This window comes from Schistocerca gregaria, chromosome 2 (assembly GCF_023897955.1).
Source record: "Schistocerca gregaria isolate iqSchGreg1 chromosome 2, iqSchGreg1.2, whole genome shotgun sequence".
NCBI lineage: Eukaryota > Metazoa > Arthropoda > Insecta > Orthoptera > Acrididae > Schistocerca > Schistocerca gregaria.
Window position 1 is genome coordinate 567,419,918 of NC_064921.1, and position 108,722 is coordinate 567,528,639.

The 108,722-nt window shown below is 41.4% G+C and overlaps 1 protein-coding gene across 1 annotated transcript; it reads right to left on the bottom strand.

The window, feature by feature from the left end:
• Positions 1 to 28,983: 28,983 nt before the first annotated feature.
• LOC126332724 (esterase FE4-like) lies at positions 28,984 to 99,363 on the bottom strand. Its single transcript, XM_049996630.1, has 9 exons — positions 99,094 to 99,363; positions 92,479 to 92,616; positions 86,525 to 86,870; positions 76,732 to 76,928; positions 71,218 to 71,389; positions 66,284 to 66,456; positions 49,593 to 49,746; positions 34,019 to 34,151; positions 28,984 to 30,642 (listed from the first exon to the last, which is right to left on the bottom strand). Exons 1-9 carry the CDS (start codon positions 99,241 to 99,243, stop codon positions 30,483 to 30,485), a joined length of 1,623 nt encoding a protein of 540 aa, XP_049852587.1. The 5' UTR covers positions 99,244 to 99,363; the 3' UTR covers positions 28,984 to 30,482.
• Between the last annotated feature and the right edge of the window lie 9,359 nt (positions 99,364 to 108,722).

Genomic DNA, 108,722 nt, shown 5'->3' on the forward strand with positions numbered 1-108,722 from the left:
TATGCAATGCTTTGATTCCGGGACGTTTTATCTACAATGCTGGTGCAGATAATATGAAACATTCGATGAATTTTTTAACTTGTAATTAACTGGGTGAGTATGACTAACTTACCTTCTAAATATATGGAAAACGTTAGGCATTTCCCACTTATTTATGCTGAGAGGTTTTCAAAGTAATGGGTAACTAGAAAGACTCTCACGTTATTCAGTGTCAGCAGTTGTATGTATGTATGAGTTGACTGTGAACAGCTACATTTTACGATTCAAGAAAAAAAAAAAAATGAAACCTTGTTCTCTATAGTTAATAGCAGAAATTGATTCTTTCACAAGTAAACTACATAAACCGACACAAAATTTTTGTTGGCTAGTTTCAGCAACACTTTTCTCTTTCTGCAGATCTTGATTCTACATATAAGCCTTAAACCAAATATATATTGTAAATAAGTATTTTATACGTGCAGACACTTGCATCTCTTTGTTGGCTGATTAGCCATCTACCTACGGAAGGAAATACCAATGGATCCATTACATCGTATTAATGTATGCAATGGAACAATGACTTAGATATTATTTGGCTCTTTTAGTGAAAGGGTTCATTGCTATGTTTCGAGCTCCTTATCATCGTTCTCGTTTCCTTCGTTATCTTAGAACAGCGAAAGCACCCCTATCATTTGCGTCTTTTTTATTTATTTTCAGTTACATGTTTGGTATTCTATATTACTTTACCTTAGATGTTATCTTACATCACAGAAGCAATTAAGTCATTCAGAACAACCACTGTAAGAGTAATTCGTCTGTATGTATCATATACGCGGCAATATAGGGCGCTCATTCGTTCTTTTTTAACAACTGACAGTGCACGCGGCTCACTATTAAGAAATTTATGAGTGAAAGTGTACCACTCATTCAATATTAATGAATTTTCGATGGTGAGAAGCCTGTAACAATGTCTATATCTATGGAGCTACAAACTTACGCAAATCTCAGTTATTGGTGATAGGAGGGTTATTCAGGAAGTAAGTTCCGATTGGTCGCGAAATGGTAGCCACAGTGAAAATCAGAAATGTTTTATTTGCAACATTTAGGTACATCTTCCACCTACTTCTCTACATAGCCGCCGCTCCAACTTCGTGTTTTGTCGCAGTATTCTGTCAACTTTCCAATATCCTCGTCATCGAAAGCAACCGTCTGTGCTTTCGGCCAGTTATCTGCACTGGTCTGCAGCTCGTTGGAAAAATGAGACTCCGGGAGGGGGGGGGGGGGGGGAGGAGACAATTTTCGACTGTATTGTGGGTGATCAAACACTTATCATTGGAATCGATGCAGGAGCGTCTTCATTGCCCCTGCAGTGAGCGGCCGAGAATTGGCATGAAGAAGGAACTTCTCGACAGTTGTGTATTGTGTTCTGCATGACACAGGCGAAATCTCTAACCAGGCTCTCGTGCTTGGCGGGAGACGCTATTCAATAAGCATGTTTACATGCTCACTGTTCACTCAAAACTAATAAGAGCGACACGACGTGTTTGACGGCCATACTAGAGACACTGCCCTACACATCTGTGTAAAGCTTTACCGGATTTTCACAGTGGTTTCAATTTCGCTACAGATAAGAATTTTCTTTCTGGACAACCCTCGTATATCAAATGCTCTGTCGATGATTGACGTGACTCGAAGGTTTCAGTCATAAAACTATACTCGTACAGCTCCAAGTTCAAAATTACTTTCCTCAGATACTTAGAAGCGTTTCTCGCAGACACCAAGTAATAGTGTCTTTCGAAATATATATATATATATATATATATATACAACAATGATACTAAACCATCCACTAAACCAGCCACAACGGCCGGCAAGATGTTTCAAGTAAGGGCAAATATTTTGTTTCGCTGTAATGTTCATACGTTCTGTATATTGTTATTTGCATTCTAGAGCCGGCCGGAGTGGCCATGCGGTTTTAGGCACTACACTCTGGAACCGCGAGACCGAATCCTACCTCGGGCATGGATTTGTGTGATGTCCTTACGTTAGTTAAGTTTAAGTAGTTCTAAGTTCTAGGGGGCTGATGACCTGAGATGTTATTTCCCATAGTGTTCAGAACCATTTGAACCATTTTGCATTCTAGACGTACTTCAGCCTTAGACATTCTCCACGAGAAACGTGGTTTTAGCGTATCGAGGATACAATGACCGCTACTGTGTGGCGTAAGCCGTCTCGGTGTTTGCGAGGAGATCCTCGGCTTCCGTCTGGGCCGTCTTGAGTATAGGATGATGGCGAGGGAGACTGGAGTGACTTCAGAATGTAGTAGTGTAGGAAGTAGCTGTACAGAGACATAAGTGTGAACAAAACTGTTCTTAATTTTTCCGTATGAGGTAGACAGTAGGATGGGCCCTCGTTTCAGGGGCCGATGGAAGTCATGCAGCATCATCTCTTGTCGCGGGAAGCGAGGAAGGCGTTACAAACAGACTGCAGCATACACGCACTGCTCTGGAGACAGAGCGCTGAGTTGGCGTAGCCAGAACGCCACAAGCCGCGTCGGTGGGAAGGGTTACGGCGCCGTCTCGCAGCAGGCAACGAAGGCTTGTTTCATTGTAGCCGGCTGTGTTCTAGTGGCAGGTAGTGGCACACAGGGAGATGAACCCTGCACAGTTAGCTGCAGCACTGCATCATATGAGTGGCAGGCAAGGGAAAACCGATCACCTACCGCAACGGAACCATGGGCTGGTAACATTCAACACTATACGCCTTAAGACATTTACCGTAATGGGAGACGAGTCGAGAAATTCGTGTTTCGTGGAACGCGGTCGGCCGCTGACGGACCAGAACCTCATCCACTTCCTCGTCCGACTGAGACATACATACACGCGTGTCTTTCTACAGGTTCCGAAAGATGTGAAAATCACATAGTGAAATATCCGGGCTGCATGGAGTATTTTGCATCGTTATCCAACCAAGTCTCCGAAGGGCTGCCTTCATCCATTGGCATTGCGGGGGCGTGCTTTATCATGTAACAGGATGATTCCGTCAGATACCATTCCAACAGCCCGAGGGCAAAAGGCAAAGCTAACACTGGAAACATCTCACATATCCCCTGTCAAGGAAATCCAAAATTGTTCACACAAACACTTCATCAGCTGACGACAATGTACAATTGCACGTTGATTACTATTCTTCAAACGAGGTACACGACAACGAATTAAAGATTTTTCAAAGATAGTGAAAATAAATCCTATCGAGATGCAACGTTTATCAGACTTCACATGATACACGACGATGAAGGAAACATGGCATTTAATTACTCAAGTCAAGGCCGCTGCTGAGTGCACATTGCCACCTCCATTGATAACAAAGCCAAGTGTTAGCCCACATGTTTCGCTTGTAAATTAATAAACTCGATTCACTGAAGAGAAATAATAAAACTCTCGAATGTTGTAGAAACTGAATTTCTGCTTGTCGAGTTCCTCGAGCGTGAACCATAATCAGTGCGCAACCCTATGAAGACACTCTGCGGAAACCATAACGCACAATGAAGTCAAAACGCTCAGGAATGCTCTCTGATTAAATCATCATGTAGCATGACAATGCCCGCCCTCAACTGCCAGTCACATAAATGCTTCTTCGATTTGGTTGAGAAACACTGCATCTGCCTTACATCGCGGACCTTTCATTGTGTGAGTTTCACATTGTCGGTGACCTAAAGAGAGACATGCGTGGACATCGGTTTCAATCGGATGACGTGGTTCAAGGGTGCGGTTGTAGATCCGTCGGTTTTCGACTGCTTCTACGGAACGGGAATTGATCGTCTCAGCTCGCAGTGGGATAAAGGCATTAACATATGTAGCGATTACTTTGGAATGGAACCGTTCCATGGCGCCATTATGGCGGGTGCCTTATAGTGAAGGCTGCATCGGTAGAACTCATGGCGACGACTGACACATGGTAGACGCTGCGCAAGCCTCTGCAGCGCCGCTCACCTACTCAGAGGTCTGGGGTTTACATGCAGCCGTCCGCCGCTGACTTTGAGGAAGGAACCACAAACGTTGGTCTGTGTACTGGCTATTGAAATGCTGAATTTTGGTGGCAACACCTCGCTGCCATTCACCAGTCAGGTCATTGTTCACGACACCGTAGTTACGACTCTTAGTTGCGGATGTGTTCTCAGCCATACATTATGATGAGTAGCGGAAAGTACTTAGTGTACAAAGCTCCATGCTGCCGTGACGAATGGCCTGTAGAAAGAACGATTCTTTGCAAGCCTCCAACTGAGCTCTAATGTATGTAATTTTACCTTCATATTACTTCTTGCAATACAGGGTGCTCAAAAAAGTGTTGAGAAGTGCTAGGGCTCATCGAAACGAGAAAAATTATTCCAATAAGCATGGGTCCAGAAACGCATACTTTCTGCAATAAACAAGTGTTTACACCGGAGATGTTCAACGTGGCGTCCGTTAATCACAATGCACCCGTCTGCCATCAGGCGTAAGGAATGGCGCATCCTTTGAAGTATACCCGGTTGAATCTACTCTGCAGGAATCAATATGGATTCCGAAAACAGCGATCGTGTGAGACCCAACTCGCTTTATTTGTTCATGAGACCCAGAAAATATTAGATACAGGCTCCCAGGTAAATGCTATTTTTCTTGACTTCCGGAAGGCGTTCGATACAGTTCCGCACTGTCGCTTGACAAACAAAGTAAGAGCCTACGGAATATCAGACCAGCTGTGTGGCTGGATTGATGAGTTTTTAGCAAACAGAACACAGAATGTTGTTATCAATGGAGAGACGTCTACAGCCGTTAAAGTAACCTCTGGCGTGCCACAGGGGAGTGTTATGGGACCATTGCTTTTCACAATATATATAAATGACCTAGTAGATAGTGTCGGAAGTTCCATGCGGCTTTTCGCGGATGATGCTGTAGTATACAGAGAAGTTGCAGCATTAGAAAATTGTAGCGAAATGCAGGAAGATATGCAGCGGATAGTCACTTGGTGCAGGGAGTGGCAACTGACCCTTAACATAGACAAATGTAATGTATTGCGAATACATAGAAAGAAGGATCCTTTATTGTATGTTTATATGATAGCGGAACAAACACTGGCAGAAATTACTTCTGTAAAATATCTGGGAGTATGTGTGCGGAACGATTTGAAGTGGAATGATCATATAAAGTTATTTGTTGGTAAGGTGAGTACCAGGTTGAGATTCATTGGGAGAGAAAATGTAGTCCATCAACAAAGGAGGTGGCTTACAAAACACTCGTTCGACCTATACTTGAGTATTGCTCATCACTGTGGGATCTGTACCAGATCGGGTTGACGGAGGAGATAGAGAAGATCCAAAGAAGAGCGGCGCGTTTCGTCACAGGGTTATTTGGTAATCGTGATAGCGTTACGGAGATGTTCAACAAACTCAAGAGGCAGACTCTGCAAGAGAGGCGCTCTGCATCGCGGTGTAGCTTGCTCGCCAGGTTTCGAGAGGGTGCGTTTCTGGATGAGGTATCGAATATATTGCTTCCTCCTACTTATACCTCTCGAGGAGATCACGAATGTAAAATTAGAGAGATTAGAGCGCGCACGGAGGCCTTCAGACAGTCGTTCTTCCCGCGAACCATACTCGACTGGAACAGGAAAGGGAGGTAATGACAGTGGCACGTAAAGTGCCCTCCGCCACACATCGTTATGTGGCTTGCGGAGTATAAATGTAGATGTAGATGTTGTTCTTGTACCTGCTGGCACACGACCCTGTGGGTTCTGCACATCGTTAATTGGCGTGGCGTAGACCAATACCTTCAAGTGCCCCATAACCCAGTCAAGTGGACTGAGGCCTGGGGAATGAGCAGGCCAAAGTGCGCTCGCCCCTATCCCCAATCAATCCAACCAATCCAGCTATCCTGAAATGTCTGCAACAGATGTTCCAGATGGTCACGCACATTGTGACGAATGTGTGCTGGTGTGCCATCATGCATGAAGCACATTTGTATTCGTTACTGCGGTTGTATAGTCTCGAGCAAGGTACACAATACGCAAACTAGAAAATTCAGATAATGCGTCCCAGTTTTGGTAGAACATATGGCTACTTTAATCAGTCGCTGAGTACGCCTGGCCATATGTTGATTGAGAATCGGTGTTGATGCTCTCTTTCCTGAATTGCTTGGGTTTTTATACCTGCTCATATATGGTGGTTATGGTATTTCACAATACCATCTCTTGTGAACCATGCCTCATCAGTAAATCTTGTATGTGAACAGTGGATTTTCAGCACATTTCTGCAACAGCCATTGATAGAACCGCCGTCTGCCATGATGATCCTGTGACCTTAGGCTTTGCACACACAGATAAGAGAGTGAGAAACGCCTTCTGCTGTTGCTAATCGACGTGACCTTGCCCCAAGTGTTTCTTCCACCGAACGAAGCACACGCTCCTCCGTGCCAGTGCCGGTCCTTCCACTGTCAGTCTTCCGAGCTGTGAGGGTACCTGTGTCCTTCAGACGCTGTAAAAGTCTACATGTCAGCTTAGGAGAGGACACTCTGCGCTGTGTGTATTTTTCAGCGTAGAGGACACGGACTAGAAGGCTAAACCACAGCAGAAAACCAAACAAGTGATGGAAGACAGAAAATATAAATGTACTAAACAACCTGTTCGTTCAAACAGCGCAATAATGTAAACAAATTAGTGGATGCGCGTTTGGAAGAACGCAAAACAGCTAGATAGTACCCAGGGTTGACAGTACTGTAGAATAAAGCACACAAACACAACGAAAACTAATGTAGCCTTCAATACGATTCGAACCATACAACTCACTGCAGATCAGTCAGCTATTGGTAGGTAGAGAAGGCATCATAATACCCTCCCGACACATTTGACGGAGCGCCAGTGCAACAACTGTACTAATATGCGCAACCAAGCCTCTCGCAGCCCTTCCAATAATCAAGTGTTTATCTCGGAAAGAACGCTCTTCCAGTCCCATGTTTATTGGAAGTACCGGTACGTGCATTCAGTCGAAAGTTTATTAGACGTATTTTTCTTGTTTCGTTGAGTACTACCATATCTCGACACTTTTCTTTGAACACCCTGTGTTTGTAGGAAACGGCACTACTGCGTTTGACTCTTCTAAGAAAGTACGCTCTCAGAATTTTAATAGCAAACCTCACTGGTGTTGACTAAGAATCTCCACGACATTTCCATGCTTGCTAGATGAACAAATGACATATCACATTGCTCTTCTTCTCTATTTCCTCAATCAGTCCTATCTGCTACTGATCCAAGACTGTCGAACATTTATTAATAATTTCACCTGAGAATACTTTCAAAGATTTTAGATAGCACATTCGTGCAACATATAGCAGGCTAAGATATTTTTATCCACTTGCATACCACAATTGGCACCCAAAATTAAATGAGAATGTGGACTGTCCTAACATTTCTTTTTAATTGGATTTTACTTCAGCACATTTTATTTATTTTGCATAAACGGGTAGCCTGAGCTTAGTTTGCCTACACATATCTCTACAAGAATCATTACTAACAAAAAATAGGCCAGGTTTAGTTATTTATATGGATAGATAATCCATTCTGGGAATAGAGAATGTCGACCGTTTCTGTTTGTTATCGACACTGATACTGACAAGATATCTATCCCAAGGATTCCAAGATTTTCGAGAATGTTTTAATTTCAATAATTTGAATGTGACATAAAATTATACAGGAGCCAGGCGACTATTAACATAATAATGTGCAGTTCACTATTCAGGTTGACTGAAACTCAATGAATAAATCATGCATCAGGCAAGGACTGAATGATGATGGATAAATTCCGAAACTCGTCATGTGAACAATAAAATAATTCTTGGCTGTTGTTTGACTTGTACCCAATCAGTTTGAATGCAAAACAACTGATGGTTCTAATTTCTATTTTGACGTCGGATAACAAATGACAATATATATATATATATATATATATATATATATATATATATATATATATATATATATTTCGTGTGATGTAATTACAGATTAATAATTTTATCATTTTTTTCTTTGCTTGTGGCGTGACGCTTGCTTCTCGCCCCATTTCATGATCCTATTCCACGGGAAATACCCTACAGAATTTGATGAACGTGTTTGTATCTAAATATGACACAGAAGCGTCGTTACATTTAATTACATTGACTTAAAAGCTTACATTTACTACACCACAAAGGGCGGAGAAAAAGGAGTCTTAACAGGATAGAATCAGATAAGAAACGAAAAAAATAAAATATTACGTGTCATGTATTTAGAAAGTTACAGTTTCGAGATTTTTTTTTCTTTGGTTGTACCGTGAAACCTTCCTTTTTGCCAAATTTTACCTATAGATTTTGATGGCTAAATTTGCGAGTATCAAAATATGTAACAAAATAGCCGTTTCTTTTGATTGTATTGACCTACGATGTTTCTGACCGCCAATGAACTACAAACCACAGTACGTAACATAAATTTCAACTTGACACGTCAACCAGTTCCTGAGGAAAATGGTCCTTAACAGTCACAGAGATACAGATAGACAGCTAACAAAGCGATCCTATGAGGCCACCGTTTCTACCAACGCAACCAAAAAATTGGGAAACATTTTATAAAAACTTCAGAAAAGATGTACTTGAGATGAACCCTATTCTGTCTTTTGATAGGCATCTGTGTGTTGACACATTTGGAGGTCTTAAATGTGTTTCCTATTTGTCAAGTTTCCATCAGATCACGCAATTTTCTCTCAGGTCATCCTATTAAAGCTTTGCGTTTTGGTATAAGTCGCTTCCACCACAATGGAGAGTATCATTCAAAATTTCGAATAGCAGGAACCGTTGTTATTGGTGCCCCTCAATTTAACAGACATGCACGGTATTGAGACCACTCTAGTGACGGAGAAATACGGCTTGAGAAATACCTTTAAAGTAGTAGGTGGCGGATACAATGGTGCGCTGCCGCCTGAGGAAAGAAGTTTATATAAATAACTTTTATACTGAAAGCAGTTGATCGAAAATACACTGAAGAAGCAGAAAAGTCTAAATTTTTATTGAAAATATCACACTGAGTTTCTATACCACTGGATACAAACACGGCCGGGCGCGGTGGTCTCGCGGTTCTAGGCGCTGAGTCCGGAACTGCGCAACTGCTACGGTCACAGGTTCGAATCCTGCCTCGGGCATGGATGTGTGTGATGTCCTTAGGTTAGTTAGGTTTAAGTAGTTCTAAGTTATCGGGGACAGATGACCTAAGATGTTAAGTCCCATAGTGCTCAGAGCCATTTGAACCATTTGGATACAAACACAAATTGTTCTATAAACTGGACAAGAAACGTCCACAAACAGTACAAGCCTGGAGACGACGATGCATGACGTCACCCTTGAAGTTTCAAGCCGATAAATTCCAGAAAGTATGCCAAGTTCGTCGCAAGCAAAGTAAGAACAGTCTCAATTCTACCCAAAAGCGAATCTCAAATCAAAAAGGAGTTTATTATGATCAATGAGTATGGAGTTTAAAAATTATCTCCTTTGATAATAATTAGTGTGTGGTTTATGTGCATGAACAAATACTAAGATTAGTTCATCTACACTCTTTTATTGGAGGCTTAACGGTAATGTTGGCTTGTCATAACTGATACATGTGAATAACGTGCGTAGGAGCTGACCCACTGTTCTTGTACGCCAGGGCCTCTAATTAAAATAAATATTACCTGTAGTTACACACATAAATAACGGTGGAACGAATATATTATGTTTAGTTGGCCCTTTCATAAACGGAAATCCGTTTTGCACTTTTTCGAACAGCGTCCAGTCACAAAAGCGCGTTTCAGTTTATCATGGGGTTAGAACGAAGCATATATCCATTAAAGAACCTGTAGAGACATGAAGCCGAATTTAAACCATACATTGAAGCAAACAATGTCTCACCTGATAATTCCAGTGATGAAGAATGTTTCTTCATAGCTACACACTGTTGTCACCTGTGTATTTTATGTACTACAGTAAGTTTCTAACGAGACAAAATGACACATGTGTAAAAACTACTTAGATTACTAATGTAAATAAAATTTCAAGTCCATAACATTTTTAACTTTTGCATAATAACGGTTATTTTTTGAGATAAAAATGTTTAAAATAAGATGGCATTATATAATTACAATCGAAATTTCTTCAAATCATTTCTTCCTGAAGGAATTCAGTTTACTTTAGAACACCTTGGATTTATCAGGTCTGAACAAGTCTTGCCCTTGCACTTTCATGCCATTTTCTCTTCGGGAATAAATGTAATTTGAATGTATGTGTCTTATATGATTGAAGGATTACCTGTAAGTTAAACACGGAAGCTGACATGTATTATTTCATTAAATTTGTTTAATGTGTTGTGATCTATGTCGGTTATCATGCAGTGTCGCGTTTCAGAGAACGTTGACGCTACGTAAAACATAGTATGTAATATTAATTCAATATGGCTCATCTAAGCTTATACTTACCAGTATTCAGTTAAATCTAGACGGCGTTACCTGACACAGTTTTCAAACCTTTCGGAAGTTAATTGGTTAATTCCCCTTCCTACAGTTTTCAGTATATTGTGTTTATTAATATGCTCATTTATCTGCGTTTCGTAGCAGTTCATTTACGTTTCTTCATTTAATATTTTTATCTTGGAGCTCTCATAAACTACCATTACACGTTTTTTCAGCAACTTCAGTTATTTACGCAGCTTTCTTGCTTCAGGAAGCTTTACAGTCCTCTTACAGCTGTTCCGATTTTCATCCTTCACCTCCTAGGTAAACTAGATTAGTGACTTTTAGCTGCTATTTCTTTCTTTGAAGCTACGCTTATCGCTTGTTCCAAAAGTAGTTCTTAAACTTTTATTTAATCCAATTCTGTCGCAACTATGTCCATATGAATCACATATAAATAATATATTACACATACTAGTCATTCATATTCCTCTCTGTGGCAGTACTGCCTCACAAAATAACTGAAAATATTCCCGTTCAGAGATAGGTGTTTAAGAGGTTATCTTAGTGATCAGATAAATGTAGGGGGTAGGAAATGAAGAATACCTGGTAAACCTACACATCATTACCATCGTAACGTTAAATCAGAAATTTTTATCACAGGAAAAGTTGTGAATCCTATCGTGGCCACTTGTTGAAAAATTGTCTGTTGGCGTCTGTCTCAGATTCTTTGGTCGACGTTTGTTTGATGATTTTTCTGACGTTTCGCCAGCACGAGTGACTGGGATTATCAACTCTTTACCCTGCCAGCTCGCAGCCGCAGATTATGGTACCCGGCGCGCAAACATCTAATATCTCTTCCGAGGTCATTTCTGCCGCGATTCTCCCCTTTCTATCTGCTAAGTTTGTTCTCTGCAACACGGGAACGCAGGATTATTTCACCTTGAGGATTTCGTCTTTCTGCTGCAAGTTATTGTCATCTTTGTGTATTTCTATAGCTTCTCTGGACAAGCGGGTGTACTAGTTCTTCTCAAAATAAGAAAGAAGAAAGCCTCTAGGCGAACGTGAGACATAGTGACTTATATCGCCCACATTGATATCGAACAGCACTAAACAGACTTGCAGTATGAGTCACGTGCAGGATGGGTAGCGTCAGATGCCCGACTGTTTGTAATTTCTATGAGATCTGGTAGAGGTCACTAATTGACGGACACTGAGCTGCAATGAAAATACTGTCATTTATATTTGCAGTTCTTTGCTTCATTTTCTAATTGTTTATTAATTACTGTTATAATTGTGCTGACTTATGAGAGTGAGTGAAGCTGTGAATGTGAAACAATGTTTTATACAAAGCTTTTATACTATATGCAGAAGTAACTAGTGTCGTGAGGAATGTTCGAGAATGATGTTGTGTTAGTCATTCTTACCGGGAAATTCGTTGAAACCTGCGGAAACTAGATTCTGATTTCTGCAAAGTAGTTTTGTTAAGTGGGAGTTAATTTTATATTTGTGAGTTTACAAAATTTATTTATGTTAATTTACTGTTTTGATTCAGAGACAAATTTTGATTGGTTCTGTATACATGCGCAGGATGGATAGGGTTTGGTGCTGCTTTCCATTTGTGACGTTTCTCTGCCAATCAGAAATTTGCATATTCTCGCGTATTTTGGGAACTAGAAACTTCTTTTGTGTACAGAGATGAGAAGCGTTGTGTTTTGATCTCATAGTGATCAGATCTGTTGATAGCTACTCCCATGAAAATTATTACTCTGATGATATTTCGGTACCATAGTGTTTGAGAAGTGCCGTAAAGCGTGGAAGCGAGTTAGATTAAATACACAATGTGAAATTCAGAACTTTTTGTGACATTTTAAATAACTAAATTGCGCGTGACGTGTTGCTTACTCGTCAATGAGATTTTGTTACGTGAGACTGATTATATCGATACTTGAGCGAGCTACTTTAAAAGAAATAATCCATTTGTAAATCTTCTCTGAGCGAGAGCAAAAATTACCATAAACTGGCTAAAGTTATGAGTGATATGCGCTTGTGGACCTTCCAAACTTCGTACAGCTAATGGTAAGACTTGGTAGTAATTTGTGTATGCAAGTAGTAACTTGCGTATGCAATCTTACCGTTGTTGTTGTTGTGGTCTTCAGTCCTGAGACTTGTTTGATGCAGCTCTCCATGCTACTCTATCCTGTGCAAGTTTCTTCATCTCCCGGTACTACTGCAACCTACATCCTTCTGAATCTGCTTAGTGTATTCATCTCTTGGTCTCCCTCTACGATTTTTACCCTCCACACTGCCCTCCATCATTAAATTGGTGATCCCTTGATCCCTCAGAACATGTCCTACCAACCGATCCCTTCTTCTTGTCAAGTTGTGCCACAAACTTCTCTTCTCCCCAATCCTATTCAATACTTCCTCATTAGTTATGTGATCTACCCATCTAATCTTCAGCATTCTTCTATAGCACCACATTCCGAAAGCTTCTATTCTCTTCTTGTCCAAACTATTTATCATCCATGTTTCACTTCCATACGTGGCTACACTCCATACAAATACTTTCAGAAAAGACTTCCTGACACTTAAATCTATATTCGACGTTAACAAATTTCTCTTCTTCAGAAACGGTTTTATTGCCATTGCCAGCCTACATTTTATATCCTCTCTACTTCGACCATCATCAGTTATTTTGCTCCCCAAATAGCAAAACTCCTTTACTACTTTAAGTGTCTCATTTCCTAATCTAATTCCCTCAGCATCACCCGACTTAATTCGACTACATTCCCTTATCCCCATTTCGCTTTTGTTGATGTTCATCTTATATACTCCTCTCAAGACATTGCCTATTCCATTCAACTGCTCTTCCAAGTCCATTGCTGTCTCTGACAGAATGACAATGTCATCGACGAATCTCAAAGTTTTTATTTCTTCTCCATGGATTTTAATACCTACCCGAAATGTTCTTTTGTTTCCTTTATTGCTTGCTCAATATACAGATTGAATAATATCGGGGAGAGGCTACAACCCTGACTTATTCCCTTCCCAACCACTGCTTCCCTTTCATGCTCCTCGACTCTTATAACTGCCATCTGGTTTCTGTACAAATTGTAAATAGCCTTTCGCTCCCTGTATTTTACCCTTGCCACCTTTAGAATTTGAAAGAGAGTATTCCAGTCAACATTGTAAAAAGCTTTCTCTAAGTCTACAAATGCTACAATCGTAGGTTTGCCTTTCCTTAATCATTCTTCTAAGATAAGTCGTAAGGTCAGTATTGCCTCACGTGTTCAAACATTTCTACGGAATCCAAACTGATCTTCCCCGAGGTCGTCTTCTACTAGTTTTTCCATTCGTCTGTAAAGAATTCGCGTTAGTATTTTGCAGCTATGGCTTATTAAACTTATTGTTCGTTAATTTTCACATCTGTCAACACCTACTTTCTTTGGGATTGGAATTATTATATTCTTCTTGAAGTCTGAGGGTATTTCGCCTGTTTCATACATCTTGCTCACCAGATGGTAGAGTTTTGTCAGGACTGGCTCTTCCAAGGCCGTCAGTAGTTCCGTCAGTAGTTCCAATGGAATGTTGTCTACTCCGGGGGCCTTGTTTCGACTCAGGTCTTTCAGTGCTCTGTCAAACTCTTCACGCAGTATCGTATCTCCCATTTCATCTTCATCTACATCATCTTCCATTTCCATAATATTGTCCTCAAGTACATCGCCCTTGTATAGACCCTCTGTATACTTCTTCCACCTTTCTGCTTTCCCTTCTTTGCTTAGAACTGGGTTTCCATCTGAGCTCTTGATGTTCATATAAGTGGTTCTCTTTTCTGCAAAGGTCTCTTTAATTTTCCTGTAGGCAGTATCTATCTTACCCCTAGTGAGATAAGCCTCTATATCCTTACATTTGTCCTCTAGCCATCCCTGCTCAGCCATTTTGCACTTCCTGTTGATCTCATTTTTGAGACGTTTGTATTCCTTTTTGCCTGCTTCATTTATTGCATTTTTATATTTTCTCCTTTCATCAATTAAATTCAGTATTTCTTCTGTTACCCAAGGATTTCTACTAGCCCTCGTCTTTTTAGCTAATTTGTCCTCTGCTGCCTTCACTACCTCATCCCTCAAAGCTACCCATTCTTCTTCTACTGTATTTATTTCCCCCATTCCTAACAGTTGTTCCCTTATGCTCTCCCTGAAACTCTGTACAACCTCTGGTTCTTTCAGTTTATCCAGGTCCCATCTCCTTAAATTTCCACCTTTTTGCAGTTTCTTCAGTTTTAATCTACAGGTCATAACCAATAGATTGTGTTCAGAGTCCACATCTGCCCCTGGAAATGTCTTACAATTTAAAACCTGGTTCCTAAATCTCTGTCTTACCATTATATAATCTATCTGATACCTTTTAGTATCTCCATGGTTCTTCCATGTATACAACCTTCTTTTGTGATTCTTCAATCAAGTGTTAGCTATGATTAAGTTGTGCTCTGTGCAAAATTCTACCAGGCGGCTTCCTCTTTCATTTGTTAGCCCCAATCCATATCTACCTACTAAGTTTCCTTTTCTTTCTTTTCCTACTATCGAATTCCAGTCACCTATGACTATTAAATTTTCATCTCCCTACACTTTCTGAATAATTTCTTTTATTTCATCATACATTTCTTCAATTTCTTCGTCATCTGCAGAACTAGTTGGCATATAAACTTGTACTACTGTAGTAGGTGTGGGCTTCGTATCTCTCTTGGCCACAATAATGCGTTCACTATGCTGTTTGTAGTAGCTTACCCGCGTTCCTATTTTCCTATTCATTATTAAACCTACTACTGCATTACCCCTATTTGATTTTGTGTTTATAACCTTGTAGTCACCTGACCAAAGGGCTTGTTCCTCCTGCCACCGGACTTCACTAATTACTACTATTTCTAACTTTAACCTGTCCATTTCCCTTTTTAAATTTTCTAACCTACCTGCCCGATTAAGGTATCTGACATTCCACGCTCCGATTCGTAGAACACCAGCTGTGGTGAACGGGAAGGTGTCGTCGTTGAGTGACTATAGCGGGATACAAGATGACTTGGACAGGATCTGTGATTGGTGTAAAGAATAGCAGCTAACTCTAAATATAAATAAATGTAAATTAATGCAGATGAATAGGAAAAAGAATCCTGTAATGTTTGAATACTCCATTAGTAGTGTAGCGCACAGATGAAACGAGAGATAAGTGTGCATAGCAGCTTAAGTCGCGGTGAGCCTCAGGCAGTTAAGATTTTTTAGCTGCCATGAAAGCGATCTTTCCTTTCATTTCTGCCTTAAAGTTGACAGTGCGTTCACCTGCTGAAGTATCGAAGAAGGTACTCTGCTGTTTTTTTGTAGTTGTTGTTATTTCATCCCCCTCGCCCCATACTGGTGGGAGTGGGCTGTTAGTCGTGGAAAATTCCGCTACTCAGCCAATCGAATTAAAAAATATAGAATGGTAAAACCACATTTCTGGCTATTGTCTTGTTTTAAGTTAAACGTCAAAGATGGACAGCTATGAAAAGAAAATAGATACATTTAAAAACACAACACAAAAGCTGAAATTCATCTGATAAAAAAGCACTGAAGCACTGCACTTACACAAAAAATCCAAATGACCTGCGGTGGGTGAGAAGTATTGTGGGAGGAGAAAGTGTGGTCCCTAGAGGGCAAAGAGATAACGGACTGTTATGTAGGAAAACTGTGGAGATCATAGGTAGGAAATGAAGCGAATAGTGGGAATGTTGGCAGACAGAGAGTGAGGAGTAAAAATGTTGTGTGGGGAGGGTAGTGGTATAAAAAGAAAGGCATATTAGTGGTTCGAGAAGGAAAAGGAGAGAGGAGCTGTGATGTGGATTGGGATGGGTGGACAAGCGATAAAGTAATTAGTAGGGATAAATATCACGGCGGATATCGTTGCCTGGGAGATGCAGTTGGTTACAGTTGGGTTGAGATGGGATACAGAGTGTGAGTAGGTGAAGAGTTGGAAGAATGTTGATACACCCGCTAAACCGGCTGGGCAGAACAGGCAATAGGATTGTGGAAAGGGCCAAGGGTTGAGGTCAGTTTCTTATTCCAATTGTCATTTATTGTAATTTAATAACCTTTACAACCAAAGCGGCACATAGCCGCATCTTTACCGAATGCAACTCTTTCATGGCTACAACAAGAATTCTTAACAAGATAAAAATTTAATTAAGATAGCAATAAAATACTTAAAAAACAGCACAAGCAAGGTGCAACACCACTGTTTGAGGGCCACAATTAAACTTCAAAATTTTCAAATATATTACCATAATCTTTAAAGGCAGAAGGCCACAGGGTTTAAGCTTGAAAGATAAATTTAAAAATTAATTTTGCAAAATTTTAAGAAACAAAACAAATAACGAGAAGCGTAAAATTTTAAATAACTGACAACAGGTAATTAAACAGAAGTCCTCCAAGGAGGTCGGTCTGCCCTCGTTCACTTACGTGAGACAGGTGGTGAGCCCAACTATATTTGATCCGTCGGAACCCAACCATGGGATAGCCACGGCCCGATCGACACAACGACTTGCTTCCCGTCAATCAGCACATGAGAACTCAAACCGGAAATATTACAAACGTGGTAATCCAAAGTGGAGTATGTATTAGCTGTCAAAATTACACACCAAGTTGGACAGCGACAATAGGTGAGGAAAAGACACTGCCTGAATTTACGTTATTGGCCAGGGCAGGTAACCGGAACACCAAAGGCCACTAGGCAGAAAATTGCGCTGGTACACTTAAATTTGAATCACAATAATAGTTAACATCACTCGAAGGGCACTGTCTGAATTTACGTCAGTGCCCAGGGCAGGTAACTATAACAGTAACGGCCACAAGGCACAAAAATCCTCTGGTGCATTCAAATCGTAGTCGACAAAAATAGTTCATTGCACCACATGGCAGCGAAGTGTCAGCAGTAGAACCACTCGGTGTTGCTCACCGGAAAAACTCCTCAACAGCAAACCACCAAAGCGAATCACCACAACATGAATAAACGTGGCTTGCGTAGCTGAAACCACTATTCAACTTTGACGTCGTGGGTCGACGAACCACGACGCTCGTAGTGATCGGACAGCTCAACACACGCTCTCTCATTATCTCCCTTCTTCAGTCTGGAACCGCGCGACCGCTACGGTGGCAGGTTCGAATTCTGCCTCGGGCATGAATGTGTGTGACGTCCTTAGGTTAGTTAGGTTTAAGTAGGTCTAAGTTCTAGGGGACTGATGACCTCAGCAGTTAAGCCCCATAGTGCTCAGAGCCATTATCTCCCTTTCCTGTCCCAGTCGCATATGGTTCGCGGGAAGAACGACTGCCGCAAAGCCTCCATACGCGCTCCAATTTCTCTAATTTTACGTTCGTGATCTCCTCGGGAGGTGTTAGTGGGTGGAAGCAATATATTCGATACCCCATCCAGAAAGGCACCCGCTCGAAACCTGGACAGCAAGCTACACCGCGATGCAAAGCGTCTCTCTTGCTGTCTGCCACTTGAGTTTGCTAAACATCTCCGTAACGCTATTACGCTTACAAAATAACCCTGTGACGGAACGCGCCACTCTTCTTTGGATCTTGTCTATTTCCTCTGTCAACCCGATCCCACACTGATGAGCAATACTCAAGTACAGGTCGACTTAGTGTTTTGTAAGCCACCTCCTTTCTTGGTGGACTACATTTTCTACGTATTCTCCCAATGAATCTCAACCAGGCACCCGTCTTACCAACAGTTAATTTTATATGATCATTCCACTTCAAATCGTTCCGTACGCATACTCCCAGATATTTTACAGAAGTAACTGCTACCAATGTTTGTTCCGATATCATATAATCATACAATAAAGGACCCTTCTTCCTATGTATTCGCAATACATTACATTCGTCTATGCTAAGGGTCATTTGCCACTCCCTGCCCAAGTTCCTATCCACTGCAGATCTTCCTGTATTTCGCTGCAATTTTCTAATGCTGCAACTTCTCTTTATCCTACAGCATCATCCGCAAAAAGCCGCATGGAACTTCCGACACTATCTACTAGGTCATTTATATATATTATGAAAAGCAATGGTCCCATAACACTCCCCTTTGTCACGCCAGAGGTTACTTTAACGTCTCTTAATTGAGAACAACATGCTGTGATCTGTTTGCTAAAAACTGTTAAATCCAGACACACAACTGGTCTGACATTCCGTAGGCTCTTACTTTGTTTATCAGGAGACAGTGCGGAACTGAATCGAAAGCCTTCCGGAAGTTAAGGAAAATGACATCTACCTGGGAGCCTGTATCTAATATTTTCTAGGTCTCATGAACAAATCAAACGAGTTGGGTCTTACATGATCGCTGTTTCCGGAATCCATGTTGATTCCTACAGAGTAGTTTCTGGGTTTCCAGAGCTGACATGATACGCGAGCAAAATAATGTTCTAAATTTCTACAACAGATCGACGTCAGAGTTATAGGACTATAGATTTGCGCATCTTCTCGACGACCCTTCTTGAAAACTGGAACTACCTGTGTTCTTTTCCAGTCATTTGGAATCTTTCGTTCCTCTAGAGACTTGCGGTACACGGCTGTTAGAAAGGGGGAAAGTTCTTTTGCGTACTCTGTGTAGAATTGAATTGGGATTCCGTCCGGTTCTGTGGACATTCATCTGTTGAGTGATTTGAGTTGCTTTTCTATTCCTTGGACACTTATTTCGGTGTCAGCCATTATTTCGTTCCTGCGAGGATTTTGAGAAGGAGCTGCAGTGCGGTCTTCCTCTGTGAAACAACTTTGGAAAAAGGGGTTTAGTATTTCAGATATTCCTGTGTCATCCTCTGTTTCAATGTCATTATCATCCCAGAGAGTCTGGATATGCTTTTTCGATCCACTTACTGATTTAACGTAAGACCAGAACTTCCTAGGATTTTCTGCCAGCTCGGTACATAGAATTTTACTTTCGAATTCACTGAGCACTTCACGCATAGCCCTCCTTACGCTAACTTTGACGTTGTTTTGCTTCTGTTTGTCTGAGAGGTTTTGGCTGCGTTTAAATTTGCAGTGAAGCTCTCTTTGCTGTCGCAGCAGTTTACGTGCTCTGTTTTCGCAGTAGTTTATACGCGCTGCTAAGGCCCCTCACGGTCAGGCCAAGCAGCAACTCAGTGCCAGTAGTAATTTAAATTAACGTAGTAAGGTGGAAATACGTTAAAAAGAAACAGGGTGTAAAACAGATTATAGCGGGAACACGAGCTACGCACGGCTCAAATGTGTTAGTGAAGGTGCAGCAGCATATCAAGGTTGGTGATCATAAGCGAGAGAATGAGGTGTTTGGAATCTGGTATATAGAAGATGTGGAAGTGTTCGATCTGGTTGAGGGGGAGGGGGGGTGGCTATTTGATAAAATGGTAAAGGATTCATGTGGGGGAAGGTAATCGGATGGGGAAAGCAAGACAGAGTGCATGGCGTTCGATGGCCTGGAGGGATTTACAGAAATATGGTTGGGCAGAGATCCATGCAACATTTGCACACAGAAGATGGGTTAGATCAAGATTTTGTATGTGTGGAGGGTAGCTCGGCCTGTTAGAAGTTTTAGTAGTTGTATTCTATTGTGGGGTTCGTGTTGCGTAGTTAGTAGATGAGATTTGCACATTTTTTGCCAGTCGACAGTTAGTGCAAGATATTTTAGTTAATGGAGTGGAAAGTCGTAAATGGTAAGGTAGAAAACTTAGAGGCAGAAGGACCAAATGGTTCATTCTATAGCTATTACCTCGGTTTTTGAGTGGTTGATCTTATGGAGCCATTGGTTACACCAGGAGGTAAACTGACTGAGTTGGATTTGGTGACCCTAGGAATTTCTGAGTGCGTGATAGAGGGCAAAGAAAGTGGTGTCATCAGCATACTGAAGAAGGTGGACTGGTGGGGTGGATTGGGCATATTAGCAATGGAGATTAGACCGAGAGAGTACAGAGCCTTGGGGAACTCCAGGAGTGGGATGGAAGATACGGGAATTGGTATTGTTAATAGGATGGGCGATTAGATAGGAAGGATGCAATAAGGCGGACATAGTTAACTGGAAGTGCGTATGTCTGAAGTTTTAAAAAGAGACCAGAATGCCATAGAAGGTCATAGGCTTTCACTAGATCGAGCGACACGGTAACAGGGAGTTGGTGGGATGGGAAATGGGTGACGTGCAGGAGCAGGTCGTTCAGAGCAGAAACTGGAATGGAAACAACACTGCTAACTCGAAACATATTCGTTGGTTCAGGTGTTGATGGATGCATTGCATGAGTATGGATTGGAATACATTGCTGAATGTTGTGATGAGGCAGAGATGGTGATAGTAGGAGGCATCAGTAGGGGACTTGTGCAGGGTGAGGAAAGTAGATTTTACAGAGCTCAGAATAGTAACCTGCGGAGAGGATAGTGGTATAAAGTGTGGCAAGGAGCCAGCCGGATGATCGAGCGGTTCTAGGCGCTTCAGTCTGGAACCGCGTGACCGCTACGGTTGCAGGTTCGAATCCTGCCTCGGGCATGGATGTGTGTGATATCCTCAAGTTAGTTACGTTTAAGTAGTTCTAAGCTCTAGGGGACTGATGGCCTCAGAAGTTAAGTCCCATAGTGCTCAGAGCCATTTGAACCATTTTGTGACAAGGAGGAAGGAGAGGGTGCATTCTTTAAGGTGTTGATAGGTGATGTAGTCGTAACCATGGAATGTGTTGCCCTTTTTGTGAAGTACATGTGATTACATGTGCTGTGATAGGTCTATTTAATTCTGTAAGTGGTATGTTGCCCAAGTATTTGAAGGTGGGAGCCAGGGGTGGAACATCTGTGTTAGTATGTTTTTCGATGGTGTGGAATTTTGGAATGTTAGGGAATTTTTGGATGGTGGGGAACATGAGTAACCAAAATTAGAGTCACCAGGGATGGAGAAAATATTAGAGATATGATGCAAAGAGGTCCGTTATGATCAGGTTATCCAGTAGAGGGTAGTTGTGGAGGATCGGGAAGTGAGCTATGGGGTAACTGTCAGTGAGTCGATGGAATGAATTCCAGTACTTGGAAGAGTTTATCGGTTGTGCAGTGCTGAGTCTGGTGCACGTCTAGCACCAGTCCCAGCGTTTTTTCTGCATTTACTGATGTGTCTCTATATTTGCCGGAGGCATATGAGTGTTTGCCGATCACGAGGAAAGTTGCAAGCGACTGGATTCTCGAAGGAGGAGTACCGGTTGCGGAAGGAGGGTGGGGCGGTAAGGATATATGGTCTTGGTAGGAATGTGGGTGGATATAGCGTTTGACGAGGTGTGCTGCAGGACGGATCCGGCATTAGTAATACCTTCATGTCTTTGGAAGGTCAGTGGGTGAGGGGTGGGGGTGGGGGCTGACTTTAAGTCTGGGTTTCTATGAAACACCTATAGGCGTTCCAATTAGTACGGGAGTAGCGTTGGATTATTCCTGGATGGAGACTGGTATCCAGCCGCTTAGCAACAAGTTCTAGATACGAAAAGTTGCTAACAATGCCTCAGAAAATGAGAATCAAAACACAGTGATGAATATGAAAGCAGTCAGCTATTAATTAGGCAGTCCTCTCTTTCTGTAATTTGGTAAATATTTGTTCATACTTCTACAGTATGATCGAAAACTCGCACACGTGAAAATTTGTATGTCTGCAAGATGAGCTGAATAAAATTCGTTCGATCACCCACTTCAAGAGAGACCACCGGTGTTATTGACAACAAACGAAGACACCAAAGTAACGGCTACAAGTCACATGATATCTGGTATATGGACCAGTACGTTGCGAGGTAAGAGCAACGAGTTTTCTTTGTTCAACATTATTTTGCCAGTTCGTGGGAAATATCCCGATACTTCAATGCAGAACAGTTCGGTAATAACGAGATTGGTCGCCCATTTCTGGGAATGTGGTTCAGCTGCAGACATGAACAGAATCAGGAGACCAGTCATTTTGAGGAACGCTAAACCGCATAAGATGAGCAGTGTGATGTTGCGCTTGCCTTCAGCACGTTTGACGAGACTGTTTAATCTCTGATTTTATATGATAGTGCCCCTGAAAGCTCTGCGAAAGATAAAATACCATGCTTATCATGTTCTTTGCGTGCAGGAACTGAAGGCTCCACATAAAGAAAAGCATCTAGACATACATGGTTTCGGTCATTTATTGATGTACACGGAATTGCAGAGCTGATTGTGTTTTCTTCATGAATATGTGAATTCACAAAATACAAGAAATTGGCCAGGCGAAAATCCACATGTCTCTTATGAAGATACCTTGCAATGTCATAAAATTGTAAGTAGTGTACCGCACAGCATCTTGGGATAGTGAGCACAACTTACTTTGGAACTATAGTGAACGGTTGTGCGTACCAAGACATCATTGCAAGCCTTATTTCGATTCATAAGGCGAATAGGAGCATCTTTTCGATCACCCGATACTATTAGTTTCATTTGTTAACACTTTTGTGTCCAGTGAGACGTAAGGGTCCGACATACAAATTTATTTCCCTGAGGTTAGAAGGATATGAAGGCTTACATCTGTGTACTGCTCCGATTTAGAGTTGAATGTTACAACTATACGAAATTGACAATCTCATTCTTTTTTTTTGGCACCTAATCCAAAAGATATCGCGTGATCGTATCAGCTGGGCTTAGGTGGTTTTATCTAATTTTCTTTCCTATTTGCAATAGGTAAGTTCATTAGAGGTAATTATTTTCTTCTTTACATTGTAAAGTAAAAATATACGGATGTGTGCAGATTTTTTTGACAAAACACTTTCAAATCTGTTTAGTTGCTTTGCCTTATGGACTTTGCGTGTATAGATGTCCGGAGTGCCCGTGCGGTTCTAGGGTCTACAGTCTGGAACCGAGCGACCGCTATGGTCGCAGGTTCGAATTCTCTCTCGGGCATGGATGTGTGTGATGTCCTTAGGTTAGTTAGGTTTAATTAGTTCTAAGTTCTAGGCGACTGATGACCTCAGAAGTTAAGTCGCATAGTGCACAGAGCCCGTTATGTGTATAGAACTACTATTTGCCCTTATGTTCATATTTGAATCTGAAGTTGTAAATTTATACATTTCATCTAGTGCTGTAACCTTATTTTATTTCCTTTGACTTGATATGAAACGAAAAACTTTACACGGTTTTCTGTGACGAACGTTGATTTGATTTGAAATGGAAAGCTCCACAAATTCATGGCCGTTTTTTTTTTGCGACAAACGCTCAACTTCCCTTCTTTTTTTATACATCTCCTAGTTGAAAGATGACATACAAAAGCAGTGTGAAAAGGGAGTTGCTCATTTTTTTCGCCGTTGTTACTTATTCACATGATGTAAACCCTCTACTACTGTAATGCCCATCAGGAAATAAAAAAGTTGAATGACATACAGTAAATAGCACAACTTCCTCTCCGCTGGTTGCACCCGTTTGCAGCTCCCTTTAGTGCTGTTTATTCTGCAATGGAGCAGGGCTGGATATGGCTGAGGTTGTACCATTTCTATTTTTATTTATGTGAACCTTGTATTTTTTGACTGCCGAGCAGTCGACAGATCTGTAACTGGCTTACTATCCTGGAATTTGCACAACTTTTTTGACCAATCTTAAGCCCCAGTAGACAAAATTATTTTAAACTGGACGTGTATGTCTCACTAGAGTCGAGCTAAAATAATGTCTCGAATTCAGTGGGACACATACGTCCCACTTAAAAAGTTATAAAACTATGAACAAAAATCGAAACTTAAAAACATGGCATTACTCGGTATCCATTTCAAAAGCAGAAAACATGTTTTTACAGTAATATCCCAATTCTTTGTGTATTCGGTCATGAAAGGTTTAAGATGTACATTGGGTCCTTTATTTTCCCCAGTAAAGTTCCAGTATTATTTAATTCATCAGGTCGAATCTTTCTTTTAACGTTCATGGATTCACACATTTTGAGACGGCACTTTGTGATTCATCAAAAAGGAAAACTGAAGAATTAGAAAAAAACAGCATTAATATACTTAGTATGTTATTGCGTTATCGTCTTTTCTAAAATTCTTGGAGTGTCTGCCCTCTGGTAATCTGTGTCTTAGTTCTGCGTACCTCTCTTAGAGGTCAGGAACTTACAAAGTTGAGAGCTGGATTCACACATTTTGAGACGGCACTTTGTGATTCATCAAAAAGGAAAACTGAAGAATTAGAAAAAAACAGCATTAATATACTTAGTATGTTATTGCGTTATCGTCTTTTCTAAAATTCTTGGAGTGTCTGCCCTCTGGTAATCTGTGTCTTAGTTCTGCGTACCTCTCTTAGAGGTCAGGAACTTACAAAGTTGAGAGCTGTGAGCGCCGCCGTTATTGCACGGAACTGAACAAAGTCGCCTAGGTAGAGTTACTTGGTGAAGATGTTATCGGTGGGTGCGATATTTGCAGTGCAAGTGCAACAAATTATTATTGTGAATCCTCGATATGTGTATTTCATTCAGATAATTGTAGTAAAAAGGTCTTTATGTAAAGGAAGGAAACGGAAGCCAGACCATAGGGTTTGAAAAGGAAATATCGCAAAACGTGACAGGACTACAGGAAAAGTTATGTTTAGCGCACTACTGGAAATGAAGTGAAAAAGAAGAGATTCCAATGAGTGGACAAATGCTGAAGAAAAAAAAATTCTTTGTATATTTTTTGGTTTCCAAATGTAATATTAAACATAAAAATTTTGTAAATATTATCTTTTCAGCAGTTTTCAGACTATTGACTGTCACGTGCAATTGAAATACGTCAAACTATTTTGAGATACTGGAGAAAAATTATTTTAAGATGCAATGTTACTTGGATATATAAAGAAGGAAGCAAAAGTTCTTTGAAAAGAAAAAAGAATAAAAGAGAGGAACTATTTTCCGAATTATGCCATAAAGAGTCAAAAGGACGATAAGCCTTCTTGTGGACAACTTTTACTCTCTACATTACAAAGTTCGGGAATGATATTGAGAAGTGTATGAATTTTTTAAATACTGATTAATATTTTCAGTTTTTGTTGTTGTTGTTGTCTTCAGTCCAGAGACTGGTTTGATGCAGCTCTCGGTCGCAGCGGCGGAGCGGTTCTAGGCGCTTCAGGGTGCAACCGTGCGACCGCTGCGGTTGCAGGTTCGAGTAGTGCCTCGGGCAAGGATGTGTGTGATGTCCTTAGGTTGGTTAGGTTTCAGTAGTTCTAAGTTCTAGGGGACTGATGACCTCAGACGTTATGTCCCATAGTGCTCAGAGGTATTTGAACCATTGTTTTGATGCAGCCAGCTCTCCATGCTACTCTATCCTGTGCCTCTCCCAGTACCTACCGCAACCTACATCCTTCTGAATCTGCTTAGTGTATTCATCTCTGGGTTTCCCTTTACGATTTTTACCCTCCACGCTGCCTTCCAATACTAAATTGGTGATCCCTTGATGCCTCACAACATGTCCTACCAACCGATTCCTTCTTCTAGTGAAGTTATGCCACAGACTCCTCTTCCCCCCATTCTGTTTAATACCTCCTCATTAGTTATGTGATCTACCCATCTAATCTTCAACATTCTTCTATAGCACCACATTCCGAAAGCTTCTATTCTCTTCTTATCCAAACTACTTATCGTCCATGTTTCACTTCCATACAAATACTTTCAGAAACGACTTCCTTACACTTAAATCTATACTCGATGTTAACAAATTTCTCTTCTTCAGAAACGCTTTCCTTGCCATTGCCAGTCTGCATTTTATATCCTCTCTACGTCGAACATCATCTGTTATTTTTGTCCCCAAACAGCAAAACTCCTTTACCTCTCATTTCCTAATCTAATTCCCTCAGCATCACCCGACTTAATTGACTACATTCCATTATCCTCGTTTTGCTTTTGTTGGTGTTCATCTTATATCCTCCTTTCAAGACACTGTCGGTTCCGTTCTATTGCTCTTCCAATTCCTTTGCTGTCTCTGACAGAACTACAATGTCATCGGCCAACCTCAAAGTTTTTACTTCTTCTCCATAGGTTTTAACACCTACTCGGAATATTTCCCTTTCATGTCCCTCGACTCATATAACTACCATCTGGTTTCTGTACAAATTGTAAATAGCCTTTCTCTCCCTGCATTTTACCCCTACCACCTTCAGAATATGAAAGAAAGTATTCCAGTAACATTATCAAAAGCTTTCTCTAAATCTACAAATGCTAGAAATGTAGGTTTCCCTTTTCTTAATCTAGCTTCTAAGATAAGTCGTAGGGTCAGTATTGCCTCACGTGTTCCAATATTTCTACGGAATCCAAATTAATTTCCCCCTAGGTCGACTTCTATCAGTTTTTCCATTCGTCTGTAAAGAATTCGCGTCAGTATTTTGCAGCCGTGACTTATTCAACTGATAGATCCGTAATTTTCAAATCTGTCAACACCTGCTTTCTTTGGGATTGGAATTATTATATTATTCTTGAAGTCTGATCGTATTTTGCCTATCTCATACATTTCGCTCACCAGATGGTAGAGTTTTGTCAGGACTGGCTCTCCCAAGGCTGTCAGCAGTTCTTATGGAATGTTGTCTACTCCCGGGGTCTTGTTTCGAATTAGGTCTTTCAGTGCTCTGTCAAACTCTTCATGCAGTGTCATATCTCCCCTTTCATCTTCATCTACATCGTCTTCCGTTTCCATAATATTGTCCTCAAGCACATCACTTTTGTATAGATCCTCTATATACTCCTTCCACCTTTCTGCTTTTCCTTCTTTGCTTGGAGCTGTGTTTCCACCTGATATTCATACAAGTGGTTCTCTTTTCTTCAAAGAGCTCTCTAATTTTCCGGTAGGCAGTATCTATCTTACCCTCGTGAGATAAGCCTCTACTTTCTTACGTTTGTCCTCTAGCCATGCCTGCTTAGCAATTTTGCACTTCCTGTCGATCTCATTTTTGAGACTTTTTTTATTCATTTTTGCCTAGTTCATTTACTGTATTTTTATATTTTCTCCTTTCATTAATTAAATTAAATATTTCTTCTGCCACCCAAGGATATGTACTAGCCCTCGTCTTTTTACCTACTTGATCCTGTGCTGCCTACACTACTTCATCCCTCAAAGCTACCCATTCTTCTTCTTCTGTATTTCTTTCCCCCATTCTTCTCAACTGTTCCCTTACGCTCTCCCTGAAACCCTGTAAAATCTCTGTTTAGTCAGTTTATCCAGGTCCCATCTCCTTAAATTCCCACCTTTTTGTAGTTTCTTCAGTTTTAATCTACAGTTCATAAAAATAGATTGTAGTCAGACTCGGCATCTGCTCCTGGAAATGTCTTACAATTTAAAACCTGTTTCCTACATTTCTGCCTTACCATTATATAATCTATCTGAAAACTGCCAGTATCTACAGGCTTCTTCCATGTATACAGCCTTCTTTGATGGTTATTGTACCAAGTGTTAGCTATTATTAAGTTGTGCTCTGTCGAAAATTCTACCAGCCGGCTTCCTCTTTCATTTCTTACCCCAAATCCATATTAACCTACTACGTTTCCTTCTCTTCCTTTTCCTACTATCGAATTCCAGTCACCCATGACTACTAAATTTTCGTCTTCTTTCACTATTTGAATAATTTCTTTTATCTCATCATACATTTCATCAATCTCTTCGTCATCTGCGGAGCTAGTTGGCATGTAAACTTGTACTAATGTAGTAGGCGTGGGCTTCGTATCTATCTTGGCCACAATAATGCGTTCACTATGCTGTTTGTAGTAGCTTACCCGCAGTCTTATTTTTTTATTCATCATTAAACCTACTTCTGCATTACCCCTATTTGATTTTGTATTGCCCGCATCTCGTGGTCGTGCATTCTACGCTCCAACCCGTAGAACGCCAGATTTCTCTCTCCTGATAACGACGTCCTCTTGAGTAGTCCCCGCCCGGAGATCCGAATGTGGCACTGTTTTACCTCCGGAATATTTTACCCAAGAGGACGCCATCATCATTAACCATACAGTAAAGCTGCATGCCCTCGGGAAAAATTACGGCTGTAGTTTCCCCTTGCTTTCAACCGTTCGCAGTACCAGCACAGCAAGGCCGTTTTGGTTAGTGTTACAAGGCCAGATCAGTCAATCATCCAGAATGTTGCCCCTGCAACTACCGAAAAAGCTGCTGCCCCTCTTCAGGAACAACATGTTTGTCTGGCCTCTCAACAGATACCTCTCCGTTGTGGTTGCACCTACGGTACGGCTATCTGTATTGCTGAGGAATATGGTCTATGGTTCATGGGTGGGGTGTGAGGGGAGGATATTTTCAGTAATTCTATTATTATAATAATATTATTATTATAATTATTTCCATATTGAAATCTGTACATCTGAAAGAAAGGAATACTCGATTCCTCACAAAGATTCTTATTACAGGAGGTCAAAGATGGGAGGAAAATATTTTAAAAATCCTGCATTAAATGTTGTATGATATAACAGGGTAGCCAGCGAACGTGAGTTATAGAACATATCATGCAGTAAATACTTCAGGTAACACTGTGGGTACTTGTTGGGATAGCCAACAGTTATGTGTGATTATTGTACTGAATGTTAAACATACATCAGTGGAACTAGACATCGCATATTAAGTTCAGTATTTTTTTATGAAAAAAGTTAGAGAATTACGACATTTAATCAAAAATTCAGTATCGAACAAGTAAGGATGATTGTAACCTACTTGTGTTAAATCAGATTATACTCAAAACCTCTCATTCCATGTCTAAATGTAACTGCTTAGTTCTACAAAACGTTGCTGTTCCTTTACACTCTCATCGTGTACATTGTCATAACGATGGTAGCACTTTTTTCTTTCGCTTTTTAATGTTTGAACACAAACAAAATCCAAACAAAAATTCTTTTATGTTTAATTTTATTATATCTGAATTTGGAGAAATGTCACATACAAATAAAATGGTTTTATTCTCATATTCGCGGGAGGGGTGCGTGGTGCGGCAGAACAAAAGTTGTGTAATGTTAAAGTTCTGTGCTTCGCTGTCAAAACTTTCAAAACTGTTGAAAGTAGATGTGGAACACATTTTCCTTGTAACAAGACATTCTTACAGTCTGTGTTACTGAAATTTTGATAAATATGGCAAACAGTTAAAACAAGTAGAGAATAGACAAATAGTGAAGGGGTTCGAAAACATTATGAAAGAAAGCAGAAAACAACAACAATCATTTCATACATCTATGCCTGCGTCCTTAATCAAAGACTGGGAGTCAGCGGTCAGTCCAATGTTTTTAAGAATGCCTGCCTGCTAAGGAATACAAGTTTTGTATTCAGAAATCTGCAAATTTTTTTATAAGGATACTGGATTCAGAGTCCTATTTTTCTATATACCATCCACTTTTATTCTTCAATGAAAGTTTTCAGTGTGTCAAATACACAGATATCAGATTGAGTGATGTAGGAAAACCAGGAGTAACAGCACAAAAAAGCGATGAAGTACTGCATATCGTTATACATTTGAAATCTGAAAATGAGGAGTGTTATTAGAAATTATTAGTTCTGTCCAGTGAGGTTGAAATTCCTGATGGTGAATATGCTGATAAATATAAGTATCAAATGGGTGAAACTTGAAAATTTGAAGAGTAATTATTTGTAAATATAATCGTAACCTTTAAGCTGCTACCTAACCGACTTTTCACAATAAACCAGAAGTAAAAGCAGATCTCGCATACATTCATTGCAACAAAAGCGTATGCTAGGTATTTCTGTTTTGATGCATACCTACAATTGCAGAATACCTTGAAGACTTTTTTTGAAACTGTTTATATAGTCATCAGAAAGAAATGAGAATAATATTTAACCATATTTTGTTAATTATTGCTGAGATTTAGCAGATAATGAGTTTACACTTCTGTTTCTTCAGAAAACGTAATTGTACGTCCGCTGTTATTGCGTGCAGCTCCTCAAATACAACGTGAGCTTGGGATGATTTCAGTTATAGCTATCAGTCGAATTTTCGTATTAATGTTACCAGTAAGTAATGGTCAAGTACAGAGTGCAAATTTATTTGTAGATACTCTCCAAAAAATCCATTCTGCTCTTGAACGGACTCTGCTTGACTGTGAGGCCACTGTTGGCGATGTGCAAGTAGTTGGGAACGCCCTCGGTAAACGCTGGCCACGTGACGACCAGCTCTTCATCTCTGGAGGTCGGTGTTGGGTTCCTGCAGACACACGACGCAAAACTGTACGTCTCACAGTTCTTGATATGCTCGCAGATGACATAGGTGGCATTGTTACAGAACATTCACTTAAGTGAAGAAGAGGTATGTAGTGTCGAACTATAGGCTAAACAGAACAGTACAGTAGAAGTGGTAGGATGGCAGGCAGACGTAGGATACAAAAGATAAGACGAGATACAAGAGGGAAAACACACGTCAACTGCACAGAAAGGTAGACCAAATTTGAACTGCAGTCTAAGTATTAAATTTCTTAAGAAAAAACCTTGTACTAGGCCAGTACACTTTGGACTGAAGCAAACTGAAGCAATCTCCCAAAAAAGATATCAGGGCTTGAATCCTCAACAACATGAAGAAGCTTACAAACACGTTAGAATGCAATTGATCTGCTGACTAGACAGCACAAGAAATTTACAGAAATCTTATATAATTTGCAAGAAAAATTTAGCTACGTCACAAATATGCATCACCAAAACTTGCATTGCTGCGCAGCATGGTACACGTAAAATTCCATAACTTGGAACAAGGAAAATTAGGCATCAATAGCTTACACTTAATTACAGTTCCAGTAGTGAGCCCACGAGTAAATAGCAGATCAGATATACCCAACGAAACAACCGACCAGTAACGTAACTGAAGTTTAAACTTAGCAGTCCACGTGAGCAATACTAGAACACACCAAGCTTTCCATCAAATTCTAATACAAATAAATGCATGAACGTAAAGGAAATCACTCATATGCAAACTTAAAAAATATCTCATTACACATAGCTGGAGCCAAAGCAGGTGAATACAGTCATTTAAAATACAATCTCAGGCCAGCTCTCAGTCACCCTGGCAATACAAAAGCGGGAAGGAAAAAATTACAATGACTTGGATCCAGAGTTCGGAACAGCAATAGCTTCCCTTCCAGGAGAACGGCTTCATACAAAAGGAAGGCTCCAAAAATCAATTGAGCCAGTAGGTCAACATGTAAGCAGCGGGATAGTGACTGCAAAACGCTGCCAGCCCCCACAGACCGCAAAGCTATAACCAAAGTGGAGCACGGCCAACTACCCACGCTTCCCCATAAACGATCTTCCCACGGCCGCTGCAATCGCCTCACTGCCGCTGCACCAACTTTCCTTCGCTTAGCTTATCCCCCCCCCCCCTCCCCTCAGTATCCTGGAGAGCTACCTAGCCACACGGCACGGCAGCGAACCAACGATACGCAAGCAACGATGGAACGATTCGAAAGTAGCCGCCGTGGCCTATGATTGTGCTACAAACTTTTCAGTCTAAATGTTGCAATCAGCGTAACTATAGGTATCTATTACTCACGCGCTACTGATATAAGATGAATAAAGTTAACACAATTAGCCACCTGAACACTATTTTAGAGATTTTAATTCACTGTAAGTAGAACTATGGTATGGGTATGTAATCTGAAACAAAAGAAACTCCAATGTTTAGATCCTGCCCCTGAATTGTGCCAGCGAAAGGTAGTCTAACGTACTGAAGCAGGAGAATAAAATCAGCGAATGTTGATCGTTGGCAGTTCGTGATCATAGCAGACACATTAAATTCGGTCAGTGCCTTAATGTTTATTGTTTACGTCATTTCGGTGCTGATGTATAAATGTTTGTGGAAATTGTGATGCTGTAACTGACCTCCGTCTTTTTAAGGAAAATTTAAAGAGAATCGAAAATTTAAATACAAAACATTTTAGGGAAAGTAATACTCATAAATAAAAACATGTAGCGCCATAACTAAAATATTATAAAAGACAAGCACAGATTTATACGATAGAGGAAAGCTGAAAAACAATAATAAATGCTTCATGTGGTATCAATGAAGTACACTGAAATTCATGCTTTTTGCGAGCCAGTAATGACTTGAGCACCAGAAATTATCTACACGTCTAACTTTCTCAGTAAATATTGCCTTATGGATTCCTAAATATACACTACACGACATACCAAGCACAAACAGTTACTATACACCGAATATTTCTTAAGCACAAATGTGTTATCAACACGCGTTGTTCTATGTGCAATACGGAAGTATTCTGAGAATCAGAAATCAAAAAGTATCAGCTATGAGCATCAAGCAAAAGCAATTTACAACTGCCCTCGCATTCCTTCCCAAAACTCAGCGTGTTATTCGTATATTACTGATACCTTGAAACACATTCTTAAACTCAGTGGGAGAGTTCAGCACATCATTTGATTTTAATTACCTCCTTCCTAAGTTATCAGTCTGTGGCCTTGTATGGCGCCCAGCCTCCGTGTTTTTATAATACCTGCCAATACTTTAGTATCTACGCAACCACCGCACAAAAAAAAAACTGCTCTAGCCTGATTTGTTTGCTTCAGTCGCTGTCAGCACATATAATCTTTCCCTTCTAAAGTAACTTCCTTGGTTTCTGGATCAAATGAAGTGCTTGAACCTTTCAGCTAATATAAACCAGAATTCTGTAGTACATATGCCGACATTTAGAATATATTTTTATAATAAATACATTTATCAGGGAACGCTTTTTTCGATAGTATATGGACTACCATGTACATTTGTACATCTTACTTCATCTTAGATATAATTAGGTACTCTACATTTGTCATTCTTCCTTTCTGCTGTATGGGTACTCGATACGCTGTTTTCTTTGTCTGTGGGTTTTCCTATGTTACTATTTTTTTTGTACCTTTTCCATCAACGTAAGATCAAATATTCTTCGACAACAGCACAAATTAGATCTCTCTGGTCGCGTTTCCACCGGATTTCCATAACAAAAGGGCCGCGCGGCAAAAGTCTCTAGATACTTTTTCCTCAGCTAGGCATTGCTAATACACCTTAGTTGGCTTACTTTTTCCTGTTCCTCAAGTGTACTATTGTACAGTTCCAAGGTTAATGGACATAATAAAAAAACTCAAGCATATCTTCTTTTCTCCAACGACGCAGCCTATTACGAAACATTAAATTAATTAGAAATTTATGGAGGAACTGGTTCATCTATATTTCTCTGTTCTTTTGAGACATCATTCCTATATTTACTCAAACTGAAATAAACAATTCCTTGTCTGGAAAATTGTAGCATTTTATAAATTTTATGTATTTATTTTGTTAGAAATTTCCACATCAAAATACAGGTTCCATGAAAATCAAAGTAATAAATTTTGGGCACTCTCAGAAGTATCGAAAACTAATACTCAGGACCCCATTATTATGTAAACTAGATATAGAACAATTCGAGTCTACATATAACTGTTGCGAGAGGTTGTATTATACGTTTGTAGACCTATTTAAATTTCATAAAAGCTTCATTCAAACTGACACTTTATAAAATCTGCAACGTCTTAAAGTGCCAAATGTATTCCTAACGTACCCAGTTTTAGCAAAATTTGTCCAGAGTCGCGTCATTCTGTTAATTGTTTTCGCTTCCACGGATCCAGCTTCAACATCTATGGGCCGCTTCGATGATCTGAACAAGTACATCAGTTCGTCTCCGTGACAAGCACCTGCAGAGAACATCACAGGAAATGTAATGGAAATTGCACAAAATAATATTCAGAACATAAGCTAGAAGAAGCGACAAGCTTCAGTAGGACATTATTCAAACATTATTGTGTAAAAACAGAACCAGTAATCAATGAAAGACACAGTCATTTCCCAATACCGACATTAATCAGAATCTGAACTATGATCATCATAGTCTGCCTGTCATTGTAGTGGCGTATGAAATATATCTCTCAGTAACTGCTAACGGGTAGCTAAAAATAAAGTAAATACATGGCCAGATAGGTAAATAAGTTGAGATCGACATTTCCTGATGTAAACATAATTTCTTAACTGCTATGGTAATGTAATTAAAAATGTAAATCGGTAAGAGCAATAATAATAATAATAAAGAGAAATGATACCATCCGACAGCGATTCCACGATTATTTTGAGTAAATGTAAGAATTAATTTGCAAAGAACGGGTTTCTCATTTTGAAACGTAGTCATTAACGATGACGGACTGTGAAAAGATAAAATCAACCAGTGAATGTAACCATACACAACTGTAATCGGTAGTAACGAAAAGTCCCGGTTTCTCACTATTGCACTAGGTATCTATGGTAGGACAGTTTTTCTGGTGTAGCGGTAGGTTTGTTTACGGGCCGCTGCGTAGAGTTAATCAGAAAATTCTCTGAAACATGTTAGGTAACTAAATATTTTCAGTTTCATATGACACGATTTATGCAGCGCAACCTTGGAAGCTTTTCAGGAGGCATGAATGTTTCTGTTCCATAGGTCACTGATGTTTGCAGTGGCGTCACATGGCAACGATGGGAAAAAAATCATGATTAAATTAACACGTCAATAAAAATATAGATATTCTATGAGAACGTGTGTGTGTGTGTGTGTGTGTGTGTGTGTGAGTCTCTGTGTGTGTGTGTGTGTGTGTGTAATACTGGATACGTCTTTGAATACGTAGCATATCATGTATCAGAGGCTAATTGGATGGTTCATGTCCGAAGACCACAAATACCAAACTTATTCGCCCTGCAACTCAAAGAATCGTGCACGCGCCTATGTTTGATTGACGGGAAGCAGAAAGCTTGAAGTCTGAGTCATCCGGTACGCAGTTGAAGGAATTTTCTTTGCATAAACGAATCAAAGGCACATCCATTTCTAAAGTAGCTTCAAGGAAAATTATTTACGTCTGAATAAAAATTAAAAACCATGGATTTTGAATTCACGTGTTTTTTCTCTGTGCAACTGTTCTAAATAGTTGCTTACGATACTTCGAAGTTACCTAATTCACTGCCTGTTGTTCAAAAACGTGCAGTGAATTATTAGCGCGAATTTCACTTGCAAATATGAAGGAAGTAGAAACAGACAGTCTTAAATAGTTGCCTTTTTTCGAAATGTGTCTCCCAGCGACCTTCAGAAGCCTTTCGAAATTTTCTTTAGGCCTACGCAAGGAGTTTCTGAACGCCGTGCCATACTTTAATTTTATGAATTCAAGAAGATCGTGCCGAAATCCCTTTCCTCCTTTAACAACCTCTTAAATCCACAAATCCAACCAATGAGCAACGCTGCTACTATTCTGTTGCGCCAAAACACATAATGCACGAATACGTTAAGTCGCGCCACATAGACCGCGCCGCACAATACACGTTCCTTTTGTTTTCGGCATATTAGAATAAGCAGAGCTTTCGCGCGCACTCAGTTTGGCCGTGGCTACCTCGCGCTGCACAGAGCTATGGATCCACGGAATTCTGCAGCTCTCCACTAAATGGCAATGGCCTCGTTTTCACAGTAGCGACTGACAAATTCTAAATAGTTCAGGTGTTTTGCTCTAAGTCTTTGTAGATTATGTACACCAGCCTACAAATCCGTCTACTTATTAGTTTAAATCATATCAAAATACCTACAGCAGTTCCTGAGATTAACCAGTACATACAGAAAGAAGCGAACAGGGATCCTGAATTTATATATGTGGATGAGAAGATGTTTGTTTAGAAAATGGTAAAGAACAATTCAGGAAAGTCTATGAAACCCTGGAGTATCTACAGCATTTGAGAGTGTTTTAGTACGTTAACTAACATTCAAGAATGTTCGTGGAACCTTGAAAACATTACAGACAAATCTCGAATTTTTCCCTCAAAATATGCATTGCTCCAAAAGAGACAGAAGATGTTCTGGTGACCACCACAACGTTGTACTTATCACTTCAGACATACCTATACTCGCAACCATAGTGGATAACACCACACAGCCAGTACAGCGTAGAATAGAAGAACGAGGAGTAAGAAAACTTTGCATTCTTTTCATTTTATTTCATTCGTAATCAACTTCATCTGTTGTAACACTTGTTTATGAAATACATTATTTAACTTTTAGCCTTAGAATTTAATCTGCAATTCGGTAGATATGAGCGATTTCCAAGAAATTAATTACGTTGTGTAATCACTGTGTTATGGTCATTCTCCTTCGACTCAATCAAAATTTCTCAACAAAATAAACGGTGATCTAAGCTTTAATCTTAAACCATGTAAAGGCATTTCTGACGCAACAAATTCAAAAAGTTCGAGGGAAAACTGATACTTTCATTTTCCTTAGCCACTGAATCGACTGATTTATATATTCTTCCCTCGTGGAGTGTCGTGTTTTGTATTTCTAAGTGAATATCGTCAAGTACTTCATTTATTACTGCTCATTTCGCTCTTTTAAACAACCAGTTTGTATTTCTTTAATTTTGAACAATGTTTGGATAAAAATCTATTATTTTAACGGGATTGGTGGCAATGATCGATAAATTTTTTGTAGGTTAAATTTGGCATGTTATACAGGTAAGAGGTTTTCAGTAAAATTTCTCGTTTCTCCATTATCTGAATTTTGAATTCTCATATTAGCTCTTAACTGTACTTTCTTTACTCGAGGAAAAAGAAATAATTGCTTCAGACTGTAATGATTTGATGTGATGGAGCTGATTTTATAGTGAATGGAAGCATTGGCAGAAAACCTCCAGAAAGTAAAACTAATGAACCTCCTATTATTTGTGAATAGCCTCGGAGATTTTGTAATGTTTTATGTTCTGCTTTGAATTAGTTTTTATGGATTATTTTTATTCATCCCGAATGATTACGTTATGCTGCTTTAAAGAGTGTGCTCTTCCAGATGCGTTTAGTTCATTACAGACTGGGAAACCTTCTTCTGCAACATTTAATGACAGTTTACAAGCAAAATGTATAGTTCGCTCACTTCGTATTACCGTTGCTGCAACTCCAGTAGATACCAGTGCTAATGAAATATCTTTTTTGGCACGTACTTCAGTTAATGTTAAACTTATCAAAAATGTTTTTCTGGTACCTCCTGGTGACCCCTAACAGATTAGTCCAAAAATACCTCTGCTCCCATGATCTGTGATGAATCCTCCTTTTGACTTTCTATTGGCAATGGTTTGTTTTGAACGACCGGTTGACATCATTTACCAAAATTAGAATTTATCTCTTTCAATATTTCAGTATACAGTTTATCGATTCCATCTTTTCATGGTGGTTGCATTCTGAGCTGAATTAAAGTCTGATGATTTATTGCAACACATTTGTCTCCCAGTCGATTAAGTACTTCATTGACTGTCTCTTCACTGAACCCGTAATTTAATACTGGATGAGTTTGTCGTATCTGATGAAATATATCATCATTTATATTTTCTTTGAATTTCTCCAGTTATCTATTTGTTTCCGATGGGTGCACGTTATCAATATTACCAGTAGCTGATATCTTACTTGTTCTGCAGTTACTGTCAGTGCAACATTTCGAAGTTCCACCTCAAAATGGCTATTATATTGCACTATTATAACCGCTTTCATATTTCTCTGAACGTTTCACATACATATCCACCGACTTCTTCTACAGCCTGTGAAACATGTTTTTCCACGATTTAATATAGTAGCTTTGCACTGAGACAGATAATCACTCTCGAGAAATTTAGCCAAGAAACATGGACAGATGAAGGGCGTGGGGTAGTGGCGTAGATTTACTCTGATTTACCACTTACTGTACTAAGCACATCCAACAGTATTGAGGACAAACAAATGAAATATACGTATGTTCATAGAGTTCAATCTATTGACAGAAAGTATTTGATGTGTGTCCACCACAAACCTATTAAAGTATGTGGGCTTTCCTGTTTAAAAAATACTCATACAGATCTCAAAACGATCTATGAACATGCAATTACAGCTGATGACTACCCTAAATTTTCTATATAACAGTCTTTCCAGTGAGAAATTTAAGCGGATACTTTCTTTTTAAAACATGCCACTACTTCAGTTTGATCCCACCCGTCATACCGACATGTGTGACATACACAGAGACATATTTTCAACGAAATCCCCAAACAGAGTAATTTATACCTCGCAAATATCTCCACGTGGCGTAATTACGAATGAAGTACTCTGTAGAATTTCCCAGAAAGAAACTACAACTGTCTGTTACATACCAAGACTTCTAACACATTAATTTATGTGAACTTGAAACTGAAGTGCAAGAAATAGTTTGAGTGTAGCCTCTTAATCCTTTCTCGAACATAAACGCAAAGCTTCAAGCATTTACCAACAACCTTCCACAACCATAAGACAAATATGTCACCCTAAAGACCGGAAAGTGAGAAGGGAACCTCTACCTTGGCTAGTCGAAGAACTAAAACCACTCATAAATGTCAGAGACGCGGAATATAGTGCATACAAACGGCGCCCAAGCCTGAGAATCATATTGCTTACAAACGGAAATTGAACAGAGTTCGTCAAGCTGTATTGCAAAACTCAGGCATGCCCATACATTAACCGAGAACAGAAATACACCATCTGTATTGCGAAAAGACCTGTGGGGTTTTGGTATAGGTAAAGTAAAAACTGTAGTTGTTCCAACTGTCTCAGTTGAAGAACTGAACCGGTACTTCACAGTACCTACAACTACAATTGATTAACTCATGGGAGTAAACGTTAGCAGCCATGACAAATTCTGTGTAGAACATGTTACTTGTAATACCGTCAAAAATCCATCATGCGTATAGGATCGACATCTACAGTACACGATGGCATCACAGTCCAAATGATGAATCTTATTATTGACCCACTACTGCTCCCTATAAAGGGTATCTTCAAGCACTCACAACCACAACTGTTTTCCCCGAGGCTTGGAAACGGGGACTAGTTAATACACTACCTAAAGGGGACGCTGCCACAGAACCTTCTGATTACAGAGCTTTTTGATTTATTTCTGCACTATCTGAGGCCTCAGAACATACAGTCCAAGGCCAGCTATCAAATTGCCTAGTGTAATATTTCTGGCTTATTCAGCCATCATATTAGGCTACAGGTAGCTATTCCCAGGGCAGTGGAGATGCAAGAAGCACAGAGATGAGGCAATGTGGGATGTGGTACCGGTGACAGATGTTAGCTTCGGTACAATTCCCGTGAGAAAGACCGCCTGCATGATGCTGTTGCTCTGTGATTGGCTGCTGTGTTTGGCGGTAGGGCGCCAAAACGTTAAACTTTAGTTGCTATTATTAATTAAACCCGTCATCCAAATTACTTCATTTTTTTAAAAATATACATCTCTCAACAGCCAGCTATCAATCAGTCATTTCAAAATTATTAAAATCGAGGCATACTAAAACAAAACACTGACGATATTACTGCCGATGCACTTCGGTGGCGTTCGGGTCACGTCTTGCTGGATTGGCGAGAGAAGTGTCTCGGGCAGTCCGGCTCTCCAGTTTTGACTGTTCCGGTAGACTGACATGTTGTCTGTGGCAGGGTATATTTCATGTTACTTTAGCCAGATATAATGACTGTGGAGAGATATGTTCAATACGTTGTGATCAAGAATAGTTTCTCGAGTCTATGTCAATAAAAACGCGAGTGGCATTCCAAATGAGTTATAGTTCATTCGTAGCAGCAATTCCTTGCGAAGTTAATTTCAGCCTCCAGAAAAAGAATCCACGACCTGCGTGCGGTTTTCTGCGCTGGGGACATCATCATCATCATGAAGACAGCAGGTTAGTGAAGTGTACAAGAACTTATGTATTCCACACAGGGCAGTGGAAACAACTAGGCACCTCACGTGTACTGCATGCACAATACAAATGTGCTCAGTGACACGTCATTTGCAGCAATGTAGAGGAGGTAAAGAAGGATAAGAGTTTTAACACAATCTCACTTTTATTCTTTTTTTCTTGCCGTACTAGCCATAAAACCCTAAATAGACAAACAGCAATCAGGCTGCTGTAATTATCGCAACACAGTTTCTTCTTGAATTACGGTAACAGATGACGTGAAGTTTGCCATGGATGCACAAGAGGCGACAATGATGTGCTTCTTAGACTTCTTTGTCGACTTCAGCAAAGCCTTTGACACTATAGGTTTCGACGTTTTACTTGCCAGACGAAATTTCTCGCCAGTTGCAGTACAATGGTTTTGTTCATACCAATTGTTTACCCAGCAAAGCACCATGAAGTCGCAGTGGAGGCGCGTAGTATCAGAGGTCCCCCAGGGTTCGGTATTAGGCCCTATACTCTTTCATTATATGTCAATGATGTGTCCTATTGCAGATACCACACGTGCACTGATGAAATCCAGATGGAACGAAGTGGAAAATCAGTTAACCTAAACAAAATAAAGGGGTCTCGGTACAAACCTATGTGCACTATCAAAATGGGCACAGGATGTAGGGTTAAAACAGAGACCATCCTAAATCCAAGCCACATGAGGCCGAATTATTTGGAATCATTGCCGTCTTTAACCCTAAACGGGACAAATATAAACTTCTCTCCTTTAGCGAAGAGTCTACAAATAATAACAGATGAAAATGTTAATTTTATTGAGCACGTAACAAGAATGTGCAAAAGGTTATCAGCAGCTGTCCACGACCTACAAAAATATAAAAAGCGGTTCCGTTTTCATCTAAAAAAGAAACTTGTGCAAATATTTATACTTCCAATTACTGATTACAAAGATATTATCGTGCAAGACCTTTCTCAGGAAAGCTTACAGCACTTCGAACTAGTTATGAAAACCTGTATTAATTGTATCTGTGCTATTCGACTCTTCGATCATATCTGACCATCATATACACCGTTATCCTGGCAGTGCGCAGACAAGTGCAACGATTTCATACCCTCTGCCTCCTCTATTGCCCTATCACCGTGCACTGTCGCCCATGTCTCTCCTCGATCTAACCATTCCGGTCGGAAAAACCGAGTAGAAATACCTGTTCCCATCAGAGCAGAATACTTTCTGCCCTCCTTAATTGTTGAGCAACTTTCTAGAAGTCCTCAGTGGCTGGAATAACCTGCCACACTACATTAGAATTATATCTACAGCATTGGCAGTCAGTTTATGACATTATTACTAACTGAGAAATGATGACTACCGTTGTCCCTGTAGCTCTTTTCAACAAGACCTTCCTCATTTCCCAGCATTCTTAGCTGATGCAGTCTCCTTAAATTCTTTTCCCTTAGAAAACGCGACATCAGAAAACATCTATTTCGTACACCTATAATTTTTTTTGTTCCTCCACTAATACTATTGTTGCCGCTATTATTGCCATTATTATTATTATAACTTTTATTATTGACATTACTAGTGGCAGAAGCAAAGTTAGTACTAGTGCTGCCTACGTTAACTTCATTAGTTCATTCTAATTACTACTTACTCACATTCTCACTATATACATTGAAATAACTTTACTATTTGTCACATTAAAATCGTTATTTCTTAGGCAGCTATGATGGAAAAGAGTTGCTGTATGTGTCAAACCCTCTCCCAGTGTAAGAGAGGGCCTGATGGTGATAAACACGTCAGGTTAAATAAATAAATAGACTTCTTGCTCAACCAGTGTGGGTCTATTCAGGACATCTAACTTCGCGTGTTTATGTCTAATTTAAACATGATATTGGCTAGCTCTATGAGGACTGCCTTCATTCACACATACTGAATTCATATTTAATCTTCTGCATGGATCATGAATCATATTTTTCACTACTATACTGGACATTTCTGGATCCTCTTTCGGATTCAGAAATTTAAATGTAACTACTTAATCAGTTTGATGTTGACAGATATTTTCATGTAACAAAATTATTATTTTTAATAACATATTCCTGGTTTCTGCCATTTGATCGTGTACATACAACATCTAGTGATTAAAAAAAAATATGCTTTTTAATGGCAGTTATCAAACTCATTTGTTTCTGTCCAAAACTAGAGGTATTGTGTCGTGATGGTCTATTGCAGACCATTCATAAAATATATTTTCTTTGTCATCGAGCCATATTGAATTGCAAGTGAATTTTATGAATAAATCTGAGCGATTGTCTTTCCTTACGTAGATCATTGCACCTTTTGTGTATTAGCGCATTTGTCGTCGACTTCCTATGTAAGTTCATGATCAAACCATCAGTTTTCCAAAATCGTCCATATTGCCATCATTCACGATTTCATGTCTCGGATGACTAGTCTTGAGCATACAGTGTCTTTTGGTTATGACTTATCAATACCATTTGTTTTCCTCTAATTTTGCTTACAGATAAAACCTAAACTATTGAAATACATGACAGGAATCGTTAATATGTTTTTATCCCTTGTTATCTCTAATCTTTACGTGATATAGATAAATTTTATTCGAAGTTACTTCCCTATCATTTTTTGCTTCTGTATGGGTTCGTATGTATAATATTTAAATGGAAACTATGTTCTTCTATTAGAAAAATAAGCAGCTATTGGCCCGTAAGGACGATGTAATCCTCCTCTTTTTCGGCGAGTAATTATCACGTGTGCACTTGCCTTCACAAAAACCATGGCAATTTCGTCGATTAGAGATACACTGAATCGACGTTCGTACTGTGCAATTCTCTTCATTTCATCAACTATTTCCTATCTCAGTATTCTTATATTTGCCTAACGTTGATCGACTTCCGTTTGTTCAACACCAATACAATATAATTCAGAAAGTTATAGGGTTTGTTTGGAAGTGGTAACAATGACCCTGTTCTTGTAATTTAATCAAAAACAGAAGATTGAACTGATGTTCCTCACAGCTCAGAAAGTAGCACCAGATGATATCATCTGGAAGCAAGCATTGTGCGCTCGTGTATTTTGTAGAAAATATTTTGATTCCAAAGCTTCTCCAGTCATGTAAGGAAATAATTTTTGTGGAGACACTTAAAATAGTGCTAATCCAATTCCCCAATCACACATCACATTCTTGGCTTTCCTCGATTGAACTTCTTAGCATCACAGACCTGAGAGATTCTGTTCCTTTCTTCTCTTCTTTTATGTTTCGGCATTCTGTTAAATGTTAATATTAGATATCACATTAATATTCCACTAATACACTGCCCACTGGCCCAAAAATTTCGTTTTACTTTAGTTTATTTCAGTTTCCCTCACTATCACTTCTCCTTGTGTCACTCATTTGATTTTCTCCATCGCCTGTTCGTACTGGAGTACAATACAGATCATGCTCAGCGTCTTAGAATGCTACCAGCCAATTTACTAGCTGTTCAGAAACATCAGCAGCAGGGTCACTTTTGTACCACTGCTTCCCAGTATAATATCCTGGCACAGTGGCCAACTTTCAGGAAGCTTCTGCAGTTTGAGCCACTAACAAGAGACAGCTGCCAGACATCGGTCACCCAACCTGTTCCAAATATTTGTTTAGAATCTAGGATATGGCTCTGAGCACTATGGGACTTAGCATCTATTGTCATCAGTCTCCTAGAACTTAGAACTACTTAAACCTAACCAACCTAAGGACAACACACAACACCCAGCCATCACGAGGCAGAGAAAATCCCTGACCCCGCCGGGAATCGAACCCGGAAACCCGGGCACGTGAAGCGAGAACGCTACCACACGACCTAGAATCTAGGAATTTAAGCCCTAAGCATTGGGCTTCTGCATTTAAAGCCTCCATTTCAGCACGACACTAAGATCGACCAGTTGGGTAACGCTGCTCAACAACGTTTGTGTTGGACGCACAATTGTTACTGTCGCTAACGCCGCAACTGGGCTCGAAACAAGCAACCCAAATGGCTCAAATGGCTCTGAGCACTATGCGACTTGACTTCTGAGGTCATCAGTGGCCTAGAACGTAGAAGTAATTAAACCTAACTAACCTAAGAACATCACACAAATCCATGCCCGAGGCAGGATTCGAACCTGCGGCAGTAGCGGTCGCTCGGCTCCAGACTGTAGCGCCTAGAACCACACGGCCATCAGGCCCGCCCAGCAATCCCTGTCTGAAATCTCAGGCCCTAGCAGCCAACGCTCTGGCGCCATCTCTATGGGGCCGCTGTCTCTTGTTCTGAGGCCTGAATGGATGGCCAGCCATCTCTGTGCTGCGAAACCACCAGCTGCCCGTTGCGTTCCCCAGACATGTCAGAGTTTGAATCTGGAAGATGTTATGACTAGTCGCAAAGTTAGAAGACGGTGCTGGTTGCCTTCTGGTTGCAGCAGAGACGTTTCCAGCACTCTGGACACCATGGCTGACTCAGCACTTGCCTTGACAGCAATGACATTTATGTTGTGGGCTGTTTGCTTCGATTATATTGCCTGCCGCTATGAGTGGAAATATTGAGTCGATATGGAAACATCGAGTTACTGTTCAGATTTAATGGATTCATAAAGAACTGTTTCTGCTCACAGTTTGTGTATCTGCCACTCCCCACAATTCAACATCCGTCTCCCAAGTCATCAAAAGAACACAAGTCACCCACCTAGAAACCGAGTCCATCCTGACACACACCAACAAGGTTCCTGTGAACCAGTAGCGGTCATTCTTGCCATCCACCATTATCGCGTGCTGTGAGAAGTGGGGCACTCTTGATCTCTGGTACTAACGCCAGCAAGGAATCGATATGTTTTAATTATAATTCATCATTTCTCACCCTTTTTGCCATGGTCGCTATACAAGACCAACAGGCAGTCACGGTGGCACTTAGTATGCTTGATCAATGGATACTGAAATTCGAAATGCTGGAGACAACAGACCAAGACACTAACTTTATGTTACTGAATCAACTGTATCGACTTCTAAGCATAAAGAAATTATGAACTAGCGCACGACACACACAAACAAACAGAATAACTGAAAGACCATACTAAACGACCATACTAAACGATAGGAAAAATGAAAAATTATTACATAAAATGTAGGTAGAACATCTGCTACCATATTTAGTATCCACATATAGCTCGAAGATCCACATGAGGTTTTTTATCCTCCGTCTAAAATACTAAAAGGCCTCTAGCAACAGATTAAAATGATGAATGGCAGGAAGGCTCGCAAAACAGAAAGGTGATGTTCCTTAAGCACTGTCAAATCCTTATGCGCCGAAAGAAAAAAACTAAAAATTTCCTTTTTCTTTAACAGGGAAATTTCGGTTAGTCGAGATGACGTTTCCAGCTAACGTCAAACTACAACTTCCGACTCAAAGCACAGTGGTGCATCTTTTCCAGGGTGATCCGAAAATACTGCCTCAGGTACTGGCAGTGTTTTCCGGAGGGGGAACGGAAGTGGCTGGAGAAAAGGCGAGAAGGCAGGGTAGGCAAGTGAAGCATTATGTACTCCCTTGTTACGACATATCCATATGCCTTCACACCAGGAGATGGCTTTTCGGAAAGGAGACAATCTTTGTTTGGCAATAGTTAACAGGAACTTTGTTTTTAAATTTTCATTTGCAATGTTAGTGGTATCTTCGTGTGCCTAATTTACTTTCTAAGTGAAATGTACAAGCTTCATGGTGTTGTGAGTTTGTTTTTCGTAAACTATGTGATTTGTGCTAATGTAGTCGTGAAGCCTTGCAACATGTGGCAGTATATAAGAGTGGGAGCTAGTATGTACACAATTTAGCGTTAGGTATAATTTTAATGTTTGCTACGTCAATTTAGTCAATGAGATCATGGAGAATTCTGGAAATAATATTCTCCATCACCGAATTACTGCGTTGTCGAACTGGTTAAGTAACTGTCTGATCCACAAAATACGTACACACAGTCTCTGAGTCTTGCTAATAGACTGTTGTGCTCCGAGAAGCTGCCGATCGTGTGTCCTGGTGAGCTCACTGCCTGTGAATCGAAATTCTTTCAAATGATATGGTCGCAATGGCTATTTTCTGTACCAAAACCGGTGGCTGTCATTTGCAACCCACTATAAGGAAGACCATATCGACAGTGCACGAACAAATTGTACTTCACGGGCAAAAGTTGTTCATATCGGATACACGATGCGATACTTCAGGATCTTCTTGCCAGTTACCCTCCGCCATCATCAGAACTAGAATCGAATGCACAAAGTATTAATCTACCTGCCAGGCGTACCCTTCTAGATCCTAACTAAGGGTAACCTGACTTACTTAAATGACATGCCAGGCCTCACCCGTCTCTGGATCAGTTGATAGCCACACAAAATTATCGTATGGTGATGGAACATCTGCTCGGAAACGTGAAAAAATATCGAACCGAACATCAACACCGACTCATTGCCATAGAAACTTTCGCAGAATTCACATAATATTCATAATCGGTAATGTACTAGAAAATGGACTCACAATCCTAAACCTAGATTGTGCAGCAACCATAATAAAATTTGTGAAGCAAGGCGAAAAATAGTATTTGTTTAATTAATTCTAATAATAAGTGCTGTGTACTGCCACGTGAGATGTAGATCTGCCCAAAACCTATCCTTACCTTCCTTTAACTTGTGCGTTCATAGCAGTAGCGTTGGCACCAGAGAAAAAGTAAGTCAGTAAATGAAGGAAAGTAGCGAAATAGAATGAATAGAGTAAGGACTAAGAAAATCCGTATTTGAACCACAAAAAGTGAGATACTGCACATAATGAAATATAAAAAAGGGAGAAGAATACGCCAAGAGGTAAAGTTATGCAGTAAGTATTCTGAATTCGTGCAGTAGAATATACAGTGTAGAAAAAAGGTTGATCTATATCTGTTCCAGATAGACTCTTAAATACTCATGTAGTGAACGACATTCATCTAAGGGGGGAGAAATGCAATGGCAGAAAACACGGCCAAAGTCCAGAGCTATAACCAGGCCACAATACTGCCAGCAGCCGCAGATGGAGACCTATCTATGTAGCGACCTTTCACTCTTCGACCACTTTCACGTCGCCCTCTTTCCCAGCGATGACACTGAGGACTAGAACCCTGGCCCCGTTTGAGATGTTTTGACTAGACCCAGAAGCATGACTACTTGTAGTCATGGAAGGTCAATATATTTAAACTCCTGTGAGAACAACGTCGTCATCATCAAATCGTTAGGAATAATATGATTATTAATATGAGTGCTGCAGTGTGACTTCCAGCCTGTGACGGCCAGTGCCACCCTTGTGGTGCAGTCACCACCGCCATCTTCAGTATGAGAACCACCAACAGCCTGAGCTGCTGGCAACCAGCTGGTCCATTGTGCCAGATGGTCTGAGAAGTAGAGATATCGCCATTAGCACTAGTTGCTCCTCAGCATAGCAGGTCCATGTTTGTTTAACATCCAGGGTAGTCCTTTTAGGGTGAACTGGTCTGTCTCTCACCACCAACTGGCACTCCACTGTTTCATCATCCTGACATAGCCTGTCACAATGAAGGAATAGTAGAAAGCTGTAAGCTTCAGTCCTCGAAGAACGACTACCAACGTAGGCGAGTTTGTGCCATAGTGTTTAAGTCAGACTATCATCACCTACTGCCTACTGTTTGTCTGCTGCGGATCTACATTTGTTCACGATTGATTACAAGGTGTTTTATATGTCTACACCATTTGCACCTCCACCAATCTCCCGCAGGGAAGCACTTGCCCACACCTTTCTAACAACAACTATAACTTGCGTATACTCTTTTGTTCTGAAACATGCCCCAATCAAAATAAGATAATAGAACGTTCGAGAATGTTCTTGAGGTAATTCTTCGAACATTCTCGATTATTGTCAAACATTTCTGAAAATTATAGAACATTCTGGAAAATTCTACACAATTGTAGAACTTTCTCGAAGATTTTATAACATTCTCGATTACACTATAGTTTTCTCCAATATGTGATTGCAGGATTTTTCGACGTATTTCACCACGAAATCCTTCCGGGTTATCATCCGAGTGGCTTTGTCGTCTTGTCGCAACGTTTCAATGGATTTAGTACCAATTATCTTCGCCTGCAGATGATGACTATGGAAGCCATTGACACGTTGCGACAAGATGACGACGTCACTCGGCTGATAACCCGATACGATTTCATAACGTTCTACAACATTCTCAAACTTTCTAGAAGAAACATTTTGGCCAGTCTTCGACACTTCGGCCCTCGATTCCTAACTGCTCCAGCGAATTTCTATAAGAAGTTTATTTGTATAATGCCCTCTTTTTACACCCCCATATCTTTGAATAAAGTCCATGCAGTTCAAGACCAGTCATCTTCATGAAAGAGAATGGGGGGCTACCATAGCAAATATCATCCATGTTGTTGCAAGGGTGAGTTGCAGAGTTATAGTGGGATGCATGGACAAATCAAGCCTACATTTTGATATAAAGGGTTATAGGGGTATTGGTACAGACATTGTGCCCACTTCAGGGGTTAACTGTTTTTTCTCTGCGTCTGTATTTCAGCAAATACATAACGTAGTTTAGTACCTGATGTTTTTAAACTGTCGTAACTGAGTCACCAAGTGGACTACGTATGTCAGTACATACTTTTCATTTTTAGTTCTTGCTTCGATAGTGGATCTTCTGCCCAGAAGAAAATAAACATTAGTGGCTTTCTTGTGGCACATGTACTTGGACGTGCTAACGAACCTAAAAACGTATTACCCATAATAACTATAATTATTAATCTGCAAATGAAATAAAATAATGATGTAACATTATTTATTACACTGTCCTCATTTACCAACAGCACTTAAAATCCTAATGTCCTTTATATTGCGGTATGTAGCAACCTACATATCTTACATTGAGAGATGGCAGAGTTATGTTCTAAAATGCAGAATTTTTCTATCTTAGGAAGTCTAGCGTCTTTGATTAGTAGTCAAAACGCCCTTAGTCACGGGTTTGAAACCCACTACTGCTTAAATTCTGATTAACACTAAACATCGGTGGCCGAAGACTTTCGGCATAAGAAGTCAACCTCTTTCTGCCAACTGCCTTGTCAAAGAGATCGGAGGAGCGAACAGAGGTTCAGGGCACTCTCTTGCCCTTGGGGTGGGAAACTGCCCCTAAAGGTGGAAGAATCAGCAATGATCAACAGCGTGAGGATGCAGTAGGCAATGGAAACCACTGCATTCATAGTCTGAGATCCACAGACAGCAAACAACACATTTAGTATAATACATTTAGCGTGTTCGTAAGTTCATATGTTTGTAAATAGTAGATAACAACAACTTCATTCCACTCAAAATATGTCTCACCTTTATACTGCTGCAAGCGCAATAGCGTCTTGTACACGTTCAGTCGTCCATCAACGTCGAAGACGTACACGTAAATGGGCTTCGAGGGTGGAGTTGTGGACAGTTTCTTCGCTGCTCTGAGCGTAGGGTACACGAACCAGAGGTCACCCTTCATCTAAATTAAAGAGTAATATTATTCATAGTGTGAGCTGTAAATAGCAATTTTATTACACGACATAACTCAAATCTCAGTTGTTTTCGTTTTGGAACGAGACTACTTTTCATGTAGAGGGATGAAGGAAATTTCAGTTTATCATGCAGAAAGGTAGGAGTAACCACTATCCTATACACCTCAAAACCATAGCAAATAAAGGAATATTAGCGTCGACAAATAGATTATTGGAGACGGCGCACAGGTATTGATCAGGGAAGGATGTTAACCAAAGAAAACGCAAATCTAGGAGACCGTACAGGGATCTCAGTGGATGCCCTCCAAAATACGTGTGCTGTGTCTATACTGCTGGCCACTAAAGTTGCAACACAATGACAATGGCGTGCAACAAAGGTCAAACAAACATGAAGTTTACTACTAGGATGGATATGCAGAACATTTCATTGTACTCGTGCAAAACAGGTAGATATAACACTGTATACATACTATTTATAAGGAAATACATCCAACTCAAAAACTGCATTTGATATTTTGTTGTTTGTTGAAAGCCAGTGTTAGACGTGAGAGGAGCATGGACTACATCTCCATTTCAGACGTTATTTATGAATATCTAGTATCTATATATTCGTTAACTTATTCTTCCAGTGGCGCGGAGGTCGATGCCGACCAGCGCTGAAAAATGAAAACAATTTATATGCTGGAAATTGCTTTTTATCAAAAACATCGATGTGAAATTAATAAGAGAAAGTGAGAATTAAGTCCAACAATTTCAATCAAATATGTAATCACTGAAAAGGACGCGAATTAGCTCCAGATGCCCCGTAACAGAAAATACAGATCTACAGGAGTAGCTAAGTACCTGCTACAAGTTTATACTTTTTTACCAAAATTTGAATGTGTGACTGAATCATGTGTGTTTCCAGTATTCATATCAACCAAAATGGGAAACCAAGGCATGAAAGAAATAAACCTTTCATTTTACTTAATCTAAAAGCCACATCTCCATCAGAATTATGTCATAAACTTACTCTATATTAAAATTAAACACCCATAGGTGATTAGGTGACAACACTGTAAAGAAATATATGTTTACATTAGAGTTTACTGACACAGAAACAAAACATTTAAAATCATAAGGCCTCCTTCATTAACTGTACTGTAACTTATAAATGCTAAACAAAATACGTTCATCATAAATGATAGTAATAATGTTTGGTGTCATTAAAGAAGGAATCATCCTATATAACACACATTACAATAGGCATGTAATAAAAAGTCACAAGATATTCAGTGCGGGATGTACCAATGGAAATCACACATTAAAGATAGCTGTCAAAGGTGGGGTCCATTGTGATAAGTTGTACGTAGGGTACAGTAATCTCTTGCATAAATACGTTAGGAAGTTAATCCAGTATCTTCATGGCGCCTGTTTTCATCGTTGCACTACACTTAAAAGACATTAGTGTACACCGTTTTTTTAATTTTATTTACTTAACCGCGGCATAAAGACGCACATACGCGTAGATTATTCACTAATAAAACATTGGAATAATCTGTGTCACTTTTTCCTTTTTTTCTGATCTTTTTTTAATTCATGGACCCAAATGCATCTTAAATATATCACGTGCGATGATTTTCAAAGTGTCCACTGGCTCCTCTAATGGGGCAATATGATATTGCAAAAGGAATGTAGAAGGAGGTGTTATTTGTTTCCTGTGAAATGATAACTGATATGCACTTTTGTATTAAACAAATTTTACTAGGATATTCACGTTGAACGAAAATAAAATGGGAATTTGTGGCTGACAACATGCAAGAGAACCAGCTGAGGACAGTGCACTGGTGTTCAAATATGAGCAGCGTCTCTCCTAGTAGCTGTGGCAGTTTGTACTACTGCCAAAGAATGGAGTACAAGCAGACTCTAGCAGGCAGGCAGACCCGCTCTGGTCCTGCTGATGGTTGGTTGGCTGGTTTAAAAAGGATTGTGGAAGGGACCAAACTGCAAGATCATTGAGCCTCTGCTGATGGCAACACGACTATATGTAGGTATTTTTCTGATGGTAGCGTCCGTGTGTGTATTGGCGGCTGGTACTATTGCCATACACGCTTAGCACTACGTGCCAAAGCAGATGAATGGTGAATACTATGATCTGTATGACGTATACATCTCTCACGTAGAGACCAAATGCGTACACGAAGCGTTGACAGCAGGAAAACGACAAATTTCGTCTGTAGTGATTTTGCTTTTTCTATGGGAACGACACCGATGAGGCCATTGTCGTGACGTATAATCAGCGACCAAACAGCTTCTGACCACACTGTTAATCACGTCCATAAACAAGGAGAAAAACACAACACATCAGTATCTTACAAAACATATTTTTCGATCTCTGAACACTTGTGCAACACATGAAGACTCCATAAAACAAAAATGCTTATATACTGGTCACTGGCACTGACGAGTTCATTAATCTACCAGGTTACTCGATCAGTCTGTTACACGCTTTTGCAGCTGATGAAGGGCCATCCCGAGTTAGTTACGGTTCAACAGCAGCCAGCACAGCTCATAGTTAGATTACATCGCTGCAGCAGTATGCCCGGGACAGATAGGAACTGTCGTTTATTCGTCAGGCGGCCGCCAAAATGGACGCTCTGCCGACTAAGAGGCTTAACTTCATTCGCTGTCAATTGTCTGCCATGCAATCACTGCATACCTACCACGCGAGTTTACTTTTCTGTGTAATAGGATTGCGTCATGACCTGGTTGATATTCTAACTTAGTTCTCGATCTTTTCAAACAATAGTGACGATTGTTAATGTAAAAATGGTTCAAATGGCTCTGAGCACTATGCGACGTAACTTCTGAGGTCATCAGTCACCTAGAACTTAGAACTAATTAAACCTAACTAACCTAAGGACATCACAAACATCCATGCCCCAGGCAGCATTCGAACCTGCGACCGTAGCGGTCGCTCGGCTCCAGACTGTAGCGCCTGGTACCGCACAGCCACTCCGGCCGGCTATTGTTAATGTAAACTCCGAGATATTGTTTGAGATAGGGTTGTGAATAATAAATGTCCAATCCCTGTAAAGTTCTACGTTGTTTAGGAAATACGTTCTGCATGTTGTATTCAGTGACTTTGCTTTCATAGCTAATAATTCTCACGCGCATTGTGCGTAGCTTCACTAATTAGCACTGGACCCCGACCTATGATCTGCTGTTGAGACTGGACCGATCAGATCAGATAGTAGAACACAATAAAAGGGATAGGTCTTGCCACTTAGACAATGGTTTTCTTGTTGTTGTTACACCTTGATTCGCTTTCAGTCTCTTCCAAACGTTGTTGGTACATCACAATGTTTTCCACGTGATGAAAGCCAACATATTTTTCATCATTAAGCATTTCCACTTCAGTTTAATTTGGATTGGCTATCTTTTTAATCCTAAATGGTCCGAAGAAGCAATGCAAAAATTTCTTAATTTCATCCTGTCTCTTTGAAAATTTGAAATTCGATCATATCCGCACATAAACTTCGCCTTTCATTACAGTGGTTTTTATATGCGATAGTGATTTAATTTTCTGGTTAGAGCCTCCTTCTTCATTGTCTTCCAAAATATTGTTTTGGCTTTTGCCATGTAAAACTATGCAGGTGGCAAACTAGTACTTGTGTCTGATAAACTATTCATTACTTCTTCAAAATCAGTCCTTACGTTTCTTTCACCTGTATTCGCGGAAAAGTTTTCTTAATTGTTACATGATATGGTCAGCAGCTCGATTAGACATTGGACGATAGGTAGAAGTAGCAATGTGAAGGATATTCTTTTCTTCAACGAATGACTTCCAAGCACAAATGTCAAATTACTGGCTGTTATATGACAAAACACTCTGTAGGTGAATATTATATAGCAAATAGTCGTTCTTAGGTTTTCTTTATTATGATCTTACACCTAGCTTCTTTCAGCAGGAAGAATCTGCTTCTAAGATGTATGAGAAAGTTTTAGGAAATACAGGAAGCGGTCCAAAAATCCAAAGCAATGAGCTGGCCTATTGCTTGTCGGAGAATATTATGCCTTAATCCATTATGTTACATTGCTGACACTCTAATACAATGACATAAATCACTTTCTTTTGCGGCACATCAATATAGCTATGTTGTCAAAGGTCATATTTTGTTGAAACTATTGTAAACATTTCTTGCAACAAAGTTTTACAAATCTGGCCTGTACACAATCAGGTCAAAAATACACACATAAAAAAGGTTTGTATCACCTCGGTTTCGGGTGTTCCGGAACCTGTACATAAAACTGGAATAGAGATTAACATAAAAATCATTGTCGCCCTTTTTATTGCTCATGAAAACCACACATTGCGTGTTGTACCAGCCACAGCGGGACCTTCAGAGCTGGTGGTCCAGATTTCTATTCACACCGCTACCTCTAATACCGAGTAGCACGTCGATTGCATTCATGCATGCCTGTATTCGTTGTGGCATACTATCCACAAGTTCGTCAAGGCACTGTTGGTCCAGATCGTCCCACTCCCCATCGGCGATTCGGCTCAGATCCCTCAGAGTGGTTGGTGAGTCATGTCGTCCATAAACAGCGCTTTTCAATCTATCCCAGGCATGTTCTATAGAGTTCATGTATGGAGAATGTGCTCGCTACTTAAGTCGAGCGATGTCCTTATCCTGAAGGAAATCATTCACAAGATGTGCACAATGGGGGCGTGAATTGTCGTCCATGAAGACAAATTCCTCGGCAATATGCTGACGATATGGTCGCACTATCGGTCGGAGGGTGACATTCACGTATCGTACAGACATTAAGGCGACTTTCATGACCACCAGCGGCCTACGTTCGCCCCACATAATGCCACCCCAAAACAACAGGGAGTCTCCACCTTTCTGCACTCACTGGACATTGTGTCTACGGCGTTTAGCCAGACCGGGTTGCCTCCAAACACATCTCCGACTATTGTCTGGTTGACACACATCGATGAAGGGTACGTGAAAATAATCCTGAGCCGTCTATTTGGCATGTTGTTGGGCTCAACTGTGCCGCGCTGCATGGTGTCGTGGTTGCAAATATATACCAAGCGATTGGTGTTGGGAGTGAAGTTGCTCCTCATGCACCCTAATGCACACAGTTTGAGTCGTAACACGACGTACTGTGGCTGCTCGAAAAGCATTATTCAACTTGGTGGATTTGCTATCAGGGTTCCTCCAACCCATAATCCGTAGGTAGCGGTCATTCACTGCAGTAATAGCCCTTGGGGACCGGGGCGAGGACCGAGCGAGGTGGCGCAGTGGTTAGCACGCTGGCCTCCCATTCGAGAGGACGATGGTTTAATCCTGTCTCCAGCCATCCTGATTAAGGTTTTCCGTGATTTCCCTAAATCGTTTCAGGCAAATGCCGGGATGGTTCCTTTGAAAGGGCACGGCCGAGTTCCTTCCCCATCCTCCCCTAACCCGAGCTTGCGCTCCGTCTCAAATGACCTTGTTATCGACGGGACGTTAAACAACACTAACCTAACCTAACCTGAGCGAGGCGTGTCATCGGGAGTTTCTGTCTGTCTCTCCTCCATTTCCGAACAACACGCATTTGCACACTCCGAGACGCCTGGACACTTCCCTTGTCGAGAGGCCTTCCTGTCACAAAGTAACAATGCGGATGCGATAGAGCCGAGGTATTGAACGTCTAGGTATGGTTGAACTACAGACAAGACGAACCGTGTACCTCCATCCTAGTGAAATGACTGGAGCTGATCGGCTGCGGACCGCCTCCGTCTAATAGATGCTGCTCGTGCGCGGTTTTTTACAACTTTGAGCGGGTTTAGTGACATTTCCGAACAGTCAGAGGGACTGTGGCTCTGATACAATATCCACAGCCAACATCTATCTTGAGGATTTCTGGGAACTGGGGTGAGGCAAAACTGTTTTGATGTTTTGGTATGCGAAGTTTCCTCGTTTTTAAGTTTCAGTCCGTTTTGCGGTACAAAAAGTCATGATACACAACTTAGTTTTGCCGAATCGCTCTCTTACCTTGATACATTGCTCTGATCTTTTTAAAATTTCATCTGTTCTCTGTTATATTTCGATGTTAAGTTCTCGTGTGTGTTTCTTCTGTATCACTTTCAGTGAGTAATTCACAAGGAACAGTCGGAATTATAGTTGTAAATTGTTGTAGTTGCGCTGGAAAAGTCCCTGAGCTTCAAGCGCTAATAGAAAGCACAGAAGCTGATATCGTTATAGGTACAGAAAGCTGGCTAAAGCCTGAAATAAGTTCTGCAGAAATTTTTACGAAGTCTCAGACGGTGTTCAGGAAAGATAGATTAGGCAGAATTGGTGGTGGAGTGTTGGTGTCTGTCAGTAGTGGTTTATCTTGTAGTGAAGTCGAAGTAGATACTCTGTGCGAATTGGTGTGGGTGGAGGTTATACTTAACAGCCGAATTAAGTTAATAATTGGCTCCTTCTACCGACCCCCAGACTCCGATGATACAGTTGCGGAACAGTTCAGAGAAAGTTTGAGTCTCGTAACAAATAAATACCCCACTCATACGGTTATAGTTGGTGGGGACTTCAACCTACCCTCGGTATGTTGGCAAAAATACTTGTTCAAAACCGGTGGTAGGCACAAAACGTCTTCCGAGATTGTCCTAAATGCATTCTCCGAAAATTATTTCGAGCAGTTAGTCCACGAACCCACGCGAATTGTAAATGGTTGCGAAAACACACTTGACCTCTTGGCCACAAACAATCCAGAGCTGATAGAGAGCATCATGACTGATACAGGGATTAGTGATCACAAGGTCATTGTAGCTAGGCTCAATACCATTTCTTCCAAATCCATCAGAAACAAACGCAAAATAATTTTATTTAAAAAAGCGGATAAAGTACCACTAGAAGCCTTCCTAAAAGACAATTTCCATTCCTTCCGAACTGACTATGCGAATGTAGACGAGATGTGGCTCAAATTCAAAGATATAGTAGCAACAGCAATTGAGATATTCATACCTCATAAATTGGTAAGAGATGGAACGGATCCCCCGTGGTACACAAAAAAGGTCCGAACGCTGTTGCAGAGGCAACGGAAAAAGCATGCGAAGTTCAGAAGAACGCGAAATCCTGAAGATGGGCTAAAATTTACAGACGCGCGAAATTTGGCACGTACTTCGATGCGAGATGCCTTTAATAGGTTCCACAACGAAACATTGTCTCGAAATTTGGTAGAAAATCCGAAGAAATTCTGGTCGTATGTAAAGTACACAAGCGGCAAGACGCAGTCAATACCTTCGCTGCGCAGTGCCGATGGTACTGTTATCGACGACTGCGCCGCTAAAGCGGAGTTATTGAACGCAGTTTTCCGAAATTCCTTCACCAGGGAAGACGAATGGAATATTCCAGAATTTGAAACACGAACATCTGCTAGCATGAGTTTCTTAGAAGTAGATACCTTAGGGGTTGCGAAGCAACTCAAATCGCTTGATACGGGCAAGTCTTCAGGTCCAGATTGTATACCGATTAGGTTCCTTTCAGATTACGCTGATACTATAGCTCCCTACTTAGCACTCATATACAACCGCTCGCTCACCGATAGATCTGTACCTACAGATTGGAAAATTGCGCAGGTCGCACCAGTGTTCAAGAAGGGTAGTAGGAGTAATCCATTTAACTACAGACCTATATCATTGACGTCGGTTTGCAGTAGGGTTTTGGAGCATATACTGTATTCAAACATTATGAATCACCTCGAAGGGAACGATCTATTGACACGTAATCAGCATGGCTTCAGAAAACATCGCTCTTGTGCAACGCAGCTAGCTCTTTATTCGCACGAAGAAATGGCCGCTATCGACAGGGGATCTCAAGTTGATTCCGTATTTCTAGATTTCCGGAAAGCTTTTGACACCGTTCCTCACAAGCGACTTCTAATCAAGCTGCGGAGCTATGGGGTATCGTCTCAGTTGTGCGACTGGATTCGTGATTTCCTGTCAGGAAGGTCGCAGTTCGTAGTAATAGACGGCAAATCATCGAGTAAAACTGAAGTGATATCAGGTGTTCCCCAGGGAAGCGTCCTGGGACCTCTACTGTTCCTGATCTATATAAATGACCTGGGTGACAATCTGAGCAGTTCTCTTAGGTTGTTCGCAGATGATGCTGTAATTTACCGTCTAGTAAGGTCATCTGAAGACCAGTATCAGCTGCAAAGCGATTTAGAAAAGATTGCTGTATGGTGTGTCAGGTGGCAGTTGACGCTAAATAACGAAAAGTGTGAGATGATCCACATGAGTTCCAAAAGAAATCCGTTGGAATTCGATTACTCGATAAATAGTACAATTCTCAAGGCTGTCAATTCAACTAAGTACCTGGGTGTTAAAATTACAAACAACTTCAGTTGGAAGGACCACATAGATAATATTGTCGGGAAGGCGAGCCAAAGGTTGCGTTTCATTGGCAGGACACTTAGAAGATGCAACAAGTCCACTAAAGAGACAGCTTACACTACACTCGTTCGTCCTCTGTTAGAATATTGCTGCGCGGTGTGGGATCCTTACCAGGTGGGATTGACGGAGGACATCGAGAGGGTGCAAAGAAGGGCAGCTCGTTTTGTATTATCGCGTTATAGGGGAGAGAGTGTGGCAGATATGATACACGAGTTGGGATGGAAGTCATTACAGCATAGACGTTTTTCGTCGCGGCGAGACCTTTTTACGAAATTTCAGTCACCAACTTTCTCTTCCGAATGCGAAAATATTTTGTTGAGCGCAACCTAAATAGGTAGGAATGATCATCAAAATAAAATAAGAGAAATCAGAGCTCGAACAGAAAGGTTAAGGTGTTCGTTTTTCCCGCTCGCTGTTCGGGAGTGGAATAGTAGAGAGATAGTATGATTGTGGTTCGATGAACCCTCTGCCAAGCACTTAAATGTGAATTGCAGAGTAGTCATGTAGATGTAGATGTAGATGTCCTGATGCCAGATTCACCTATGTTTGTCCCAGGATAAAATGTTTAATTATGACTGGGAAGTTACGACAGTGAAGCTTCTAAGAATTAATTCTTGAGCTCTTAAAATACTTTCTGCTGTTCTTTACCCCCTATCCAAATGTAATTATTTTTATGAACTGTAAAAATGCTCATGATGACAAGCAGTGTCCTTCAATGAAGTGTTGGAAAAATCCACAAAAACCTAGAAATGACCAAAGTTGTTTTTTCCAGGTTGGCACCGGAAAATTCCTAACTGCTTCTAATTTCTTCGCATATTTTTCATTTGCTGCTGATGAAATGACATAACCTTATTATTATTGTATCTTCTTTCTCCCGAATTGAGATGTTTGCAGATAGAGGAGTCTAAGCTGATGCAAATGCAGCCAGAATTTTTTCGAACATATCTATATGCTCTTCCCACTAACTGAAAACAGTCAAAATATCATCTGTGTAGACTACCACGTTCTCTCCGAGATTATAGTCCAAAACTTGAACAAATGCAATAGATAAAATGTTGCCCCCCCCGTCGGAGGTGCGAGTCCTCATTCGGGCATGGGTGTGTGTGTGTGTCCTTAGCGTTCGTTAGTTTAAGTTAGATTAAGTAGTGCGTAAGCCTAGGGACCGATGACCTCAGCAGTTCCGTTCCATAGTCCTTACCACAAATTTCCAATTTACAATTTCCAAAATGTTGGAATCGAATGACAACAAGATGAAGTGCTAACATCGTTCATTCTATAAGTATACTGCTAAACATTCGGCTGAGTTCTTCCTGATCTAGCTCCCATCAACTGGTAGCCGTACCCAAACTATTAACATAATAAGTGCCATTACACTTCTTCAAAAGTTCTTGCATGTTGCGCAGTTGAACTTACTGAGGCAAAAAAGACGTAACTGCCAGCTTGGGCGTCTAAAACAAATCTGAGTGAGCCTTCCTGCTTCCATATCATGTGTACCAGATGACCAAATTTATTTCTAATTCCTGAATGAAATTTTCACTCTGCAGCGGAGTGTGCACTAAAATGAAACTTCCTGCAGATTGAAACTGTGTGTGGGCGCGGTACTCGAACTCGGGACCTCTGCCTTTCGCGGCAAGTGTTCTATCATCTGAGCTACCTACGCACAACTCAGGACCCGTCCTCACAGCCTTAATTCCACCAGTAATTCGTCACCTAGCTTCAAAGCTCTCCCGCATACCTTGCATAACTAGAACTCCTGGAAGAAAGGATATTGCGGAGACATGGCTTAGTCACAGCCTGGGGGATGCTTCCACAATAAAATTTTCACTCTGCAGCGGAGTATGAGCTGAAATGAAAGTTACTGGCAGGTTAATACTGTGTGCTTGACTGAGACACGAACTCGGGACCTTTGCCTATTTAAGATAGGAGACGAGGTATTGGACGAATTAAGGCCGTGAGGACCGGACGTGAGACGTTATTGGGTAGCTCAGATGGTAGCGCACTTCTCCTCGAAAGGCCAAGATCCCGAGTTCGAGTGTAGGTCCAGGACAGTTTTAATCTGCCAGGAAGTTTAGTTTCTAATTCTTTATTCTTAACACTGACATCTTCCAAAGTATACATCTGTTTTGGGTCAACTTGCTATTACCAAAGACGAAATCCTCAGTTAAAAATTCAATAACAATAGTCATATCAAAGTATCTTTCTAAAGTCTTACAACCTACGATTGCTCACCTGGTAACTGCACGACTTTTACGACTGGTTGCTGTAATTAGAGAGTATTTACTGGAAGTACAGGTGTCTCTCCTGTCCCGTGAAACTGTTCATACAAATTCATGGCTATAGGAATAACATCACTTCCTCAACGAATATAGGATGGCTGTGATTTTATGACCATTTACACTAAGGTCAATCAGTGGTGTTAAAGCTTTGTACCTCTTACCTTAGCAGTTCCGCCTTGCCCTCTTCCCTATCACATTTATTCATTTGTATCTTCTGAAATGATTCACGCCCGGAGTGACTCTCGTCTACAAACGTCAGCTCATACTATTGATGCCTGTCTTCCAGATGTCGGTGAGGCGAACAACACAGAAATCTTACGTCTTACCCTTTCTGTTGGTTCTCTCTCTCTCAAAATTATTTCTCTTCGTTTCATTTGGAAACCTGCTGCTCTCAGAGCTTTAACGTGCTTCATACTAATCTAATAATATATCCACTCATTCTCCTCTTAGGGGAGAGACTACTGTAAATAACACTTTTATCATAGTGATCGCTTATGTACAACTGCACGTGACCCTGGCTCTTTCTCTACAATCCATCTTTTACTGAACGGAACACCAGAGCTTCCAGAGTTCCCGTAAAGAGACCTGCTTTCATTAGTATAGTAGTATTTAGGGCTCGTACTGCACCACGCAACCTTTGAAAAATGTCTCAGAGTCAACACGTGTATATCTGGATTAAATATAATAACTTAAACGTAAAGCCCTCAATATGTGATATAGCTCTGCTTTACGTGAACAGTTATCTGGACGCCTTGTAGATGGTGCACAGGCACAAGTTATTCCTAAGGTGCTTTCCACGTGGCTAAAAGTTTCCCTCTCGTCAACAGTAAGCCTTACGCCAAAGTTTTAGATGAATGTTCCATTCCTTTGTGCGCCCCCTTTAATTGTTAAGACTGACCCAACTGTTTTCTTTGAGAATAATTATTTTTTATGAAATAAGGATATTTTTCTAAAATATAATAGTTCATTTACATTGAAAATCTAATTAATGATGTCATTACCTCATACTTGTGACATGCAAATGGTAACAATATATAAATGCAATATTATTTAAAGTTGGATAACGTTGCAGTCCCATTTGAATTGTATAATGAAGCTGGCAGACTGAGTTCCGCGAAGAGGGGCAGATATTTAGCTTTCCACTGAAGCGCCCTCGAAAGTTTGTGAAAGACTTCAGTTATTACCGAAGGAGCAAGACCAGGAAAGTCGCGATGCTTGTCAGAGGGAAACAAATGTACGAACCGGTGAGTAAGTTGCCTGTGATGAATTAAGAGTAGACCAGTCCACGGCAGACAGAAGAGGAATGCACCTGCACAGTGACAGAGTGCGTAAAAGACAATAAACAAGAGAAAGCTTTGAATAACGAGCAGAAGGTAGGGACTTCCCAGGATTGCTGATGAATAAATTCCTTAGTGATATATAATGATATAAATACTGTGGCACTTCGCCAGCCAACCCACTGCTGTTACCCCATGCACCAAAGTTGCCACGGAACGCATGTTGCATGTTGTTACAACAGCAACTTCGCAATCGTTATTGCACGATTTTAAAACCGAACAACGTTGTTACTGCTCTTCCAGGACCTGCACCTCTATTTGGCCGGAGCGGGTGACAAGGTGTTGTACATACTGCTTCTTGTCAGTTTTAAATCGATTCATCTACATGTATGTATACAGGCCGCAAGCCACCGTACGGCTCATGGTGAATGGTACGATGTACTCTTACAAGCCATTGCCTTTCCTTTCCCATTCAAACACTGAGTGAGGGAAAAACAACTGTCTATATGCCTCCGTACGGGCCCTGACTTTTCTTACCTTACTTGGTGGCATTGTAGTAGTCATTCATTCAATCGCAAACGCCGGTTCTCTAAACTGTAACAAGACTTCTAACCTGCGTACCATTAGTTCTTTCAATTTATTGCCTCCTGTTTTATCCCTTCCAAGATTTCAGATATTAAACCAGCCAGCATCAACACATACCGATTCCGATGTTTCGTAAATCCTTTGCATTACCGGTGCATCAGATACCTTGTCTTTTGTGAGTCGTCACAGCCAGTCGCAAACCTTGACGTTGAGTATCCATGGGCCTTCCTTCTAGGAAGGTAGTCAGCCATTACCTTCCCTTTGTGTGCTTGGAGCATTAAGACGTGTCTGATATAGAGTTATATTTAATGGAGCATACTATTTTGACGAAATTATTTCTGCGTGTTGGAGAATAAATTGTACGATGCACACGATTGCCAGTAAGACAATTATACGTTATTTTACTGTGCTAAGTTTTACACTCCGTTCGACGTGAGCAGTGTCGTGACTTTGTGATTAGTGACACGTTCACTCACGCCTTTTCACATGCAATGACGTGTGGTGAGAAAGGGAGAGAGCTTATCAAGCACTGAGTAGCTGGTTACTGTATCACTTCTGAATTCATTTCATTTTTTTTTATATACGTTTCCTCCATCCTAAGTTTTGTGAGAAAGAGAAAATCGGCTTGCTAAATGATGTCGGATGACGAAACAGAGAAAGACGAAGTGCGTTGCTGTTGCACGACATTAGGCTGTTAAATGTGGTAATACTTTATCGTATAATAATGTTCATTTTGCGTACGAGAACTGTGGGAGTGTCGCTGAATGAATTCCGATGCTTCGCTATTACATTCACACTGAATAATGGAATACATACTCGGGGGAACAGCCCCATCGTATTGTGCGGATCGCTACAAGCGTCAAATTAAAATAAATTAGTAATATCTGTTGCTTCCGTGAATATGTTTACTTACAGTGTTCTACGATGTACAGAAATATGCAGACTCCTTGGTTGTCGTTGCGCTCAGTGAAAGTGTGTGCCATGCAACTACTTTTGAGGCATTGAGCCAGGAAGTGTTATTAATCAGTTCATGATTTTCTTTGTATGTATGTCACTATACATCAAGGCTTCCCTGCAACTGCCTCTGAGAGAGACTAAAGCTTACACACAGAAACATACCCATCTCACAGTGTTTTCCGAAAAAGTCTTCCATCCGGAGATTCGTACTTGAATTCACGGAGCATTTCCGAAATAGTCACGCGTCGGTAAACCTACCAGCTATAAATCGAGTACCGCTCCTGTGAACTGTTTCAATGTCTTTCTTTAACCCGACCTGGTGCGCATCGAAACACTCAAGCATTACTCAAATACGGGTCACACAGCGGTTCTAGACGCGGTCTCTTTCATAGATGAATTACACTTAGGATTCGCCCAATAAATCCAAGTTGACGATTTGCCTTTCCTACTAGCGACCTTACATGCTCGTATCGTTTCATACCGCTTCGTTACGTCACGTCTGCAAATTTAATTGTGACCCTATCAAGCAGATCACCATTAGTACCGGTTTTGAACATTACTTGGTTATTTTTCCTACTCATATAAAATAGCCTACGTTTTTCTACATTTAACATAACACGGTATTTATCAAACAAATAGAAAATCTATGCCAGTCAGTCTGTATCCACCCTTATCATTCAGTGGCAACACTTTGCCATACAGTGCACTGTCATAAGTAAGTTGTTGCCGACTGCTAATCCTTCTATCCGCCAAATCCTTTATGCACAAAGAAAACAAGAGCGATCCTTTCACAATTCTCTGCAGCACTCCAGACTATTGCCGCTGATGAACAATCGCTCTCTGGAATAACGTATTGGATTCTGTTACTTGAGAAATCTTCAAGCCACTCACATATCTGAAAATTTTACCTGTATGTTCGGGCCCTCGTTTTAATTCAGCTGATGTATGGATTTCTGGAAACAAGCTTTTGTGTCTCACGGATATTTATTGTACTCGAACTTAGAATATGGCCAAGAATTCTGCAGCAAACCGACGTGAAAGATATCGGTGTGTAATTCTTTTACTCTTTATGTATAGGAGCGTCTCCTATGCTCTTTGCAGATGCCTGGGCCTTTGCAATGAGCGAGAGATTCGCGATAAATGCAAGTTAAGTGAGGGCCCAATGCCGAAGAGCACTCTCTGTAAAACCAAACTGTGAGTCTTTCCGGAGTGGTTAGTTTTCAGGGATGTCTTTTCCTGGATTCACCATACGGGAAAGTCAAGCGCTGGTATGTCTGTACGGTAGTTCAGCGTGGAATTTAAACTTCAGCTTTCCTTTTTGCGGTTCCCCGTTGTCACACTAAACTGGTCGACGAGTAATTGAATAGAACGCTTCGAACCGTTTAACGATTTTACGCGGGGCCATAATTTCCTCAACTTCTTGTCAACATCTTTCGCTGATGTAGAACGATAGAAATTGTATGATTTGCAAATCGATCTTTCCATATAAACACAAAATGCTACTAACTTTTGCCTGTGGACATTTCCGCTTTCTTTTTGGAACCGAGAGTTTAAGGTGAATGCTGGGGTGACTCCTTGGAAACGTACACACCTGGTATCATTCATCGTTCTTTCCCTACCCGCGCTTGTGCTTTGATAATCTTTGACTCGATGCCACTATTTCCCTTCCTTCTTCCAGATAGCACTTCAGTCACATTCTACAGGCCGAATGGCAAAAGTTATGAAAAATTCCTGACGTTACAGAGGTATGAATCCATTTCCTCCACGTGTTGAGCAACGTGCTAGAAAGGCTGCATAATTTTAGTTAGCTCCTCGTATATCCATAATCATGAGTAAATAAATTCATATTCGTGGCAGAAATTGTTTTCATTTCATAGAAACTGTAAGTTAATTGAGTTGGAGAACTGTGCCGAATAAAATGTCGCCTTCGAAAAGCAGCAGCTCTCGTCTTGTCGTGAACAATTCCTTTTAAATGGTATCAGTCTGATCTTTCGACGACACGGGTGAAGCGCCAACTGTGAAGTAGGAAATGGAAATGGAGTCCCATGCTTCTTGACAGAGCGTAGACGAACGATGCGGGAGACCCGCATCGCCGTACTAGGCAAAATCATAATGGAGGTGGTTTTCCGTTGCCTTCCTTCGACAGTAATGTGCATGAATGATGATAATGAAGGCGACACAACAACCCCCAGTCATCTCCAGACAGGTGAAAATCTCTGCCCCGCCGGTAATCGAACCCGGGCCCCCAAGTTCAGAAAACAAGAATGCTACAGTGAGGCCACGAGTTGCGGACTGTGAAGGAGGGGGCGGTCAGGCTTAAGAACGGCGTCTAATAGCAGCAATAGCGAGTCGGCAATGTGTAACATAGTCAATGTCTTTGCACGGCGAGGTTTCAAATAATGTAGTTTGACTGGCTGATTTGGTGGAGGCCGTGTCCTTTGAAAGGAACCATCCTGACATTTGCATGAAGCGATTTAGGGAAACCACGGGAAATCTAAAGCAGAATGGGGGTACTTGAGTTTGAACCGTCGTCCTCTCAATGCTAGCCACTGCGCCATTCTTCAGGAAGATCTATTTACAAAGGCCTTACACATCACATCAAAGGGTACGGAAACGAAAAATGTGAAGGACATGAGCATTTACATGAGTAGGAAGCTCTAAGAAGAGGAGAAAGAAGAGGAAGGAAAAATCAAATAATGTTCCGTTCAGATGCGCTACAAAATTCCACTACTTGTAGCAAAGTTCATGCACTGTTTAACGAATGGGGCTTAATAAAAGAATGAAAGTGTAAATATCATGGGCAAACAGCTAAATGAGGCTCTCATGTTGATGATTTACACGTTATCTCTGTTCTACGATAAAATATTATCTAATTATATAATATTATCTATTCAATGCGAGTACATACTTCGATCCACGTAAACTGCTGTTGATGAATTTATATCCTAACGGCTGACGTATAACAGCTATAGAACTATGGCTAGATAAAAATCCCTCTCACCTCAGCGAATTGCTGCATTGTCTCTTCGTTCAACTTCTTATCACCAAAATAAAAGCTTCTCATGCTCTTTGCCACGTTTGTTCGATCTTGCGGATTGATTTTAGCGTTAGTGGGGAGTACGATTTCTAAGTCCTCGTTAAAAGCATCCAAGGCCTCTTTACTGCGACGAAGGTCTGAAAAAAAGAAAATTGATTGGCGTTGCACATGTTATGATATGGTAGTAAGGAATGGCATGGCGAACAGGAAATTATACCTGTAAGTGAATGTTACGAATACATTGTGTCTACATTTTCAGAAATATATGTCTCTGTAAGGAGTTTTTATATAATCCTTGTATTACAAACCTCAACAGTTGTTGCGTAATAAAAGAACATAGAAATGAGAAAGAATCGCACAAAGCATATTTTAGTTGCGATATTATGTTGTCAGTACTGTTTGCATGATCACTCAGGGGAGTCAGGGGAGGGCGACGCTAAAAAGTGTGGGCTCAGAGACACTGCAATAGACGTGCATAATATCTAGTAGGATCATACATAAAAGATCCAAGAACTAGCATTCAGATAATTCTCTTGTCTCTCACTGTTCCATTTGTACTCATAATATTAGGCTATTACATCTTCTTGAGTCACAGAAATGGTTTCCCTCGCCATCTTCCATATTTCAGTGAGATGAAGAGATTTCAGTATATTGTGAAAAATGTACCATCTCGTGTTAACTTCGAAGTTACTTGCTGATTCTTGTTTTCTGACGGATTTGATGCAGCCGTTCACGAATACCTCTCCTGTGCCAATCTTTTCTCTGAAAGCAGCGCTTGCTATATACTTCCTCAATTATTTGCTGGATGTATGCCAATCTCTGTTTTCCTCTACGGTTTTTACCCTCTACAACTCCCTCAAGTACCATGGAAGTTATTCCCTGATGTCTCAACAAATTTCGCATCATCTTGTCCCTCCTTCTTGTCAGTGATTGCCGTGTATTCCTTTCCTCGACAGTTCTGCGGAAAACCTCCTCATTCATTACTTTACTAGTCAATCTAATTTTCAACATTCTTCTGTTGCACCACATCTCAGTGTTTCTTCTGTTCTAGTTTCCCACAGTCCATGTCACACTGCCATACAGTTCTGTGCTAAAAGCGTACATTCTCAGCAATATCCTCTTCCTCCCCAGTATAAGTTTTATATTCCGGTGAATATGATAATGCAATGAGAGAAACCACTGGCTGGTTGGTACGCTGTACACGTCAAGTCATCGATTTTGCTGTGTTACACAGAATAACAGATATTCTATCACGCATTAGACATTCATTCTTTTGTCCAAGAATAAAAATAAAAATACTCCAGCTCCACGATTTAGACCATGCTTTCCGAGAAGCTACGGTTGTTATACGGCAAGTGACGAAACTGAACGTTTTAATTGCTGTCCCCTATGTCCCACTGCTAGCTCGCTACATGTATCGAAATGGTATCTGTTATCGATCACATCTCGAAGAAACAGCTCTATCTTTCGCGGTGGAAAATTACGCATTTTTAAAACAGCAATGCCGACAGGATGGTTAACAGTCTTCCTTTTCGCATATTGTTGTTAGGCATCAACGGACCTGACCTTATGCTTCCTTTGAAACCTCCTTTTTTACGTTTTTTCCGCCCAGTGTTATAATGACATATGTCAAGGAAATCGTTAAAGATTACAAACATCGTTGCTCTCCTGTAAATATCCGTCGCGAATTGAGATTCACTGAAACACCAAGACTGTCCACTGCAGCTTTAAACCCGATTTTCAGATGTCACCAGGTAGCTGCCAAATATTTTTAATTTCTTGTAATAACGTCGAGAAGCACATCTATCCGCTGGAGGTTACGCTGTGGCTTCCAGCAGATGGATGTACACTGATTTTTCAGAACATTATAACCACCTACCTAATAGCCGGTATGTCCATCTTTGGCACGGAAAACAGCTGCGACGTGTCGTGGCATGGAAGAAACGAGGCTTTTGGCGATCATTGGAGGGTGTTGGTACCACATCATCAAACACGGGTCAACTAATTCCCGTAAACTCCCGCGAGGGGTCAGTGAGGTCTGACACCAAGTACAATCACATCCCAGTAGTGTTTGATCTGGTTCCGAATCTGGCGAGTTCGGGAGCCAGCACATCAATTTCAAATTGCCACTGTGCTCCTCGAACCACACCATCACATACTTGGCCTTGTGACATGAAGCGTTACCTTCCTGAAAAATGCCACTGCCGTCGGGAGACATGATCGTCACGAAGGAGTGTACGTGGTCTCCAGCCAGGGTACGATACTCCTTGGCCGTTATGGTGCATTGCACGAGCACCACCAGATCCATGGATGCCCATGTCAATGTTCCCCAGAGCATAATGCAGCTGCTTCCAGCTTGTCTCCGTCGTATAGTACAGGAGTCAAAGAACTGTTTCCCTGGAAGACGACGGACTCGCTCCCTCCCATCGGCAGGATGATGAAGATATCGGAATTCATCAAGCCTTGCAACTCTCTGTCACAGCGCCAACGTCCAGACCGATGATGACGTGCCCATTTCAGTCGTATATGCCGTGTCGTCGTGTTAAGATTGGTATATGCATGGTTCATCGGATGCAGAGTGTTCGGTGCACTGTGCGTTCACACTCTTACTCTGTCCAACATTAATGCCTGATGTTAGTTCCGCCACAGTCCTCGGCCTGTTCTGTTTTACCAGTCTGCTCACCCTACTGTGGTGTCGCATTCAGTGCAACATAGCCCGCTGTATTGGAGCTTAGGAAGCTGCTAACTTGTGCCTTAGCCATGACTCATTAGCACAGCTGTCACTGCTAGGCAGCGTGAGAACGGCTCCTGTGAAACTTCGAGCGACTTTACATTCATACCTCCTACGAATCTAAATAAAAGACATTAAATATGGACAGATTATTTTCAAATCTGATATACTAGTTTTTGTTATTCAGAATAAGGTCTCCACAAAACTTCAAAGTCGTACATATTATAGTTTCGGAGGTTCAGAAAATTTCCTACAACACCCCAAACCGATACTTAGACTACAAAACTCAGTTATGAATAATAACAGTTTGTCTTTTAGTATCATTTGAAATAATTACGAGAGTTCTCAAGGGGTAGAATGATTCAACTGAGATTTTATTTTCAAAACCTTAATTATTTTGCACTTTTGTAGTATAAAATTCAGAAAAAGTTATTTTCTGTTTATTAGTGTGAATAAATGAGAACGAGTGAGAGTGTGTATGTGTGACATACGTTAAAATTCAATATTATATTATGCACAACGTTACGTAACTAGAACTTGGGAAAGTTGTGTTTTACCCACATTGTTGATAATGTATGTGTAGGTGTTATTGCTTTTGTAAGAAGGCAGCCAGAATGGCCGTTTGCAGAGTAATCGTTTTCTAAATTATTTTCAACATAAATTTTAATTCAGTTTTGTTTCAGTAAATATTGTGTAAGTACTTGCATTTTGGAAGACGCAAATCCTTTTCTGAATAGTGATTGGCTTAGGCTAGTTTTGCCGCGAGAATGATCTCGAAGGATCATTTTGATTGGTCCGACAGACTGATTACCCAATAAGAATTAAGTACTTCCGGCGGACAGCTAACTAGTTGTACTGGGAGAGAGGCGGTCTGAAGAAGAGTCGCTCGTCAGCTTTGGTTGCGGAAGGACATGTTAAATGTGCTGTTCCTCATTATGTGTAAGATGAAGAAATATTGTGTTCCTCTCGTTTAAAAACAATTTGCAAGGAAATCCGTTGCAACTACGAACAATTTGACGGAAGTTGGAAGTTATGGAATTGCTTTGTTTGAAAGTTGTTTTTGGAAGTTTTGGAATTGCTTTGTTTGTAAGTTACGGGCGTGTGAACTTTCGGCCTTTTTTTGAAAACCTCCACGTGGCACTTTCCGTATTCATATATGGAGTATTTTGCCGAGCAATTTCTCTTAAAGAAAACCACTGAAAAGGGCCGAATGTGAAACTCACCATTAGTAGCGGATCTGTGACAGTGAGATCGCGTAGTCAATCTGGTCGGACTTATTTGTACTTCTGGCTGCTTAGCGTGTGAAGTTGTATGAACTGAGAACTGAGAATTGTAGATTCGTTAGTTAAGTAAATGTGAACTTGATGGCTGGTTTAAATATATGCTTAAGGAAATAAAAAAGACTTGCTTTCGAATTTAGAACCATTTCTAATGACAGAAGCACTAACATTACCACCCGTGTATTGTTAGATAACTGTAGGACTGCAGGCTACTAGAATTTACGCGAATTTTGCAACGTAAGTATAGGCGTCGTTTTTACCAATGCTCCTTTTCCGACTTCTAAACAGTGCGTACGTTTGCAGACAAAACGGATGATGAGCGGACGCCATAGTGAGGTGGGTGGATTTTTGCAGCTGAACAGTGCACAGTACGACGAACGACCAAAAATTTAACTCGTACCGCCGCACTAAGATTTCCGAAATCTGTAGTGACGGGTGGCCACCCAACTAAACGACGTCTCGACGTGGTTTCATCATGGTTTCGCCACATGTTGAAAACACCGACTGCAGCACTCCTATAACACACGACAAGCCATGCAGTTACCGTAATGTTCGTACCGACCCTCCAGGCTACCACATTCAGCCCTCAGTGAAACTCAGATCGCGCACCTTCCTCATCCTACGCACGGACAGCATGCTCAGTGCTACTCCGTGCACCGTCCGTGTGTCTGACTAGCAGTCACTCCTCACCAGGTGGCGTTGCTACACCCTGGACGGGTTTATATCGATAGTAGGTCGGTGGTCAGTCTATATGCAGTAGGTTTCTCGAGAGACCGAGACAAAATTTCGAATTTGCAGAGCTACGTTTGCTCGCACGCAAGCCAATTGTGTGTGTGTGTGTACGCTGTTAGTGGTAAAGCTATTGATGGAACTCCCTAACAACTCACCGGCTATTTGATACAAGCCCTCCATCGAATTTACTCCCATGATGACCGGTACCGAGCTGTGTTGGCCCTTAGCCAACACATCTTCGAACTCTTCGCTGATGAAGGCCCCGCCTTCTGCGTCGGTAGGTTCCAGAACCGGACGGAATGGGCTCATGTCTAGCCGCAGTTTTTCCTGAAAACATAAGAAAAGAACAAGGAATGCTTACTTTAAATGTTTTGTCGTAAATGAAATCGTTGGAGACACAGCACGAGATCGTGTTGGACGGATCTAGGGAAAGAAATTGTCCCCACGGCGTTTCGAAGAAACCATAATGCCTCTTATCTTACATGAATGAGAAAGTTAGAAAAAAAACAAAATTTGTATACTGGGCGGCTGTTTAGTTCGAAATGCCAACTGACTACTACACTACTTCGTACGTGTAAAATGTGATGAGAGTTTGAAGAACAGAGTAACAGTTTATTTTTGTGAATACTAGTCACGTACCTCACGTGTCACAAAAGTTTACTGAAGTTTTTTGAACTTCATAAATTAAAAACATAGTAGGTAATCCTAATGATGATAACATGAAACACCATAGAACTTGGATAACAAATGTGTCGCTATGCCGTCGTCACCGATTATCTGTCCTGTTTTTGTATCGTCGTCTCCAGTTTCATTGAAACAATTCTCTTAACTCACAGATCTTTATTTTTTTTAGTTTTGTTTATTCCATCAGATCTACCTTGTCAACGACGTGTTCTAAATTTTTTCTCTTGACTACAATAGCTGCTGGCCGTTGTGGCCCAGCGGTTGTAGGCGCTTCAGTAAGGAACCGCGCGACCGCTGCAGTCGCAGGTTCGAATCCTGCCTCGGGCGTGGAATGTGTGTGATATCCTTATGTTGTTTAGGTTTAAGTAGTTCTAAGTTCTAGGGGAGTGATGACCTCAGATGTTAAGTCCCATAGTACTCAGAGCCATTTTTTACTACAATAGCTGTGTGACTAGTCGTGTATTTTGTTACGAACAAAACATAATTTCTTGCGCAACTTATAAGCAGGTCTGTTGATAGTACGACTCTTGACATAAGAGATCGTCACTACGTCAGATGTCATAGTAATTATTTAGGTTCCTGGACGCTATGTAGAATTATCCTTACGTGGAAAAATAACATATACAGGCTGTCCCATTTATCTTGACCACCCTAATTAACTGTTTGTCCAGATGCAAATTACAAAATGTTTCAGCTAATGTTCTTTAGCCGTCAGGGGGACATCAATCAGCACGATTGTTTCGTTGTACTTTTGTTTTTTTACAAATGTATGAACAGTGGTATGACTCTTTTTAATGGCCCCGTATTTTGTATTCGGTAATTCATTTCCTCTCCTAAAGATCTATTTAAAAACGTATGACGGTGTACCATTCACTTCAACATAACCTTATTAATTACATAACACAACACTGACTTTGAGCCCGGTATCACTAATTCGTCCACTTGCTGGAGTTGTCAGAAAACAAATGAAAACCAAGTAAAAACATAACACAAAATTGGCTTTGACTCCCCTGTACCATTGCCCAGGAATAGAACATTGAAAGGTGCACTCGTTGGATACAAGAATTATTTACAGCTTCCAGTGTTGCCTGCTGAAGAGAATTACAAGCAAGCACGATATGTTCTTGCATGTCCTCTGGAGTTGTTGGAATATCGCGATAGACAACGTCTTTAATGCATCCCCAAAGAAAAAAGTCCAGAGGACTTAAATTAGGAGACCTGGTAGGCCAAGTAACTGTTCGTCCTGGACCAATCCATCTAGCTGGATACCTCTGATTCAGAAAACGACGTGCATGCAAGACACTATGTGCTGCATATCTATCGTGTTGATACCACATATTTCTCTGACTCGTGATGACTGAGTGTTGTGTGATGTCCTTAGGTTACTTAGGTTTAAGTAGTTCTAAGTTCTAGGGGACTGATGACCATAGATGTTAAGTCCCATAGTGCTCAGAGCTATTTGAGCCATTTCATACCACATACGCTTCTGGTTTTTAGCGGCATTTCATCCAGAAGAGGGGGAAGAATTCGTCTGAGGAAGTTGGCATACTTTTCTGCGTTTAGACTACCTTGATGAAATAAGGACCAATAATTGTAGTACCAACCATCCCACACCAGACGTTAACTCTCCATCGATGCTGATGTTCCACCGGTCTAAGCCATCTTGGGTTGTCTCTGGACCTATAATGCATGTTCCTTGTACTTACCTGTCCTTTGTTTGAGAAGGAACTTTCATCGGTAAATAGATCAATGGGGACGAATTTCAGGTTTACGAGGATTTGCTGCTGTGCCCACTGAGAAAACTGTATATAATTCTGGAAATCATTCCCATGCAATTCTTGATGTAGGTGTACATGATAAGGATGGAACCGGTGATGTGTAAGAATACGATGCACACAGGATTTAGGAATGCCAATCTCGTGTTCAAGCTGCCATGAGCTCACAAGTGGATTCATAGCAACGGAAGTGAGAACAGTAACTTCGGCAGCTTCGTCAGTGCGAGTGCTACGACGATTGCGTTGTCGTGGGCTGAAACTTATCGTTTCTTGAAGCGTCGCAACATGACGAGAAAATAACCGCCGGGAAGGTGGGTTCTTGTCAGGATATCGCTCTCTGTACAGTTCCGCTGCCTGCGTAGCATTTCGCCTACGTTTAACAACAATAAATGAAACGTTATGTCGATGCAGTTTGTAGGAAGGACAGCTTGTACTGTATGCCTACTCTACTCAACAGAATTTTATAGGATTAAAGTACTGTACTAAATGTACAAGTACATAAAACAAACAGTATTGCCATTACTATTCTAACTTACACTCCGCAGGCCGGTATGGCCGAGAGGTTCAAGGCCCTTCAGTCTGGAACCGAGAGACCTCCACGGTCGCAGGTTCGAATCCTGCCTCGGGCATGGATGTGTGTGATGTCCTTAGGTTGGTTAAGTTTAAGTAGTTCTAAGTTCTAGAGGACTGGTGACCTCAGATGTTGAGTCCCATAGTGCTCAGAGCCATTTTTTAAACTAGCATACCCCAGAAATGAGTAGCATTTCTATCTTCTCTTCGTTGGCGTACACTCTACTCACGCAACTCTTCAACCGACGATGGTTGACTGAATGACGGATGTGCATTCTACATATGTTTACATTTGTCCTCTGTCAACGTCAGCACGTGTTCCATTACCCCGAGTACGTGTACTAAGCGCTGGGAGCGTCAACGTTAATGTATAACGTTATGTTTAAGTGATTGGTACACCGTCATACGTTTTTAAATAGAGGAAATGAATTACCGAATAAAAAATACGGGGCCATTAAAAAGAGTCATGCCACTGTTCACACATTTGTAAAAAAAAAAAAAAAAAAAATACAACGAAGACAATCATGCTGATTAATGTCCCCCTGACGGCTAAAGAACATTAGCTTGAAACATTTTGTAATTTGCATCTGGACTCAAAGTTATTTAGGATAAATGGGACACCCTGTATAATGCTGACAATGTTTGTATTACTGTTTATACGGCGAAAGAGTTGACGGTTATAATCAACATTCTTGGATACTGGTATACGCAAATTTCTTTCTTACTGTATTCGGCAATTTTCAAGAACACATTCGTCGATAAAGATACAACAATGGAAGAGATGTGAAAAATTTCTTAAATGTACTAGACGAAATTGAAAAACCCGCGTTGATTTAGACAGTGCTATGTTAATCAAGAGGCTCAGATTTTTACGTTGTCCAACTATCAATAGAAAAACATTATTTATAACCGCTGCCCCATAGAGCTCACAAATTAACAAAAGAAACGGATAAAACTATCCCATGACGAGAAACGACTGCATGAAAATAGAAGAGGAACGTGTGACACTATGAGTCACTGTACATGATGCGTCAGTTTCACGAAAGTTGATGGCTTCACACAGAAAACTATGTTAAACCAACTTCCACACAGAAAATTAAAAAGAAATTCACAGCTTCCGTTCCTCTCACATGCGAACCCTCATACAAAAAAGAAAAAAAAAGTCAGACCACCGAGCGTTAACATTGCCTTCACAACACAGTAATACACACACCGAGACACGATGTTAACACACATGCAGATAAACACTCACAATATGGCTTTTATAAAATAGTATTTAGTACCCGCAAAGCCCTCTACGTACCTCAAGTAAGAAATGCAACAATCGTACAAAATGTCAACCAGACTAATAACTATAATATATCAGTAGCAGCCACCCACATGGAAAGCACAGGCCACCCCTTCCATGACACTGCGCATTATTTTCTTATATTACATAAAATGTGCAAGTGACACCAAATGGACTTTAAGAAGAACGTGGTCACTGAAGGTACAAAAAAAAAAATGGCTCTTAGCACTATGGGACTCAACTGCTGAGGTCATAAGTCCCCTAGAACTTAGAACTACTAAAACCTAACTAACCTAAGGACATCACACACAACCATGCCCGAGGCAGGATTCGAACCTGCGACCGTAGCGGTCACGCGGTTCCAGACTGTAGCGCCTAGAACCGCTCGGCCTTTGAAGGTACAGTACATGAAGATACGTTACTAAATGATACACTTGAATTCAATAATACTAACATCTTTAAAAACTGCTCATAGGTTGAAAGTCTATTTCACTTAAAAAATTTGTCTTTTCCACTAATCACCTAATATTTGCCATGACGTAAATATATCTACCATATATCAGTGTTTCATCTTCGCGGTATACTACAGTTTCAGCAACAGAAACTAGCCTTTAAGAGGCTTTGGACTGATGTAAACACATAACAGTAGAAGCATTACAAGTTGCAGTGTACTGTTCTCTGTGTGCCAGACAACGACATTGCCAGCAAAAATGTAAGTAAATGCACTAAAAAAATGGCTAATCATTCTCATCACATAATATACATACCATAACTTATCTATATCTTCCTGAGCAAGTATCTTTTTCCATACGTAACCTCACTGACAAACGCAACAAAGGAAACTAATTTCACTTTATATTAACTACAATGTAAAAGTAACAGTAAATGCAGTTGATAATCACAGCATGCTACCGAAACGCTTGTGCTAATAAAAAGTAGTAATGGTTGACTGTTTCTGCAGATATTACTTCATAGACATCTTACACTACAGTCGCAGCTGTCCGCAGCTCATGGTCGTGCGGTAGCGTTCTCGCTTCCCGTGCGCGGGTTCCCGGGTTCGATTCCTGGCGAGGTCCGGGATTTCCACTGCCTCGTGATGACTGGGTGTTGTCTGATGTCCTTAGCTTAGTTAGGTTTAAGTAATTCTAAGTTCTAGAGGACTGGTGACCATAGATATTAAGTCCCATAGTGCTCAGAGCCATTTGAACCAACAGTCGCAGCTCTCAAATAACATCCAGATAACATGGGCAAATTTAAATAAAACTACAAAAGCCAAAGTTGTAATATTCGGGACAAAACACGTGTGCCCCACACAATCGCGACACTGACGTGACCAAGCTTAGTTTTATAACCTCGTGTGAGCGAGCCTCGAGGATGTTTTCCACCAGAGTCCTGGCGGGCACCTTCATCAACGAGTCGAGGAGCTGCTGCGAGCTGTTAGCCGGCAGTTTCAAAAAACTGGCCAGCCGGAAGCTCCTTTCCCTGGAAGGGATGACCAGGCTTAGCGGCGTGAAGGCTCCGCTCTGGAGAATGGCCCGGTGAAACAGCCCTGTAACATCAGTCAACACCATCTCAGGAGACAGGCCCATTAACCGACATCTGGATCACAGTAAGAAAGTACTACATGTTGCAAACTGCAGCTTCGTTTATTAAGGTGATGGTTATCCAACATTTCCTCGTTCTTTAGACACCCCAATAACGTATTTAACAGGAAAATAAATTTTTTTCTTAATATGTTATAAAAGTGTAGGTACGATATAAATTATACAGTATAATCATGTAACATATAACTATAATATTACCGTAATACAAAACTTTACACTGTTGACACAAAAGTTGTGGGACTGATATGCATTTATACAGATGGTGGTAGTGACGCGTTCACAAGGTATAAATGGGTACTGCATTGGCAGAGGGTCATTTGTACTCGGGTGATTCAAGTAAAAACATTAGCCGGCCGTTGTGACCGAGCGGTTCTAGGCACTACAGTCCGGAACCGCGCTGCTGCTACGGTCGCAGGTTCGAATCCTGCCTCGGGCATGGATGTGTGTTCTGTCCTTATGTTAGTTAGGTTTAAGTAGTTCTAAGTCTAGGGGACCGATGATCTCAGATGTTAAGTCCATAGTGCTCAGAGCCTTTTGAAACATTCGTAAAAAGATTTCCGACCTGATTGTGGCGGCACAACGGGAATTTATAGACTGTTGATATGGAATGGCAGGTCGAGCTACACACCTGGGATATTCCATTCTGGAAATTATTAGGAAATTAAGTATTCCGAGATCCGCAACGTTAACACTGTACCGAGAATATGAAATTTCAGACATGACTTCTCATCACGGCCAATGCAGTGGCCGACGTACTTCACTCAACGGGCGAGAGCAGCGGCGTTTCCATAGAGATATCAGTGCTAACAGATGAACAGCACTGCGTGAAATAATCTCAGAAAATGTGCGACGTGCGACTAGCGTATCCGTTTGGACATTCGTCGAAATTTGGCGTTGATGGCGTTTGGCAGCAGATGACAGATGCTAACAGCATGGCAGCGCTTCTACTGGCCTCGTGACCATATCGGTTGGATCCTAGACGACTGGTCAGATGAGTTCCAATTTCAGTCTGTAAGATCTTATAGCGGGGTTCCCAAATTTTCTTCTAAATTCTTCTGTATATTATTCTTGTGAGCAACTTGGATACATTAGCTGTTAAGCTGTTAGTACGATATTTCTCGCACTTGTCAGCTCTTGCAGTCTTCGGAATTGCGTTGATGATATTTTTCCGAAAGTCATAAGGTATATCCTGCGACTCATATATTCCACACACCAACGTGAATAGTCGGTTTCTTGCCACTTCCTCCCATTGACCTCAGAAATCCTTGTGGGATGTTATCAATCCCTTCTGCCTTATATGATCTTAAGACGTACAGAATTCTTTTAAATTCTGATTCTGGATACCCTGTCTCTTCTATATCGACACTTGCCTCTTCTTCTATAACACCAGACAAGTGTTCTCTGTAATAGGCCTCCAATGTACTCTTTCCATCTATATGCTGTTTCCTCTGCATTTTCAGTGGAATTCCCATTGCTCTCTTAATGTTACTACCCTTGCTTTTATAAAAATTTCACCGAATGTTGTTTTGAATTTCCTATAAGCTGCCTCAGTCCTTCCGAAAATCATTTCTTTTATGATTTCTTCACATTTATCATGTAGTCATTTCATCTTCTCTGCACTTCCTACTTATATCAGCCCTCAGTGACTTTTATGATTCTTGAACAGAATATTCGCTATTACTAGCAGAAATTTATTGTAGAACTCAATTAGTCTGTCTCTTCTCTGGATCCTAGTACCTAGCCCATATTCTCCCGTAACTCTTTCTTCCGCTCCTTCTCCTACAACTGCATTCTAGCCCCCAAGACTGATAGATTTTCATCTCCCTTTGCGTACTAAACTATCCGTTCAATACTCTCATGTACTTTCTCTATCGCTTCATATTCATCTTGCGGCGTCGACAGGTATGCCTGACCTATCGTTGCCGTTGTTGATTTGTTGTCGATTCTTAGGAGAACAACTGAATCACTAAACGTCTCTGTATGTCTATCTTTTTAGAAGTGCTTGCGGGACTCTTCTGCTCGATACAGAATGTCGAACTAAACACCTTTCAGACGTCTAGTTTCCAAACTGTTAGCCAAACGTTTGGAAGGCTGACGGCTGAAAGGTGTTTAACTTATCATCCCCTGTCACTGAACTATGCTCAGTAACTCATTCTCTTTCCTATCTTCCTATTCATGACGAATCCGTTATACTGATTTCTACTGTTGTTGTCTATACTCATCAGACCAGAAATCCTTCTCCTCTTTCCAGTTCACTTCACTGACCCCCAGCTATAACTAAACTGAGCATTCGCATTTTACTTTTCACAATTTCTAGGTTCCCTATCACGTCCAAGCTTCTGACATTCCAAGCACCGAATCGTTATCCTTTGGTTGATTACTCAGTATTTTCTCATGGTCACCTCCCCCACGGCAGTCCCCTCCCAGAGATCCGAATGAGGGCTAATCCAGAGCATTTTGTCAATGGAGAGATCATCATGAATCTTTTTCAATTACAGGCCACATGTCTTATAGATACTCATAATTAGTCTTTAATGCCTTGGCTTCTGTTGACTTCTGCAGTCGCATGTCACTGATCATTGCTGATTCTTCCACCTTTAGTGGCATCTCTGTCTGCTCCTCCGCTATCTTTGACAAGGCTGTTGGCGAAGTGAGGTGAGGTTGACCTCTTATGATGTAAATCTCTGGCTGCCGTTGCTGATTATTTTTATCCAAAATGCTAATGCTGGCAGAGTGAGAACCCGAAACTGGAGATATTCTACGTACTACTCAAAGACGCTACCCCTATGCCATTGGTGCACGATCGCTTGGGATAACAGACGGTTCAAAACAACACGTAGAACACAATGTCATGGAACATTAATATTGTGTACTTCACTTTCCAGTATCACTAGTCGGCCAGTCGACTCCTAACATTATGAATTTGACGCCATTATCTTTTTTCGGATTAATTTTACATGTTGAAGAGTTGTAGTGTGGTTGTGCGCCACAATAGCTGTATGGTCAGCGTGACGGACTGCCGTCCTTAGGGGCACCGGGTTCGATTCTCGGCTGGGTGGGGGATTTTCTCCGCTCATGGACTGAGTGTAGTGTTGTCTTCATCCTCACTTCATCCCCATCCGGCGCGCAGGTCGCCCAGTGTGGCGTCGAATGTAATAAGACCTGCACCAAGGCGATCGGACCTGCCCCGTTAGGGGCCTCCCAGCCAGTTGTGCCAAAGGCTCGTTTCCATAGTGTGATTCACACAATGGACATTTTATCCAAAGCCGCATGTCGTAAATGAAGCAAATTTCGTTGAAATTTCTCCAAGCGTCCCAGAACTACACTCACGGAAATAAACAACAAAACCAAGAAGGACCTGTACGACATAAACGAAAGTTCGTAGGCGTGGTTCTACACTTTGAAAGATGATGTCTACTCAAATTTCGCGCCAGGAGCATAAAGGTGTCGCCAGTTGCACCATTATGATTATAAAAATCAGTTTTGCTTTAAATACCCGCTGCAACGGTCGTGATTGTCAGTTACCTTTGTGATTGGACATGGCGGAATGATGTTAGTCGAGAATGCCTTTGAGGTGACAAAGACGCCATTATCAACACCTCACAGATTTTGAACGAGGTCGTGTAATAGGTTCAAATGGCTCTGAGCACTATGGGACTTAACATCTGTGGTCATCGGTCCCCTAGAACTTAGAACTACTTGAACCTAACTAACCTAAGGACAACACACACAGCCATGCCCAGGCAGGATTCGAACCTGCGACCGTAGCGGTCACGCGGTTCCAGACTGAAGCGCCTAGAACCGCACGGCCACACAGGCCGGCAGTGTAATAGGCCTGTGAGAAATTAGATGTGCCTATAGAGGTACTGCTGATTGACTTGGCAGGAATGTAGCCACTGCATATGAGAATGTATGGTCGCAAGAAGACCGGGTTATAAATGACTACGTGACACAACCGAGAGGGGAGACCGCCGTATTTGGCGTATGATTCCACCACACTGTACTGCATCTGCAACAGCAGTTAGCACCAAAGTGACACAACGACTGTTACAAATCGGTTACTTTAAGGGTAGGTTGGTTGTTTGGTTTGTGGAGGTTGAAGGGACTTCAAGGGTAGATCCGACGCCCTATAGAGTGCATTCCGCTGACGCCAAACCAATGCTATTTTCGACTTCAGATGTGTCCAGCGACAGCTCAATCGAGGGTAGGCTGTAAGTCTATGATGTTTTCTCATGAACTCTGGTTCTGCCTCGCTGCCGATGACGGGTGTGTGTTCGAAAGAAGGAGACCAGTTGAGGGCCTCTGCAGTCAACTAATTACTAGGAGCTATCAGTGATAATATACAATTCTAAAAGCCCACTCCATCACATCACTCCTTAAAGATAGGAACAACTCAGCCCTAACACAAAGTCAGAATTCACATGGCGCGCGGAGTCACGGATTGCGCGGCCCCTGAACAAAGGTCCCGAGTTCGAGTCTCGGTCGGGCACACAGTTTTAATCTGCCAGGAAGTTTCATATCAGCGCACACTCCGCTGCAGAGTGAAAATCTCATTCTGGAAACATCCCCCAGGCTGTGGCTAAGCCATGTCTCCGCTATATCCTTTCTTTCAGGAGTGCTAGTTCTGCAAGGTTCGCATAAGAGCTTCTGTAAAGTTTGGAAGGTAGGAGACGAGATACTGGCAGAAGTAAAGCTGTGAGTACCAGGCGTGAATCGTGCTTCGGTAGATCAGATGGTAGAGCACTTGCCCGCGGAAGGCAAAGGTCCCGAGTTCGAGTCTCGGTCGGGCACACAGTTTTAATCTGCCAGAAAGTTTAATATCAGCGCACACTCCGCTACAGAGTGAAAATCTCATTCTGAATAACTTATTTATTCAACAATCATCATTAACTACGAATCTTAAAACGTTAAGCACCACCGGCATCTATACACACGTCAGCTACGCTGGGGAGATCTGTGAACTGAGCTCCTAGAAAACTACCAAAAACTGCTTTAACATCCAGGCATTTCTACCAGAAAATGTGTATCGACGTTAAGTGAAATTTTTACTTGACATTCTGCTTATAACACTCTTCTGTCTCGTACTTCTGGAAGTACCAGATAATTCCCCTCCTATCCCCCCACACCCATTTCCATCTAGGCGCCCATACATGTACATGCCTGATTGTAAACTAAGGGCATTAGGGGTGTCTGACCCCTACAGCATTCCTTTCTTTTCAGATAGTAGCCCCCCGATGAACCATGGATCTTGCCCTCGGCGTTGTAACCTGTGTGCCTAAGCTGTACATATAGCCGTACAGTAGGTGCAACCACATAGGAGGGATATCTACTGAGAGGACAGACAAACGTGTGGTTCATGAAAATGGGTAACAGACTTTTCAGTAGTTGCAGGGGAAACAATCTGGATGATATACTGATCTGGTCTTGTCACATCAACCAAAAACGTCCTGGTGTGCTGGTCCTGCGAACGGTAGAAAGCAAGGAGAAATTACAGCAGTAATTTTGCCAAAGGACATGCTGCTTTACTGTATGGTTACAGTAGTAAAATATTCCAAAGGTGAAATAGTCCCCGATTCGGATCTACGGGCGGGCATTAATCAAGAGGATGTCAGCCAACTTTGATTCCATCAGGAACAGTGGTGCACAGCGACTTTAAGGAAGGAGAGGCAGACAGCAATCAGTCGCTGTCTCATTAGTTTTTATTAACTAATGGTACTGCGACTGACTGCTGTGTGCTTCTCCTTCCAAGAAGACGTCGTCATCTGGTGAAACAAAACTGGCATTCTACGGGTCAGAGTGTGGAATGTTATTACCCTCAATTATGCAGGTGAGTTAGAAAATTAGAAAAGGGAAATGGGTGGGTTGAAGTAAGATATAGTAAGCGTTAGTGAAGCTCGGTGACTGGAGGAACAAGACTTCTGGTCAGGGGAATGAAGGGTTATATGCAGTAAGTCAGATTAGGATAATGTAGGATTGGGTTTAAGAATGAATAAGAAAATAGGAATGCGGGTAAGCTACTATGAACAGCATAATGAACGCATTGTCGTAGTCACGATAGACCGAAGTCTATACGTATCTTATACAGATAATTAAGAGAGACAAAACTTTAAATGTGTAGGGGGACTTGAATTCTATAGCAGGAAAAGGAAGAGAAGGAAAGGTATTTGGAGGATATGCACTCGGGGAAAGGAATGAAAGAGGAACCACCGGCTAGAATTTTACACAAACGTTTGTATAAACATCGGTAACACATGGTTTAAGAATCACGAAAGAAGACTGTATCTGTGGAAAAGATCTAGAGACACCGGAGATATTCAAATTGAATGTGTAATGGTAAGACAGAGGTATCCGAACCAGATTTTAAAATGTAAGACGTTTCCGGGGCCATACGTGGACTTTGACCACAATTTATTAGTTATGAACTGTATAATATAACTAAAGAAATTGTAAAAAGGTAGAAAATTGGACTTACATAAGTTGAAAGAACCAGAGATTGTTGCGAGTTTCAGAGTGAGCAATGGACAACGGTTGACTAGGACAGGCAAAGGAGTGTAGTAGGACACGTTCTAAGACATCAAGGTGTTACCGATTTTGTACTTTAAGGTAGTGTGATGGGTAAAAAATCTTAAAGGGAACTAAGAGGTGAATACAGCAAGTAGATTCAGGAAGGTGTAGGTTACAGTAGTTATGGGAGATGAAGAGGCTTGTACAGGATAGAATTGCATGGAGAGCTGCATCGAACCAGTCTTTGTACTGAAGACCTCAATAACAAGAAGTCGCGTTACATCTCCTCCCTAAAAATATGGAGACAGTGTAGGAGTCCTAAGAACAAAAAGTATTAGATACGATATGTTGCGAACATTTTCCTCAATCACTTTCGCGTCGAGTATCAGCATCACACTACAACTGATGCAAAATGTGCGCTGCCTAGAAACGGAGTGTTATTCTCAGCGCTGGGTGAGTCCATCGTTCTTTTCTGAAGGGCCAGACAGCTATCTTAGTCTGCTGTCACTTCCTGAGCTGTGCGCTTCGTCGTTTGTTAACGAAACTTTCTCTCCATCCTTTGTCTTCACTGCGAGAAAAGGAATGTGTGCACACTGGCTACACAGTAGCCTGTCTCATAATATTTTAAATGAACTATTTGGTGCAAATATTTATTTCTCTCTGATCTCATAGCCCCATTTGTCAACTTCATGATGAACTGCCCATAATTACTTAATGGTAATAGTTATTGTGAATATTCTATTTTAAGTAAAATACTGCACGAAACTGGAATATTTTGCAATGAAAAAAAGGAATCGATATGATTTCCCTTTTAGTGAATGTTAGGTCATACATTGGTGCAACAAAATGTAGATAACATATTGAATTTTTCTTTAAAACTGAGATGAGATCTATATCTACTGTAGCCTCAATTGAATGGACTATATGTAGTGTACTCAATTTCGATCGCGAGTGGAGACGACAGTTTGAAATTTTAATATTATCCGTTATATCTCATAAACTGTTCGGTATATCGAAATGAGGTTTTGTCAGGTGACAGCATACAATAAAGAGAGTGTTTTTCCATATATTTAACATGCGGAACTTGCTTATCCAGAGGGATAAAGAAGTAACTACAGATATGATCAGAGAAATTATCTAATTATGTAAGGGACCTCGATTGCTGGTGCAATGAGGACGGGTTCGTAATAATGCGATTGATACAATCAGATTTTTTATACCGAGCATAATCGTTTCATAAGGCACTGACATTATGTATCCTCAACTGATTGTTTAATGACAAAATTGCTTTCACGAATTGTCGCAATTGGAGCTGCATTAGCATGTTAGTGAGATAAGACTGTATAAAACCACCTATGATTTTGCTGTGGACTCTAATTTTAAAATGGAAACTACAGAAAGAATTAACGTTCTAAAGCCAGGTGAAAGTACAGTGAAGCGCCAGAGTAACTAGTATAGGCATGCGTTTTCAACTATAGAGATATGTAAACAGAAAGAATACGGCACTGCGGTGGGAAACGACTATATAAGACATGGAACGTGGTGTTATATCGGCGCTGGAGAGATGGAACACAGCATCTCCGAGGTAACGATGATGTTGGGATTTTTCCATACGACCATTTCACGAGTGTACCGTGAATATCAGGAACCCGGCAAAACATGGAATCTCCGACATCACCGCGGCCGGAGAAAGATCCTGGAAGAACAGTACCAAACGACGACTGAAGAGAATCCTTCAACGTGGCAGAAGTACAACGCTTCCGCAAGTTGCTGCAGGTTTCAATGCTGGGCCATAAACAAGTGTTACCTTGTGAACCATTCAACGAAACATCATCGATATGGGATTTTGGAGCTCAAGGCCCACTCGTGTATTCTTGATGACTGCACGGCACAAAGCTTTGCACCTCGCCTTGGCCCGTGAATACCGATGTTCGACTGTGGATGACTAGAAACATGTTGCCTGGTCGGACGAATCTAGTTTCCAATAGTATAGAGGTGATGGGCGTGTACGGAGACAACCTCAAAAATCCATGGACCCTGTATGTCAGCAGATGACTGTTCGAGCTGGCGGAGGCTCTATAATGGTGATGGGCGAGTGAAGTAGGAGTGATATGAGTCCACCGATACGTCTAGATACGACTCTGACAGGTAATACGTACGTGAAAGTCCTGTCTGATCACCAACAACCATTTGTGTCCACTTGTGCTTTCCGACGAACTTGAGAAATTCCAGCAGAGCAATGAACTACCCCACACGTCCAAAACTGCTACGGAGTGGCTTCTGGGTTGAAACAGTTCCGCTTCCCACCAAGCTCCCCTGACATGAACATTAATGAACATATCTGGGATGCCTTGCAACCTGCTGTTCAGAAGAGGTCTCCACGCTTACAAATTTATAGAAAACCCTGCAGGATTCATGGTGTCAATTCCCTCCAGCTATACTTCAGACTTCGAGTCCACGCCACGTCGTGTTGCGGCAATTCTGCGTTCTCGCGGGGCTCCTAAACAATACTAGAAAGGTGTTTCTTTGGCTCTTCAGCATAAATTGCTCCTTCTGTTGCACTTTTAACCCATTATATTTTTAATAAACGGTTGACTTGTTGAACTATTGGTCATTCTAGCTTAACCTGTTAGTATGATCGTTTGCAGACTCACCTCCTGTACCTTAGAAACTCTACAAAACAGGCGTCTTTCTGAAGGCTTAAACTGTAGACCTAATCTGTACTACAGCGCTGCCCTGTCACCAAAGATGTCCCCACAGCCGTCCTCTGTGGCCGAGCGGTTCTAGGCGCTTCAGTTAGGAACCGCGCGACCGCTATGGTCGCCGGTTCTAACCCTGCCTCGGGCATGGATGTGTGTGATGTCCTTAGGTTAGTTAGGTTGGAGTAGTTCTGCCTAGGGGACTGATGACCTCAGATGTTAAGTCCCATAGTGCTTAGAGCCATTTGAACCATCTGAACCATTGCCCCCACAAGCATCGTTGTCATCTCTCCCACCACGCTGCTTGAGCAACTAAAGTGATATCGTATGCACCCTACCTTTTGTCATTGGAGAGAAGAGGTGCAAATGGCAACAGGCACCGCCAGCGCTTTCGCCAAAGATGGTGACGTTGTCGGGATCTCCGGCGAACGCGGCGATGTTGCGGCGCACCCAGCGCAGCGCCGCCACCTGGTCCTTGAGGCCGAGGTTGCCGGGCAGCACAGAGTCCTGCGTGCTGAGGAAGCCCAGGACGCCCAGCCGGTAGTTGACGGTGACGACCACCACGCCGTGCGGCAGCAGGTGGTCCGGCCCGAAACGGTCTGCGTTGCCGGAGCCCGAAGTGAAGCTGCCGCCGTGGATCCACACCATCACCGGCATGAGCTCGCCGTCCGCGTTTTCTGGAAGCTGAGGGCGCCTGTGTGGAGCATATAAACTGTCGACCTTTCCGAACAGAATGAATCGTTCGTTAAAAAAAAAAAAAATATTAGCGAACCACTCCCCTCCGGTGATTATCAAACTATTTCTCCCACATTTGAGACCACCTACTTTCTGTAAAGTGAAAAATCTTATGAAATGACTGAAAAAATAGCCATGCATTTTCCATTGTCTCCAGCAACTACTAATACCTTTACGGAGCATTTCGCAGACTTCGTCTTGATCCACCTTGCTTTTTTCGCTATTTTGACGACACGCTCATGATCTGGCCACATAGGTCGAAGCTCTACCCCTTTTCTTTGATCAAATGAATAGTATGTACCTTAATATCAAGTTCATCGCTGAAATGGAGAAAGAAATTAGCCATTTCAGATGTTGTACTTCAACGACAATCGGACGCTTGGCTAGGGCATACTGTTTACCGTAAATCAAACATATACTGACCCTTACTTCAGTGCAAAAAACGTTCACCATCCAGCCCATTAGAAAGGTGAAAACAGTATTTTAGTGCCATCAACAGCATAATTGTACGTTTATTCCTATTGGTTTCGATTAGAATCATCTTTCCGGAGAAAGACAGTGTACATCGGTGGATCAAACATACATTTTCGTCATATATGAGCCATCCAAATCTAGAACATATACAATTGTCACAACAATCAGTTTTAATATAGACCATAAAACGCTTGGCGCATTGGCGCAATTACAGTTATGCACACTTGGTGATAACTCCACATTCAATAATGTAAGTGTGCAGTTACCATCAAGTGACATCGAGTGACATTGTACTGAGTGCACTATCCGAAAATTACCTCGAGCAATTAAACAGAGAACCGACTCGTGGTGAGAACATATTGGACCTACTGATAACAAACAGACCCCAACTTTACGACTCGGTAAGCGCAGAGCAGGGAATCAGTGATCATAAGGCCGTTGCAGCATCCCTGAATATGGAAGTAAATAGAAATATAAAAAAAGGGAGGAAGGCTTATGTGTTTAGCAAGAGTAACAGGAAGCAGATTTCAGACTACCTAACAGATCAAAACGAAAATTTGTGTTCCGACACCGACAATGTTGAATGTTTATGAAAAAAGTTCAAGGCAGTCGTAAATTGCGTATTAGACAGTACGTGCACAGTAAAGCTGTGAGGGACGGGAAAAACCCACCGTGGTTCAACTACGAAGTTAGTAAATTACTGCGAAAGCAAAGGGAGCTTCACTGCAAATTTAAACGCAGCCAAAACCTCTCAGACAAACAGAAGCTAAACGATGTCAAAATCAGCATAAGAAGGGCTATGCGTAAAGCGTTCAGTGAATTGGAAAGTATAATTCTAGCCTATGTACCGACTTGACAGAAAATCCTAGGAAGTTCTTGTCTTACGTTAAATCAGTAAGTGGATCGAAACAGCATATCCAGACACTCTGGGGTGATAATGGCATTGAAACAGAGGATGACACACATGAAGCTGAAACACAACACCTTTTTCCAAAGCTGTGTCACAGGGGAAAACCGCATTGCAGTTCCTTCTGTAAATCCTCGGAGAAACGAAAAAATGGCTGACATCGAAATAAGTATCCAAGGAATAGAAATCACTAAACAGAGGAACGTCCACTGGACCTGAAGGGATACCAATTCGATTCTACACAGAGTACGCGAAAGAACTTGCCCCCTCTCATAACAGCCGTGTACCGAAAGTCTCTAGAGGAACGGAAGGTTCCAAATGATTGGAAAAGAGCACAGGTAGCCCCAGTCTCCAAAAAGGCTCGTCGAGCAGATGCGCAAAACTATAGGCATATATCTCTGACATCGATCTGTTGTAGAATTTTAGAACACGTTTTTTGTTCGCGTATCACTTCATTTCTGGAAACCCAGAATCTACTCTGTAGGAACCAACATGGATTCCGGAAACAGCGATCGTGTGAGACCCAACTCGCTTTATTTGTTCATGAGACTCAGAAATTGTGAGATACAGGCTCCCAGGTAGATGCCATTTTCCTGGACTTCCGGAAGGCGTTCGACACAGTTCCGCTCTGTCGCCTGATAAACAAAGTAAGAGCCTACGGAATATCAGACCAGCTGTGTGGCTGGATTGAAGAGATTTTAGCAAACAGAAAACAGCATGTTGTTCTCAATGGAGAGGCGTCTACAGACGTTAAAGTAACCTCTGGCGAGCCACAATGGAGTGCTTTTCACAATATATTTATAAATGACCTTGTAGATGGTGTCGGAAGTTCCATGCAGCTTTTCGCGGATGATGCTGTAGTATACAGAGAAGTTTAAGCGTTAGAAAATTGCAGCGAAATGCAGGAAGATCTGCAGCGGATATGCACTTGGTGCAGGGGTGTCAACTGACCCTTAAGATAGACAAATGTGATGTATTGCGAATACATAGAAAGAAGGATTCTTTATTGTATGATTATATGACAGCGGAACAAACACTGGTAGCAGTTACTTCTGTAAAATATCTGGGAGCATGCGTACGGAACGAACTGAAGTGGAATGATCATATAAAATTAATTGTTGGTAAGGCGGGTGCCAGGTTGACATTCATTGGGAGAGGCCTTAGAAAATGTAGTCCATCATCAAAGGAGGTGGGTTACAAAACACTCGTTCGATCTGTACTTGAGTATTGCTCATCAGTGTGGGATCCCACCAGGTCGGGTTGACTGAGGAGATAGAGAAGATCTAAAGAATAGCGGCGCGTTTCGTCACAGGGTTATTTGGTAAGCGTGATAGCGTTACGGAGATGTTTAGCAAACTCAAGAGGCAACCTGTGCAAGGGAGGAGCTCTGCAGCGCGGTGTAGCTTGCTGTCCAGGTTTCGAGAGGGTGCGTTTCTGGATGAATTATCGAATATATTGCTTCCCCCTGTTTATATCTCCGAGGAAATCACGAATGTAACATTAGGGAGATTCGAGAGCGCACGGAGGCTTTCCGGCAGTCGTTCTTCCCGCGAACCATACGCGACTGGGACAGGGAAGGGAGGTAGTGGCACGTAAAGTGCCCTCCGCCACACACCGTTGGGTGGCTTGCGGAGTATAAATATAGGTGTAGATCGAGTGTGCACTACCGTAAGTGTGCCAAAGCACAGTATATTTATGTCGACCGTTATGAAAATTGGGCATGTTCTGTATTTAGGTGGTTCATGTATGACGAAAATGAATTTTTTATCAATTGTTGTACAATGTTTCCTCCTGTGAAGATGACTGTAATAATCGAAACACGTAGAGAATAAACATACAATTGTACACTTGATGCCACAAATATGTTTTTTTCCACTTATCTAACAGCTATAGACAGTCACCTACGAAAAGCTGCATAAGATTTCTGTTCTAAATACGCTATACTCTGAGACTGTGACAGGGAACTCCTACAGACTTCAAAAAAATTATTCCGGATGATAAGCTATAGTGGTCTAGATACAAAGAAATTAAGAAACATACATGAAGAGTGCTCAATCACCAGACGATGATCAGCCCATAGCATTGGAATTTACAAAATACTTTGTGAATGGGGTAGCAGCTACTTTGGAGAGTCAATGAGAACTACACATTTCAAAAACGTTTTTCATCGTTCCGGTTCCCAGAACTCCTGAATACAGACGTTGACTGTTTGACTGTGGATACTGTATCACAGGCACAGTCCCATTAACTATTCAGAGATGCCACTAAACCGCCCAAAGATGTGAAAAACCATGCACGAGCAGCGGCTATTAGACGAGGAGGTCCGACAGCCGATCAGTCCTTGCACTCCACCAGGAAGGAGGTACACGGCTCGTGTTGTCTGTAGTTCAGCCATGCCTAGACGGTGAATACCGATGTTCGAATGCGTCCGCAGTGTTACCTACTGCCAGGAAGGGCTCTCTCTATAAGAGAAGTGTCTTTGGGTCTCGCAGTGAAACAAAGCGATGTTGTTCGGACTTGGAGCAGATAACTCTAGCAGCATTATATATGCGATGCTTGTTCTTTCGAATATGACAGTGATTAATGGAATATATGAAAAACACTGATAAGAAGGAGGGACAGGATAGTAGGACATCTGTTAATACATCACAGAATATACTCTCTCTAGTCCATGGAGTGTAAAAACTGCAGGGGAAGACAGAGTTTGGAATACGTCCAGCAAATAATTGAGGACGCACAGTCAGTTCCACAGGAAAATGTACGCACTAATTTGAAATGTAACGTCCGGAGCAACATCTCTGGTAGTGGTCTCGAATCTGTAATCAGTGCGCTTTTGCATAGTGTATAGATAAACAGTGTTAGAGTTGAATGATTTCGTTTTAACGGTTGCAGTTTAAAACGTGTGAAAAATATCTGAAGCATCACCAGGCAGTGTACCTTGTAAATTATCCAATAGGACCGTAGCTTTCATATGGAGCTGCTGCTAAACGTTTTAGAAAGTCAAAGACATTCGCTGTCGAGCGGGTCGAGCGATGTTTGGAGGTGGGAAACGTATATGATTTACCGGTCAGAGGGCTAAGTTGCCTCGTTATAATCGATAATGGCGACGATTGGATTAACTATTAGCTAACTGTGCAATTAATATAACATGTATTTTCGTGTAAATATGTATTCGTAATAGTGTCTCTTATTTCATACAGAAAGCGGCGTACACGTTCATTTGGAAATTACAATCGGTTGGAAGTGCTACTCTGAGATGAAGAGAGACATATTGTAGAGTTTGAGGAACGTGATATTAGAGATAAAACTATTTTCTGTGCAGTAATCTAAGTTATGACTGTTCTTTCGGACATGTCCCAATAAACAGACACTGCATACACAAACCTAGGGTGAGCAGGCCCAGTGGTACTTTCAAGTGAAGACGCACAACACCATAGAACTCTTACGGGTATCAGGGAATCGCTGCGAGTGGTACTGGTAATGAGCAGGAGCACTACGTCAGCAGTGCGTGGATAAGTTGGAAATTTGAGTCAGTCGGCGACTGTGCCAATGGTCAAGGCGGTTAAGGAGACCTTTCACGAAAACGGAAAAAATTGGGTTGCACCCCCTGATTTTCAAGCGACTGGCTGATTTTTTTAACCCCTCCGACTTTAGTGTCGGTTTTCTTTGTGATCAGTCTTCTGACTGGTTTTATGCGGCCTGCCAAGAATTCCTCTGTTAGTGTCGTATAGTTACTGATTTACAGCCATGTTTAAGATTTTATGAATGTCACTGCTGTCCAGTCACTTATACTCTCCGTTTGTCTAGTGAAATACAGTAGACTGTAATTCTGCGCACACTTCCTCCTATATCCATCGTTTTCGTATCTGTACGATTGATCGCTTATCTAATGATATAAAGTAATTTAGTGAACTTTCGCGAATCACACAAGGTTTACTTATAATGTGAGTCATCTATGTATCTTCTTGCATTTCCTACAATCAAAACTTTTATGCACTTTTCTAAGTCAGTAAGTAATATCCTATTTTAGAAATCATTCAATGCTTCTCGTGTAACCATATTCACCTTGTTTTCTGGTTTTGTTCGTCAACAATGCAACGGTTTCATTTGCAATTACCATGGAATTCTATCCGAACTCCATAGCTTTCAAAGCATTTAGACGCCTGCAAAAGTTACCTTTGTTGTGTAGACGTTAAGGAAGAGGCAGTCCTCGTCACCCACGTACTGCCCTGTGAAGGAGTTCAGCTGTGGCGCGACGCTGCCCTCTTTGGTGGCGTCCCTGCTGCCTGTCCATGGCTCAGGGGGCTGCGGCGGCTGTGAAGAACACACAGAATGTAGTTTCTCTACAATAAATCTCAAGTTTCACTGCTGTTTTTGGTCAAGTATATTGCAAAATCTTCGTTACTCATGTTAACGCATTACTGTAAATAACAGTGTCACGATGCGGCACGCCGCTGTTAATCACACACATTTCAATTCAGCTTTCACAGATCTCCTTACATACTCATTAAATGCTTCCGCATACAGAATAATAATTTCGGATTTGGTTGCTGCACAGATCCTAACCTCACGGTAGCGTTATTTAAAGTCAGAGATGAAAGTAACCCAAATGCAGAAGGCCTACTGTAATCTAAATTACGGCTATCTCAAAAATCCCATGTATTGTTACATATTATTTCAATTATGTGCACTAAATGTTTTTTAACGAAACGTTGAGAAGTTAACAGTAAAAGGGTACATAGTTATTAATACACACTGAGACGCCCTGCTAAACCTCCAGGACAGGACAGATAGTATAAATTGTGGAAAGGGGCCTAAATAAGGACTGTCAGTTACACTAGAGCATAGAACTTTATTATTTGATCAAACATTACAAAATTCCGCACTTTGGTATTTTGAAAAACACACAGCTTTAATCCTTGGTACTTAATTACCAGTTGAAAGCCACTTTAATTTAAAAACGGCTGAAGACCAAGAACTTAAAATGGAAGCATAATCAGAAATTTAATAGGCAAGCCTTATGCTCAAACAGTTCTTTAGTTATGCTGAAGTAAACAAGTTAAATTCAAATCGGCTGAATCCCTAACACATAAAACATGATCATCATTTGATTATGCCTTTCAGCGTTCAGTCTGGAGTATAGCCCCCTTATAAAATTCCTCCATGATCCCCTATTCAGTGCTAACATTGGTGCCTCTTCTGATGTTAAACCTATTACTTCAAAATCATTCTTAACCGAATCCAGGTACCTTCTCCTTGGTCTGCCCCGACTCCTCCTACCCTCTACTGCTGAACCCATGAGTCTCTTGCGTAACCTTGCTTCTCCCATGCGTGTAACATGACCCCACCATCTAAGCCTGTTCGCCCTGACTGCTACACCTATAGAGTTCATTCCCAGCTTTCCTTTGATTTCTTCATTGTGGACACCCTCCTGCCATTGTTCCCAATCATCCTAGCTACTTTCATATCTGTAACCTCAATCTTGTTGATAAGGTAGCCTTAATCCACCCAGCTTTCGCTCCCATACAACAAAGTTGGTCGAAAGATTGAACGGTGCACAGATAACTTAATCTTGGTACTGACTTCCTTCTTGCAGAAGAGAGTAGATCGTAGCTGAGCGCTCACTGCATTAGCTTTACTACACCTCGCTTCCAGTTCTTTCACTATGTTACCAACCTGTGAGAATATGCATCCTAAGTACTTGATACCGTGCACCTGTTCTAACATTGTTCCTCCTATTTGGCACTCAATCCGTTTATATTTCTTTCCCACTGACTTTTGTCTTGGAGACGCTGATCTTCATACCATAGTCCTCATATTTCTGATTTTGCACTGAAATATTACTTTGCAAACTTTCAATCGAATCCTACATCACAACTAAGTCATCTGCATAGGCAAGACTGCTTATTTTGTGTTCACATATCTTAATCTCACCCTGCCAGTCTATTGTTTTCAACATATGATCCATAAATAATATGAACAACAATGGAGACAGTTTGCAGCCTTGTCTAGCCCCTGAAAGTACTCTGAACCATGAACTCAATTTACCGTCAACTCTAACTGCTGCCTAACTACCCATATAAAGACCTTTAATTGCTTGCAAAAGTTTGCCTCCTATTCCATAATCTCGTAGAACAGACAATAACCTCCTCCTAGGAAGCTGGTCATATGCCTTTTCTAGATCTATAAAGCATAGAAACAATTCCCTACACGCAAAAAGTCTACAGGCGACAAGTCCGGGGAAATGGTGGACCAAGGTATAGGTCCTCTGCATCCAATCCTACGATTTCGAAACAATTCATGAAGACACACTGTTGCGTTTCATGTACTACGGGTTGGACAGCCATCATGTTGGTACCACAGGTTCTTCCTAGTCTGCGACCATAGGGATGGTCTGTTAGGAGACTGCAATACTATTGCGCTTTCAATGTTCCGTCAATGAAAAACGGGCCTTTGAGCTGATCGTTCACGATCATGATGGTTCACTGTCCCTCAACTACATGTTTACTATCCATGGAATCTACCGTACCATCTAACGATGCCAGCGGGGATTGTGAACAGACCAATAGTGCTTGTTTCGGTAGTCTTCCTGGCCATGATTGGTAAATGTGGCTTCATTACTGAACTAAATACATGATGTATCTACAGTGAACTGTTTGAATGCCCATGTACAGTAATTAACACGATCCTCGTAATCGTTTGCATGCGGCTCTTGACTGAAAGAGATGTGATGGGGATGGAACTTATGACAGTGGAGAATGCATAGGAAACTTGCCCGACTCTTTGTGTGGACGAAATGGAACAGCAGGAAAAACATTAATTCTCCCCTCTTCTGTCCTCACTTCTTTCCTTCTGTTACGTTTTCCAGCTGTTACACTACCACTTGCACATAACTTGTTGTAGTGGTTGATAAATAACTGGCAATATGGTTAACGTCTATTATAATATCCTGCCACATACACTATACAAGAGCGAACTGCATTTTCTCTACACTCTCCATACACCATGAGCATGTCGACTTTTCTGTGTTGGTAAATCCCATCACCCATCGACGACCTACTGCTTGCACTTTCATAAACTGACTGGAAAGTTGCAATGAACTCAAGGAACACACCATCACTTTGTAAGCAATCATAAGAACATTTTACCTTGTAACTAAACAGGTTGAGCAGCACAACCAAGTGTCCATGTGGAAACTTTTCACAATGCGATATTTCATATATGAGTCGCAATAAAATCCTGCAACAGACACCACTGGCATTTCAATTTACCCTACTTTTAGTTTGTTGCACTGTTCGATTTAAGAAAGTTCATGTAGGCACAAAAAATACATTATGTTTGTTGGCTAACAGTACGAGCACCTGAGTATCAACCCATTTTGTGAAAGCTGCGCATCAATGACAGCTTGATCGCTCAGCAAGAACATAGGCTACTTTATGAAGTGTGTAGTACAAGATATTCATTGATTTGAATAATAAGTTGAGAAATATGAAATAATAATTACTCTTTGAAAATACTGTTTTCTCTTTGACTTTTGCACTTTACATTTGAGAAAATGCTTTTATTGTTTGATAAGTTGTACATAATACGATTAAAAACTTAAAAAATACTCACCGTGTTTAATCCGTACTTCCATACTAATAACGGTCACAAGACCGTCTCATTTTCGCCACTCAACTCATATCTCTCTTATTATTTGTGACATACGTGAAGACTCACGACTCACGACGTCGTGCCTTTTCATGTAAAACGTGGGAGGCTTTCAGTGACACTTTGTTTCGTTACGATATGCGAGTACAATCTTTGTTAACGGGTAGACACGTGGGAGCAACTGACGTTATTGCACTTCTAACTATAAAATATGCGCTAACCCCAACTACAAATTGTTTATTCTCTGTATCCGTCAGTTACTCGACATTTCACAATTTTAGAAAGTGACCATCATTCACCATAACAAAACCGCTCATAAGCGTCAAGAGCTCGTGGTATTGCAGTTAGCATTGCCAACCCTCATTCACTGGGCCCCAGTTTCGATTCCCAGCCACGTCGGATTTTCTCCGCTCCGTTCTACAATCAATTCGTCATCATCGACAGGCCAGTTGCCGAAGTGACGTCAAATGAAAGTTTTTGCACTAGGTTGCCGAACATCGTGAATGGGTTCTCCCGGGCAATAAAAAGGCGCAACAGCAGGTAACAGCTCGTTCCTACGTTCCGCAGTCACACTGGTCATCAGCAGTCATTTCGGATTTACTCTTGTGCTGCTTTGAGCACAGTGTGGCCAGTTATGACGCGGTTGAAGAAGCTTCATATTTTTATTCGTTGGTTCGTTCCTGGGGGTTGAATGGGCGGATCTGTTTCACCTATCTTCTCATCACCATGGAAGGACGTCCACTATGTTCTCCAAGTTTGTTGATGCCGTTAGAGGATGACAGTTATTCTGCAGGGGACTTCCAGCGATTCATTGAATCCATGTCACGTCAAGCTCCTGCACTACGCCGGGAAAAAGAAGCTCCGACACGAAGTTAGGAGTTATTCCTTTAGCCACCTCAATGTATTAGGTATTAGCTACTTTGGGAGTACAGAATCAGTAAGAGCCACTTCACTTGTTGGACAGGGGAGGAGGGAGAACAACTCTGCATGTGCGGACTTTCACCTAGGGAGAGGCTACACATTATTATTAGATTAAATATTAGGGGACTGATGGAAGCCCCTGGGAGAAATTATAGTTAGGTTGTGAAAGAAGTCAACTGTATGCTCGCCTTGATATCTTAGGCAAGACATGGATGAGGCGCTGCAGGCAAATACTGAACGCTCTAGATGCAAGTCGTCGCTTTCTTAGGTTAGAAGAAACTCGCAGTCTACCAGACAGTGCAATGAGGAGCCCTGCACGAGTAACACGTAACTAATATGGAGAGGAGGCATCAGGCTTAACAGTCAACGCCAAAGACTGTGAGAGAAGCCTATAGCAAGCATAGAGCAAATCAGTAACGGACTGATGTGCCTCTGGCCTTTAAGTAAGGAAGTATTCGGCTTGGCATTGACAAACAAAATAGTTGGATGTGCTCCTGAGGCTTATCATGCCAAACGCAGTCCAACTGGAACCGTCTGGGACGTCTCCAGACTTGTGCGCAATGGTCATTGGGGCTCAGTTCGAAGTGGGACGCATCACTGAAGTAAATGAGATTACAGGCCGAAGAGGTGTCCAGAGACGACCCGCACAGCAGTGGAATACCAACCTGAATGTCGCCCGCTATATGGTCTGACAATGAGGACTGATGGTCTGAGGTTCCATTTCATTGCATATCAAGTTGTCGTCCTGGGCATCCTTACAGCACAGTGCGACGTCTAAGGTATTATAGCCCCTTTTTGTTGCCCTTCGTAAATAGCGCAAGATAATGCCCTCCAGCATGATGAGAGTTTCTACTCCTTGTCTTCGTGCTTGCCAAACCCCACCTTGAGCTGTAAAGTCACCGGATCTCTTTCCAATTGATAACGCATGACCGTTACGGATCGCGACCTCTAACCAGCTCGGGATATCGAGGATTGCATTCACTTGTTGGACACAGTTTGACACGATATCCCTTAGGACGACATCAAACAACTCAGTCAATGCCAAGTTGTTTGCTCTGGGCCACAGGTGGACTAAAGCGTTATGGAAGCGTTCAGTTTGTGACTCTCTTTCTCTTGAATAAATCATCCAAGTTTCCTTAAACTGTAATTATTTGTCTGTAACTGTGCATAACAACAGCCGATTTCCGTCCTATTCGAGTAATTCCTTCGTAGTGCGTCCTTTCTTTGTGTTAGAGTGATTTTGAGTCACCAATGGAATCAGACTTTTTATACAAAGGCACGGAAGAAAAACTACTGACGGAATGGCCACACAACTTCTTTTGTGCATATAGTAAATGGTAGGCTTCGGTTTGTTGGTAAATAAAGTACGAAGTATCTCACAAAAGAGCCAGAACTGGAATACAACCAAAGACTGTGCCGTCTGCGGCAGTCTGCTTTAACGGAGGATACTAACATATACGAGTGCAAAGAAGGGCAGCACGAATAATCGCCTCCTAGTTTGCCTCGAGAAAGAATATCACTGAAATGCTAGAATACTTCGTTGGCACTCATTTTCAGAAGGTCACAAAATATGTCACAAAAATCTATTTACCAAATAGAAGGTGGAATTACGAATATTTTCAGCCCGCCAAATATTCCTCCGGTAGCGTTCATTACGACAAAATTATACTAAAAATTTTATAAGCGATTTTCAACAGCTTTTAAATATTTTATGAACTTATGTCCTTTATTATCACAAAGTGTTTCGGCTAACGACGTCTGATGTATCAAATGTATAGAGAGGATACCGAGATGTGGTAGAGATCTATTGATAATACTGCCTGGTTGAAATGACATGACATAAAATGCAAATGATACATAAACTTTTTTACTGTGATAATGGTTATGAAGTGAGACTCGTAGTGATAGTTTGAAATCACAGCAGCCGTATGTCCCGCATTTCACAAAGGAATAGAATAATAACTGCTCTCAATAAGGCACACTCAAAAGTCAGATCTCCCACGTACCATTCAAGAATGGAAAGAGAAGAAATGTTACTATCTGGTACAACAGACAGAACCTCAACTGTTTTGTAGTGTTTTACAACGTTCAAGCGGCGATGAGGGCGCCTTCTTCACTGTGGTGTTAATATTTCGCCTACGTCTACATTTGCATGTACATCAAGATTAGTAGCATCATATCAAAATACGTGGTACGTGACATTGCTTTCCTGTCACTCACCTTGAACCGCAGCTGTCCCACTGGCGGCCGAGCGTACGGCACGCCCTGGAAGCTATAGTACTTGCAGCCGGTCGCTGTGGAGCCTACGCGACCTCGTAAAGCACCCTCCGTCACACACACAGTGGTGTACCCACTCTCTGTTGACGTCATGCTCGTGAATGCTGTTCCAGACTGTTGCCTGGAGAACTACTGACACACTAACGTGAGGCTCTTTATCACAGCAGTACCGCGGCGCAAATCGCATTGAGTCAAGCGGGAGCGAAGTTCACCATCGCTGAAGGTCGCTCAGTGGAATAAGACAACTTTGATAAGGAAAGAGATTACTAGCGGACTTCTCAGAGCAGCGCATTGGACCATACCACCGTCGTACCACGTTACTTTCAACACCTGCTAGCTCCACCGTAGACCATGCAGTAGATGGACGTATTAAAATGAGTCATATACTACCATGTCTTGTACCGTTATAATTTTTACAGCTTCAGTGATTATAGTGACTTTTCTTTTTAAAGTTACACAAACATTTCAAACTCATCACACAATAATCTGTGTACGTCATTTTACAGTTCTGAAAAGTTAACGAATGGATTTCATGTGGAATATTAACCATTGCTACTTGAGAGCCTGTAGAATGTATCGTTTGTTGAGTGAGGTTCGCGGGTGTATCGACATTCGCATCGTGCTCTGGAATGCGGTGCGATAGCAAATCTGACGCAGTACATGCAAACTTGGATATGCCAAGAGCCTTTGTTTGGGTTGTGTGGCAGAGCAAAACAGTTTTCTTTACATTTCAGATTAGTGTACAACTAGATCCTCTGTTACTACACGCTTTAACACCAGCCGGCTTGTAACCAGCGTAGACGACCAAATCGGGAAACCTAGATGTACAGACCAATAAAATGCATTAACTACCTGCTCTTTAGGCACGCCAGCTCTTCCACCGACGTGTACGAGGTTAAAATCGAATAGTTAAGTGGTGTTTCACGGAACATTGCATTGTTGTGAAGGCCGGCCGCGGTGGCCAAACGGTTCTAGACGCTTCAGTCCGGAATTGCTGAATTGCTACGGTCGCAGGTTCGTATCCTGGCTCGGGCATGGATGTGTGTGATGTCCTTAGGTTAGTTAGGTTTAAGTAGTTCTAAGTATAGGGGACTCATGACGTCAGATGCTAAATTCCATAGTGCTCAGAGCCATTTGAGTGTTGCGAGGAGCTGTTGGAACAATTTAGAGATCTCGTATACGTATATTATGTTGTAATTGTCCTCATGTACAAATAAATATACAAAACTGACAAGCTAATCAAAACGTGTATCACGAATTCATTTTTGCCGCATTTAAAGTCTTTTCCTCCTTAGTTATTGTATCTTACAGTAAAGGCATTAAAACAACTTCCATTTAAATTGTATGGCACTCAATAAACTTGGAAAATCCCACGAAAAATAGAAACAATTGTTACGTATTTCCTAATAAGTCGCTGCTGATGCTAATGTGACGTAATGAAAAACTGTACCTTTCGCTACCTGCCTTATATCATGTTATTCACAGGTGAATAAAATTTTGTAAATTTGCTACTTTAAACTTTTTCTGCAGTGATCATAGAGTGTGTTATTTTGACGATTATTCTGCCGACTATAGCAGGAGCTGCTTGTAATGTTTCATGTCTTCTATATTCTTTTGCTTCTTTCACTGCCAGTGCCGACCGATTTAACATACACTTCTGCGGTGGTTAGATGCGTACTGCGTACATATGAATATAATTATATCGAAACTAACAGTGTCCGAACTCCACCACTGGAAGCGCCGTCGCTAACCAATCACGTGAGTGATCTACGTGTTTCTATTGGCTGTCAGCAGTGCTGGAGTTAGTTTAGACTCTGACAGCTGCTGAGCACGTGTCTGCTAGCATGTTTCTATTACTTTGTTTGGTTTACGTATACGTGTCGCTTTCAGAAGTTTGTAAAGGGTATTCACACGAAGCAGTTCATCAATGCACAGGTAGATCATTGGTATTAACGCATTCGATTACAGTACTTGGGAGGGAATATTCATGATTTGCAAGAGATTCACAACTGTTTCAGGCGTTCAGTCATGCGGAGAGTTTTAGTGAGACAGACGAATTTTTTGTTGTGAAATTTGTAAAAGACAAATACGACTGTCATACGTCATTCGCAATACCGTAATACATTATTTGTTCCACACAGTCACTGAAATACTTATTTCGATTTATACTGTATGATTAGCAGCAATACAGATACGAGGGGCGACCCACAAGTAGTGCAACGCAATTTTTACCTGAAAACAGGCTAGTTTTATTCAGGACTCCAGTACACCATATTATTCTTCACTCTTCTTGCTATAGTTTTTAACACAATCTCCGTTCAGTGCGACAGCCTTACGCCATCTTACTGGAAGGACCTGCCTGTATGCCCGCATGGTACCACTCTTCTGGTCGTCATCGGCGCCAACGTCTTGCTGTATCAGTAACCTCCCCATCATCCACGTACTGCTTCCCGCAGTGTGCTTTCTCCATTGGGCAAAACAGATTGAAGTCGGAAGGTGCAAGATCTGGGCAGAACACACCTTCGAGTATCCCAAGTGGTGGGCGAGTGTTTCAGCGCTACCAAGAAAGAGGTCCAGTTGTGCAGCGAAGTTCTTGATTGTGATCCGCTGATCAACACGAATAAGTGTGTCCGTACGTTCCAACACTGCAGGAGGCACCGCTGTGTGCTTCCGGCCAGTGGGAGGGAGCTCGGACAGGCTTGCGCGTCCTCGTTGCGATGATGACAGACGCCTGGTTCAACGACTCATCGTGCATTTGCTCACTGCCAGACGTAGACGTTCAGCAGGCGCCTGTGCATAGATGCGATGCTCTACTTTTCTGCCAAAAGAAACTTCGTTGCTGGTCTCTGCCTGGACTCCACCTCCGTTACAGAAGCCATTTTGAAGGCTACTACTGCTACGCCACCTATCGGATCTTCATAAAACCGTATGAACTGAAGAGGGAATATTCCACAATATCCCACAACAAATACCGCATTTTTTCTAACCGAAGCTGGCCGACGAAAAAAAAGGGAGTTGTATTGTCTATTGAACGCCCCTCGTATTCGGAGGTGGCAGCTTTATTACAACAACAGAACTGAGACAGCAGAATTCACAGATACACAAGAAATTTGCCTAGTATGAAGAAACGACGATAAAAAAAATTCACAAGAGCCTGTCTGTCTTTAAGGAACGACGGAAAAAAATGAGCTTAGAACCTTATACACAAGATAGAAGGTTTAATTATAAGAATCACGCCTCGTACTAAGAATAAAAAGTAATAAAATAAGAAAAAATAGTCAAAAGCTAAATGTTAGGCAATGAAATAAAAGGAGGCAATGTGAGATCACTAAGTTCACTTCTTAACCTCTCCCCTAACTAATCTGTTAATACGATGACATGAATGTGATCCCGAACGCTTGAGGAATTTGATTTTGGACGGGGCTGTCATCTCTGAAGAAAATTTGACCTGTTAGAGGTGAGAATTGTATACTAAGTTATTATTACGAACAAGCTATTCTATGTGTGCACATATCTGCTTTTGTTTAATACTTAAAACAGTTCCATCGCTCATATAAATTGCGAAATGGAAAGGGGTACCACATGAAATCTAACTGAAATAATACAGAAGTTAATGAATACGATATCCAGCCCAGCTGAGCACTGTCTGTAAAATATCTGATCAATAATGTTGACAGCAAGGAATACATAACCGTTTGAAATTACGTATACCAACAAAAGATTGAGACAGGTTTCCGATAACACAATACGTTACGAAATAATAATGAACAAAGAAACAAATTGTCTTATGTCATTACTACTCACAAATATCAATTTAGAAACCGTTATTTAAAATCGTTATTAAAAAGTAAGTTATGTACTGGAGGTGGCCCTTTTGTTACGAAGGCAATTTACGTAACATCACATTACATTAGATTAAATTACACTACTGGACCTTAAAATTGCTACACCAAGAAGAAATGCAGATGACAAACGGGTATTCATTCGACAAATATATTATACTAGAACAGACATGTGATTACATTTTCACGCAATTTGGGTGCATAGATCCTGAGAAATCAGCACCCACAACAACCACCTCCGGCCGTAATAACAGCCTTGATCCCCCTGGGCACTGAGTCAAACAGACCTTGGATGGCGTGTACAGGTACAGCTGCCCATGCAGCTTCAACACGAGTGACTGGCGTATTGTAACGAGCCAGTTGCTCGGCCACCATTGACCAGACGTTTCCAATTGGTCAGAGATCTGAATGGGCTGGCCAGGCAGCAGTCGAACATTTTCTGTATCCAGAAAGGCCCGTACAGGACCTGCAACATGCAGTCGTGCATTATCCTGCTGAAATGTAGGGTTTCGCAAAGATCGAATGAAGGGTAGACCCACGGGTCGTAACACATCTGAAATGCAATGTCCACTGTTCAAAGTGCCGTCAATGCGAACAAGAGGTGACCTAGACGTATAATCAATGGCACCCCATACCATCACGCCGGGTGATACGCCAGTATGGCGATGACGAATACACGATTCCAATGTGCGTTCACCGATATGTCGCCAAACACGGATACGACCATCATGATGCTGTAAATAGAACCTGGATTCATCCGAAAAAATGACGTTTTGCCATTCCTGCATGCAGGTACGTCGTTGAGTGCACCATAGCAGGCGCTCCTGCCTGTGATGCAGTATCAAGGGTAACCGCAGCTATGGTCTCCGACCTGATAGTCCATGCTGATGCAAACGTCGTCGAACTGTTCGTGCATGTGGTTGTTGTCTTGCAAACGTCCCCATCTGTAGACTCTGGGATCGAGATGTGGGTGTACGATCCGTTACAGCCATGCGGATAAGATGCCTGTCATCTCGACTGCTAGTGATACGAGGCTGTTGGGATTCACCACGGCGTTCCATATTACCCTTCTGAACCCACCGATTCTACATTCTGCTAACAGTCATTGGATCTCGACCAACGCGAGCAGTAGTGTCGCAATACAATAAACCGCAATCGCGGTAGGCTACAATCCGACCTTTATCAAAGTCGGAAATGTGATGGTACGCATTTCTGCTCCTTACACGAGGCATCACAACAACGTTTCTCCAGGCAACGCCGGTCAACTGCTGTTTGGAAAATTTCCTCGTGTGTCGCCACTGAAAAGCTAATCATTTGCATATCACAGCATCTCCTTCCGTCAGTTAAATTTCGCGTGCGTAGCACATAATCTTCGTGGTGTAGCAATTTTAATGGCCAGTAATGTAGATTAGATGAGATTCCTGCACGTGGCAAGCTATGTGTTGTTGAATTGTAATTAATATAAAAATTTACTGGCTCAAATAAGCAAACGTTGACTTCCAACAGGCAGACAACGCTGAAATACGAATGGAGTTCATGTCGCCGTCTGTAATCAGTGGTATTACAGAATGCCACCATCCATAACTTGGAAGTTTTTACGAAGTGTGGTATCAGTGATATACAGTGCTCTTTATGCTTTAAAAGATAGAAACAGAAGGAGCCATAACCAACTTGTGACATAACGTAAGGAGAAGGAAAAGTAGAAAGCAGGTGGTCTGCTGGCTTGTGTCTACATAACATGCCTTTATCTGCATGTAGCCCTTGATACCGCAAATTTTCACGAAAAATAGCGTCCTTCAAATCTAGTTTTCACTTTTTAGCACAAAATACTTGTAATGTACAAATTGTGGTATGATCTTTGATTACAACATGACCTTTGAGCAGAGTTTCAAGAAATTAGAAACAGTACTAGAATACTGGTAATTTTTGTATTAGACAGCCACTTGTCAGTTTTCGAGAAAACCTGCGAACGGTGCACGGACTAAGTTTTCTTTCATAAGCTTGTTTCATTTAATATTTCGAATCTATGTCGCTTAAAACCGAGGGAGTCAAAATTTTTCAACCTTTGTTCCATTTCTACTTTTCACTCAGGAAGTAACAGGAATAAAAACACGGAAATCAAGTATTTCAAACAGAAACCGATTGTTTTGAGCGGTTTTAATAGTTTGGTTAAACTGGCGTTAAAGGAAACCGATATTATCGAAAACAGGTTGTTCCTCGCCAAGCCACCGCCCCCCATGCTTCTTCCACATGCTGCATCCGAGCTGAGCAGCTCGTTTCGTTGCTTCAGCAGGACTCCACGGGATCGCTCCGTTCCCTACCACGTCGACATTAGCGGCGTTAGCTGCCTCAGATATATACAGCGCCCTCTCAGTCTCAGCTAGGAAACTGCCTGCGTGTTGGTAGTCACCTGCTGTGGAGGACGGGACTTCAAATGTGCCTCGATATCATGGTACTCCATACTGATAAAAAATTTAGGGTCTTATTATTCGTGGTGGTTGTTATAGTATTTGCACCTTAATTATTTACGCACGTCACTGCTTACAATTTCCTAGAGTAAAGACCGATTCAAAAAGAAAGAATATATTTCAGTTGATTGTTACAGACAAACTTTGAAAGATAGAAACGTATTGCGCATGTCACTGGGATAGAGGACACTACACAATACACTCAACATCACCACCGTGCGAAGCACGATAACCATAAAAACGGTTGTCTATTTCATTCCATACACGAATCAACAGGACAAATTTTATTGAACCGACGGCTTCTTCGTTTTCTCAACTCTTGAAGAGTAGTTGAGACAAGAGCTCTGTTTTTTACGCATCTGAACAGAAGAAAATCCCAACGTTTCAGGTCTGGTGATCTATGAGGCCAAAAGCTACGAACAAAATCTTGTTGTCCACCTCTTACAATCCAAAGTTGTGATATGGGTTTTTTAAATCAACGCTGCACCTCAAACTGAAAAGCGGGTACCGACCCTCATAAAAATGATATCATTGGAATCTTCGTGAAACTAAGGAAACAATTAATTTAGGAGCAGGTCCAGGTGTGACATTCCTGTCACAGTTTGCTCTGCAAAAAAGAAAGGTCTATAAACTTTGTGAACAGAAACGGCACAAAACGTGTTTATTTTCGGTGAGTATCTTTCGTGTTCAACAACGACGCCAGGATTTTGTGATCGCTAATTTTTTTACGTTATGGCAGTTTATTTTGCCTGTTAGATGAAACATCGATTCGCCGGGACGCAATTGCTGCAGTATCCGCCACTTGTAAAGCTTCATAAGTAGGCGTCGTTTCAGAACAAGCGACACACGTCTTGTTGACTTCTGAGGGCTCTGGGCGAACGCATCTCCGATGAACTCGACATTTTCATCAGACGTGCGTGGCCGACCAGTGTTCTTCCCTTTGCCTATGAAACTAACTTCAAAGAATTTTGCATGCCAATCAACACTGTCTCTGTGCAGAGGCTGCTTCTTGATGAATCGACGGCGGCATGGGCGTAGCACATGAATAGTGGATTGACTTTGCGCAAATTCCTACACACGAAATTATTTCTCTTGCGATGTAGTCGCCATGTTGCTACAAACAATAGCGCAGCTGTGCCAAAACTTTGAACCTTGCTATATCCAGTGACATGCGCAGTGTATTTTTATCTTTTGTAGATGGTAATAAACAATTGAAATCTGTTGTCTCTTTCTGAAGCAACCGGTGTATGAAGCCATGCTGTCTCTATACAGTACAGCACATATGCTAGTAGGGCTCCTAGATATCAAATGGAAAGCAATACATCAAATTTAGTATATAAGAATATTTTACAGTCAAAATCAATTTCTGTGATATCCTTATTTTTATTTTATTTCACAAATAACCGGTTTCGACAGTATAATTGTTATCTTCAGATCTACATTGTACCTGGAGAAAACATTACTACATCCTGCACAGCTGTACAACCAGAGACTATGAAGAGTCCAGAACCGGTATGCCAATTAGATGTAGTCGCCGTGAGCACTGAGGCAATCATCCTACCGATTCACCGGATTGAAGATACTAGTTTGTTAAAACAGCGTGTCCTGCTCCGTGAAGAAGTGCGCAACTGTCTACTGAACATCCTTCTCAGACAGGAATGGCTGAAGTTCAAGGCGTTTTTAAGGTTGCAAAGGCGTGATAATTGTGTGTGTGTGGGGGGGGGGGAGGGGGGGGGAGGGAGGTCAGAACTTTAGAGTGGACGCTCGAGTGCACGTTTTGGTTGCCGTAACCCCATTGCGTTACGACATTTGCGGTATTGGGACGTGAGTTATTACGAAGCAGCTATTATGAAGTAGTTATTATGAAGCTGCAGCACCCTTTTGGCGCACACTCCACAACGGTTGTTTCAGAAACACATGGTGCCCTACACACATTCTTCATCCTCAAATAAATTTCTTTTGGTGTTTGTACTTTGACAGCCAAGAAAAAGAAATAGCACGTTGATCCTTTCTGAAAGCACTCGATCGTAACGTCGCCACAGTTCGTTGCCGCTTTTACCGCAAGCACGTCGAGAAGACAAGAATTCCACAATCTAGTCGATGCTTATGTACCAGCACTGGAGTCGCTGCAGCACGACTTAAAACGGATTTCTTTATTACCCCTTATAATAAGAAATGTAAACCACTGAACCAGTAGTAGTCGAACCAAGAACCTCTAGCTGAGCACTAAGTGATGTTTCGTTGTAAGACATGTGGCTTCTGCATCTGTTTCTGAAGTTTCTAAATCAATAGGAAGTGTTCAGTATTAACCACTGGAGCATTCGGAATTGATCCCGGAACCTACAGTTCAGTACAGAACGCCTTGCATCACTGGACCAACAGGAATCGAATCCCGAATCAGCAGTGTATCGTAGGTCACGGGAGCAACAAAGCATATCAAACGATTAGAAAAAGCGCACCTTATTTCCATCTTCAAGGAAGGTCGCAGGACAGAAGCACATATTTAAAAGCCTATAACAGTGACGCCAATCTGTTACAGGACTTTGGAACACGTCCTGCGCCACCTTTTTGCGGAATGAAATCTTCTGCATGAGGATCAACGTGGATAGTGCTAACAGAACACTACTGAAACTGGTCGCTCTATTGTCTATAAGATACGGAACTCCAATAGCAACGGCGCCCAGTTTCACACCAGTTTGCTCATCTTCCGAAAGTATATTGAATTGTGACTTCATTATGCTTACGTTCTCGCTCACAGGACTTGTGGTAAAGGAACAACAGCATTTATTCAATGAAAAGTTGCTACAGGAGGTTTCGATCGGGGTAGCACAGCCTGAGAAAAATATGGGTAAGCTATAGAAAAAGACGGGTACTATACAGAATGCACAACAATATGTACAAGTACCAAGACGGAACAATAAGAGTGTAAGACCAAGAACAAAGTGCCGGATTAAAAAGGGTGTAAGTGAACAATGTAGTTATTGGCCCCTTCTCTTGAAGCTACACATCGAAGAAGCAGTGACGGAAATAAAATAAGGTTTCATGAGGGGGACTGAAATTCAAGATGAAAGTGTATCAGTGATAAGATTCGCTGATGACATTGCTATTCTCGGAGAAAGTGGAGAAAAATTACATGATGTGCTGAAAGTAACAATCAGTCTATTAAATACAGAATATGGACCGAGAGTAAATCGAAGGAAAACGAAAGTAATGAGAAGTAGCAGAAGTGAAACAGGGAGGAACTTGACATCAGTAATGAGGA

Excerpts from the sequence above, each read along its gene's own strand:
- LOC126332724 (XM_049996630.1), bottom strand. The coding sequence starts at position 99,243 with ATGACGTCAACAGAGAGTGGGTACACCACTGTGTGTGTGACGGAGGGT. Across the intron at positions 76,929-86,524 it reads CTTCTCTCCAATGACAAAAG|GGCTGTTTCACCGGGCCATT; the intron begins GTAGGGTGCATA and ends CTGATGTTACAG. Across the intron at positions 49,747-66,283 it reads CAATGCAGCAATTCGCTGAG|ATGAAGGGTGACCTCTGGTT; the intron begins GTGAGAGGGATT and ends TCTTTAATTTAG.